The 144,179-nt window shown below is 42.8% G+C and overlaps 2 protein-coding genes across 3 annotated transcripts; both read left to right on the top strand.

Moving 5' to 3' along the window:
• Positions 1-7,160: 7,160 nt before the first annotated feature.
• CPNE4 (copine 4) lies at positions 7,161-81,627 on the top strand. Of its 2 annotated transcripts, none has more exons than XM_033165742.1 (14): positions 7,161-7,344; positions 12,426-12,497; positions 15,973-16,047; positions 27,004-27,087; positions 30,209-30,298; positions 49,737-49,835; positions 57,455-57,541; positions 58,663-58,722; positions 64,662-64,795; positions 68,557-68,623; positions 70,492-70,543; positions 73,550-73,683; positions 75,058-75,294; positions 81,273-81,627. In XM_033165742.1, the coding sequence occupies exons 1-14, from the start codon at positions 7,324-7,326 to the stop codon at positions 81,402-81,404; spliced, it is 1,344 nt and encodes a 447-aa protein (XP_033021633.1). In that variant the 5' UTR covers positions 7,161-7,323; the 3' UTR covers positions 81,405-81,627. The 2 variants fall into 2 exon arrangements, with proteins under 2 accessions (XP_033021633.1, XP_033021634.1); XM_033165743.1 differs by having other exon boundaries at positions 68,557-68,611.
• A 6,040-nt stretch (positions 81,628-87,667) lies between these two features.
• Positions 87,668-108,671, top strand: MRPL3 (mitochondrial ribosomal protein L3). The gene is made up of 10 exons (XM_033165566.1): positions 87,668-87,794; positions 91,450-91,631; positions 92,883-92,974; positions 94,159-94,257; positions 98,635-98,734; positions 99,200-99,260; positions 101,509-101,617; positions 101,971-102,048; positions 102,623-102,700; positions 107,496-108,671. Exons 1-10 carry the CDS (start codon positions 87,724-87,726, stop codon positions 107,643-107,645), a joined length of 1,020 nt encoding a protein of 339 aa, XP_033021457.1. The 5' UTR covers positions 87,668-87,723; the 3' UTR covers positions 107,646-108,671.
• The last annotated feature ends 35,508 nt before the right edge of the window (positions 108,672-144,179 follow it).

Consider the following 144,179-nt stretch of genomic DNA (forward strand, 5'->3'; position numbering starts at 1 on the left):
GCAGTGGGAGACCCTATTAGCTAAAGTGGTACCTCAGGTTAAGAACAGTTTCAGGTTAAGAACAGACCTCCAGAACGAATTAAGTTCTTAACCCGAGGTACTACTGTAGACATACATGGTAACGCTAACAATAGCAGCAGTGTTGCAGGTGCTTAGGATAGCAGCTAAAATACAGAACAAAATGTGTAACTGGGTATGGAATCTGATCCAATGGGACCTCAACATGCAGAAGTGCAGACTTCATCTCAAAACTTTCACTTACGGCAGGGAGACCCAAAGGGAACTCTGTTGGGTCCCCTATCTTTTTAATGCCTCAGTGACATAATTGATTTGCCATTTGCATTATACCATTGAAAGTGAATTAATAAATCTTTCATTAAGAGCATGTCATTAGCAGACAGATTTCTTAAACTGACAGCTGCACTGGATCTGTATCAATTGATATGATTCATAAACCCATCTCTGAGCAGGAGTATTAATCATGCTTTGCTTACCCAAGCGTATGCATTAGGAGATCTTTAGCAGCATCAAATGCCTTATTGGATTGCTATTTATAGGCAATTCATTAAGTGGCAAATTACAGGAACGATGTAATGAGGTTACCCCGCTTTTAACACACCGATGTAAGAAGATCAGATAATGATCTTCATAAGTAACAGCATCACTATATATATATCCAGGCATCTGCAGCTATGATGTGAGGGCATCATTTAAAAAAATCCATTGTTTGTTCTCTTCTATCTTCTGATAGACAAACCTGTTTACAAGTTATTGTTTGGATTTTTTTATTTTTTTAAAAAATCACTGCTTTCCTTCAACTTGATTGTTAAGTGTTAAAATTTCTTAAGTGAATGAAGCTGAAATCATTCATCAAAATGTGACTTCTCAGAATTTAGCAGTCTTGATTGCTGTGAGTAAACATAGCTTCAAAAATATATATATACTATTTAACTATGCCACTCCTGTTTAATATTGACTGTTGTTTGTCTACCATAAAAGCATTTCCAATCACAAACACCTTTTTTTTTTAAAAAAAAAAAGTAATTTAAGAGTCTCGTTCTGTATTCTGAACAGATCACTTTCTGGATCCTCCTTCATTCAGCAGTGTTTATGTTATAATTTTAATTATTACAATGTTAATATAATTATAAGTAGTTAAGTTCTAAATGGCACAGATTTTGGTTTCATTGGGACCATTGGGACCAAAGAACATCCAAAGTAAGGAGGCTTGAAATAATGTAAATCTTGCAGTGTTTGCTCGGAAGATGTGAATATGATGAGAATGCAAGAGTCGAAAGACAGTCCATCTTCATTTTTGTTTCTCTGAAGGCAAAAATTTGGCTGAAGCTAAAAGGTGGTCCTTGGGAGTGCCCTTTTGACTTGCATGCACACCTTGGTGAATGCTGGACAGTGGCGCCAGGGAGTGCCTGCCAGATTCACATACCCCAAGTTCACATAGCAAAGAGGAAGAGTCCTTTTCTGCATGGCTGCAGCTGTTAACATGTCCAGTGGGAAGGGATTTAATCCCTGTTTATGGCAAACTCACCTGCCTGGACTCCTGTGATTAGCTTTGTTTGATTTGTGGCAGATCTTCTAAATTGTTATATGTAACAAAAATAACCATTTAAACCATGTAGGTTTATTTGTTTTTATTTTGATTATATATTTTGTGGTTTTATATTTTGATTTTGCTCTGTGAATAATAATAATAATACAGTGGTACCTCTGGTTGCGGACACAATCCGTTCCGGATTACCGTTCGCACCCCGAAATGTCCGCAACCAGAGCGGAGCTTTTGCGCATGTGCGAAGTGCCAATAGAGCGCTTCTGCACATGCGTGAACTGCACAGAATGCTTCTGCGTGTGCGCGTGTGGTGAAACCCGGAAGTAAACACTTCTGGGTTTGCCGCATTCTTAACATGAAAAAATGCAACCTGAAGCGGCCGTAACCCGAGGTATGGCTGTGATGATGATGATGATAATAATAATAATAAGAAGAAGAAGAAGTTGGGTCATGAGTCTTCTTCTTGGGTGTGCTGGTAAACTGAAAAACTAGTGCAGTCTTGAAATCAGTGGTTCAAATCAGTGCAATTCTGAAAGGTTCAGCCTGTCATCTTGATTCAAAATGGTGTCCAAATATGTCCAGACGTTCAGTAGAAACCTACTCCTTGATGTCAGGAATGCAAAATTTAGCTATGCTATCTTAAGAGATGTTGAAATGTATAATGAACAACTTTCCATAATACGTGTGTGTGTGTGTGTGTGTGCAGATAGATAAATAAATAAATAAATAGACAGACAGAACTAGCGTTGGCAGGGTATTGGCATATCATCAGAACTAAAAGATGAGAAGTACATTAACTGAATTGTGGGGAAAGTGAAGCATAGAATTCAAATAGCTTATATATTCTACTTCATACATTTACTTCCCAGTCAAACTGAATGATCTGAAAAAAGAGAGTCTTCTGTTCATATTTTAATGGAGAGTTACACTTCTTACAGTGGCTGGAACAGCCTCAAAATTCTGGACCTCTCTGCAGAAGTGCATTTGAATATACTTGAAAGGCACCTCTCTCAAGAATATCAAGTACCTAATGATTAGTTAAAGCAGTAGCTCAGAAAATGTAAAGGCCTTCTCAGCAGAAGAAAAATGATCGGACTGCAGAGGGGTGTGTGTGTGTGTGTGTGTGTGTGTGTGTGTGTAAGAAAAAGCTCTAGAAATTATGCAGGGATATTTCTTAAATGCTGTAGTAGTATCTTGTGCTATAAGAACAAATACACATGTAGCAAAGTGGTAACCTGAGAATAAAATAGATGATAATACAAAAGTGTGGGAGGGGGGTGAGTGGATTGTTTTATTTTTATTTTTATTTTATTTTTGTATTCTCATTTTGTATTCTCATTTTCTGCTGTGAACCGCCCTGGGATCCTTAGGTGAAGGGCAATACGCAAATTTTAACAACAAAAACAATACAGGGCCAGCTCTACCATTAAGCAGAGGGAGGCAGCTGATTTGGGATGTCATGAAAGGGCATCACATGGTTAGTTATTAGTGATGGGTGGCTGCATGGAGAGAGCTACAGGGCAACTGGCCTCCCATCTGCTGTGTTGCTGTGCAAACATGGACCACTTATAAACGCCATCTCCAACTCCTCGAAAGATTCCATCAATGGTGTCTCCGGAAATTTTTACACATCACTTGGGAAGACAGGTGAACTAATACCAGTGTCCTGGAAGAAGCAGAGATCACCAGTGTTGAAGCAATGATTCTTCAACATCAACTTCGTTGGACTGGTCATGTGCGGATGCCTGATTATCGTCTTCCAAAGCAACTACTCTATTCCAAACTGAAAAATGGAAATCGTAATGCTGTTGGTCAACAAAAGAGGTTTAAAGACTGTCACAAGGCAAATCTAAAAAAAATGTAGTATAAACACCGACAAGTGGGAAACACTGGCCTGTGAGCACTCCAATTGGAGAACAGCCTTTACCAAAGGTGTCATGGGCTTTGAAGACACTCGAACTCAGGACGCAAGGGAGAAACGTGCTAAGAGGAAGGCACGCTTGGCAAATCCACACCGTGACCAACTCCTGCCCGGAAACCAATGTCCCCACTGTGGAAGGCTGTGTGGATTGAGAATTGGCTTCCGTAGTCGCTTACGGACTCATTGTTAAAACCGTGTTTATGGAAGACAATCTTACTCGGCTTTGAGTGATTGCCAAAGAAAGAAGAAAGAACTGAGGAGGGCAAGGTGGCAGAAACTGGCGTTGGGCAAACACAGCAATGGGAGTGTCAGATTGACTCCACTGCTGTTCTTGCACCATGCCAAGCTCACCACCATTTCAGCAAGTGTAGTTTGCCATGCATGAAAAGTCATGTGGGCTTATTTAGAAGGAAAAGGTCTAGGATTGCAGCCTAAATACCGTATTTTTCGCTCCATAAGACGCACTTTTTCCCTCCTAAAAAGTAAGGGGAAATATCTGTGCGTCTTATGGAGCGAATGGTGGTCCCTGGAGCTGAATTGCCCAGGGGCCAAAAGAGGATCATGCTTTTTATTTTACAAAGAGAAAAGGGGGTGTTGAAAGGACCCCACTCAGCAGCTGATCAGCAAGAGATTGGGAGAGAGATAAGAGTCCCCGGCTCCCTTTCAGCCCCGCCCTCCATTGTTGAATGTGCTGCAGAGGGAGGTTGTTTGTTTCCCCAGCGACATGTGACTGGCTGATTAGATTATCTGTCTGGAAACTGTAAAAAAGGCTCCCTTTCCTTTAGAAGCTGCAGAAATGTGAGTTCAACCCCATAAAAATGGGGCTTTTCCTCTTTGCTTTTCCCCCTTTGCAAAAGGAGCTGCAAAACTTTTAACTGATCCTCAAAAAACCAGGGTTTTTCCCTTTGCAAAAAAAAGCTGCAAAACTTTTAGCTGATCCTCAAAAAACCAGGGCTTTTCCCTTTGCAAAAAAGCTGCAAAACTTTTAGCTGATCCACAAAAAACAGGGCTTTTAGAGGAGGAAAACCAGAAAAATATTTTTTTTTCTTGTTTCCTCCTCTAAAAATGAGGTGCACCCTATGGTCCGGTGCGTCCTATGGAGCGAAAAGTACGGTAACTCATCCCTGGAGCAAAGCAGGGATTTGAAACAATTGGGTTAGTGCCCAAATCCTATACTGAAAAAAGGAGTAAACTTCACATGAGCTACTCATCACTATTCTCAAACATCAGTAAATGTGAAAGCAATAGCTCTAAAGCATGGTGACCTTTCTGACCATTTGTGGAATGGAGATGAAGTGGTGTGAAAGCAGAGTTAATAATAAAAAGCCAAACTTACTCATGAGCTACCAAGTGAAGTGTAAATTGCTTTGTGCTTCTGTTGGAATCTCATATAAGTTATTGCTGCCTGGAAAGTTTCATCTTGTTAATTTCCATTAGTCCTAAAAATAGCACTGCTCTCCATGGCCACATTCAGGGCTTTCTCCCTTAGGCTTCTCAGATTTAATCAATATTTAGGGATGGTCATTTAATGATTTTTAATGCACACAATTTCTTTCAAATATGTGTGTGTTGCTTCACAGAAATAATCCCCAAGAGACATACAAGAGAGTATACAATCACAAATCTGCAAAGCTAAAATTTATATTTATATACTTATAAATGTCTATATTAAAACATTTTAAAAATATCTAAAAATGGTTCAAACAGATTCTCAAAACAAAACAAAATGGAACATTTCAGGAATGTGCATGTCATCTAAGAGATACATAGTTTCAAAATATAGTAAAATACTGGCTCTCAATACTGAGTAGCACGATCTGGAAATAAGTGATGATCAGAGAACAAACAAATACACTTCTAAAAGGTGTCTGAAACATGCCACATGCAAAATGGCATGAGCGATGGTATTCCAGGGTCTTGGTGACAGTACAGAGAATGACCATTTCCATACTATTACAAGGTGACAGGGCATCTTCCAATGATGGTAGTGGCAGACTGGGTCAATATAGGGGTAGGTGATATGCTGTATCCTGGTCACAAGTTCTTTAAGTTTTTATATGGCAGTGGACACCTGTTAGGAAATGAGATGGATTGAATATAGTGCAACTTACTTCTGAGTAGACAAACATAGGATTGTGCTGTCAGTAATGAAAGCCTAAAGTCTGCTAATACCATATTTCTGCTTCGACCTTCAATCAGTTCTTCGGTCAAAATCTAAAGCTTGCGGAAAGCTCCTGTCGTTTAGTTTGAGTGGTGCTTTCTTGAGAGGCCTCAGACCATGGAGAGTTGTTATGATTTGATTCCACCTCCACCTTCACAGCATTTGCAGACGTGATTCACAGAGTGAGAGCTCTCTGATCTGCCTTCCTCAAGCACAGTAGGCAGAATCCAGCAGGTCACGACTAAGGGTAGAATGAGACGTTGATGAGGAACAGGAACATGACACTCAACAAGAATGTCCTTCTTAAAATGAGGGAGCTGGGGTGTATGGGGGCAGAGAAGGATTCTCTCTCCTGAGCTTCCCTGACTACTTCCCTCTTTGTTCCGGAGTCTAGAGCAATTTGCTTTTTCCCTCCCAGAAGCAGATGATGATGTATAATGTGGTGGGAGGCAGGAGAAAGTCCTACTTGTGACATCATGTCACATGCCCCCGTTTACTACATACTACAGGGGAGAAGATGAAAAACTGAAAATGAGGCTGCCATTTTTGACGGCCGCCCCATGTTCTTCATCACATCCTGTCCCATCTTGAGTCCTTTTGCAAATTGTTGGGTCTTGTTTTGGTTTCAACTGAGTCCCGTGCCATCGCTTTCTATGGGAATTGCTTATTCTGACTAACCTTTGCTGAATTTACATCATAAAGCCTTTCACTGCTCACATGTTCATCTGCAAGTTGGCAAGGAATGAAACATCTGATTTGCATGTGCAAATCAGCAATCAATCCGGCATCTTTTATGTGTCCCAAATGTTCAGATAATAAAATTTTGTCTAAGCTCATCTCCTTTGCTGTCTATTAATGAAGAAATTCTATCCATCTGCATGCTGTTTTATTTCCACTAATAGGTGTGTTCACACATTACGCTGGACACAGGGACAAGCTGTCTGCACACGTGCAAGTGCTTGTGTGAAAGAGGGTGTGCTTGTTCATAGTTGTGTAGAACTCAACTATTGTGTGCACAGGTGCACAGACTGTACACTTGCCAAACATTACATGTGAATAACTGAACAAGTGTACAGCTGAACGGTTGGGTATGCAGGTACACAGTCTGTACACTCACTGAATGTAGCATGTGAACACCCCAATGACTTTATTTGTTTTTCTGAAAAGTATGAACCTTTAAGCTAGGCTTCAGCAACCTTGCACCTCCTAGATATTTTGGATTACAGTTAATGGGAGTTGTAGTACGAAACCTGTTGAGGGCATTACATTGGTGAAGGCTGGTTTAAAACTTCACCAAATCTATTTTAGCGAGGCCCAAAAATATAATATCATCATCAAAAATGGCTCATGTCCTGATAGTCTGTTGTTTTAAAGAATGTATTTTTCAGCAGTAGTTGTGCTAAACATGCATCATTTACACCCCTTCTTCCACTTGGTGGAAGAGATTTTTATTTGTCATTTTTCCTCCAGTTGAATAATAAAAAAACCCACTCATGTAAACTGTCTTTTGATTGACAGGTCGACAGGACGGAAGTGATCCGAACTTGCATAAATCCCATCTTCTCAAAGCTTTTCACAGTGGACTTCTATTTTGAAGAGGTTCAACGGCTGCGATTTGAAGTCCATGACATCAGCAGCAACCACAATGGGCTTAAAGATGCAGACTTCCTTGGTGGCATGGAATGTACTCTTGGACAGGTAGGAACCATGGCTTTCCTGCTTATTACTTTTGGGGAAAATCTATAACTACTGGCAAAACTGTCGTTCGTTGTGCTTTCTCCATGTGGGAACTGGGTGAAATGAAGGCTTGAATTTGATGGCTTTTTATTGTTGCTGTTATTATAATTCTGTTTTTACACAAAGGCATCTCCTCACAACGGTCTGGTTACAGTCTGTGTACAGTAGCTTACACACACACCCCATCCCTGCAAAAGGTAGCTATTTTGGAAACTGCACCAGAGCCCACCCCTCCATCACCTTAACCCAGTGCTGCCCAGGCCTCCCATCTTCAGTGAATATAAAATAAACCTGGGAAACTGACCGGGCAGACAAGTTATTATAACCATTAATGAGTGTCTGGACTTCAGCAGGGGACGTTTCTAATGCCTTCTTGCAAAGTTTTCACATTTTGCGTTCGCCATTTGGCTGGTGGTAGGGATTTCTTTATCACCCGCCCACTCTTACTGTGTAGTAGTATTTGCAGAAAGTAACCTTTAGGGGGCACCTGATCTTAAATGAATCCACTACAGGAAAGATGCTAGGAAAAAAGGAAGCTCTACAGAGATTCCAAGGACTATCAACTAAGACGAGGTCGAGAGGGTGGTAACACTAGAACAGGCCTTTTCTGTAGTGGCTCCTCATTTGTGGAATGCTCTCCCCAGGGGGGTTTGCCTGAGTCCTTCATTATATATTTTTAGGCACCAGGTGAAAACGTTCCTCTTCAACAAGGCTGTGCACTGATTAATACTCTGCCATCTCTTAAATGTATCTGTGGGAAGGGGGGTTATTATTTGTTTTTGTTTAATTGTTTACTTGTGTTTTATCTTTTATTTTATTCTGTGAACCACCCTGAGATATAATAATAATAAAATAAAATAAAATAAAATAAAATAAAATAAAAAGTGCACTAAGGGGGAGGGAGAAACTGCACCTCTTTCAGACCCCGGTAATTCCTATCACTGGTTGTCCAAATATCTCACTTTTCAATCACAACTTTGACTTTACTGCTTGGCTAAAAGCACTGAAAGGTGAGAGCAGCCAGGCTGGTTCATCTCACAGAAATCAGTTAGAAAGCTGCCTGCAGATTTTGCATCAATTTACCGTCCTCTGAAGGATATAGACTTACTTTTTTTTAAAAAAAATAAGTCTGGACCCCCTTGCAGGCGTGGGCCCAAATGCACCATTATCATCTGACGTTGAGTCTGGGAAGTTTTCCATTATCTTAATGAAGATCAGCAAAGTACAGACTGAGAACTGTATTATAAGTTTGACAGATGAATTTTGACCCACTGAAAGCCAGTTTTTGCCTGCAAAATGCAGGCAAAAGAGGTCAAACTTAAGACAGTCAAACGGTGCTCATTTAGTCATATTGGAGATCTTCCTTGAAACTTGACCCCTGAACTACGGATACAGTATTTGTTTGTTTGCATTTTTGATATTTCATCTGCTTCTAATATCTGTTTTCTGCTTGGTTGCAACCTGCTTAGAAGCCAGCAGTCTTTATGATCTTTCTTGGTAGGGGATTTTTATGCCTATAAATAAGCAATAAACATGATTTATAATTGATGGCAGGTTCCAAAAGATGACTAGTTAAGAGGGATGCATATTCAAAGGGCAGTTTAATGCCAGTAAAAATTGATTTCCTCTCAATTATATAATTGATGCCCTACATTGCCTAATTTTTCGTTACTGTCAAAGGCAATGATGAAGGCATTTAACTGCCAAATTGATCCATTTTACTATTCGTTTGTTTGACAGCTTGTGGCTGGGAGAACAAAAAAGCAGCATTTCTGTGTGATAAATATTTGCTGTGGCAAAATTACTCTTAGAGAACTGCACTCCTTTAAATGAGCGAGTGAGTGACAGAAGCATCAAAATAATTCCAACCACGCTATTTAAGAAAATGTAGCTACTGCACGAGTAAAGATCTCAGTGTTTGAAACTCCATTAGAAATCTCTCAGAGTTTCTTACTGGAAGGTTTGTAATGAATCCCATCTTGCACCTGTTTATGGACCAAATGACCCTCAGCGTCCCTTCCAACTCTGCAATTCTGTGAAATGCTTTCTATCTTGCTCCTTCCTCAAAGGAGCTCAGAGTGGGTGAACATGGCCTCCGCCAAATTTTGTCCTTACATCAATCCTGCAAAGTAAGTTAGGGCCAGTCACAATCTCTCAACCTAAGTCCTAAAGTGAGCTTCACAGCTGGGTGGGTTTTTGAACCTCTCTTTCTCCAGGGCGACTGAAATATACTTGGAGTCAAGTGTGGATTTCATGCTCTTTATTCAGCTTATTGTAGCAAGGAATGCCAGTTCCCCCAAAACATCTGCTTTATATACATTATTTACACAATGGGCCCCACATGATTGGCTAATTCCGGGATACTCCTGTATACCAGTCAGGTTGTGGATTCACTTCCACCTGGAGCTGGATTGGGTGGCTCCTGTGGACCAATCAGACTGCTGCATTCTGGATCCTATTGTTCTAGGACCAATCAGACTGCTGCATTTTGGATCCCATTCAACTCAGTACATAACAGCGACACTCTTCTCTGCTATGAACAATGGCTCTCAATGAGAGGTGGGAGGTTCTATGATGTTGTTAAGCAGAGCGTTGGTCATAGATTTGGATAGTGAAATCACTGCTGACACACACCCCCAATTAACCAAGAAGCTGAATGAGCCAGTATCTCTCAGCACAACCCCCTCACAAAGTTGTTGTGATGATATACCTGTAAATGTGTGGGTCAAGGTGGAGGTGAGGAATCATTAGCAGGGACAGAATTTTCTGAAAATGTCAAAGTCAAGCCAATCCGAACAGTTCTTTTCTAATTCACGTCTTATTCCTTGATTTCAACAAGAAGTGAGTATTTATTTATTTTTACCACTTCAGTTAACAATATGACCCATTCTCACATATTATATACACTGTTAATGTGTATTATTGCTTGCATATATGCTCTGGGTTTTTGAAAGTATGCAGAAGCATACAACAGGACATATCACTGTATAGAAATACTTACACATTAAAAAGATGCTGCAGAAACTTAGTACCACATGGGGCTTGACTCTTACATGCATTATGCACATAATATACTGTAATTACTTTTGCAAAACATTTTGCATACCGTTTGTCTGTTTTTTAAAAAAGACACACAGCAAGTGGCTCAGACAAGAATAGGTACTCAAATGCAAGAGACATAGCTCTTTTTTTAAAAAAGCGAGCCCAAACATTTTAGTTTGTCTTGCATTTGATATTTGCTTCTCATAAATGAAGCTTTGCTTTTCAGCCCTTCTTTTTCATAGTGTTCTTCCTTCCACTATTGAAGCTGTGGCACATTTTGATTTATTGCACAGTTGCCAGAGAAGAAAATAGGTGCCAATCATGTTTCCCCCCACCCCCTAGGAAGTTAAGTGAGCATATGACAGATAATTGTAACAGCTTGCAGATTGACAGGGTACCTAGATCTTCCAGCCATGCAGGCAGACACTGAATCCAAAAAGCAGCAATATCTGCTTTATTTGATGCTTCGGAGGCTGTGGCTTAAGGCAGGAGTAGCTGCAGGTAGATGCATGACCAAAATGTATTATCTCCCACTGATTGGTTTCCCAAACAAGAGGTGTTGGTGCCAGGTCATGTCTGTCAGCTGCAAGCCATTCCTCCCTTGTTCCAGACGCAAGGGTTCATTTGTGCTGTTCTCTTTGGGATGTTCTGAAGCATTGCCCTCGCTCTCATTTGGCTTCATGATGATGTCATGAGTTGACAAATCAGAGTGAGGGCAATGCCCTGTGAGAGGAAAATGGCGACTACCAGGATGATTATCACTGGTGCTGCCCAGACCATGAAACAGGTGAAGGTGATGACCGAAAAGGTGGGTGGGGAGCATCATCATCATTTTATTTGTAAGCCGCCTTTCCACAGTTAAAACAGTGCACAAGGTGGCTTACAACATAACAAGATTTACATAATTACCGACATCACAAAAGCCATAAACAATAAGTAAAACACATCAAAATGCACACAGTCAAATCGAAAATAATTTCCAAATCAATAATAAAATCTAAAACTAAGAATGCAGCATTAATATCAATCACAATTTAAAATGACATAGATAACAAAGAAAAGCAATTTTAAACAAAAACAGGAGCAGTTACAGGTAGGTAGCCGTGTTGGTCTGCCATAGTCAAAACAAAATAAAAAATAAAAAATTCCTTCCAGTAGCACCTTAGAGACCAACTAAGTTTGTTCTTCAGGTATCTGAAGAAGTGTGCATGCACACGAAAGCTCATACCAAGAACAAACTTAGTTGGTCTCTAAGGTGCTACTGGAAGGAATTTTTTATTTTATTATGTAAAAGCAGGAGAAGTTTCAGGAAGTCTTTTGCCCTCTCACCATGAGCCCACACTCTCAGACAAAAATAGTTCTGAGGTTCTAAATAAGTGGTTGCTCACCTTCTTTTCTTCAGCTTCTAGAAATGACTTCCATTTCACTTGAAAAGTTGTTGTTTTTATGATGATGATGATGATATCATCTATACCTGCTTCTTTCCCTAACAGAGACACAAGTTAAGTAAGTGCCCACCAAGGCACTGCAGGAACATGGGAAATGATGGTGGTTTGCCTCAGCTTGCCGCTTTGTTTAAAAAGCCTCAGAGTGACTTACCAGGAAATGCAAACAAATAAAACAAAATTAAAAACAGCATGCAATATAAAATTCTCAAAATGCTCATCCAATGGCAACAATCCTATATGCATGTTGGGTTTGGGTTTTTTTTGCCCAGAAGTAAATCCCACTGTATTAATTGAAGCTTCCTCCCTAACAAGTGTGTTCAGGATTACAACCTTGATTCTAGGTTTCTTCTAAATTTCTGTGCAAGAACTATTTTGAGATCATTCACTAATCCTTCGTCTTTAAAACCAGATTGTGATCTCCTGCGCTGTGGAATTACTTTATCTCTGTTTTAGTGAATTATTTGGTGAGACATGTGCATGCATTTCTTAGATGAAAATTACATCACAAACCTAGATACATTTCCTAATACCCTCTCTTATCATTTCCTGCAGATTGTTTCACAGAGAAAACTCTCAAAATCTTTATTGAAACATGGCAACACGGCAGGAAAATCTTCCATAACGGTAGGTCCATCTGAATAAGCTTTTCTTTTGCCTCAGGATATTTTATATATATATATAAAAGATGCAATATTCCTCACATTGACCCAGATTGTTTAAAAATGTATTTAAATACAAATTCAAAATTTGGTTTGTTTGTTTGTTTGTTTTTTAAAAAAATCACAGAATGGAAACAGGGAAACAGGACAGGACAGACTCATAGATGAGCACTTTTTAATGTAATGTTCATATACCAGCTTGCAGAGGGTTAGCAGTTTTAGCGTGTTGCTACAGAAACAGCACCATTTTGTCTTTGTAACGTGGTAAAGACTAACAATTTTGATTATGGCACAGATTTTTGTGGACTTGCATCTTATCTGGACTGCAAAAGCTTACGCCATCATTAATATTGTTAGTCTTTAAATTGCCCTAAGAGCCTGATTTTTGCATTTCTCAGTGTAAATTTCACAGAGAAACCTCCAAACCACTGATGAGTTATAAGTTGCGTACACACCATACATTAAATACACCCCCCCCCCAAATCCTGGGAACTGTAATTTGTTAAGGGTGCTGGGAATTGTAGTTCTGTAAGGGGTAAATTCTCAGGATTCTTGAGGAAAAGACTATGTGCTCAAAACGTATGCTTTGTATATGGCCGTAGACTTTTACATCAAAATAGCCTACTGTTTTCACTCAAGAGAACAAATTTTTTGGTCCACATTTAATTGCACTAAGTCTCAGTGAAATCAGTGGGATTGATCAATAAGAACTTAATCCCCACCAAGTTCAATGGGGACAAAGTATAAACAACTTAGATTTCAATCCTAACTCTATTTGGGAGTAAGACCCTAAAATCCAATAGGACTTCTGTGTATACATACTGTAGGTAACACTGCAACCCAAGTCCAGATACAACTCAATGTATTTTCTTTAGTTTCCCATTACTTGAGGAATTATCTAATCAGCATTATAATATGAGCATGTGGCCACAAAATGCAATGTTAAGAAAATTTTAATGGGGTTTAAAATTTATATTGTCAGTATTTGTAACCTAGTTAAATGTATCCCATGGACCTGAAACCCATCATACAAATGAGATCAGCGTGAATCATCTGGTCAGTGAGCCTGGAAGAGTAATTTTGTCTAGATTATAAGGAGCAGTCAAATGTTCAGTGACTTGTCTAAAACAAATAAGTGAACAGAAACACTTGGGGATGTGCGAGAATTTCAGCAAATATGGAAATGGGAGTGGAAGTTGCCAGTGTTTGCTTACTCAGGCTGAAGGCCTCTCTAATCCAGCATCATGTTGTCGCAGCACCCGACCAGATACTGATGGCAAAACAACAAGCAGGACATGTGCTCAGGAGCACTCTCTCCACTTGCGATCCCCAAAATTATTCAGAGGCATGCTGCTTCTGGTGGTAGAGACAAACCATAGCCATTGTGGCTAGTGATAGTTGATAGCCTTGCCCTCCATGAATTTGTCTAATCCTTTTAAAAGCCATCCAAGTTGGTAGGCACCACTCCTCCTTGTGGGAGCAGATGCCATAGTTTACCTCTGTAGTGTGTGGAAAATTGACTCAGTTTGTCTACACTGAATCTTCCATAGTATTACGAGAAAGGAAGAAAAACTTCTCCCAATCCCCTTTCTCCACACTAGGCCTGGGTGACGTATCGATAACATCACCCACGACCGGTTTGAGAACCAGAGTGCGATGGCAATTTCACTCAGCGGCATATCGTGGGTGAAGGCCCCATCACGCTCTGGCCCTCAAGCTGAGGGAGGAATGAGCTTTGAGGCGCCGGAGCCAACGCCGTTCATTTCTCCCTCAGTGCACTGGGTGCTGTCAGTGGACAGACTCCTGCCACTGCCTGGCACGTGGAGGAACGAACTCCATCGGCCCCAGTCCTGCAAGGCATCAGGGTGAAATCACCATCGCTCCTGCCGAGGGAACTGAGGTGGTTTTACCTCGCTCCCTCGTGGGGCTAGGCCCTATGCAGCTTGTTTCTCCCTCTGCTTTTCAACTTCACGAAATTGCAAAGTTTGGCTGGTGATACTTCACAGCGTTGAAAAGCTGATATCGCCCAGCCCTACAACACACCACACGTAATTTTATATGCAGCTATACGCAGGAGGGAGGGGGATTAGTCTCAATTTCACTGAAAAGTTTTTATTTTTAAAAAAAGTTTCAAGTTGTGTACATGAGTGTGTGAGAGAGTGGGGTCACACTTTAACGTTGTCTCACTCTTGGGATAGTGCTTGTAATGATACTGCTTAGCTATGTGTAAGTCGGTATTCTCCACACAACAAAGCCCTTATTGCTAGGATAACAGATTTATTATTCAGCGTGATTCTGTCAGAATGGACAAAATAGACTTCTGCCCCATCCTCTCAGCTCATCGTCTGGGGGTGTCAGGGTACTGCCACCTGGCCCTCTGAGGGGAACGGAGGGTCCGTTAGCATACAGAGAGCCCCGATGACGCCAAGTGAGCAGCAGCACCTCTTCCAGTGGGGAAAGCCGCCACACCTCCAGTGGGGAGGAGAGGGAAGGAACAAGCCTGGTGGGGAAGGGGCTTAAGGATGCCACAGAGAGCCCCAGTGCCTCTTCTAGCCAGGAGCCACAAACAGGGAACCTGGCGGGGAGAGGGCTTGGGGATGTTGCTGAGACCCTGTGCTCACCTCGCCCGGCTGGTCAGGAGGGAGGCATGCCATTTCCGGCGCCCCAGTTGCGCAGAGGGGTGAAACGCAAGGAGGCTAGGAGGAGACTTGGGGTGCCGAAGTTCTTATGCTGGGGGAGAAGCCGGAAGGGGCCACTCCCGGATTCTGCCAGTGACTGAGACAGACATGCTTTTTGTAGCTCTGCACTGTAAATAGTTTGCACAATAAAACTGCAAAAAACTGTTTGGGCTCCTGCTCCGTTACTTGTGAGGCACCATCACGCGAACCTCACAGGTGAGCAGTGGTGCCCTTGTTTGGTTGGCATCTGTCTGTCTTGAGAGACAGTGGAGTGTGTCCCCAGGGCTGAATTAACACTGGTGCCCAAGAATCCAGAAATGGGATATCCCGGCTTTAAATTATATTGGCATTTGTGCTGCATTTCTGGCAATGGAGCTCTATTCATTCATTTTTAAAATTTCTGTACCGCCCTTCATCTGAGAATCACAGGGCGGTTTACAATATAAAAACACAAAAATGAATAGTAACAAACAAAAGCAATAACTACCACTCCACACACACACACAGCTTAAAAAGACATAGATGGCTTAATTAACCAAAGGCCTGGGAGAAGCTGAACGTTTTTTTTTCCTGGCGCCTAAAGATATGTAACAAAGGCATCAGATGAGCCTCCTTGTCACATTTGTCACATTTCTGCAGCCTCACAGGGCTTACTACATAAGCAGCATCTTCATGAAGGCGCATTAGTAAATGGCACTGTTCCAGATTTAATTCCACCACCACCCCTCCTCCATTTAAACATATCTCTGACTTTTCACCTAGGTGATTGCTGAAGAATTATCTGGCAACGATGACTATGTTGAGCTTTCCTTCAGTGCACGGAAATTGGATGACAAGGTAAGCCAGCAGTTTGATGTTAACCTGACCGAAAGACATCATAAGAATGCAGACAAATGAGTTTTACGCAGACATCCCCTGCTGCAGCTATTTTTGGAATGCTGATGTTATTAAACATATCAGAGATTTCAGATCAATGCTCATAATAAGGCTTTCCTCAAGTTGCATAGTAATTAGATTTTTTTTAAAAGAATCCCAATGGAATGTAATTAAGACCAAGACAATTCAATTATACTGAGACCTCATGTATTTAAAATGCCGCCGATCACATCAGTCGGCATTTTTTAACAAGCCATCAAAGACATAGCATTCCAGATTATCCCTTAAAATATAAATTTAGGGACTCTGAGGAATAGTTTTGAGTGTGGGCTGTTGTTTTTGTTGTTTTTCTGGTTTTCCTCGCTGCGCATTTCAGGCAACAGGGAATTTAATTCCCTTTGTGTCTGTTTGGCACAACTTTTCTGCTCATTTAACCAAACAATCCTTATTCTATGGAAAAAACTTTATTCTCCATTTCTCTGTACTGCAATGTCTGCACAGCGCTAGCAAAATTCTCATTGTTGTGAGTGGTGGAGGCGTTGCAAAGATCGGTAGGGGGAGGCAGGATGCAATGCTCTTAACATGCACACAGACACAATAGTTTCCAATAAGCGTGGATTGAGCCACCAAGGATCAGAGGGGGTGAAAGACAGCAATGTTTCCAGGTGCACATAGGAGTGGACTGTAGCCGTTCATGTATGTGGGGGAAAGGCAAGGGGAGCATTTGATGGCACCACTGGTTTGGTAGCTGAACAATCCCAATGATCACAACCTTTGAAAATAAACCTGCTTCTACCAGCACCACCTTGGTTGTTCCTCGGTCATGCTAGTGTGCGGCTAAGAATGTTGGCAACTGGGTTTGACGTACACAGATCACTCATTTCGGTCCAGTTAGGCTAATAGATCATATAAGCACAATAACTGAGAATTCCTCATTTAACTTAATGGGAGGTATCCCCTCTATAATTATGAGTTCTCATAGAGCAACTGGGGGGGGGGGGGCGGTAATGACCTGTGGCCCTTCCAGATATTGTTAAGACAAGAAGTCCCATGAGTCTCAGGCAGCATGGTCAGAAATGATGGGGGATCTAGTCCAGTTGCACCTGGAGAATAGCAGGTCCCCTCTCCCCATTTTGGATGAAGAGCAGCTGTTGGTGTGCCGGCTGCAGGGCCTACTAGTGCTGACATTCCACGCCCCCACCCCCATGCTGAGTGGTAGATTTGGGAACCACTTTTTAAAACAAACCCCATGGTGCTGAGGAGTGATGCTGCATTGGGGGTACTCTGAGACATTTAAATGTCTACCACTGCCACCATTAGTGAGATGTGGAGGGTGACTGCCATAGGACCCTCTCGATCCTGGTACCAGCCTTGAGGTCTGTGCACAGGGCTGACTCCATTGCTGAGGCTCATTTCCTTCAACCTATGAACTGCTCCTGCCTCTGTGCACCTGGTTATTGAACTGAGGCCATACATTTTATTTTATTTTTTATTTTTTTATTTTTTTATTTTTTAAAAACTTTATTGAAATCAACTTAAAAATACAAATCCGTAAAATACACCAAAAATAAATCAAGATCAAGATCCAACTAGTAATCATAATCCACGCATATAAATCACTCCTGACTAGGGTTGCCAGGTGTCCACTATTTGAGTGGACAGTCCACTTTTTCACATTATGTTCACTATTTCCGCCCCCCCACAAAATAGTGGACATTTTTTTATTCAAAAGCTTTATGATGAAATGGTATTTTAATATGTGTTAAAATGTTTGTAAAAAAATATATAATTTAATTTAATTTAAACACACACCCCCGCTTGTGCACTGTTTTTTGGAAGCAGACCTGGCAACCCTACTCCTGACCTTTAGCCATATTTCACTATTCCATTAATCCATCAATTAACATTCACTTAATTATCTCCATTATTTTGTACTTCTCTAGCAAATCATTTCCCTCTTCTTGCTCCCCCCCCGACTTTCCCTTGTTGTCATCTCGAGTTATTTGCCACTCTAATTTTTGCTACTGTTATATTCCTTGAATTTATATTCTATCTCATTTTCACCTATCACTTTCTACTAGTTCCCAGTACAGAATATTTAGAAATGGATCCAGCATTTCAAGGTGGGGCATTGTTTTTTCAAGTAATCTCCAAATTTTTCCCAATTTTGTTGAGATTTTTGATTGCTGCGTCCTCCGACCATACATTTTAAGTCAGTGGAACTATATTGTCTTGAGGTTCAGGTGCCTTATGAGGAACAGCTTAGGGAGCTGGGTATGTTTAGCCTGGAGAAGAGAAGGTTAAGGGGTGATATGATAGCCATGTTCAAATATATAAAGGGATGTCATATAGAGGAGGGTGAAAGGTTGTTTTCTGCTGCTCCAGAGAAGCGGACACGGGGCAATGGATTCAAACTACAAGAAAGAAGATTCCACCTAAACATTAGGAAGAACTTCCTGACGGTGAGAGCTGTTCGGCAGTGGAATTTGCTACCAAGGAGTGTGGTGGAGTCTCCTTCTTTGGAGGTCTTTAAGCAGAGGCTTGACAGCCATCTGTCAGGAATGCTTTGATGGTGTTTCCTGCTTGGCAGGGGGTTGGACTGAATGGCCCTTGTGGTCTCTTCCAACTCTATGATTCTATGAAATACTGTGCCTTGCAGTCAAAGATTGCAGGCAATTGGGTAAGTAAAACCATGCGGGGAACGGCAGAACAAGGTCTATTCACTTGGGGGAGATTATGACTATGCACACAGCATTAGCCTGCAAAGGCTGCATATGATTAGTAGTAGCAAATCTAATTAAAACTGCCAGAAATATTTAGGTGGGCAGAGTATAATGATTTTGTAATTTGACGAAAGTGCAAAGGTTAATAGCGTCCTTAAGTTAGAGATCTTTAATCACTGTAACCATCCAGGACCTTTGGTTTTGCATCTCCTCTGAAAAGTGAATCGTGCTTCATTGGGGAGAGAACAGCTAGTTCTCAATCTCCTTTGAAAACCTGCCCATTATATTTAACTCCTTGGCAGGGAGTTTGAGAGGCTAAATTTAAGCGTTCTCTCTCTCTCTCTCTCTCTCTCTCTCTCTCTCTCTCTCTCTCTCTCTCTCACACACACACACACACACACACACACACATGAAGCCACACAGCACAAAATTATAGCAGACTTGCTAGCTGTAGTTTGTTTTCTGGTGGTCATGCCAAAAATATTTTTAAAAAAAAAAAAAAAAAAGCACCCCCAAATTACAAAAGAGCAGGTGCACCCGTAGCTGATTTTCCTTTGTTTCCAAAAATGTACTCTATAATTTGGCAAAAACAATGCCCTTGCAGGCAGAGTTCACATTATAGCTGTTAAGGTCATTCAGAAGATTTGATCCCAAGTATGTATCAGGAGCGCTCCTGCCAACCTAGCAGTTCGAAAGCACGTCAAAGTGCAAGTACAGTGGTACCTCGGGTTACATACGCTTCAGGTTACATACGCTTCAGGTTACAGACTCCGCTAACCCAGAAATAATGCTTCAGGATAAGAACTTTGCTTCAGGATGAGAACAGAAATGGTGCTCTGGCGGCGCAGCAGCAGCGGGAGGTCCCATTAGCTAAAGTGGTGCTTCAGGTTAAGAACAGTTTCAGGTTAAGAACGGACCTCCAGAATGAATTAAAGTACTTAACCAGAGGTACCACTGTAGATAAATAGGTACCGCTCCGGCGGGAAGGTAAATGGTGTTTCCGTGCGCTGCTCTGGTTCGCCAGAAGCGGGTTAGTCATGCTGGCCACATGACCCAGAAGCTGTATGCTGGCTCCCTCGGCCAGTAAAGCAAGATGAGCGCCGCAACCCCAGAGTCATTCATGACTGGACCTAATGGTCAGGGGTCCCTTTATGTATCTGGAGCAGAGAGTCAGGAGTTCCACAGCCTTACAAGGAACATCAAAATGGAGGAGAATATGTGCCAGTGGTGGGTTTTGGGGTTTTGGGGGGTTTTTTTTTTTAAAGAAGACTCTGCTAATGAGTTCGGCAGATGAGCTCTCTCCATCAGTTGAGCAAAAGCCAATCCACCCATTCTGAATCAAGCGGTACAGCTCTCTCAAGATTGTATCACTGGAGAACGTTTGTGAATGCTTACCTGCTTACCACCCTGGAGAAAAACTTTTGCTGCGTTTAGGAAAATGGATAGTCTAGAACAGACATCTCTCTAATTCTGATGTTCAAGCCGTGAGTGCTATTGCTTGCACAGCCAAAACAGCACTACTCACTCACCAGGGGTGGGTAGCAGCAGGATTGGGGGAGCCCCATGATTTGCAGGAGATATAATCTTTAGGAACCTTTGCCCACCAAGGTGGAAACCCAAAACACACATCCCAATGAGAACTGAGTTCACTCAGTGGTTGCTGTATGTTGTGGGTGGGTGGGGATGAAATGGAAAGCCAGACTCAGTGGTACCTCGGGTTACGAACTTAATTCGTTCCGGAGGTCCTTTCTTAACCCGAAACCGTTCTTAACCTGAGGCGCGCTTTCGCTAATGGGGCCTCCTGCTGCCGGCACACTGCTGGCACGCGATTTCCGTTCTCATCCTGGGGCAAATTTCATAACCCGAGGTACTACTTCCAGGTTAGTGGAGTTTGTAACCTGAAGCGTTTGTAACCCAAGGTGTTTGTAACCCGAGGTACCACTGTACAAGAGAGAATGTCACAGAGTGCTTCACACTGCCTTATCTTGCTGCAGCTCTCACTTGTTTCACACAGGGAAGGTTTTTTTTACAAGCATTTAAATGTAAAGTATCACAGTCCCCAGAGTGATGCACCCTCATGATTATTATGGCTATGTAAAAGGATTCTTAGTTAAAATAAGACTATTACGTGATAATTCAGGATCAGAGCAGATTAAGTTTAAGTAACGTAGGCTTGCCTGTCTTCATAGGCCATGGTTGGCATTGTAGATATCTGACTGAAAATGGGGCTTTTTTAGGGGAAGAGAAAGCACCAGGAGAAATAAGGTGGGGGTGCTCCTTCTCACTCTACTCAGAAATTGCAGCTTCCTTTTGGGGTGTTGCTCTGCAGCCCACTGCTGACGAAGAAGGGGGAAGGGAGGAGAAAGAGAGAGAAAAGAAAAGCCTCGTGTATCTTTGTGCCAGAACAAAGAGCTTGAGAGAGGGCTTATTCACACTTCCCTTTTGCCTCACCCTTTCCATGTACAAGTCCACACTTACATAAAAACTCTGTGTCTGAGTATGTCTCTGTGTTGTTGTTTTTATCCTGGAGTTTCCCCCGCAAAACACTGCTCTTTGGCGTTCAATCGGAACAAACGTCAATTCATGTTTTTCATAGATTACTTGCTCCCATTGAGTTTTAAAGAGTGTGTTTTTGTGGGGAATCCTCTGGAGCAGACGAAAAGGTGGCTGGGGGAACGGGGCTCAGTCACTGAGCTTTAAAGCATGGAGCATGCCTGGGAAGAGCAAGCATAGGCACACATCATCCCAGGCAGCTGCTGCGGTTCAAATGCCCTGACTGTGTGCCAGTCATGCTGATGCCCATTTTGGCCCTCCCACCTGCCTGATCCCTCAACTGCAGATTTACCTGATGGTGGTGATTGGCCTGAGAAGCCACCCACCATTTTAAATTTACCATGATGCCCTGGGTGGCACTATGTCAGAGCAGTATGAGCAATTTTAAATGGCAGGGATGAAATATACTCGGAGTCAAGTGTGAATTTATAGTAAAGAATAGCAAGGAATGAGTCTTTCCCCCAAAACGTCTGCTATATATACATTATTTACACAATGGGCTCCACGTGATTGGCTAATTCCAGGCTACTCCTGTAGGCCAATCAGGTCACTGATTCACTTCCACCTGGAGCTGGATTGGGTGGCTCCTGCGGACCAATCAGACTGCTGCATTCTGGATCCTATTGTTCTCAGACCAATCAGGCTGCTGCATTCTGGATTCTATTGTTCTAGGATTCAGCTCAGTACATAACAAGGGAACTCAAAGTTGCTCGTCATCGATCCTGGTGCTTGTACTACCCACTGCCAGTAAGCCCTGCTGGTGTCAATCAGATTCACCAGGATGCAATTTGCCAGGAGTCCCCTCAAACCTGGAGGTGGCCCCCTATGTGTCCATCTCCCTGGATGGAAATACAGTTGACTCACGATTTGTGCGGGGATTACATTCTGGAGATTGCGTGTAAAGTCAAAATTGTGTATTGTCGGAACAAGCCTAGCGCCACCCCTTTATGACCACCTGCAACTTTCTGAAGCTGCTGTGCAGAGAGAGGCTTGCCATCCCCTGTCACCCCACCTGCCACAAGGTGGAGAACGTAAAAGTCTTGCCTACTGGGAATTGGGAAGGTCTCGCACAAGTTTAGGGAGGCTCTTGCAAGATCTTGGACAACCACACAAGATCTCGCAAAAGCCTCTCAGCCCCAAGCAAGCAACTCTGAGAACTTAAGAGCTCTTTCTGTGCAGGGAAAATCTGACAGAGAAAGAGCTTTAAATCTCTCTACCTTGCGTGCACTTAATTTGTGCAGTTTCGGGTGGCCCACCGCCAAACGTGTAAAGCTACAATCGTACAAGTTAAAGGTGCACAGGTTGCAAGTTGACTGTATGGGAAATGCCAGTCAAAATTAGCAGGATGGCAGCAAAAGTGGCAACAGATAAATAAGTGGTTTTCCACAGTGGTTTGTAACTGTACACAATAAACTACATAGGAATAAGGACTACATGTTTTAATTTAATGTAATTTAATGAAACTTCTATCCCACCTTTGCTCCTTTGAACTTAAGGCTTACATTGTTCTGTTTTCCCCTATTTTATCCTTGGAGCAGCAGCCTTGTGAGGTAGGTTAGGCTGAGAGAAAAAGGCAGGCCCAGGGTCACCCAGTGAGTTTCATGGTGGAGCAAGGATTTGAACCATGGTCTCCCAGGTTCCAGTCCAGGGGTCAGCAACCTTTTTCAACCGTGGGCCGGTCCACCGTCCCTCAGAGCATGGGGTGGGCCGGATTATATTTTTTGAGGGGGAAATGAACAAATTCCTATGCCCCATAAATAACCCAGAGATGCATTTTAAATAAAAGGACACATTCTACTCAAGTAAAAACACACTGATTCCCGGACCATCCGCGGGCCGGATTGAGAAGCCGATTGGGCCGCATCCAGCCCATGGGCCTTAGGTTGCCTACCCGTTCTAGTCCAACACTCTAACCACTACACAATACTGCGTACTTTGCAGTTATTTTGTACCTAGTACCTAATTCTGCATTTATGCAGTACGACAGAATAAACACTTTTCTCTCAATGCCAAATTAAAATCCGTGATAAACCTATGATAAAATATTTGCATGCCTATCTTCCCAGAGAATGGTATATGTTTGGCATATACACATATGTATGTTGTTATTGACAGAGTTATAAAAATATTGTGAAACTAGAATGCTGTTAAACCTTTTATTTCTATAAAGAGGTCTTCTCCTGCTGTGGCGCAACGAAACAAAATTGAACATGCTATTAGGCCGAGTTTACCAGCTTAATAAACATTTTGGAAATATCATTAACTCTGAATGGAGATCTGCTGAATCAGAGCAAGCAGAAAAATATTTCCTTAAGCAAGAGTTATTCTGGATTGTTACCAGGCAATAATAGTATCAGAAGCTGTGTTTATAACTTTACTTTATAAATAATTAGTGTTTGCATTATGCATTTAAAGAGCTTTTATGAAACAATGTATCCTAGCTTCCTTGCCTCTCCCTTGGCAGAGTCTAATTATTAAAGATGAGTGTGTAATTCAAATTGCCCAGGGTGAGCCCTCTTATTTTCTGTTATTTAAATTTTGGTCCAGTACATCGGCTTATCATATCGTATATCAACATTCCCCACCAGGCCAAACATATTTTGTTTTCCCACTACACTAGAGTCTTGCCTTTTAAGGGAGGGGGAGGAGAATGAGCTTTAATTAGTTTGGGATCGAATTCATAAATACGTTCTACAGAAAATGTAACTGGCCTTCCTTGCAGCTGAAGTGGAAGGACCTCAGCTCAGTAGCAGAGCATGTGTCTTGTATACAGAAAGTCCCAGGTTCCACCCTCAATATCCATTGTTAGGACTGGAAAATACTGGGACCATGTTAGGATAGATGGACCAAATATAGTCTGATTCAGGATAAGGCAGCTTCCTGTGATCTTAAGTTAATTTATTTCTACAGTGGCAGCATACTACTCACATAGTAATCAAATTTACTACTGCATATGGCAGGCTTTGTCAACCTAGTGCCTTCCAGATGTTTTGGGCTGCAGACCTTGGGAATATAGTACCAGAGGCTGTATTTGGGTAGCACAAGTGTTGCAGCTGCACTTGGTGCTGTGCCACATGGAGTGCCACATAAGTGCTGTAGAACGGAGAATGAGAGGTGGGGGGCACCAAATTTTAGCATTGCACAAGGTGCCATTGAAATTTGAGAGCCCAAAGTCTGCCACCGGGCTTTGAGAAGGAGGTGTAAGGGCTCTGGAAGGGCCCTAGAGCCCTTCTGTCTCCTTCCCAAAGCTACCAAAAGCTAACTAGGCTTTGGGAAGGAGGTGGGGAACTCGAGACCCTGCCAAAGGAAGGGCTTACTAGGCTTTGGGAAGGAGTTGGGAAGGTACCCACTCGGCTCAGCATCCTGTGTGGGGGAACCAGTCGTACAAGTTCCCTAAATCTGCCTCTGCTGCCACTCTCATTGGCCTCACCCAGCAATCCTGGGAGATGTAGTCCAAAGTATCTGGAGTGTACCAGGTTGGCGGACCCTGCTGTATGGGTTGGATACAGATTTAGTCATAAAGTTCTATAGATTTCAATGGGTCTACTCTAACTAAGACTTAAGTCTGAATCCAGCCCTATGGGTGAAGCAGCCTTCATACTGGAAATCAATATACAAGCAGGCAACTTGTTTGAACTAAAAGGCCAGAGTTAAACAATACTGAGTCTCAATGAACCTGAAAATAGTGCTATGAATCTTGCTGCAATTTATAGTCACGGGAAACCTGACAAGAAGGGACAGATTGAGAGCCACCCTATGGTTGAAGGAGCAGGTGTTCTCCTCTTCACCACACACATAATGTTGCCTTTGGTGTGGGCATTCCATATGGATGTGCCATTGTGCAGGTGTCAAATTCACATGAATCCGCGCCTTTGGAAGCAGAAGAATTTAACAAATCTGGTATTTGTATGACTGAACGTTCTGGAACTGAAAAAACAGCAAGGTGGGAGGTTACTGTGTTCAGAAGCAGGATTCTGTCTATATGTGAGGAAGATTTAGCAACTGAAAAATAACTGGATGCAGCCTTCAAATAAAGGGTTGTTCGCAAAGTAGGACATATTGCCACACTACCATCCTAGTGACTTGAATCTCACCTCCTAGAAAGGCACATCTAGAACCCTCTCTGATAGAGGCCTTTGTCCTATTGGATTGCCATCCACCGTAAGTCAAAATCAAAGCCACCCGGAAGAGAGCAGGCATTTACTCAGAGATTAAAGAGAAACAGGTTGTGGCGGAATAATGCCTGCTGATGATTCAGGTTCATCATGGGTTAACCTATCACTCCCATGTTAGGTAGGTGTTCCCTGGGAGGCGGAGCTAGTTGGCATTCTAAAAGGAGGGGGAACAACCTTGAAAGGCAGTTGGGGGTTTGGGAGTTGGGGGGTGGAGGTTTAGAGAGAGAAAAGGGGAGGTTAGGCTTTGGGGAATGGGGGAAAAGGTCATTACCATTGCTAAAGGGATGCAGGAAATATTATAACAAAGCTGAATTACATGAGAACAAGATTTGTACCAGTAATAACCCGAGACATCCATGTTTTCAAGTTACCTAATAAAGTTAAATGTGCTTAAACGTTCGCTGACTGTGGCAGTGTATCAGTACCTTAAGAGGTGTGACTAAGAGGAGAGAACAAAGTTTTCCTGTGAAAGAGGAAACTGCTTATTCTCCTGTCATACAGAGGGCTGGACAGTGAAGCCAAGTGTGCCACTTATTTGCCTAAAGGGGAGGCAAACTGCCGTAGTTGGGAACCCTGGTAGGGAGATCCCATAGGTGGCAAAAGAGGTTTTCAAATGTATAGCCCTGAGGTACCCCAGAGACAACTCCCGTATGAACACTGAAGGATTCATCCTAGTTGTCAGTGAAACCTAGGGAGAGTCACTGTTGGGGAAGTATTGAAAGGGGAGGGAATAGGATCCCTCACACAGGTCACACCCACACCATACATTAAAAGCACTATTTTACTACTTTAACAGTCAAGAATCCTAGGGTTGGTGGTGCTGAGAATTACTAGGAGACCGCTCTCTTCCCCTCACAGAGCTTCAATTCCCAAAGAGTTCTCTAGGAGGAAGGACTGATAAAGCACTCTGCTACAGTTCTTTCCTAACAACTCTCAGCACTCTTAGCAAAGTACAGTTCCCATTGTCCTTTGGGGGAAGCCATGACAGTTAAAGTCGTATCATGGGGCTTCTAAATGCATGGTACAGATTTGGCCATAGTGTGGTCATGTGTCCTATTAGAAAGAGTTGTGTTCTCTGTTCCAAGGTCTGTCAGAGGATAGTCCTGTATTTGAAGGCATCCTGTGTTTGAAGGGCTCTCTAGTTGAAGGCTGCATTCAAGATAACAAACCAGACCAAGGGAGAGCAAGGGCCTGGACGTTTCCTATTAGCAGACTGAGAAGGCACACTGATCTCACTATGCTGAGATGCAATGTGCTTCTATTTAAATTATAGGAATTATTTCTAAACATACAGGTGTGCGCATAAACAAGCATATGCAAATTTTATGCAACTCTTCCTCTTCTTTTGGTGATACATTTTGGTAATGGAATGAACTTTCATTTTCCTTCAGCAGGGGAGCTGAGAGATTGTGTGGATAAAATCAAATAAGCCTGGAAGAATAATGATCTATATGTTTCGATTTCAGGATTTCTTCAGCAAATCCGATCCATTTCTGGAAATTTTCCGGATGAATGATGATGCCACTCAGCAGCTCGTCCACAGGACTGAGGTGAGAAATGAGCCTGTTTTGAACTCAGCTGGGCACAGCCGTCTATGGCAAGGAAGAGAGGGCTCTTTTTGTTTTTACTTACGTTGAACTTTATAGGATGTTCAAAAGCAACCTGCTTTTACTTCGTTTTGCATTATTGTGCCCACCCTCCCTTGGTTGGCTTATAATTTTGGTTGCTGTGGGGGAGATTTACGGTCTTTTGAAATAATTTAAACTGCTAGACCAGGGGTCAGCAAAGTTTTTCAGCAGGGGGCTTGTCTACTGTCGCTCAGACCTTGTGGGGGGCCAGACTATATTTTGAAGAAGAAGAAAAAAAACCACGAATTCCTATGCCCCACAAAGCCACTTCCCGCCCATGCTGGCGTCATGACCCGATCATGCGTGCAGGGGTTGAGAGCTCAGCCCCTGTACAATAGGTGGGATTCCCGCTCGCATCGCTCGCAGGCCGACCAACCCAGTCGGCGGAGGGGGGGGTGTCCTGTTTCATTTAAGCAGGAGACAGGCGGGAACCCCTCCCTCTTTATTGGCAGTGAGCCCTTTAGGCTCGAGTGGTGGTTAGGCATTGGAAAATCTCTATAGAGGTAAGGAGGGGAGGTAGCGCCATCACCTGCCCCACAACTTGAAGGGTATTCCGTTAAAGGATTCTGGGGGCATGGCCCTGTCCGAAGCCTAGGGAGGTTAGGGCCTAAGGCACGCCCCTAACGGTGATCACAGGGGGAGTTCCAGTCGATGTGCATCACTGGGCTCCTTACTGGTGGTTAACCCTTCCCGGACTTCCAACACACGGGTTGGGGTTGGATACAGTCGGTTAGGGTCCAATGCCTAAGCCAATACCGCTCAACATCGGTAACCAATAAAGTTGTGGCCTTTTCGCCCATTAAACTTATATGATGTGTCAAGTGTCAATATTTCCCACGGGGAGGGAGGGACATTGCCATGCAAATAACTCAGAGATGCATTTTAAATAAAAGGACACATTCTACTCATGTAAAAACACCAGGCAGGCCCCACAAATAACCCAGAGATGCATTTTAAATAAAAGGACACATTCTAATAATGTAAAAACACGCTGATTCCCGGACTGTCCGTGGGCCGGATTTAGAAGGCGATTGGGCTGGATCTGGGCCCCTGGGTCTTAGTTTAACTACCCATGTGCTAGACTTTTAGTGCTTTACCAGTGTTGTGTGCTGGGGCAATGGCACTGCTGCTGCTTACAAGGATTGTGCAGGGACTGTGCAAAAATGCTAGCAGAGCCAATCCAGTCTCGTGACAGTGATGCCAATGTTGTGTCTCTCTCTGTGTGTGTGCTCCTCTGTGGCACTGCCTCACACACCAACCACTCATGACTAGTGGTGGCATGGATCCAGCAAGACTAGCATAATATCCTGTCCCCATGTAGTTGAAGAGAAGTAGCCTTGCTGAACTGGAACAAAAGGAAACACTTTGCTCTGGTCTGGGAAGAAAGCAGTACCCCATTAAATGTTTTCTTTTTCTTTTGAAATAAAATTAGGAGGATGCGTTTCGGCACCCTCATTCCACTCAGAAAGGGGACTACACTTCAAAGAAGTGATCTAAACAAAGGTGGGTGGGAGGGGGAAATAAAAAGTTGTATGAACCTCTTGGGCATTGCTCTGCGGAAGAAGAGGCAGTTTTGCCATTCTGCTTTGTCACATCCGCAATCCTGCGCTTCAGTAGCACTTCAAGCATGTGCCTGGCCTCAGGAGAAGCAAGCAAGCAATAGTAATGCACAAAATGGTGCAGTTGCTGGGGGGAATGTAGCTATGTCAGGGTCACAGGCACTTATTGGATATTACCAGTCACATCACAATTGATTAGTGGCCCAACTCTTTCCGTTTCCCTGCTCACGTGGTCATTTGGGGAAGGTTATTCAAGACTTCCATTGAGGCTCCTCAAGTTGTATGTTTTAAGTGGTGTTGGGTGGGTGCTTTCTTAATCCATCTTTATTCTAGTGTTTCCACAATAGTGAGCTATGTTGCCGCCAACGGTACTCTGAAATATATATATATTTATCATTTGATGAAGGGCGCTCATAGCAGCCAAAAGATTCCCTCACAGAAGCGATTCAGTAGTCAAGATGAGAGGTGGCTGTTTAGGTCCAAACAGATATATAGCCACCAATAGCTATTATTCTGTGCATTGCCAGTCGCATTCAGATTCCCAGAGCCAGAAATGTCGATTTGAGGAACATTTGTTACTTCCCTATTTCCTCCAAATGAGATAGACATTCTTCACTCCTCACACACCATGCTATGTAGCAAGCATTGGCCGCCTTGAGCTGCTCCAAGGGGAAAGCTTATCTAGGCTTGCAGGCAGCTCCCTCGCCTGAAACATGTACCACCTGCCATGGGCTTTCAATTCTTTTGGCAACAGGTAATTCTCCTCTCTCTGTTCATATACAGGGTGAGTCTTTTAAAAGAGGCCCCATGGAACGAGTGTACTCTGTATCAACGGGGCCTCTTTTAAAGGACAAACACCCTCATATGTGTTTGCCCATATGTTAGCAAAGCGGCATTGTTGATGCTGTCACTCCTTGATTCCATTGCACAGTGCTCCAACAATGTTGGCAGGTTTAGATCATGTAACAGGGATAGAACATGGGGAAAATTCCTATGTTTAATTGGAGAGCATGGTCAATAGTGAGGAGAGTGTGAATTTCCCCCCACAGCTAGTAAATTTGCCCATAAAGCCAATTTATTTTCTCTGTTTAGATTGTTGTTTCAGGCTTTTCCATCCTTATCTTGTTTTCCCATTTTGTGTTCTGTTTTCTCATTTTGTGATGTACAATCCTTTTGGGTTTGTTTGTTTTTTTAACTGACTCCCACTGATTTTAATGGACTTTGGAAAGGAGTCAAAAGACAAAATAAATTATCAAATAGAGCATAACAAGAAGCATGCTCAATATTATGTTGACTTGATTGCCTAGCATATAGCCACAAAAAGTATACCAAAAAAATGAATAATGCCTAAAGATGCTGTTTCTTTTGCTCAGGTTTTTTTTTAAAAAATTGTGATAATAGAACTTCATTTGCAAGTGATAATTATTGGTGTTTAGCATTTTGGTTTTGAAATAAGTTTATAGTCATTTTCTTCTCATTCATAGGTGGTGATGAATAACTTAAACCCAGCCTGGAAGTCATTTAAGGTGTCTGTAAATTCACTCTGCAGCGGAGATCAGGATCGCAGGCTGAAGGTTGGTTGTCTCTATCAAGTGTGGAACAAGTTTTTTTTCTTATTAAAAAAAACATTCTCTTTAAAAACTTTGAAATTAAAGACTGCCACTAAACACACACACACACACACACACTCCTTTGACTTGAAGTACATCATCTTGCAGAATTATTTATGCTTTGGCAGTTTGAATTGAAACCCACACAGCAGTACATTTCCTTAATGATTGTGCATAATATTGTAAAAGGTCTCTCGGTGTAACACCACTTAAGCCAACAGAATTGAAATATTTCAGAAAGCAAAAATAAGGGGCCTACGTGTGTCAATCAGCTTTGCAGGCATGCTGCTCAAAAATCGATCTATCTAAAATCCGAACAATATTAGAGCAATCTGGCTGTGTTGTTCCCCCTATGCCCTCCTTTCACACGAAAAGGGTGATCTTCAGGTCAAGTGAATTAATACAAAGAGAAAACAGCTTGGTCTAAAACCACCCTGGAGTTTTAATATGAGTTTGGGCTCAGCTATGGAATCTGATTCTGGAGCTGCAGGTCTCCTCCTTCCCCCAGAGACAAGTAAGCATCAGTGGGGTGGGGTGGGGTGGAGGCACTGTGTCCATTCCTGGTTGAAGGCAGGCCTAGACAGCAACACACAGACACACACTGCATGTGCACACGAGATCTATGCACATCAGTTGAGAGAGAGGGCTATTGCTATCAAACAATCAAGCTGTCAGGAGCCAGAGCTGACACCTAGTATCAGTTAAATTAACTCTTTATTCAAGGAAACCAAAACAACTCAGACCTAGCAATCCCAGCAACTCTTCCCGGTAGGTCTTGCCACAGCGAGGCAGTTGTGAGGATCGAAGGTCCCTGCCTTCCACTGCTCTCTAAGGCTTCTGCTCCCTTGGGTCCTTCCCCAGCCACCTGAGGCTCCTTCATCTCATCTCTCTTTGCTCCACCCTCTTCTTTTCTCTGTATGTTCTGGGAGACCAGGGGGAAGGGGGGCTGGATTCTTCAGCAGCCTGCTTCATCTCTGTCTGCTGGCCACCCTCCTCTGATGCCTCTGAGTCTGGATTGTTCTCTGCCACAGCCTTTTCCTGCTCACTAAACCCTGTTGCCTCTTCAGCTTCTGACACCTTCTCCTCCCAGTCTGCCCCCTCTTCTCCCTCTAACCACTCACCATTGTCCCACCACCAATCCCCTGGCCCTGAGCCTTCTTCCTCTGGGGGTTCCCTAGCTGCTGCCTCCCACCACTCCCATTTATTTTTCTTTTTGCAATCATCTGTAGGATCTTGGAAAGCAACAGAAATTATTTGCTTGGGATGCTGGTTGAGCCCCTTGAACTGGGGGTTAGCCAACCCTTACCTAAAGGAAGCCTGAGCTCCCTTCAGTTTTTTCTCGCCTGAAGTGGAAAAGCCAGCCGAAAGGGGCTGCAGGGCCCTGCAACTAGAGATGGGGGAGGCAAACTTAACCTAGTTCGCACTTTCCGAAGCAAGGCGTGAACTGAAACGCAGCCTTTTGTTGAAATCCACACTTCTCCAAATTTTGCAGTGCAGTTCCCCAGCCAAACGTGTAGAAAAGTGCAGATACTAGTGTAAAGTGTGTGTGTATAAATGGCACATTTGTGAACATAACATATGGAAATGCATGATAATCCGGGGGGGGGGGTGTTGCTTTCAGAAATGTGTATATTTCGCAAAATTGCAAGCAACATTGTGCATATCGGGAGAAATTCATACTTCGCAAATGATTTGGAAATGTATGGTTCTAAGCCCAGTATGAAGCCTCCAAAAGGTGGGGGGGGGGACGACGAATCTCTCCCCACTGCAAAAGTTGCAGCTGATCTCGTGATCCGAACTGGCTCATGTCCCCTATGTCATGGGCAATGGTTACTATAATTCCCCATATATATTGCAAAGGACTCACCGGTTTAATTACTAGTATAGATTTGTGTCAATTAATCTGCCTCAGAGACACTTTGAAGATGAAAAGACAGTGTAAGTGACGTCTATTAGCTGGTCTAATAACTTGGATTTCTCGGGAGATGTGCTATCAGGGAAATAAAATAACGGCACCGCTCTTTGGGTCTCCAAGGACTCTTCTGTTTTGGAGACATGGCAGGCTGAGGGTGAAGGGTGGCAATGAATATCTCCTGCCCATAATGGGATGAGGGCGTTCCGAGCCTCGCTCTCTCTGCTTCGCTGGCTTCTGGCAGGCGAGCATGTTCTTTCAGCCTGACAGGTGCTTTTTCTCCAGATCACTGCCACAGCCCCACTGTGTTTTCAGAAGCAGAGCATTTTACAGCCTCTTGACACGCTGATGAGTCTGCAGGCCTGGGCAGAAGATGCAGCAAGTAAACAAACGAATGATGCAGACATCACGAGCCCCTGAGGCTGTGAGCCTTTTCAGAGACAGTGGGGGTTCCAGAGGTTGTTTCTGCACCTGATCCTGGTTGGACGAAGGAAAAAGAAACTGATTCTCACTCCCCACCCCTTAAAATAAACGAGCACGATGGCATAGTTGGAGTCAGGGGGGGGTATTGTAGGAAGCTGTACATAGTGATTTCTATCTTATGAGCTACTTTTTTGTAGAAGGTGGTTTTTATAAAACATAATAGGTGCTATTCATGGAAAGATTAACCTCTTCAGATACAGGAGGCTCCCCATGCCACAAGTATGCCTTCCAGGTCATGGAGTGAACAGACACCACACTGTGGCCCCTCTTCAAATCACAAGCTAACCCCTAATCAGATTGCCTGAAGTGGGCTATTATTTGCAGAAGAAAGGGAGAGTTCTTGGGAAAACATATTATTTGGAGAGGGGTGGGGTGGGGAGCTTCCTAAGTAGCTGTAAGTATCCAGATATATTTAATAAGCATGTGAGATGGGTCCATTTGAATTTCATTCAGGGATAGCTATAGTGACGCCCTGATATGATGATCATTTTATTTTTATGGTTTTTAAATTTTGTTTGTTGTACTGAATGTTTTAATTATCCCTTGTTTTGTGTTTATCCTTGATTCTGCCTCTTATTAACCATGTTTCACATACATAGCATCTTCAGTGTGTTTGGGTTTATTTTTTTTTTGCAGGGCCTTTGGCCACAAGCAGTACAAGTTTAAGTTAAGACGTAAGAACGTCTACTCCACTGTTCATTTGCAGGACAGTTTCTGTTCTTTGTTTATTCTGAGGGTGGAAAAAGAATGCCCACCAATAGTTCACATCCATCATTATTAGTAATGAAAGATCAATATCAGAGAGCTGAATGCATTTGTTACTTTGAAATTAACAGAGCTTGCGATCTACGGAAGCTCCTTGATATGACATTATTCATATCCCCTCTTTTGATGTCCTGAAAACCAAAAGATTTTTGTCTTGCTGGTGCCTAAAGTCTTTGTGCTCATTGCCATTTCCTGGTTTAGATATCAGTGATACCATCTTTAAACAGAAATGATAAAATTAGTTTCTGCTAAAAAGCATTTTTGTGTGTGCGCAAATCTGTCTTTTCTGTCTCTCACTTATAAAACAAAACTGAAAAGCCTGTATTCCGTTTTCTCTCAATTTGAACTTGCAAAGGACATTTGCAATTTAAAGTGTGTAGGGGTGACAGTTTGGTTCAGAGCCTAGATTCTCTTAAATTACTCAGGCCTGAAGAGTATTGGAAAACTGGCATCTTTAAAGACAAATGATCATAATATTACATTGGCAATAGTGGCTGTATACTCCAAACTGACTGTGCACTCACTGAAGCCCTGGAAGAGATAGCTCAGAACTAGGGATGGATGGGTTGATCTATTTCTGACCTGTGTCAGTTTGTGTGCACTCATTCATAAGTCCGTTACATCCCATTTTTGCATTGATCTGTGATTTTTAAAAGAATCCGCACCAAAAAACACCATATTTACGTATGAATTTAATTTTGGCGAGAAAATACAAATTTTGAGCTGAAATCTACATTGCACTACTCTGATAACTCCAAAATGAATGGTAATTGCATTCCAACCTGCACATTAGTTTGAGAATGTGTACCAGGTGGCTTCAGAACTAGCAGAGAACTAACAAGCTACACAGAACCATGTGGGACCTACAGCCTGCTGGGACTTGATTGTGCGCAGGTAGCCAACTTTGTTCCCTCTCCAAAAACATCCTCTGGACACTTAACTTTTTCAGAATCTCACATTCTGTTACTCAAATATGATCCATAATATATCCAAGAAATCTGGCTTTAAGGGTCAAACTATATTGTTGGCATTTATCTGTCTCAAGAGACAATGGAGTGCGCCTCTGGAGGGTGAAGTCAAACCGCTGGAGAATCACAGCCCCTGCTGTGGCTGCAGAGACTGCTATCTCATAACTGCTGCCTCCCATGTGAATTGACCTTTCCGGGGCGCAAGCCTTGGCAGTGTTGTATGGAGGTCCTGGTCTGCCCAGATGACAAGACCCCCACCTTGACCTTGCTGGTGTGGACCAAATACATTTGACACTAGCTTGGCTGCAGGAGTTGCTAGAAGGAGATGTACAAGGCACCATCCAACTGTCTTAGGGACTCCACTCCAGATTTGTGGAAGGTTTATTCCTTAGCCTTTTCTGCTCCCAAAGATGTCCCGCAAGGCAACGGTTATGGATTGTTCCTCAGAGTTTACTCCCAAAGCCTTTCTCGTTAATGAGTATAGCTGCCTGGCAGCAGAGGTTTAGAATCAGAGTTTTCCTTCTCCTAGATGGGCTACCTTCCCAGATGGACGAGCCCCATCTGCCCCTCGTTTTCCTCTACAGCACGTGCAATAATTGCCTTCTTGACTGTTGGACTCCAAATTGGGTCCAGCTATATAACTGGATCAAACCATATAATACTAGAAAGACACAATTGTATTTCATATATATTGTATTTTTTAAAAAAAATAGCACCAATGGCAGCTTCCCTCCCTTAATGAGCTGTGGGTGGGTGTGAGGGGGAGATTTTTCACCAGGATCTTGGCACTAGGTGGAAGGATTTAAACCCCTCCCTGCACACCTGCTTGTTCCTTTTTTAAAAAAGAAAGAAAGAAATGGCATGTGTCTTGTACTGTCTAGTTAGTTTGCCCCCCAGTTGTATGGCTTTCCCACAAGTATTAAGAGATTTTCGACTTAATATAATCATATCCAAAATTAAAGAAGAGAGCAGAAAATCAAGAACTCCCCTCCTGCTTCTAAAAACGAAGTCGGAATCCTAATGAGATGTTAACATCATAACCATTCTCAGCTGAGGTTAATCTCTTGTCCGGGGGACAGGGGACGGGACTGGCTTTAATTTGCCAGGTGGCTTGCTGTATAATCTTTCTTGTAGGAGAGCCACTTGTGCGCAACTCACACTGTAATTTAGGTTTATGGCAAAATATTCTCCTTTCGTATTGTGCCCTGTCTTCTTCTTCTTTCTCACAACTGATAGCTGTGCCATCGGTCTTAAAATATTATTTATCGCGGGGGGGGCAGAGCAGCCAAGCAAGCCGTCTAAATGTAGATGCTCTGACCTGCTGCATGATGAGAAAGCTTCTGGTTGCCCCAAAGTCTGTTTCCTCCCGCCCAAGCAATTGTAAGAACTTAACTCTCCTCCTGGGAAGATGGGTGGCACTATGGTCTAAACCACAAAGGCTAGGGCTTGCCAATCAGAAGGTCGGCGGTTTGAATACCCGCGACGGGGTGAGCTCCCATTGCTTGGTCCCTGCTCCTGCCAACCTAGCAGTTCGAAAGCACGTCAAAGTGCAAGTAGATAAATAGGTACCGCTCCGGCGGGAAGGAAAACGGTGTTTCCGTGCGCTGCTCTGGTTTGCCAGAAGCAGCTTAGTCATGCTGGCCACATGACCCGGACGCTGTATGCCAGCTCCCTCGGCCTATAGAGCGAGATGAGCACCGCAACCCCAGAATCATCTGCGACTGGACCTAATGGTCAGGGGTCCCTTTGCCTTTAACTCTCCTCCTGCAATGCCACCATTTTAGAGGCAGGAAGGAAGATCACACATGGTGTGAGTAAACATCTGGGAGCTTTCCTCCTTCCAGATGACGTATCCAAGAAGATCAAGAGGAGGGGTGAGCAGGACGTAAGAAAAAGAATGGGGTGCAGGAAAATAAGCTGGTGGCAGCAGGAGGGGTAGGGAGGAGCAGGAGGAGAAAAGGCAGGGTTTACAGGAGATGGTTCCCAATTGCATCTTCTAACTGGCAAGTTAAATGAATACCTTTTTTATTGCTTAGAGACATTTCAGTGGAATCGTACCTAGTCTTCTGGCTCATCGATACTCCCAGTGTTAGTCTATATGTCAGTTAAGGTATGTTCACCCCATGTATTACTTTAGCGCATCGCGTTGCTTGTTACCATTGTAGAAACTCAGAAGACTGCATATTCCAGGTGCAAAATGTTGGCCTCAAGATCCTGCTTTAACCAAGCCTTTAATTTCAGACCTGCAATTATTATGAACGTAATTAGTCCTATTTGGACAACCTAGGTACCTGGTAAGGTATTCAAGACTAGCAGTTAAATATCTAAATTGGATGACCTATTTCCTCCTGCTGTAATTAAATTGTAAAATTTAGACAGAGGTGATTGAAAACCCTAGTGCTACATTCTCTCTATTTAGGCCATCTCCGCCTCTCTCTCTTTTTACCTCTTTTAAAATGTGTTTAAACCAATTCATTCCAAGCAGGCCTTTATAAAACAGTGGTGCTATATCACGCCCCTTTCCCTCAAATCCCGTGGTTTGTCTACCATGAAGTATCACCCAAAGCAGCTTTTCCTTTCCTGACAGGGGCTGTTGTAAGCTGCAGTCCAGAACTTTTGGAGATGCCAGTTTAGGGAAGGCAGCTATAGCACATTCTAGACATACCGCAAGCAATGTTTCGTCCCGTTCTGCAGACTACAGTCTGACACATTATCAGTAGCCGAACAGCATTATTCTGATAAGCAATCATATCAACATAATGGTTTTAACATATTTTTACAGAGATATCCCAGGCAGTCAAATCTATCGCTTCAAATCCCAGCAGGACTTAATATTTTCTGCGGGCTGAATTAACAAAAGAGCAGTGAAGGGCCTCGAGACATACAAAATTGTCCATTTAAACATTACTGCCATTAAGCATTCTCGATTTGCCATGTTTTTAAAAAGGCTTTTTAATCCACCTGAATAACCAGGTCTTCTACAGAGAAAAAGGGAGACCAGGTGAGATTTCACAGCAGAATCGTGAACAGGATGACTGTCTTCCATTTTGCTATAATTTTCAGCCAGGCAATATAAAATTACTATTTTTGAAATTCACCATATGGTGGCTTGTCATATGATGTTTTATAATCTGGTATGCTTATTTTCTTGGTTCAAAATACATGTGTGCTGAATTAGCAGGGAAAGGATCATAAGTGTATCTCTCTCTTTTCCATTTTTAAAATATTTTTTATTAAATTTTCTAAATTACATTTCAAAGTATTCATTTAAACAACCTTAAATCAATGACTTCCATTCTTCTCCTTCCATGGTTCATTTTGCATACCATACATCCCTGCATATTTTACATGAACTAAACCATTCAGTATTCCATTGTTACATCCATCAAAACTTATTTACACTGTTGAATTTATCTTAATGCCACCACTGTTTTTAAATAAACACAATTTTCACCTATATATATTCAGTAAACATTTTTCCAGTCTTCTTTAAACATGCATTCTTCTTGTTCTCTTATTTTATAAGTTAAGTCTGCAAGCTGCACGTATTCCATCAGTCTAAGTTGCCATTCTTTTTTGGTTGGGACCTCGCTCGCTTTCCATTTTTGAGCTAACAAAACACTGGCCGCAGTAGTAGCGTACATAAATAGCCTTTTTTGACACCTGGAAATTTCCCTCTGAATTATCCCCAACAAAAAGGACTCTGGGTTGTTGTTGTTTTTTTGAAAATGTACTTTCAAACATTTTTTTTCAATTCATTATATATCATATCCCAATACTCTTTTACCCTTTTACAAGTCTACCACATATGGTAAAACGTACCCTCATAAGTGTATCTCTGTGTAGCAGCCATGGAGGAAAAGTCTACATTCAGTGGCCTTCAGCTCACATTGTCAGGCCTTGACTTAGTCTATGTTGGGCTGCATCTGGGGTATGATTCAGGTACGGGCTTGTGAGCATCAGAAGGAACAGAGGCAATATATGTGTCAGAGACTGGTTTGGGTCAAGCACTAGATCAGGAAGATGAGGGCCAGGAGGGCTGGTGAAATAAACGTTATAGGGATGCTTTAAAAAAATGTTCTTTGGGAAATTTGATATGAATTCCACACACACACACACACACACACCACCACCACCACCACCACCACCACCACCAGAGAATGTATGTAGTTAACTCTTTTGTCTTCTGTTCTTCGTAATACAGTCCCTTGGATAGAAATTGAAACCGGACTGCGGCCAAACTTGATTTCTTAGCACATGGTACTTCTCAGTCTTGGTCCTTTCCTGCTCTCTTGTTTTTACTAGTCCTAGTACAGTGTGGAGCACTGGCCTGGTTGTCTTGGCTATCAGGGTGTGCTCTTGGGGCTTCTCAGGAAATGTGGGGCAGGAGGAAGGAAGGAGGTATGCCAAATCAGCTTCTCTTGTGGCTGATGGGGGACAGAGAGAGGAACTGGAGTGGTTCCAATAAGCAGTGGCCCTCCTAGCTGGGATTTGTGCTCAGGCAGGTCATAGGAGCATAGGAAGCTGCCCTATACCAAGTCAGACCATTGGTTCATCTAGCGAAGTATTCTCTATACTGGCTGGCAAAAGCTCTGCAGGGTTTCAGACAGGAATCCTTCTCAGCCCCACCTGGAGAGGTCAGGGATTGAACCTGGGACCTTTTGTATGTGAGGCAGATACTCTTCCACTAAAAGGTAAAGGGCCCCATGATGGTTAAGTCCAGTCAAAGGCGACTGTGGGGTTGCGGCGCTCATCTCGCTTTCAGGCCAAGGGAGCTGGCGTTTGTCCACAGACAGTTTTCCAGGTCATGTGGCCAGCAGGACTAAACCACTTCTGGCGCAACAGGACACCGTGACAGAAACCAGAATGCACGGAAATGCCGTTTCCCTTTCCACCACAGCAGTACCTACCGGTATTTATTTATCTGCTTGCACTAGCGTACTTTCGAACTGCTAGGTTGGCAGGAGCTGGGACAGAGCAACAGGAGCTCACCCCTTCATGGGGATTCGAACCAACAACCTTCTGATCAGCAAGCCCAAGAGGCTCAGTGGTTTAGGCCACAGCGCCACCTGTGCCTTCCACCTAACACCAGCCCTTCCACTAACACCAGGCCTGGCTGCAAACCATGCAGTCCACTAACAGTGGACCTTATAGCAAATTGGATTGATGACTGCCTTGTACGTCATCACACCTCCAGTACACAACAATAGAAATAAAGCTCATGAACAACGGCTTGTGCCTAATACTCAATGTGACTAAACCCTCCACATTTTCTTTAGATGTGTGCTTGATGTGTTAATTGTAAACCAATCCATTTTCTGCCTGTTTGAAACCCATTTCTGACCAGGCGACTGTGATCCTATTCTATCCCAGAGCTCTGAGCTGGTTTCCCTCCCAGCATTCTATTAACCTCCCCATCCCTTGGTTCTGTTCACTATTACCATTTATCTTCCACAAGTCTCTTATCAACCCCTCTGTCGAAATCACCTTCTCCGCCAAATTTCTGTTATCTGCTCTGACAGTTAATATCTGGGGAAAGTTGCCAGGAAGAGTTAAATTAAAATCTCTGGCTGCTCAGACCTTTTAGAAAAAAGATTATGTACCAATTAAATGATAGGAACGGCTCTGCTTCTGGGAAGTCTGGGAACCAACACGGAACAGAGAATAGCTGGGAGACGGCATGGTCTGTTTGCTGGTGCCATTGAGGCAGGACTTGGGGGCAGAAGTCCAGGCCCACTCATCAGAAAGGGCAGGTGTGCCCCCAAATGTGTAGAATCATAGAATTGTACAGTTGGAAGGGACCTCAAGTGTCATCTAGTTCAACCCCCTGCAATGCAGGAATCCTGTCCACAGCTGTCCCTGGATGGGCTCAAACCATCAACCTTTGGGTTAGCTCAGCTGCCAGATGCACTGTCCTATCGCACCGCCTGAATATACTAAACCTTGTTGTTTTCTGCAAGCAATCGCTAGAAATTTGGAGGAGCGTGTAAATATGTGCATGATTTGACGTCACTTTGGGGATTGACATGAGATTCATGATTTAAATATTACTTGCCATTTTGGCTGCAGGGCAAAGGTCCTGCAGCTGCTTCAGAAGTGTTGTACCATCATTTGTGATTGTTTGCCATCTTGGATCATTTTATCAATGGCTTACTATATACGATTCTTGGGGGGCAAGGAGGGCTTATAAGAATATTAAGTACAGATTTTCACTTCCCGGGCTTGCGTCCCGGGGAGGTCAGTCGTGGGTGGCGCTGTGGGTGTAACCACAGAGCCCAGGGCTTGCCGATCAGAAGGTCGGTGGTTTGAATCCCCGCGACGGGGTGAGCTCCCGTTGCTCGGTCCCAGCTCCTGAAGAAGAAGAGGAAGAAGAAGAAGAAGAAGAAGAAGAAGAAGAAGAAGAAGAAGAAGAAGAAGAAGAAGAAGAAGAAGAAGAAGAGTTTGGATTTGATATCCCGCTTTATCACTACCCGAAGGAGTCTCAAAGCAGCTAACATTCTCCTTTCCCTTACTCCCCACAACAAACACTCTGTGAGGTGAGTGGGGCTGAGAGACTTCAGAGAAGTGTGACTAGCCGAAGGTCACCCAGCAGCAGCATGTGGAGGAGCGGGGACGCGAACTTGGTTCACCAGATTACAAGTCTACCGCTCTTAACCACTACACCACACTGGGAACAAACAAAGAAATTAAAGAGGGAATAATTATTGTGTTTTTTTTAAAAAAAAAAAAAAAAAAAAAAAACAAGAAACCTGCTGAGACATTTTGGCAGCCTTACCGTTTGAGTGAGAGAGAATCTGAAAACAGTGTTTGCAAAAGTGGCAATCATACATATGTTGCTTTTGTTGTGTTGTAGAAACAGTGGGTTATATTGCAGGAAGCTATACAACAAAACATTGATTCACAGGACCAGATTCTCACTTGATGTAATTAGAACTGTGCTGTGTTTTATTTGGCACCAGCAGGCCATTGAAAAAAATGTTGCTGGTATTCTCCGTTCTTTAAAAGGTTCTTGTCTTCTGTCTATTCAGGTATTACACACTGTGTGTGTGTGTGTGTGTAATGCTACCATTCATAGAACTTTTGTTGTTGGTTTGCATTAGGAGCAGGGAGGTCTAGGAAAGTGTTGGTAACAAAACTTTAGAGACAGTTCCCCATTTCAAGTTGAATGCATTGTTTCAGGCAGTGTTGATGGTGTGCAGTGTCCCAGACTTCAGCTCTTGTAGCAGATGCAATAGCATGTTTCCGACTTCTCCCCTCCCAGCATGAAGCAGAATGAAGCAGTTGACTGAGAGGTTCGCTAAGTGCTGGTAATGTGGCAGGATGGCTTCAGCCACAGTTGGATGAGCATGGAAGCATCTCATCCTGAGGAGTACATAGTATGGTGCTTCAGAATAGTGCAGGTGCTATTTGCACCTGTAAAGATGGAGGGCATTTCACTGTCTGAAAGGCCTGCATCTTAACTGTAGACTGTAAGAGGTCCAGCCTTTCCATTTCTCCTATCTACCAACCTTCGAAGAAGCGGCCAGCAGCCACTTGGTGTGGAACATTTTCATGTCAGAGACAGCTGATGAAAAGTGAATGAGTTTTCTGGGGCAGGGAGTAAACCCTCATGCCAATTCATCAGTACTGTGCAAATTTCTCCTAACAAACTCATTTTTATATGCAGTTTTGACTATACATTTTTGCAAACTATTTCCTCTAATATAATTCATTTTTATGTGTTATTTTCATTAACACCTTCATGTGTGCACACACTTCCCTTGACCTATGCTATTTTGTAAAGAGTGATTGGAAAACTGTGTCACAAAATTCAGATAAGTGCAAATTTTGAAGGACAGTTGTGCACAGATTTGGTAGATTCAGTTTTTAATGTGTACTGAACGTCCTTTTTTATCTTTTTAATTACCTTTATAGAGTTTATAAACAAAGAAACTACTCAAACTACTCATATCTGTACTGAACGTCCTTTAAAGATGAATCTATCTAACTTGAATACAAAACAATACACAAACCAAAACACAGCCGTCCTTTGAAATTCTCCTAATTTTGCAATGCATTTTGCCAGACAATCAGTACAAAAATGCTTGTACTAGGGTACAGTACACCAGTGCGTCTATATGTGAAAATAACATACAAAAATGCATTTTATTTCTGATTCAGTCAGTGGAATTGGCACTACTGCAGGTGCCACAAAATGCATTTGTAATAATTCAGTCATTCAGTGTGGCAACACCAACACTTTGGGAAATAATTCCCTGCCTATTAAGATCAAGCTCTGCATTCTTTTCGGCACCTGCCAAAAACATTCTTGTTTAGACAAGCCTAGAAACAGTGTCTTAGTATTTTAACTCCTTGTATGTTTTAATGTATATTTTTTAATTTAAAAAAATCCTGGTTTTATGGTTCTAGCTTTTCGTAAACTACTTTGAAGTTTTCTTTACAATCAAGCAGTGTATAAATTTTTGATAAACAAACAAATAAAATTAGGAAAGAATGTTTGCATTAGACAAAATCGCATGAGAAATCAGCACATCGGCGGAGTTTGTGTAATATTGTTAATCTTTTATGATGATTTTGTTAGTATTTTGTTTTTTGATGAAAAATAAAAAGATGTTTGCAAAAAAAAAGAGAGAGAGAAACCAGCACATCGTGAGAAATAAGCACTAAAATACTGATGGGTTTTCATGAGGACTTTCCAAGAAAGGAATTTGCAAATGGATGTGGAAATGTTGGGAAGTGAACTTTAGATTGGAAAAGTGACAAACTTACAGGAAACCAACAGATTTGCTTATCCCTAACAGCGTATTTGGTTCTGTAAACTGGTTACGTGAATTCACATCAGTTGCTGTTTTGTTTAGCAGCCCATTGTATGTATTATACTGACCTGGGGTGGCAATGAGTGTTTATAGCCAGTTGTAAATCTCTTGCATAATAGGCAATTATAATAGGCCAGCTAACAAGCACCCTTACCCTCACCCTGATTATAGCTGTGCAAACAACACTGAGAGAATAATGGCTTTTTTTGTCCAAGAGCTCAGTGGTACTAAGAACTAGGTTGCTTCCCTAAAGCTAAAGTTAGAAGCCCACAGGAATGAAATAAACAACCAGCTTGATCTATGTTAACCTTGACCTTGTTAGATGCAATTTGACTTTTAATGATCTCCAATTAAAATTCAAACCTCTAATAATCCAAAACAGTCCTTTCTTCTTCGCCTTCGCCTTCTGCTTAACAACTTTCTGGCATTATAACGAACTTCAGATAATGAATGGATCATTAGTGCAATCAGGTTTCTTTGTTCTTTTTCTTTAATCAGCAACTGGCAATTGTGAATGTTTGTTTTTTAGGGAGGGGGAAGAACAGGAGAGGCTGCACATTGCCTTTGGTAGCTTTTATTTGTTCTCTATTTATGTTATTTAGGCTGTGAGTCCCGTGGCTCCTGTAGCCAAACCCCAAATGTACCATTGCTTATGTATTTAAAACCAAAACAGCACCACAAACACATAAGGGAGGTATTGACTGGCTTGGGGAAATCATAAAAAGGTAAAGGACCCCGGGCGGTTAAGTCCAGTCAAAGGCGACTCTGGGGTTGCAGTGCTCATCTCACTTTCAGGCCGAGGGAGCTGGCGTTTGTCCACAGCCAGCTTTCTGGGTCATGGGGCCAGCCAGACTAAACTGCTGCTGGCGCAACGGAACTCCGTGAAGGAAATCAGAGCACACAGAAATGCCATTTTCCTTCCCGCAGCAGTGGTACCTATTTATCTACTTGCACTGGTGTGCTTCCAAACTGCTAGGTTGGCAGGAGCTGGGACAGAGCAACGGAAGCTCACGCCATCGCCGGGATTCGAACCTTCTGATCAGCAAGCCCAAGAGACTCAGTTGTTTAGACCACAGTGTCACCTGTGTCCCAATCATAAAATTTGCAGAAGTGCGAAAAATATGGAAGGGGCAGCGGCTAAAGGATAAGTGAGGAATGAGCATGGGTCAGTGGCCACCAAATGCTGACTGTTGGGGGGGGACATGCGAGAGCAGGAGTGCCAACTTGGCCCCACGACCATGGGTGCCCGGGGCCATGGGTGCCATGCAGTGTGCATAGCTCTGGCACCAAAATTTGTGGGTGCCCAGCCTTTTCATAGGGAATTGTGTGGGTGCTCAGGCACCCAGGTCCCCAGGGAGTTGGCACCTATTGTGGGAGAGGGATGGTGAAATGGGTTTTTCCCACTCTTTAACAGCAGCCCTACACAGCATTTTATTGCAGGTTCCACTTGTGTAGGAATAAAGGACATGTGATTAGAGGCTATGCAACCTGGTATCCCTCACAACCTGCTTCAATAAAGAGGAGAGGACAGTTGTATGATGTGCAAATAGTGCCCTAGCAGACCCTGAGTATGTAAACAGAGACTCAGCTGGCAAGCAGTTTTCTGGAAGTTAACAGAGCAGTAAACCACTTGATTTATCGTCTCCTCCAGGTGAGATTGGCTCTGCTGCCTTAAGCACATGTGAAAAAAGAAAAGATTGGTGCTCCTTAAAAGTAGGAGGGAAGAGTCATAGCTTTGCAGCTATGCAAAAGGTCCCAGCATCAGTTCCTGGTGTATTCAGGTAGGGCTGGGAAACGCTCTTTTCTAAAACCCTGGAGATCTGGTGTTAGTCAGTGCAGATAACAATGTTACATGCAGCCCAGTGTTCAAGCTGAGGTCAGTGGTGCCAGCACATCCCTGGGGTTTGGTTTCCTTAGAACAGGGGTGGTGGAACTGGATCTGACCAACAGACCAGATGGTTAACTGCCCCCTGCCCCCCTCCAGAGGCCAAGTTTGACAGGTGAGCTGCCCACCAGCATACCTGTCAACTTTTCCCCTTTTTAAAGGGAAATTCCCTTATTCCGAATAGGATTCCTTGCAAGAAAAGGGAAAAGTTGACAACTATGCCCACCAGTCTGTCTCCTGGTGCCACAAGGATCCTGCAGGCCACATGCAGAACACTTTGCAAAGCACTCCACAAGACCCAGGTAGCAGGTTTGCCTTAGAGCTGTAAATGTAACAGAGGGACTGGTATCACTTCACTTCAGTATCCTCTCTTACAGCTCTGAAGCTAAGCTACCAACCCAATAACAAGGCTCAGCTAGATGGATCAGTGCTGGCACTTAGTTGGCTGTTCCCTGCATTCCAGTAAATGGCATTATAGGAATAAGCTAAGGATAGGGGAGGCACTATTCGCTGCCCAGTCTGCACACACACACACACGCACGCACACACACACACACACACGCACACACACACACACACACACACACACACACACAAACACACACACATACAGGTGAAATTCGAAAAATTAGAATATTGTGGAAAGGTTCATTTCTTTCAGTAATTCAACTTAAAAGGTGAAACTAATATATGAGATAGACTCATGACATGCAAAGCGAGATATGTCAAGCCTTTATTTGTTATAATTGTGATGATTATGGCGTACAGCTGATGAGGACCCCAAATTAACAATCTCAACTTTGGGGTTTTCATCAGCTGAACGCCAAAATCATCACAATTATAACAAATAAAGGCTTGACATATCTCGCTTTGCATATCATGAGTCTATCTCATATATTAAACTCCAGTAGCTAATGAAAACAATATCTTACATAAATGAACTTTTCCATGATATTCTAATTTTTGGAGTGTCACCTGTAAACATACACACAAAAGTTTACTCAGATGTAAAGCCCATATACTTCAGTGGAACCCATGCCCGAGCAGATGTGCACAGAATTGCACCCTTAGCTACTCTTTCAACACCATGGAGCAAGCTCCTCTTACATTATCCTGGTGGCATGGGGGCTGCTGCCTCACAAACCAGCTTTGGGTGGTGTTTTAAGGGTTGATATTGCTGTCGGAGAGAGTATGAGGCTCATCTCTCATGTCCCAGGGCTGCTCGCAATTAACCTGATGGCGCTAACAAGAGAAGGACTACCATGGAAGAATGGCTCCCATGCCAGCAGCATACCATCTTGATATCACAATCTTGATCGTGAGTGTGTGTGTGTGTGTGTGTGTGTGTGTGTGATACATGTATGTATGTATGTATGTATGCATCTATCTATCTATCTATCTATCTATCTATGAATGAATGAAGAACCCTGGGAAAATTTAAACTATCTGAGTTTGTGTCTTTATAAGCTCCCCTCATTTCCTCCAAGGAGAACAGGTTTAATTCTGCATCCTTTCAAAGATGCAAAATCAAACAAGTCTGGAAATAGAGGAGGGGTGGCCAACACGGTAGCTTCCAGCTGCTATTGGACTCCAACCCTCATCAGCCCTGCCCAGCATGGCCAAAGGTCAGGGATGATGGGAGTTGAAGTCTAACAACATCTGGCCGGTACCACAATGGAAAATACGCTGCATTTCACCAAAGCAAAATACAATATATAATTATATAACTGTTGTCAGTATTGTCTATTAGAGACAAACCATTTGACCACCCATGGAAGTGGACAGAGTATTTTGAGAACTCTGGGGGCTGGGAACATTTAAAGCTTTTTCTAGGGGTGATCTTCTTTTTAAATGAGAGGCGTATGACGGATTTGTTCTTTCTTTGCTTTACCCCCCCCCCCAAAAAAAAGCTCAGGCAGCAGTATGATACAGAAAACTCCCAGGAGCGGCAGTACATTATTATGTAGCAGCAGTCGTAGGGAGATTCCTCAAGAATGCCTTTTGGGAATGGTGTTACATCACGGTGCAGTGTCATTCCAATCAGCATTCTACCCCAGGAATGCAGCTGAGCCGCCAAGCTGCCAGTTGAAATGATGGAAAAGCCTTTTATTTTTATTTTTGTTTGTTTTGATTAAAAGAAAGAAAAAGAAACCCTTCTCTGCCTTGTATGTAAAGGCAAAACCCCCACCCAAATAGTATCATCTGTGATATAATAGGACTTTAAATGTATGGGGCGAATGAAGCACTTTAAGACCATTATTTTCCCCTTCAGTTGTTTTTAATCCAAAGCAGCTGGGGTGTCTCGTTCCCCCCCCCATAGTAGCGCTAGATATAGGGACTTTATATCCAATTGGAGAACAACAAGCAGAAAGGGGGTTAAACAGTTTCTCCTTGCCCACAGTTTTCTTGTTCAGGTGTGTTCTTTTTCCTGTTAGCACTGGCAATGCGAAAATAAAACCTTATCAAACAGGGAGAGGGGGGGGTGAGCAAATTTCACAGCAATCTCTCTTTTTAACTGTATAAACCTGGGCACAGAGGGGCACATCACTCCTACCTCTGTCAAACTTGTCAGCAAGCTTGTCGGTTTTCAAGAGAGAGATGTACTTCCTGCACCTCATTCAAGCATATTCCGTCCCTTTGGGATATAAAGGTCAAAGCCGAAGCTATGGACTTATGTGGTGAAAAATGACAAGACTACTTCAGTCGCGTTCTCTTTTCACTCCCTCTTGAGTATGAAAAGGCACCAGAATACCTTGCTCAGCAGCTCCCCTGCACACACACACACACACACCCCACCAAAGGAGTGCTTCTTAGTCAGATCACAGTTGTACTCTTTATCCCACCATATATTAAAATGTTGGTCTTCAGCAGCCAAAAGGTACTACACATAGGAATTAATTAATATATCACAGTTTGTTGTATTTATATTTATCTTTGCATTTAACTGGAGGAAATCCTTGCCAATTTTTTCTATCCAAATCAATCCATCTGCTTGGATCTCCCCTCCCAACCTGCTACTCTCCCAAGGGAGAGGAGGAGTGGGGAAGTGGCAGCATTTGTTAGGAAAAACAAAAAAACAAAATGTCAGGCAGAAACAAGATAACACAGAGACAGTGCCAGATTTATACACACAGTGCAGTTTTATGCACAGCTTAGGACCTCAGATGGGGGGTATATGGGGGCCCTAAATACTTTTTAAAAACAGTTCAGTTTTCAAGTATTGCATAATCACTTCAACAAATGAAGGAAACAGGGGATGCAGCCTAAGACAGACATTATCTATTTAGAGACCCTGTTTTTAAAATGTGGGGCTAGCCCAAAGAACAATCAGAATGTAGCATGATTATTTACAGCAATGTTTGCGAACTGGGGAAAAAAACACAATAGCAAATACTGCTGTTATTCACATGCACGATTTCTGTTCCTGACCTAGGATTAACATGTGTATTGTGGCAATTTCCACTCCCAGTTCCATTCCCTGACAAAATTATCCAACAGCCCTTTAACACAGTAAGCCAACTATGGCTTAGCAAGACGATTTGAACGTGTGGGCTCCAAGAGAGGAGCTTGCTGGAATTTTGCCCTTCCTCGGTCCTTTTCCTTGTTGTGTACAAACCTTGGCTCCAGCTTGTGTTTTGTGAGGAGAGAGCTTAACCATGAGTCCCAGCAGGGGTGTAGCAAGGGGGGACGAGAGGGGCGGGCCACCCCGTGTTCCATAATGGAGGGGGTGACAAATTATCAAGGAACAATTTTTTTCGGGGGTTTTATTTATTTTATTTTATTTTATTTTTTTAATGCCTGCTCCGAAGGTCTTATCTTACTATACTAGGGATTATATAGCTATATATGAAATTTCATGCATATCGGTTAATATCTTGACCCTCCTCCACCAAAATAGCTGTTCACTTGGCTGTTTTCCCATGTCATGAAGGCTGAAATTTCAGTTCAGAGGACACTTACTGTTCCCAACCCTAACCCTGCGGAGAGCCATCTAATTAGACTTTAATTTGATTTTGAGATGTTTCTAGGAGGTAATTTAATTATTGTTTGATTTTATACCAATGTTATGTATCTGATGTTAGCCACCCTGAGCCCAACTTCGGCCAGGGAGGGTGGGATATAAATAAAAGTTTTTTTTATTATTACTTGTTATTATTCCTTTGCAAGAAAATATGAAATAACGTAAAACCATTTTTGCGGGGGGGGGAATCAATGGGGGGGGTTGATAAGAAATTTTCCGCACCGGGTACCACCTGACCATCCCATGCCTCGGGGGGGGGGGGTTGACAAAAAAAATTGTTGCCCCCGGGTACCAATTTACCTTGCTATGCCCCTGAGTCCCAGTTCAGACAACAAGCTATGCCAAACTTTGGCTCAGCTGAGCAAAGAGTTGCAGTGAAAAGGACCAGGCAGGAACAAAGCCATTGTAATATCTCTGGGAGCCCACACATTCACATATGTATTACAAAGCTATAGTTTGGCTTACCATTGTTTTGGATAAAATCTGCTCCAAAAATCTTTTTAAAGGAAGGGGAGGAATTATTTCTCTCTCTTTTTTCTTTCTTTCTTTCAGTGCATAGTTTGGGACTGGGATTCCAATGGGAAGCATGACTTCATTGGAGAATTCAGTTCAACATTCAAGGAAATGCGAGGAGCCCTGGAAGGGAGACAGGTAGGCTCAGGTGAATGTGTGCCATTTAAAAGCAACAGCAGAATTAAAAGATTAACCTTTTCAATCCATAGCCAGCAGAGTTTAATGTATGGGCTGCCTTGCCAAACATGCAGTCCCCTTTATTGCAGTGATATGAGCATTCAAGCCAACTTTTCGCTAGGGTGACTTCCAGATGGTTGGTTGTCTGATTTGTTTGCACAAAGCTTGCAGGAAGGTTAGATTATATTGTCTGTTTATTGAACATCCAATCTGATTTGCTTCCAGGGATGTTATATGACACTGTGTCAAACAAGTGCTACTCACATTTTTCTGTGCATTTCCTCATCACTCTTATTGCATAAGGTCTGAAATAAGCTTTAATTGTACTACCTGAATTTGCTTGAATATTATTGATTCCCACCAGAAAATAGTGACAATCTGGAAGCACCTTAGGTGTTTCAGATGATTTCATAAAAGTAATGTGGACAAAAAGCGATTACCGGTAGAATGCACACTAAAAAATCTAGACTTCTATTTTATTAGGCTACGAAACGAGCTAATTGTTTACAGAAGGGTTAGTCTTCTTATAAAACCATGTAAACCATGTTGTTTGTAGTAGGGCTGGAAATAACACTAAGGCAGCAATGCCTTTCTGCAGCCAGGGTGGCTGAGAACATTTATGGGGTCCAGAGCAAATCTGATACGCAACCTGCCCCAAGACTAGACACAAGGAGCCAATTTAACACCAAACCTATACATGAAAGAGCCAGCTATATGGCAAATATGTGACAGGGCTCATGCAGAACACTTGTGTGGACAAGCGCTTTATCCAGTGGCGGCTGGTGGCCATTGAGACTGGTAGGGCGGAAGGCAAGAGAGGCCAACAGGAAGTGGAGTCAGAGCCAATGACAGACAAAGCCGGTTTATACTAGTTTTGCTCCCATCCTCCCTGCTGAGTTTCAAGGAGCAACACTGAGGCTAAAGAGGAGGAAGCTTGCAGGAACTTCCAGCCCTTGGACTGATTGTTCAGTTGGGTTGGGGGGCTAGCTGAGGCTGGTGACCAGTGTCTCATTCTTCCCAATTCTCATTCTTCCTCCTCAGGCTTTATCCATGCCCACCTGTCATCACATTTCAGACCTAGTAGACATCTTAACAAGTAGTCATATGTTGTTTATTTCAGACTGATTCTTCTATAGAAAATAATACAGTTGTTCTCACCACCTCCGCCTTACAGATTGCTTTTTTCTTTTCTTTTCTGCATCTGTGCTGTGTTAAAATGTCACCGGTGGTTTCAGTGGGAACCAGAGCTGAGCTAGACTTTAATTGGAATTTCTGAGAAAACTTCTTATTCCTCCCTGGGTAGATGACCTCCCACTTTATCAGGTCAACTTATTAGCAACCTTTAGATCCAGAAAGCTGTCAGTTTGCTTCTGGGAAGGATATTAAAACTTCCGATCCAGCATGCCACTGTACATTCTTTTGTTTCTCTGCGGTAGTGACACTTGATGCTTCATGGGTGAATGGAGTGCTTCTCCCCTCCATCCCACTCATTCTGGTTTCCCCCCTACTCCCCTAGAATGAAAACATTTTGGAGGGGTCTAATCCTCATTCTGACTCTTTAGACCACTAAGTTGAGTTGAGACTCACCATTGACTCATGCCATGACCTAAGGTGGGTTGCATTAGCAGCACAACACACTAGGCAGATAGTATTTATACATACATACATACAGCCACTCTGGGCGGCTTCCAACAGAATATTAAAATGCAATAGCCTATTAAACATTAAAAGCTTCCCTAAACAGGGCTGCCTTGAGATGTCTTCTAAAAGTCTGGTAGTTGTTTTTCTCTTTGACATCTGGTGGGAGGGCGTTCCACAGGGCAGGCGCCACTACCGAGAAGGCCCTCTGCCTGGTTCCCTGTAACTTGGCTTCTCCCAGCGAGGGAACCGCCAGAAGGCCCTCAGAGCTGGACCTCAAGTGTTTGGGCTGAGCGATGGGGGTGGAGATGCTCCTTTAGGTATCCTGGACTGAGGCCGTTTAGGGATTTAAAGGTCAGCACCAACACTTTGAATTGTGCTCAGAAACGTACTGGAAGCCAATGCAGGTCTTTCAAGACCGGTGTTAGGTGGTCTCGTAACATGTCATAACATGTTAAGAAATGGGTCTCAAAATGCATGCTTGGCTTGAAGGTTGGTTCCAGGACCAAACTGGCTGAAGACTACTGATAAAGGCCAGGTGAGCTAATTGAGATAATATTTCTACTCATTCCCTACTGCCTAAATTAACCACACTGAAGGGAGCTTCTGAGCAGATGTGTTTCCTTGCTGCTCTTTAGCTTACTCACATTGCTACATTTCATGCATCCTCATAGGTTTCTCTGTTGCCCCCCAAAGATCATAGTTAGCCAAAAGAATCTTCTGAGCTCAACAGCTTAGCCACCTTTCCAAGACTTGCATCTTCCAACAGCTGGTTGCTTCTTTGAAGCTTTCATTCATAATACCTGCTCTATGCAATAGAACAGGCATCCCCAAACCCGGCCTTCCAGCAGTTTTGGGACTACAACTCCCATCATCCCTAGCTAACAGGACCAGTGGTCAGGGATGATGGGAGTTGTAGTCCCAAAACAGCTGGAGGGCCGAGTTTGGCGGTGCCTGCAATAGAAGAACAATACAATAAGAAGAAAGCGGGGCTTTTTTCCCCAGCTGGAACTTGCTGGAACTCAGTTCCGGCCCCTGTCAGGTGGGCACCGTTATTATAAGAGAACAGGGGAGGTTTTCATGCTGAGTTCTGGCACCTGTTTTTCTAGAAAAATAGGACTGGAAGTAAGTCACACCTTTTATTAAGTAGGGTGTAGAAACCTTTGTTAGGTACCTCCTCTGCTTTCATAAGCTTCTGCTGTGTTAGATGAAACAAATTGACTTCTGAAGTAAAAGACGGAATAAGCAACTCAGGATCAGCTCTATCCACACAAATTTGGACTAATGACGCTAGATGAAGCTGAGCATTGGAAGATTGAGGACAGGGAAAAGCAACTCTGGAACTGGATCCCACAGAGGGCAGTAACGGCCACCAACATGGGCTGTTGAGGATTAGATAAATTCATGGAGGACAAGGCTGTCGGTGGCTGCTAGCCATGAAGACTGTGTTCCACCTCCATTGTCAGGCCGTGTGCCTCTGAATACCAGCTGCTAGGAGTCACAGGTGTGAGAATGTGTTGCTCATGTCCTGCTTGCAAGTTTCCCATAACCCGCTGGGAGAGGCACTTGTGGGTAGGATGCTAGACTAGATGGGTAATGGGCCTGATCTAGCAGGCTCTCGTTGCATTATTTTGTTGTTGAAAATGAGAAACGGCGATCATTTCTGATGAGTGTGTAATGCTGGAATCATTTGTTGTTTCAGTCATTTTTCAGTTAAGAAAACTGAACTCCTTCACCTTTCTGTTTGGCGACTTCCTGCAGTTCCACCCACCCACAAAAAAAACCCTATGGCACACATGTCGATACATCGTGCACATTATTTGGATAATAGGTTTTGATACAGGCAATCGAAGGTGCCAAGGAAATTCCTTTGCTCAGCTCAAGGGAGCCGGAGGGGTTTAAAAATAGCCTTTAAAAGAAGGTGCATCTGGACAGTTAGCAATGGGAATATTTTATAAGTGAAAATCTGTTTCTGTGACAGGAAAAACCCCCACAAGTAAATGGTTTTTGAGAAAACATCTAACATTTGCAATCTCCATGGAAATTTCCAGAAGGTGAGGGTGTTATTTAACTATGGTAGTTTATAACTATTAGTATGTTAAAGTCTAGTCGTACAAACAGTGTCATCATCATCATTCTTTGTTCGACCGCCAGTCAGAAAAAGTACATTTAGCCATACAAAATTAAAACAACAAACAGTGTCTAATCTCTGGAAGTTCAAAAACAAGTTGTGAAGGAATATTTGAGGTGTCAAAACTAGATGTAATTTCTATATTAACAGTGAAATCCTGTACATGGCTACTCATTGGTCAGTCCCATTGAGTTCAGTGGGACTAGCTACTAGGTACTGTAAGTATGTGCTGGATAAACGGGGTAATACTTCCTACACGACACCTATTTTAATTATGGAGGAAAAACTAGTTTTCATGTATCTGAAAATTTCATGTATCTGAGGCCAACACTTCTAGATTTCTGAGGCATGCAATATAACAATACAATAGCCTTGCTAGTTCGCCTAAATGGACGCGCCAGCCCTGCTTGGACTTTCAGTTCATTGTAGTTAAAATACTGTAAAAATCCAGAAATATTCTAAACATTTAAACATGTCTTCTAAATTATTTCCACAGGGCATCCAAACGTTATGTCACTTTCATACATAAAATCCTCATTTCCAAAAAAAATAAAAATAAAATGTGAACAATCTCATGTTTAATAACAAAAGGACTCATTAGCTGACATTGTAAGATTGATCTGGTAGGGCTTCCGGCTCCAAAATTTGTCTGCTTTATTACTGAAGAAGTCCCTATCGGTTCACTTGAGTGCAAGGAATCTCTAGGCTTCCCATTTGTGTTTGTAAAATGAACCCAGTGGTGCTTGGATAAAGGGTTTGACAAATCCTGGGAGTCTTAATTTTGTACACAGCACTGGATGAAGACATTTTGCTGCCTGAGGCAAAGGTGACCAGCTGAATCTGACTAAAGCACTGGGGTTCCCATATGTCTTATTTTACAGTCCTATGTTTGAAGGTCTGTCCACTCCTGTCCTAGTCCACTTTAAAGAGATGAAATCATAAGAAGGGAGAGCAGGAGGGGCTTAGAAGTTCCCCAGAACTACCCAAACTGTACAGAAATTTATTCATGTATGCAACTACAGCAGCAAGAATGTTACCGGCCCAGAAATGGAAAGAAGTCCCAGCAAATGAAGAATGGATACAAAAACTTATGGAATATGCAGAAATTGCGAAACTTGCCAGAATAATAGGAAACCAAAACAACAAACATTTTATAAAAGGATGGAAATGGTTTATGGAACATTTACAAGCTGTAAACAGAATAAGAACATTGGCAGGATTGTTGTAATAACCTGCAGTTTTATAAGAGTATATATATTTGAAGTAGATGAATAAATGAGCAGATTAAGTTAATTTGGACATGCAAAAAATATTAAACATAAATTTGAGGAACCGCAGGAAGAGGGGGAAGGAAGTCAAGTTTTGAAATGTTAAAATGATTGTAAAATTATTGAAATGTATAAAACTGAAAATCATAAATAAAATATATAGCAGTATATATCAGTTAGCAATTGGGCAGCAGACCTGATCATAATCTCTCCTACTATGGTGAGATGTGCTATATTTCTGTTTAAACTGTAAAAATTAAATCTGATGTTAGTAATTGCTTCTAAATTTGCATCTGTTTGTATAAATCAACATAAGCAACTGTTGTGCAAATGGGTGTCCACATAGCACACAAGACTGCTTCCTGCCCTCTGGCTGCCTGAGATCACTGGCTCTCTCAAAGTTGTTGTTGTTGTTGTTGTTGTTGTTGTTATCCTCACCTTTCACCCTAAGGTCCAACATCTGGGCAGATATGAACTATTAGACTAGTACATCCCTGTCAATTTGAATTATGGTGCTGGAGGAGACTCTTGAGAGTCCCATGGACTGCAAAAAAGATCAAACTTATCCATCCTTAAAGAAATCAGCCCCGAGTGCTCACTGGAAGGACAGATCCTGAAGTTGAGGTTCCAGTACTTTGGCCACCTCATGAGAAGAGAAGACTCCCTGGAAAAGACCCTGATGTTGGGAAAGATCACAAGGAGAAGGGGACGACAGAGGGCGAGATGGTTGGACAGTGTTCTCGAAGCGATTGGCATGAGTTTGGCCAAACTGCGGGAGGCAGTGGAGGATAGGCGTGCCTGGTGTGCTCTGGTTCATGGGGTCACGAAGAGTCGGACATGACTGAACGACTGAACAACAACATCCCTGTCAAATTTGCTTCCCGCCAGCATTTTGGTAAACCATCAATTAAGATATATCAGGATCTGAAAGGAGAGGCTGAACTCGAGCAAGTACTCCAGAGATCAGAAAGCAAAAAAATAAAAAATGAAGATGTTGGAAAAATCCCCAGAAATATGTGGTCCTGTCTGTTACCTAGTTATCGTGTCCTGCAGATGAGGTGATGACTCCTTTTAGAACAGCATCATATTTGAACCAAAGTTGTGGACACATGAAAAGAGGGGGGCAACATGTCCCATCTGCAGCTCAGTGTGCAGAGTGGAATCTCCCATGTGGGCAGTGAGGCCACAGGATTGGTTGGCATAGCAGAGTAAAACTGATGGCCAAGGGCAGGGGTAGGCAGACTAAGGCCCAGGGGCCGGATGCGGCCCAATCGCCTTCTCAATACAGCCTGCGGACGCTCCGGGAATCAGCATGTTTTTTACATGAGTAGAATGTGTGCTTTTATTTAAAATGCACCCCTGGGTTATTTGTGGGGCATAGGAATTTTTTCCCCAAAATATAGTCTGGCCCACCACATGCTCTGAGGGACGGCCCACGGCTGAAAAAGGTTGCTGACCCCTAGCCAAGGGGTTGTCTTATTGACACATTTACACCGGCCCTGCCATTCCCTTTGGTTTATGCGCAGGTCTGGGGAACCTGTGCCTCACCAGATGTTGTTGGACCCCCAGCTCCCATCAGCATGAAGCAGCACATCCAATGGTCACAGATTATAGGAGTTGTAGTCCAGCAACATACCCATAGCCAGTATATTCCAATCCCTTTAAATGCCTGTGTTTGCAGAAAATGTGTTTAATTCCTTAACTTCAATGGGAGTAAAGCCAACTAAGTGCAAATTGTCCCTTTAAGCAATTTGTGACTCCAGCACTAATGGGTTTACCCTGGGGTAAGTGGCTGATATTTTTTTTAAATAGCATAACACAGTTTAATAGTTTCTGGAAGCAAATGAGACCCACTAATGGATTATAAACACTGAAGCATGATAACATCAAGGAGATGTATGTTCTGTCCATATATGTGTGCTAGATTGAAAAACATTGCATTGACTTAAATAGGACTACGTTGATAAAGTAAGCATTCTGGCTTGACTGGTTAGGGGACTAAAGCACTTTCACTGAGGCAGTGCATGGCAGCTTAAATAGCCATAGCTGTATTTTTGTGTATGCATTTTATATATTTAGAAATTTATACAAACCTGGCTATGAAACACACCTGGCTATGAAGCACATCAAAGTTCAGTTGATGGCAATGGGTTGTCTTATTGAAGCATTTACACAGGCTCTACACCAGGGCTTGGGGAATCTGTGGGTTCCTCATCCCTATACATGATGGACCTTCAATCTGCTCCAGCAAGGCATCAGAGTTAGCCTAATGTTTGAATAGCTTGCAGAGGTGCATGCCAAATCAGTGTTTGCAATGGCACTTGTAAAAAAAATAAATTGATATGCAGGTGTTTTACTTTGCAGAAGGTCTTGGATAAGGGATAATTCCCTCCTGATTGGCTGATGTTTAGAAATGTATTTAGCTTTGGACTGTTTCATGTGATTTCTGTTTTCATCTGCAGAGCACACATTATGCAACTTGAATAAATTATTCAGATTCTTACATGAAACGGCTTTCATGCTCCCGGTTTGTGTCTTCACAGGTACAGTGGGAGTGCATAAACCCCAAGTACAAAGTAAAGAAGAAGAATTACAAGAACTCTGGCATTGTCATTCTCAATCTCTGCAAGGTGCTGTCATTTGAACAGATTCACAATATTTAGAATTGGAAGGGTGGGGTGTGTGTGTGTGTGTGTGTGTGTTTAGCTAAGTTAAAAGCCCAATTGATGAAAATGAATTGAATTCATTGTAGGCATTTTGTAGGCATTGCTATGTTTAATTAAAAAAAAAAAAGTACACTGAAACATGTCACAGAAATTAATTATAGCAAGGGACTCCCAGAGGTAGCATAACAGATGTTGCGGAGTCAAGGTGGATCAGTGTTTTCACTGGGATGACAGTTGCTGTTCAGAAATGTGGTTGCTGCTGATCCTCAGAAACCCATTCTGTTCCCTGTGTGCAATCAAAACACATATAGCTGCTTACCACATGTAGCATGGGGGTGTTGCTTATATATTTATTTCCAACACTTTACCCTAAGTTCCCAGGGCCCGTAATAATGTCAGGTGGTCCCATCTGCTTCTCAGAGTTGGCCCATAGGATTGAGGATTAATAAGGATCTAGACAGCATCTTAAAAAGCAGAGACATCACCTTGCCGACAAAGGTCCATATAGTTAAAGCTATGGTTTTCCCAGTAGTGATGTGTGGAAGTGAGAGCTGGACCATAAAGAACACTGATCCAGAAGAATTGATGCTTTTGAATTATGGTGCTGGAGAAGACTCTTGAGAGTCCCATGGATTGCAAGAAGATCAAACCTATCCATTCTGAAGGAAATCAGCCCTAAGTGCTCACTGCAAGGACAGATCCTGAAGCTGAGGCTCCAATACTTTGGCCACCTCATGAGAAGAGAAGACTCCCTGGAAAAGACCCTGATGTTGGGAAAGATGGAGGGCACAAGGAGAAGGGGATGACAGAGGACAAGGTGGTTGGACAGTGTTCTCGAAGCTGCCAACATGAGTCTGACCAAACTGCAGGAGGAAGTGGAAGACAGGAGTGCCTGGTGTGCTCTGGTCCATGGGGTCATGAAGAGTCAGACACAACTAAACAACAAGAAGGCTTAAAAGAAGTCCCGTCCTACCCCCACTCTAAATAAATGCCTTCTTCACAGAAGTACCTTCCCATTTAATACATGAAGAAGTATATAAGAATGTGCCGTTTAAATCTGAATTTCTGGCTCTCTTCTCTTCCAGATTCACAAGATGCATTCGTTCCTAGACTATATCATGGGTGGCTGCCAAATACAGTTTACAGTAAGTGGTTTTTAAATGGACAGCAGATGGATATCATTCACAGTGCTAAATATTTTTTTTTTCACACACACGGCAAAATTAGACAACCAGGTACCATTCCCCCCCCCCATACATCATGTCCTGTACATTTTTGCTGCGTTCACATGGGAGACTGGCAGTATAATCTATACATGGATATTCAGAAGCAAGTCCCATTATTTTTAATGGGTCTCACTCCCAAGTAAACACATACAGAATTGCAGCCTCAATAAACATTAGACAAAAAGATTTCAAGTTTTAAATTAGTCATTACCTTAATCAAAGTGTGCATTTATTATAGCTGCACTGCATTAACGTGCATAGTGTTTTATGACTGTTCTGGAGATTATATTGTGATATGTGTATTTTAAATAGTGAATATTGCTTTTAAATGTGTAAAAAGCCTTTTATTTGTGTTTTATCTTATTTTGTTCATATGGCACGTTTTAAATGCTGGTGCTTGCATGATTCTTGTTTTTGTTCAGCTTAAACCTGGCAACATGTCAGAATTACTTTGCCTACAAACAGCTAACAATTGCATAGACAGCAAGTGTTATATTCACTTAAATCAGATTCGAGAACAACCCTGTTCTGCAGTCATGTCACTCTTTGTGTATTTATCATTACACATTCATGTACATCTAAATGTTTATTCTTTGCATTTCTGCTTTACTATTCTAGTTTTGTTGAAAACCACGCTCTCAGGCCAGTCTGCAAATTTTTCTCATAATTGCCAAGTCTCCGAAACTCTGAGGCGGACTTTATGCACACCATACATTTAAAGTACATTTGAAGCACATGGCTTCCTCAAATAACCCTGTGAGCTGTAGTTTACCCCTTACAGAACTACAATGACCTGCACCCTTAACAGTTACTTGGGAGTTAGTCGTACTGAACTTAGTGTGATTTATTTCGAAACCTATGGATCAAGCTGGGAGTAGGGATGAACGCATCTTTCAATTTTCAGTTCTTTCAGTTGTACATTTTTCCATTCTTAAATTCAATTCCCCACATTTCTGCAGCAATTGGTGATTTAAAAAAAAATGCTAACAAAAATTCTTCTTCATTTCCATGCGTATTTCTCCTTATAAATGTATTTTTGCACTCAGTTTTGACAATGCATTTCTGTATGTTTTCACTGGTGTGTGCATTTAGAGGCGCACTTTATCCAAATAGGTGCTTTTTTGTACACATCGCTTGGAGAACTGCATGGCTAAAGTGCAAATCTGGTAAGATCACCTTAAAATGCAAGTGGAATCAAATTTCTTCCCCATCCACCCTACCTGGGCGTAAGCCACATTGAACTCAATGGGATTTACATCTGGGGAGATAGGCATAGGATTGCCTCGTAGAACACTTTTGCCAAAATGAACTTAGTAATCCCTAACTTTGGCTGAACAGGGTTCAGCCTTAACCACATTAAGGACCTGCTTTTTTCTTTTTTACTGACAGTTTTTCTCCGAACCCAGGTGCAGAGTTCTGGAGTTACTCCTAAGTCAGCCCACACTCTTTTTGTTTTCAATTTAATTATGTTTCCATTGAGTTCAAGTAGGGTGCAGACAATGAGCTGCAGCTGTGATCTGAAAGGCTGTTTGATAGGGGAGGGAGCTAAGACGCTAAGCATGGGTTTGCGAACAAAAAGCCATGGTATGATGTACCTGCTAATTTGAAGAGCTAATGAGAGCTTTTGTGGCATCGTGCTGCGTGCTCTGAAGATGCTCTGCACATCCTTTGTAAGCACATCGTTTTGGGCTGGAAAGAACCTCTCTGATAAATAAAAGCAAATGTGTGGTCCTTTCAGGATCATTTAAAAAGACATCATGATCAAGCCACCCCTTTAAGGGTAGGATGCCTCTATGCAAAAATGTTAAACAAATGCCCTTTGAATCTGGTTCTGTGCTGACCAGGGCAATAGGCATTAGATGCCAAAGAGAAATAATCTCATAGCTCACACAGCTGAAGTTTCCACGTAGCTTTTTTGAGTACAATGGAAATATGAGCGGGGAAGTGGAAGTTTCTGATTGAATTCAAATAATAATAATAATAATAATAATAATAATAATAATAATACCTTTATTGTCAATTTACAATCTGTGTACAATGAAATTAACTGAGCCCCCCCCCCCAAACACTCAATCTCATTGCACTCTGTGTGCTTGTCGCACAACACACCAACCCCAAAAGTCAGTTGCACTATATTATTTCCCTTTCAGCAGCCTAACAGCCCACAAATAGAAACTGTTTTTTAGCCTGTTGGTACAACTGATTATACTTCTATATCTCCTGCCCGAGGGTAGAAGATTAAAGAGGTGCTGGACGGGGTGTGAATCGTCCCTGAGAATTTTTCTCACTCTACTAAGGCAACGATCCCTTGCAATGTCATCTAGCGGGCTCAGGGGACAGCCCATGATATCACGTGCTGGGTTCACCCACCCTCTGTAAAGACTTTCTGTCCGTGGCTGTCAAGCCAACGTACCACACTGTGATACAATATGAGAGGACACTTTCCATTGCGGACCGGTAGGAGGAGGTCATCAATAGTTGTTTAACATTGTTCTTTCGCAAGACCCTGAGAAAATAGAGTCTCTGTTGGGCCTTCCTAACTACATGAGTTATATTGTTTTTTTCCAAGTGAGGTCTTCACTAAGGTAAACTCCCAGGAATTTAAAGGAAGAGACTCTCTCCACACACCCCCCCCCCCCCCCGATATACTATGGGGCTAGTTCCCCTCTCTTCCTCTGAAAGTCCAACACCATCTCGTTTTTAAAAAAAAATAAAAAAAAAATCCTTCCAGTAGCACCTTAGACACCAACTAAGTTTGTTCTTGGTATGAGCTTTTGTGTGCATGCACACTTCTTCAAGGGAGGGAATCAGTTGCCCACAAACATAACGTGATTTGCCCAGACTGGATAACACTTTGTGGGTTGTGTCCACTGTTGGCTGTTCCTTACTTTAAAGTGCATCCACTCACAAATGTTGGGGTACCTGATTTTCACCTATCTACCCCATCCCACTCCCAGGGATTGGGAGATGCTCTGCAATAGAATGAGATATGAAATGGAGGGCTACAGTAGGCTGGGGAGGATCTGCAAAAAATTGACTTGACTCAGTTTGTGCAAGCAGAAGCCCTTTTTCACAAGGGAGATTCATTTCACGTTTGATGGGGAGTGTACCAAATTTGTACTTTCCAAAACAACGTGCGAAGCAAAACAGACTCTTACTTCTCCAAATTTTGCAATGCAGTTTTCCACCCATGAAATGTATGCAAAAATGTAAATACCCAGGGTAAAGTGTGCCTACAAATGCATATATTTACAACAGTAACATACAAAGATGCATTTCGGTAGGGGAGAGTGCTTTGCAAAGCCGTTTCTATCAGGAAAAATTGCATGCAAAAATGTGTAAGGAGAAATTCACACAAAAATGGTGATAAATTTTCACGAGGACTTCCCCCCCCCCTTTTTAAGGCAAACTGATGTAGAGACATGGGGAACTGAACTTAAGACTGGGAAAATGAGAAACTGAGAGTTGACATATGTGCCCATCTGCTGGGCACAGAGGAGTGGTGGCTGGATACTGATGAGTGGGCACCGGGAGAAGCGGGGTTGGAGACTGACTGACGGGATCAGTGATCTGCCGGGAGCCTGTAACTGCCAGGAGATGTGAGTCAGAGGCAGGAGAAGCTTCAGGATTGGAGATATAAGAACAGGTGCAAGAGGAGGAGATACAGGTCAGGTTGGCATAGAGTCAATGGCTTCCACACCTCCTCCTACTCCTCCTCTTCCTGCCCCCATGGCAGGCATTTAGTGTTATGCCTCAACTTCGTGGCAACCGTTTTGTGACTGGCACCTCCAGCACTCTCAAAATTCAAAGTGTCCTACCTCCTGGCTGCCACCAGCTTTCTTTCCTCTATAATTTCCAGCTGATATTTTTTTTGTCTTCAGGTGGAAACTTCTTCACTCTTTGTGTGACTAACCCCCCCCCCCCATTTTTTTTAACTTCCATTCCATTTTTATTATTTCAGTTCATACGATCATCCAGTTTGTCTTGCATGTTTATCCTGGTTCACTGAGGAGACTCCACGATGACACAATCCCATTTTCAGTGATCTAGAAAAACACTAAGACATTTCCAAAAAGAGAAACCGTGGGCTCTATAGAAGGTTAAGTAAAACTTTATTTTTACTTTATTTTTTTTACTGCCAGATGCCTCTCGTCTCTCAGAAACGAGGGCATGGTGTATCAAAATTTGTTCAAAGCTCAGATTTTAATTCTGCCTCCTGGCTCACCTTCAAGCTCTCTCCCATCTGGTAAAAGAATTGAGGAACGGTTAATTAGCTTATGAAATTATTTGGGTATGGAAAGTGAAGTACCAATTATTAGTTTTATAGTAATCATAATAAAGTTTAAGCAGCGAGAATGAAATGAATGTAGACATATGACACTGCCTGGAGTGTGTGTGTGTGGAGATATATGTATATATAGATACACACACACACACACACACACACACACACACACAATGTAGAACATTTTAATTTTGCAGCAATTTTATGTTAGACAGATGTGTGAACCTGAAAGCACCTGAGTGTGGGGGATTAAATTAATCTCTGCATGCTTTGAGCTTATAATTAAACAAATGAACATTGTAATGTAATTGGAAGAGACGGTGTGTTTCATTTGTTTTACAGCGATAAGTTTTCCTGAAACAAATAATGCAGAAATGTGATTTACTTTTAAGCATGCTGAGATTTGCCGGCATTTGCAGTTTGCTTTGGAAATTAGTTGGAAAAATAGAGAAGCATTTTGGGCAGCACTAAAATTGCAAGGGGGGTCAGAGGTGCCTCCCCCCTCTGATCATTTATGATGAGCTCCCTTAGCTGCTGTTCTAGAAGGCTTCACCTGGAGTATGTGCGATTGATTTGTCCTCCTGCGTTTGCTCTGTTTAGATATCTCCATTGTGTGTCTGTGTGCTTGGCTGGGGAGGGCAGTATGGTCTCCAACTCTGCTTCAGTTTGGGTAATTGGACTACCTATCCTGACCCATCCATGTTCAACTCTTGGCCCCCTATCTTTCCTGGCAGCCCCTTAGCTACCCTTTGTAGAAAGTTGGTGTGGGAGTGGGCTGAAATTGGGATGAGTGTCCTTGAATAGTGATGCTCCCAAAGCCCAACTAGACTAACCCCTACCCATCTACACCCTTGATCAGGCATAGGCAAACTCAGCCCTCCAGATGTTTTGGGACTACAACTCCCATCATCCCTGACCACTGATCCTGTTAGCTAGGGATCATGGGAGTTGTAGTCCCAAAACATCTACTACACCGCATTCCTCAGGAAAACAAGCCGAGTTGTACCTTAGAGGGGAAAGGAAGTCGTCAACTTACAGTCTCAGTTCTCTGTTTATTCAGAGGAAAGTCATCTACTTCAGATAACTCCTCTGAGAATCAATTGAACATGATGTCTATTCATGCTGAATACAGCATGGTTCTTAAGATCTTCTTTCTATAGGCCTTGGACCTTGGACCTTTTGGAAATCCTGAGTCATAGTCTCTACTATATTTTGGCTGCTGTCACTTCTGGATCCGTATCACTATTTTGTTGCCATTTGCTGCTTTTATGTTTCATTGTGAATTTATTTCTTCCTGCCCAGTCCTCCCCTCCCCCCAGTGCCTTGGGCACGTCTAGTGGAAAGACAGGCTAACGAAAAATTATAGTTTTAAAAAAAATGTTGCTTTTAAATATTGCTGCTTTTTTTGGCATGCTGTGTGAGTTTTATTGATGTTGGTTTTGCTTTATGTGATTAGTAACCTGTCCTGGGTCTACAGTCAGAGGCGGATTTAGGGAAGCGTGAAAAGGAAGATGGAAGCACACAGCAGAGAAGCTATACAGTATATCTTGTTTTTCCCTCCATTCTTTTCCAGGTAGCTATAGATTTTACAGCCTCAAACGGCGATCCCCGGAACAGCTGTTCACTCCACTATATCCACCCCTATCAGCCGAACGAATACTTGAAGGCACTGGTAGCTGTTGGGGAGATCTGCCAAGACTATGACAGGTGAAAAGATAACCACATTTCTTTCAGAGTAGTTTCTACAGCATAGCTTTCAAATAATATGTCAAAGCTGGTGGTTAAGTGCTGGAAGCTTTAGTGCAGCCTTGCGTCTGCAGGGTGTTTATACAGCTTCCTGTTAATCATTCATTCATTTCTCTTCGTGTTCCAAAACGCAAAAAGTCTGATTCTTTTTTTAGAGCAGATTTGTTGCAGTATGGCGACAGCTCTTGAACCCACTTTAACTGCACAAACTCGATAAGTTATGGTATGTGCTTAAATCTCTCTGGCCAAACAGTGACACTCTGAAGGCACCCTAAGTGTCTTATTACAGGTAGGTAGCCGTGTGGGTCTGCCATAGTCAAAACAAAATAATAAATAATAAAATTCCTTCCAGTAGCACCTTAGAGACCAACTAAGTTTGTTCATGGTATGAGCTTTCATGTGCATGCACACTTCTTCAGATACACTGAAACAGAAGTCACCAGATCCTTATATATAGTGAGAGGGTGGGGAGGGGTGTGTCTTATGTAAAACATACAGATTCCACAGAATGGCAAGAAAAACGTACAGAGGAGTCCCATTGATCATTTGGATCCTTGGTTGACTATCAGAGCCTCTATCTGCTTACCTCTTTGGTGTGAAAAAAACGTTATTTTCCAAGTGGTCTTGAAACGACTAAACAACAACAACAATACTTGAACTAAGATAATAGGCGAGAGGGTCTCTTAAGTGGTAGTCCCCCATTTGTGGAATGCCCTCCCTAGAGAAGTGCACCTGTATCCATCATTATTAAATTTCAGGAGAAATCTGAAAACATTTCTGTTTGCAGCTGAAGAACACTGTTCCTGGCAACCCCGATATTACTGGATTCAAAGTTTTTAATGCTGTTTGTAGGATGTTTTAACTGCAACTGCTTTTAGGTGTTTTTAACTGTAATTCTTTTTAGAATGTTTTAATTCTCTTATCACGAGGTGGCCAAAGTATTGGAGCCTAAGCTTCAGGACCTGTCCTTCCAGTGAGCACTCAGGGCTGATCTCCTTCAGAATGGATCGGTTTGATCTTTTTGCAGTCCATGGGACTCTCAAGAGTCTCCTCCAGCGCCATAATTCAAAACCATCAATTCTTCGGTGATCAGCCTTCTTTATGCTGCAGCTCTCACTTCCATACATTACTACTGGGAAAACCATAGCTTTAACTATACGGACCTTTGTCGGCAAGGTGATGTCTTTGCTTTTTAAGATGCTGTCTAGGTTTGTCATCGCTTTTCTCCCAAGAAGCAGGCGTCTTCTAATTTCGTGACTGCTGTCAGCATCTGCAGTGATCGTGGAACCCAAGAAAGTGAAATCTCTCACTGCCTCCATTTCTTCCCCTTCTATTTGCCAGGAGGTGATGGGACCGGTGGCTTTGATCTTAGTTTTTTTGATGTTGAGCTTCAGACCATATTGAAGCTCAACATCAAAAAAAAAAAGTATTAGTCTAAAACAATTGGCTACCCCATGATACCACAATAACAATTGTCTACCACAGGGGCGGCCAACTCCCAAGAGACTGCGATCTACTCACAGAGTTAAAAACTGGGAGTGATCTACACCCCCTTTGGGGGGCTTTTTTAGGGAGGAGGAAGTTGTTGAGCTTCTTCAGGGGGAGCTAGTGATCTACCAGTGATCTACCACAGACATCCAGTGATCTACCAGTAGATCGCGATCTACCTGTTGGACATGCCCGGTCTACCACATTGGCTAGCCTGGGCAGTGTAACAAATACTGAGCTATATGGCCCAATGGCGGAGCAGTATAAGGCACCTCCCTGTCTTTGTTCCTCCCTCATTTATTCCTAAGCTTTGATGGTTGTCTTAAAAATAGATGCTCACTGCATCCTTGTGCTTAGCCTACACATCTGAGAACTCATTTCGTGGAGTTGTGGGGAGTGGGCGTGAGTTTTGCCGGAGCAGCTTCTTTTAATGTTGATCAGTGAAATTTATGGGTTTAGTATTTAGATTTAGCTAGGCTAGTTAATTCACTCATAGATGCCTTTCAGGAGTTAGCTTCAGGGCATGCATATTCCCCATGTTCATTAATTATTCCTCTTGTAGGTAGCACACTTGTGTTTTGCATCCCCGTGCACTTAAAAGCTCAATTATAGACACACATTTCTTCATAGTCAGCAGATTCCACTTCCCCAAGGCACCTCGGGAGTAATTTGTAGGGGTGGGGTGTGGAATGTAAAACTGGCAGTCATTAAAGTAGGTGCATATATTTTAATCTGTTTTTTAAACATTTATCATGTGATCTTGTAAAAACACACACACACCGACTCTAGTATCTTACTGTAGTTTTCCAAAGCCCGCCAATGTATTTGGTTATGTAATAATAAACATCAGCCTTTGCACTTGAAATCTACTATGCATTTTAGAGGAAGCTTCTTGAAACGCAATGTTAGTATCCCCGCAAATATGCTGGAAGGTAAAACAGGAGTTAAGGGACCTTGTTTACCATTGGGGGGTTATAATTACTGGGGATGGGGGAAGTTGTAGTTCAGCAACACCTTGGGGGGCGCAAAGGTCCCCCTACACCTGTGTTAAAGGGAATTAGTAGGTAATAGGATACAGAAGATGAGCAACTTTTACTAGATAGAAAAATTCCTTCCAGTAGCACCTTAGAAAGCAACTAAGTTTGTCTTGGTATGAGCTTTCGTGTGCATGCACACTTCTTCAGATACCTACCTGTAACTGGAACTTTTACTAGATTTAACAAAAGAGCAGTGCCAGTTGCCTTCTTAAAATGCAAATTATTATGAAATTTATATGGTGTTGTAGAGGCTTCAGAGCCTTTTCGCATATCAAAGGTTACCAGAAACTTCTGCATATGTAGTTTACTACTCAACTAGTTTTTACTCAGAGTAGAACATGGCTAGGTTGGGGCCATTGATTCCAGCAGCTCTACTCTTGAGTAAACCTTAGTTGAATACCACCTTTATTGTTTGTTTCAATCATAGGATTAGTGAGTAGAGTGAGATTTTGTTGCCCGTGGTATTATCCAAGTGAATATACCAAGGTTACAGTAGCGTACACAGTTCCGCACACAAAGATGTGCATGTAATTGTGGGCAGAACTGTATCCTGAACTATTGTAACTGTTTCCTCTTTCCCTTTAGAAAAAAAAGAGGAGGGGGGGTGTCTAAATCCAATTCTGATTCCTCTTTGGTAGAGCAGTTTTCAATCCTTTTAATCTTTGTTGTTGTTCTGATTTCTTAGTCTCCTGAATATTTTTGCATATCAATTCCTGATTATTAAACAGGGCTTCCCTACTTCTACCAGCGTTTAATCAGTGTAGGCAATCAGCAGGCAATTAACATAAAATTAAAGTTGCATCACCTACTTTACTTTTGACAGCCCTTGTTGCGGGGGGGGGAACTATCACCACCATGTAAAAGATGCTAACCCATATTTCTGAGACGGGTTGCTAATATGGTACAGGACAAGGCAACAACACACTGCATTTCTTGTGATCCATGCAGAAAACACAATGAGAAGGAGCCACTGTATTTTATTGGGTGGGGAAGGGTAGCATTTACTCACTGGAGTTGGCGTCCATCTGTCTTGGGAGACAATGGAGAAGTGTGCCAGGATGATGAGCCTTTGACCTGAGACAGCAAACCTTTTCTAATGTTCTTGTTTCAAGCCTTCTTTTTACACCGAGATATCCTTGTGAATACATGAAAAGGGCTTAGTATAACAGCGCATCCTTGTTTTCCTTTTGATTTCAGTGACAAAATGTTCCCAGTGTACGGTTTTGGAGCCAGGATACCTCCGGACTATAAAGTAGGTGTACAGGTGAATCTTCCTCATTCTCTTGGTGGATAGATTGCTGGAGAAAAGACATACAAGTTGAGAAAGGATGTTGAGAGCTTGTGAGGAAGTAGCAGTACTCAGCAAGAGGGATGGATGAGTCGCCAAGCAATTTTAGACTTCCCCGAGATACTTGAAGCTCTCTGCGCAATGCTGTATTGCTGTGTGCATAATTGCAAGTCCTAAATGTTCTACCAATGAAGATAATTTGAAGGCCTCTGGCTTTTTCACAGAATATTACCATATTGCAGAGTTCCCATGCCACTCAATTTCCCCTCCTATTGCGACAAATCTTATTTTTAGAAAATGCATTTGGCATCGAGACTGGTTGTCAAATGCTTCAAAAGGGTAGGATTAATGGAATTGCTCAGAGGAATCTTTCTTCTTCTTTGCGGTGAGAATGCATTTGAACCAAAGCAATATGGTTTATGGTTCAAGAATGGCGTCTGAGAACCAGTCCAAAGGTGGTCGTTGTGTGAAAGGGTGGCGGGGGTATTGCGTAAACTAGAACAATAGAAAATAAAGAAATATGCATATCCATTTTTAGCATGATTAGACAGCTGAAGTTACTTGGCTAGAAAAGCTCTGTACTAGTGATTTGTGCTATGGCAGTGTTCTTACCGGGGTCATACATTGGCCCATTTTGGACATAGTTTGGCCAAGCCATAGTTTAGCACAATGTCAATGAGCTGCAGTAAGGTTTGAGCTTGTGCACTCCAACTTATCCCTCCAGTGTGGTTGCAAGGGGGAATCCTTCAAGCTTAGAATAACTGCTTGTCATGTTGGCCAAGTCTGATAAATTGTGGTTGATTAGAACATTGGAAATATGGATTGCAGGTTATGAGGCTGGTTTTTTAAAAAAACAAACAAACAAACAAACAAACCATGGTTACTGTTAACCATTGGATGACAAGCTAAGCTGTGGTTAATCAAAATCAGAAGGGAACGTTTCTGACCTCCTCACTCCACATCAGAGGAGAAGAGATGGCCCAAGACTTGCTGCTACTTAGTCTCATCATTCTAAACTTCTTTAGTATGACCACCTGCTTTAATGTGATGTCTGAACTGAACTGGGTGACTGGATATTCTATTTATAGCCGCCAATAATATTGTTTTGACTTACAACCTTAATGGAATAACACAGCCTGAATTATGCTCTTTGCGGCCCTTTCTAACGTAATGGCATAGCCATCCAACACGCACATACTATGCTCACTGAAATACTTCGTTTGCAATTGCAGGGGAAATACATGGTTGTGCTTCTCCTAACATTACTTGAAGTGAATGAAGTATAAGACAAATAAGATGCTAGATATTCAAACAGGCATGGATTTGCAAAAGGAGGGAAAAAATGATATTTGAACATTAAATTTGATTCATTTTTCTCTTGATACGTTGTTGGGAAGATACACACTTGAAATAGTACGGTTACGTGCTTAGTAGTACGGGTGAAAATTATGCCCACAAGCATTTAAAGAAATGTTAAGCTTGATCACATACACTTTTAAGCCAAAGTTTAATTACTTCCACATATGTTCACACACGCACAATGGAATTAGCTTGTCTGAAACTGGGAAAGTAATGGACATAATAATAATGACCACCATTAATTTGGCTGTCTTTTCCAATCAAAGAAAGTCATGCAATCTAGATGTATGACACAAATTCCACAAGTATGATGCAGTGTGGTAATTAAATACACTCAAATGAAAAATAAAAGGATCCTTTAAATAGTATTCAGTGACTGTCCAGATAGGGACAGCCTGTGTGAATTCTCCATCTGCTACAGGAAAAACCTGAGTCACTTTTCTGAAATAAAATATTATTTAATTTTTTGGGGGGGTTGCCCATAGGTCTCTCATGATTTTGCAATCAACTTTAATGAAGACAACCCAGAATGTGCAGGTAATTGTTTTGTTACGGCAAAGAGTGTGTCTGATGTAACATATATTTGGCTATAGACCGTGTCATTTTTGTGTTTGTTAATTGTTTGCATTATTTTCTGAGAAATAATGGGACATGCTATGTGAGTCACGGAGACACAGTTATAGTTGATAGGTTCCTTTAATATTATTATTTTTAAAAAACACTAATAATTATATAAGTTGTGTGTCTATGTTCCTCCATTTGATCCTTTTACATGGTCTTGTACATATTCTGGTATTTTATGCATTGTGACTTGATGTTCTTTTTATTTATTATAGTTTAGTAATTATTTGTTGTAATTGCTAAGAGTGAATTTCTGTTTCATTATCATTTGCCGGTATTTCATTTTATCGTGTACTATTATATTATACTGGATTATTGAATATTGCTTTATTTGATATAAGTTGTTAATTTTAAAGTTAGGTTTTTATTTTGACCTTTTTTGTATGGGATCAGATAATAATAATAATAATAATAATTATTATTATTATTATTATTATTATTATTATTATTATTTGTACCCCGCCGATCTGGCTGGATTTCCCCAGCCACTCTGGGCGGCTTCCAACAAAAATCAAAGACATTAAAATATCAAACATTAAAAGCTTCCCTAAACAGGGCTGCCTTCAGATGTCCTCTAAATGTCTGGTAGTTGTCTATCTCTTTGACATCTGAAGGGAGGGAGTTCCACAGGGCGGGCGCCACTACCAAGAAGGCCCTCTGCCTGGTTCCCTGTAACTTTGCTTCTCGCAGCGAGGGAACCGCCAGAAGGCACTCGGCGCTGGATCTCAGTGTCCGGGCCGAATGATGGGGGTGGAGATTGTTTGATGGCATGTGATCTTTGTATATTCTGATGTTTCTTCAGCTTGTAAACCGCCTTATGTACAGTAATATACAAAGGTGGTATGCAAATTAAAAGTGAAATGAAATGGAAATCCCCTCTTTCCACTATGATTTAATCTTCCTTTTGATCAGCCAGTTTAGGGAATGCCATGTGGCAAATGCACTCCTCACACTGGCCTCCCTCAGGGTCCACAGCAGGGGTAGGCAACCTAAGGCCCAGGGGCCCTAGGTTGCCCAATCGCCTTCTAAATCCGGCCTGTGGATGGTCTGGGAATCAGCGTGTTTTTACATGAGTAGAATGTGTTATTTTATTTAAAATGCATCTCTGGGTTATTTGTGGGGCATAGGAATTCGTTCATCCCCCCCCCCAAAAAAATATATAGTCCGGCCCCCCACATGGTCTGAGGGACAGTGGACCGGCCCACAGCTGAAAAAGGTTGCTGACCCCTGGTCCGCAGGGTCCTTTCCACCTCAGTGAAATTATCCTGAAAAGAAATGTTTAATTGGAGCCAGTATTCTAGGTTGCAGTGTATGCTTGGGTGCAATGTACGGTGCCCCACAACAATGTCTCTGGTTTACAAATGTACCCACTGGTCCAAAAAATTTGGAGAACCTCTGAACCATTTAGCTAAGGGGAAATAGCTTGTTGTCTAAAACTCAATTTAACAGATGAAATGAGGCAGTGCCACATGTAGAAAAGGCTACAGATTGAAGGCCTGGCACCTTCAAGTATTGCTGGTGTCAGGCTTCGGGGAATCAGCTTCCTCCCCCTTGGCCGTAAATGAGCAGATCAAATGGAAGGAAATTCTTACCAGTTAGTTTCTTTAATAAACACAGCGAGGGACAAAAGAAAGCATCTACCCAGAATGGCGGTGCTCCCAATTAAGGGTCACTCCCCCCTCCCTCCCTATTAATATACGTCACTCCTACGTCTTGTAATCTGAGCTTGTAACCTCTGCACTTTATGTTCTTACACTTTCTGAGCTCTCTGTAACTTTGGAGAAGGGGGGTGAATACTATCCAGAGACTGTGAATCTGTTAACTCTCTCCCTTCTAGTGTTTCTTCTGCTGGTTGTTCCCCATCTGGTATTTCCCAGCTTCTGCCTTCTGAACTATGCCCCTCTGCAAACCACTGTTCCAAATCTATCCTGTCTTCCTGCTCCTGGGAAGATTCAGGATCAGGATCAGGAGAAGGGGGTGGCTCCCACCATTCCTCCTCAGCACAGTTCCTGACATCTGGCGAACAACCAGTGTCTGAAAACCCAGAGAGCCACTACCAAGGCAGTGTAGTCTCAGGGTGGGGGGTCTGTAGCCCTCCAGATTCCCATCAATCCCAGCTAGCATGGTCAGTGGTCAGGGATGATGGTTACTGGAGCCCCATGACATTTGGGGGACCCCAGGTCTCCCCTAGCCCTGGTGCACTGCTGAGCTAAATAAGCCAATAGTCTGACTTGGTATAAAACAGCTTCCAATACGGGTGGCATTTTAAAAACGAGCCACCCTGCCATCCTAGCCAGGTTGGATATGAACATTTCAAATTAATTACGCAAACAGTGGACAAATATTTTCATAGGATTCCAGATATGTTTTTCAGATATGCCCCGATATAACAAATATGGATCTTTAGAAAAGGCACAGTCTGTTGCACTCTGGTTCACTGCAAGTAAATATTCGACTATAAACAGCAAGAGAGAAAATTATTATCATCTAATCATTCAGATCTACAGGGCTGAAGGTGTGGACATCCTCTAGTGCCCAGATCTTAAGACCTCTATGGTATAGAAAACTAATGCATCTTGCAAAGTGTTTTAATATCCAGGGTGGTTAATATCTGCAAAATGCACCGTTTAAATGCTGCTGGCGAGGAGAAAAGCTGGCTCATGAATTATATATTACATAACATCTAAAAGAGGTCAGGTCAGCAGGGGAGAGAGGCTTTGAGCAAACCTTTCAGAGCCACAGCTGCGCAGAATAAATTGGCAGGATAGTGGAAGCGAAATGGCGTGAATCACTCAAAAGAAACTTTTTTGGGGGGGAGGAGAAACGAGGGGCTCTCTCTACAGAATCGTTGCCCCAAATATATATTTGCCTCATGACTGATCTTGACGTTATCTGCTATTCTTTCCCCCTTTTTAATGTAAGGGATCCAAGGAGTAGTCGAAGCATATCAGAACTGCCTGCCTAAGCTTCAGCTGTATGGGCCTACAAACATTGCTCCCATCATTCAGAAGGTGGCTAAATCAGCCTCAGAAGAAACCAACACTAAGGAGGCATCGGTGAGAATCGCAGCGGACTGGCAAGCTAAACTAGACCTTGGTCTTCGGCTGCATCCTCAAGAATGCATAACAGATTAATTGACCATGAACACACTCTAACAACCCGTGTGTACTTGCTATCCAAGGGATGGTAAAGGGATGAGTCTTCCCTACTTTTTCAATGCAGGTTTGGAGGGTGCATTTCAGTTGGGGCACTCGGTATGGAACCAAGAAGTGATGGGGATGGGGGAAGAGGGAAGCCATTTCCACTTAATTCAGTGAGTATGGAATAGAAACAGTGCCTCTTCATTATATGAGGCACAATAGTGTTAATAAATATACATGTACAGTATTTTCATAGAATCAGATAGATAGCTGTGTTCATACAACCTCTGCAGCCTGTAATGCAGCTATGGTCCAGTTCTGTTCATTTGGTCTACAGAACTCCAACTAAAGGATGGACAACCTGTTTGTTCGCTGTTGACATATCTTCCTGCCAATCATTCCTTCCTCCTACACTTTCCGGGGCATTTCCATGTCACTTCAATAACTGCAAAAAGCCCATTAAAAACAACAGCTAGGATAACATAGCAGTTTAACATCCTCTTCGGATGCACAATCCAACTTTTTGGTACGCGCTTCAGCCCCTTCTGCAAAGGAGTGACAACCTGGAGGCCACAATCCCCACTGAAACCTTTTTCATTTACATCATTTCTTTTGCTTTCACTGGGAGTTATGACTACCTTTAGATGGAACAGAGCTATGGCCTGTAATTTCTGCCACCTTTACAACAGTTCATACTGCCTTGTTTAGAAACTAGATTGGTCATTCAGTTGACCATTCTGAAGTTACATAGAGGGAAAATCAGTCACAACTATTCATACCCCTAGCATCGTGCCTTGTTGCAAATCCCCCATTACTGTTCATATTATATGCTGCATATGCTTGTGTAAAGTGTACATAAAATGCATATTTAAATAAAAATAGCATACAGAATGCATTGCAGTAGGACAAATTGCTTGCAAAAATGTGTATCTTTGGCAAAACCGCTTATTAAAATGCTGGAGAATTTTCATGAGGACTTAAAGTAAAAAATCACAAACTGATAGGGAAATTTGCAGAATTCAAATTGAAACTAGAAAAATAAGAAACAAAGAGAAACTGAAATTGAGAGATTCACCCATCCCCAGTTGGTGAAAAGCATAGTTTATGTCGTGCTTAACTTATTTTAAAAATTTGATCTCTCCTCCCCACTCACACTTATTCATAGCACAATAAATAATACATAATTCCCAGGGAGATGTGCCAGGGAATCTCTGCACCATTGATTTAGAAAGCCAAATAGTTGCTGGAAATGGATTGGAATACTGACTTTCTTTTTCAACCCTTCTATAGCAATATTTCATCTTGCTGATCCTGACGGATGGCGTCATCACAGACATGGCTGATACGCGCGAAGCGATTGTCCATGCCTCCCATCTGCCCATGTCGGTCATTATAGTTGGAGTAGGAAACGCCGATTTCAGTGACATGCAGATGCTGGATGGGGACGATGGGATCCTGAGATCGCCCAAGGGAGAGCCTGTTCTTCGCGACATCGTTCAGTTTGTGCCATTCAGAAACTTCAAACATGTAAGATTAGTTTTCACTGTGTTCTTTTTTGGAATGTGTTATTTCATAGTCCAGGGACTGTAAAACTGATGAACCTCAAGCCCCTGTTTTCACAACTAAGGATCAAACAGTGCGGGTTTTTAAAAATGCAAATTGTGTCAGTTGGTGGTGGGAAGACTGGCAATTAATAGTATTAGAGCAGGGGCGGTATCCCCCAATGTTGTGATGGTTGTGTTGCCTTTCGCAATAAGCACCCTCTGCTCACTCAGAGAGATATTTACAAGTCTTTATTTATATATGTACAGACAGGTCTGTGTAAGTTATGTGTCTGAATCACTCAGATCAGATCCAGGGAGTGGTCTTCTTCAGCTTCTTCTCCAGAATAAGAGGTGGGGAAATTTCAAAGGATGCCTCTGATCCCTGCATTTTAAGCCTCTCCTTTCCTGTGCTGACGGGACAGGCACAGCTTCCCCATCCGTCCCTAAGCTTGCGGAGCGGTGCTGTGTCTCTGCTTCAACATCAGAGAGCCTTGTCACCTTTTGGCTCCCCCCTGCTCTCTCTCCCGTCATTTCCTGCCCATCTCCCTCTAGCTGTTTCTGCTCTGAGTCCTCTCCTCCCCCTATCTCAAGGGCGTTCCCTGGCTGTCCCGTCACAAATGTCTTTTAGAACACTACCTGACCTGAAATTATATTATGAAGCCTCATGTATTTGTTGGACTCGGGAATGGATAAAATTTTAAAAATACAGATTTATTAGATTTGGAAGGGCATGATTTTACAATCCTCCATTGGAAGGTATCCCCCAGTGTCTTTTAGAACATAAATCATATGGATGTTTGTGAGCTGAGCCAGTAGTAAAATTTGGGGCAGAGAGTCTAATACTATGGGAACTAATTGCAAGGCTCTGTCTGCCCATCTTCAAGAGGCTAAGGAGTAAACCCTAAACAAATCCAGAGTGGAGTCCCTAAGACAGTTAGATGGCATCTTGTACACCTCCTTTCAGTAACTCCTGCTGCCAAACTGGACCCAAATGTATTGCTCTGTTTTCCTTTGGACCACATCAGCGAGGCTGAGAGTGAGGTCTTATCATCTGGGCAGCCCAGGACCTCCATACACACTGCCCAGAGAGGTCACGTAGGTGCTGCCAACACAGCAAAAACAACGCAGGAGGCAACAGTTGTGTGTTACCTGTCTCTGCAGCCACAGCAGGAGCTGTGATTCTCCAGCGGTTTGATTTCATCCTCCAGAGGCGCACTCCATTGTCTCTACTTACTTGTGAAACTGTCACAAGCCCATAAAACAAGTGCATATGCATATTGAATTGGAACTAAATAAATTTCATTTTTTTCAGTAGGGAATAATCCCTAGTAAGTGTGCATTTTAAGACTTCTACGACGGCAAGTATAGATATACTCACCTGGGATTGAGTCCCATTGCCTTACAATGCAATCCTGTAAATACCTCCACAGAAGAAGTAGTAGTAGTAGTAGTAGAAGAAGAAGAAGAAGAAGAAGAGGAGGAGGAGGAGGAGTTTGGATTTGATATCCCGCTTTATCACTACCTGAAGGAGTCTCAAAGCGGCTAACATTCTCCTTTCCCTTCCTCCCCCTCAACAAACACTCTGTGAGGTGAGTGGGGCTGAGAGACTTCAGAGAAGTGTGACTAGCCCAAGGTCACCCAGCAGCTGCATGTGGAGGAGTGGAGACGCGAACCTAGTTCCCCAGATTACTAGTCTACTGCTCTTAACCACTACACCACACTGGCTTTCTGGTAGACACCATCAAGATCAGTGGATTTAGGAATAAGTCCCACTCAAGTCAGTTATAAGATTTAATAATTAACAGTCCCACTTACCATTGATTGCTGAGCTCTCTAGCCAAGTAATATGTACAAAAAAGCATATACTAGGGTAAAGTGTGCATTAAAACACATATATAAGTGAAAGTACTGTGGAAATATGCAAAATATTGGTGAACATTGCTTGCAAAAAAATGTGTGTATTGGACAAAATTGTATACAAATATTTGTATTAAGAGAATTGTACACTAAAATGCTAATGAATTTTTATGCAGACTTTTTAAAAAAAAGCTGATGTGGAAAGGTAGAGAACTAAACGTGTTATTAGAAACATGTTCTCCCACACCTACATCTGCAGTAGTTTCTTTGTCAAGTTTCAGTTTAAAGTTTGCATTTATTAGACAAATATATTAGACATTAACAACCTTACTAGGCCAGCTGTGAAACAACAGCTTTAACAAGCTACGTATTGTAAATTCTCATATATTACTGTCCTGCTCCTGTCACTAATTACCGGATGCAGTTTTCCATGGTAAAAAGAATTGAAATGAGACTGATTTATGATTTGGTACTACTAGATGCAGGTGGCTTGCTGATCAGAAGGTCGGCGGTTCAAATCCCCGCGACGGGGTGAGCTCCCGTTGCTCAGTCCTAGCTCCTGTCCACCTAGCAGTTCGAAAGCATGTCGAAGTGCAAGTAGATCAATAGGTACCGCTCCAGCGGGAAGGTAAACGGTGTTTCCGTGCTCTGCTCTGGTTCACCAGAAGTGGCTTTGTCATGCTGTCCACATGACCCGGAAGCTGTGCACTGGCTCCCTGGGCCAGTAACACGAGATGAGCGGCGCAACCCCAGAGTCATCCGCGACTGGACTTAATGGTCAGGGGTCCCTTTACCTTTACTACTAGATCTGCTTTCATTTTTTTTGGAAATATGCTTCCAGGCAAAACCAGCTTCACTTGGACAGAGTTTAAATTATCCCCAGCTGAATGGCTGAAATTGCAGGTGCCAATCTGATTCGACTAAAACTTCAATATTCCTGCTAACTGAATTACTTAAGTGTGGTGTGATCAAGTGATTTTAGACTAAGCTGCAGTGATGTACGAAAACAGCATCCTAATCGTAAGAGTGAACCTGCCTTCCTGACCCCTGGTGCCTTTCGGATATTGTTGCCTTCCATTTCCCAGTCATGGATGATTGGAGTTTTATAGTCGAGCAGTATCTGAAAGCAGGAGAGCCGTTCAGTGGTTTTAGAACTCTGCTTGTGAAGTGGACAGCTAAGAGTTTCCACCTCAGCATCTGTGCACTGAAATTAGCTGCTCCAAATAGGTCAAGGATGGGCATTACAATGAGCTTTTAATCTAGTAGAACAAGACAGATGCTTGGAAGCTCCTTCAAGGCTCCCATCATCCTGCAGAACTGCACAGGAGCGAGACAGTGAGCGAGTGAGAGGAGTCGTGCCCCTCATTAAGCTCCAGCTTGAGAAGATAAATACTATTATCGTCTTGCTAGGTTGTAGCTGGGGATTCAGGTGTAGAAAAGGTATTGCCAGATAGCGCTGCCCTGGCAGGCAGGGTCCTCTGTCACACAGCTCTTTGCATGGCATTGAGCAATTCTCATCCCAGAAAGAAAGTAACCGTTGTCGCCATGAAGAATTTGCCTTTTGAAGACCGCTGGATTTCAAGGCTATACTGTTAATCCCATCTAATCAAAAGGAGGTTCAAGCAGGATTTACTTCTGCATTTCTTTCGAACCGAAGTGTGCGTTTGCATATGTATGAATGAAATAAAAGCGCAGATCTAACGTTCAGTGTGCACAGTTGTTTCATTTTGAATCGTATTTTCAACTTTAAATTTGAATACTTTAAAAATAAGTAAATAGAGGGGTGGCAACCTTATACCCACTCACCTGGGAGCATGTTCCAATGAACTCAGTGGGGGCTTACTTCTGAGTAGCCCCACCTAGGCTTGTACACGTGTTAATCTTGTTTGTTATACTATGAATGTTATGTGTGTTTTCCATCTTATGTGTTTATACTATTAGCAGGACTTCCAGAGTTTATGCAAAAATCCAGGATCTAGTATTGTGTATCCATCTTGGGTTCTACATGTGCTCTATTCTGTTAGATGAAATAGAGATGAAATGTTCACTTTCCAGTGACAGTAAACTATAGAATGTGCTATGAATGGTTAAGCCCTTTTGACTTCAGTGGAACTAAACTGCATAATTATGAGCCTAGATAGATAGATAGATAGATAGATAGATAGATAGTAGAAAAGAGCTGGCTAATCTGTATGATGGGAGTCTTATCTGCCCCCTGCCAGCACCCCCCTCCCCAAGCATCCTAAGACCTCTCTGATTCTGGTGGCAGCTGTGGCAAAATAAAGAAGGAAAATTTAAGGTAGAAACAGTGCTGAGTGGAACCAAGCTCTCTGTTGGAGATACAACTCACCCCTTCTGCCCCAGTGAACAGAGAGGGGGCGAAAACCCTCCTTGGTGGATTTGTCAGCGGGGGCTGTCTACCTGTAGCTCCAAGCCTTTGAAAAATTATCGTGTTTTCTGTCCCATATTAATAGCATTCATGCATGGCACAAATAAAGAAACCTGAAGGTGATTTATAGCACACTGTCACTGTGCAACAAACACCTTAGGCCAAGACGATTCAGTGCCCATTCACACATGACACAAAATAAACCAGGGTCTCTTACTAAGGCCCCATCTGCACTATATATTTAAAGCAGTACCGTACCACTTTAAACAATCATGGCTTTCCCCCAAATAATCTTGGGAACTGTAGTTTGTTAAAACTGCTGAGAGGGGAGACCTCTACTCCCCTCACAGAACTACAGTACTCCAAGTGGCTTAGCATTCCTTCCTTCCAGGGAACTTTGGGAATTGTAGCTCTGTAAGAGAAATGGAGATCTCGGCATCCTCCTTATACTGCAGTTCCCAGGATTCTTTGGGAGAAGCAATGACTGTTTAAAGTGCTTGACTCCTTTAGAAGTGTATCTACAAATCATCATGTTCATATTCCATGTCTATTAATATTATTAGGCAGGTCTCTTTGTTGTCTTGTTTTCAACGCCTGCTAAAAAAAAATTAAGCAAAGCTATCCCACTCATTCATTTTTACTATGTAGATCTGTTTTTTTAGCAGTTGATTTATCTATATTTCCTGATGTTTTTAAGATGAATTTTGATTGTTTTAATGGACATTTCATTATGTAAACTGCCTAGAGATTTTTTAAAAAAATAAAGCCGCATATGAAACAATTATTTTAAAGCTATACACCGAATCATTTAATAAGCAATACAGTCTTCACTGCCCCAGGCTTCTCTGCTTTGAGAAAGGTGAGAATAAGAGAGAAGAATTTCATTCCGACAGTAAACTAAAAGGCAACCATTTTTTTATATATTAAAAAAAAGCTTTCTGTGACAATGCAAACTTAATGACTCAAAATTTGGATAATGCATAAAAATTGTTACAAAAACCAAATCAGCAGCTAAGACTAACTTAAAGCATAAATACTGAACACTTCCACAGGCATGTAGCCTTATAGAACAATAAACCACACCAAATACATTAAACCGAATGCTATATATTCCAGCAATGTTACCAAACGCATGCATATAGGTAACAGAAGGATAACAGAAAAGGGTAGACTACAGGAAGTATTTGATGTTTCTCCTGCTAGCAGAAATGCAGTTCCTTTTGCCCATTACTCAAAAAATTAAGTAGGTGGAGTGTACTGCAAAATAGAAGCATGGTGAAAAATCATTTAATGCTCAAAGGACCCAAAGATTTCAATTGAACTATAAGGCCTTTGCATGCCATAGTCATGATTGGGGCAATAATACCCAAAGTTGCTCAGTCTCCACAAACAGCTGACCAGGTGGGTGCCAAATGACTTGAGTGCTTTACCCCCATCTTAGTGTGATTACACAAAGCAAATGACAACATAGCCTTCCCTACATCAGAGGCCTTGATGTTACTGTAGAGAAGTTACCCCCATATGCATAGGGAGGGAAACTGTGCAGCCTTGTATTTGCAGCATTAATCAAATGCTCACAGGTGCTTGGCTAGACTGAGGTGTGCCAGCATGGTTGTGTTGATCACAACCCTGTTGGTTATGGGGTTATGTGTGTGGAACGGCACATTTTAGATAGATGTGTGTTAACAACTGTTATTTTCTGCCATTTCCTGCAGGCATCTCCAGCTGCGTTAGCAAAAAGTGTTTTGGCTGAAGTTCCAAACCAAGTGGTGGACTATTACAATGGGAAAGCGATTAAACCAAAATGTATGTCAGAGTATGAGTCTTCCAGGACAGTAGCTCCATGACCTTCCTTGGACACTTTTACAGAGTTCAGATATGCTACTACTTACAATTACTGTACTTAAATGAAAATAGCACGTTTTGGTGATTTTTAACTCAAATAATTTTTTTTGCATGTGTAGCCTAAAGGCTTGCCGGTAAAGGTTAAAGCAATTGTATTGTTGAAGACTTTTTATGAAAACAAAAACAACATTATAACTCTTTACATTACAGCATGTCGCCTTGAAATGAAAAAAAAAAGTTATCTGTATCTGTTTTTTATACAGGTTTGTTGAAATTTTGCTAAATTTCTTATTATCTTTACACTGTAAAGCATTTTGAAACATTTATTGGAAGTTGATAGCCAAAATGTCTTTGGGTTTATCTGCTATGAAATGAAAAGGTTTCTTTTTTCAAAATGGCAGATGCATGGACTGTATTTTGCATGTTCCAAAATAAAAACAACACAGTTTTGCAGTTGTTGTGTTTATTTATTTCGTGCCACAAAGCTGCCTGCTGAAAAATTCTCATCGACTCTTCCATTCTGCAAAGAATAACAATAACTTAAAAAAAAAAAATCACACCAGAACATTCTAGGAGATTGACTTCCAAGCATGAATCTAAGGTGTCTGTAACAAACATGACAACAGCTTGTAAAAGATGTGCTCAAAAGTAGCCAATATTATGAAAGTTCAGGGACTGTGAGATGCACATAATTTCTGTAACAGCAGGAGACTGTAGCAGCTGCAATACATCTTAACTGGCCAGTAGGCTTACATCCCATGTTATGTTTAAAAATAGTCATGGCTAGCTGTTACAGGATTTTGGTGGACTATGTTTTGGACACATCTGATCATGTTTGTAACATTAACATTTTGTTTGTTTCTTTACATTCATGCACAATGACCAGTTTTGTGTAGACACTATGGAACCTAAACTGCATGGCTTTGTTTAACACAGCAGGTCACTGAAAGGCTGATTATTACACAGGCTGCTTGTGGTTCTGAAGGCCCAAAACTAGGAGGATTTGAACCATAGAATTGTAGAGTCGGAAAGGACCATGAGGGTCATCTAGTCCAATGCAGGAATATTGCGCCCGACATGGGGCTCGAACCCACAACCCTGAGATTAAGAGTCTCATGGTTTACCAGCTGAGCTATCTCAGCAGGTGAAGAAAAAATGCACAAAAGGGTGTAAGGAAATTATTTATATTCAAAAAAATATTTTTAAATCTCCCAGAATTCCATTTATGTGTTTACCGTCTGCATTCCTCCTCAGGGCAACTAAACTACTTCCAACTATTGCTGCAAAGAAAGTTGTGCCCAACCAAATTTCAGAAGGGTGGCTTTCCCCCTCTATTATATAGCTCAGGAATGGGCAACTTTTTTTGTTCCCAAACTTGACCCAACTGTCAAAATTCCCATTGTACTTTGCAAGTCTCCCCATCCTCCCCTTTTAAGCCCCTGATCTCGGATCGCACAGCCAATCAGGATTAAACCCTGTCCATTTTTGTCTGATGCACACACATTATTTTAATAACAGGCTTGCTACCCTGTGTCATCTCCCAGACAGGGTGTGATTCATGCATGTTGGGCAAAGATGGCTTGCAGGAGAAAGCAATTACCCCAAGTCTCTGGCAAGGTGTTCTGAGTACTGTCAATGTATTACTCTGCCTCAAATTTAAACCACTCTTAATTCGACTCCCACTCAAGGTCCGAATCCATTGATTCTAGCTGCTGTGCCAGCCACCTGCATTATTGTTGAAAAATAATTTCCTCAATCACATCGACTCTCCCAAATGCAGTGGCTTTCAAGCTCCCCCCCCCGCCGCCGCCCCACTTAGTCCTCACTTCTCTCTACCAGCTTCCAGAGAAAATATAGTTTAGTCTCTTTAAAAACAACGGAGATTTCTGTGTGCCATTTCTAGCTTGGCCATGAGCTGCTGAGGAGAGTTTGCATGTGTCATTTTTGGCCTCCGTTTCCTAAGCTGTACATCCGAGGAGCAACAAGCAGCCTTCTGCCCAGTTCCACCAGAGCCTTGCCTTTTTATACCACAAATGGGTTTTCGTTAATAGTAAGAAGAATGCAAAAGGTTATCTGGCTAGCCAAGGTTTTCTAAAATAGAATCAAGTTGCATGAAAGGAGGCTGCATTTGAGTTGGCATTTAGGATGAGAAGTACACAGTGGTACCCCGGGTTGTGTACTTAACCCGAAAAGGACGTAACCCGAACAATAAACCCACGAAAAACCCACGAAAAAACGCTCTGCACATGCACAAATCGTGCGCGCGTCGGGTTGAGCTTCCGGGTTAGCGGAGTTCGTAACCCGAAAAGTACGCAACCCGAAGCGTACGTAAGCCGAGATACGACTGTACTAGACATACTAGAAGTATACTAGGACAAGTAGGTATACTAGATGAGCCAGTAAGAACCCTACATGTGTGAACACAAGGCTGAGCATCCCAAATTCCACCATGGTCCTGGACTTTTCGTTCTTGATGGCACATGTCAGCAGTTTTCAGCACCATATGCCTCACTCATCATGCTTGGAACAAACTCTCTGGGGCTGAAGTCACATAACGGCAGCTTCTGCATGTGTGCCGTGACACAGGAGTCCTTTCCACATCAATTCTCTTTCCACCACCCCCCCAATGGTTCGTTCTTTCTTTCCCCCTGGTTGCAGATCATAATTTAATCTCATGAATAAGATGCTATGTGATAGATCAAAAGTACATTGTCTGTGCACTCTGGGCACAAAAGACTTCCCAGATTGAAAGAAATACTTTTAAGCAATGAGGCAAAGAGGAGGGCTGGGAAGAAGCAAACTAAGATTATAGTAAGTAATTTCATTATTTGCCACTCTTACATACTTTCTGAAGTAGAAGCGCTGACAAAATGGTGGGGGTGCTTTGTTTTTTTACACTCTTGCTAATTTAATATTTCTTTCTCCAGCAGAAAAGGAATTGGCTCTTGACAGATTTAGTATAATAATAATAATAATAATTTATTATTTACACCCCACCCATCTGGCTGGCTCCCAACAGAATCAGTGATAATAATAATTAAAAAAGCAATAAAACATCAGACATTAAAAACTTCCCTAAACAGGGCTACCTTCAGATGTCTTCTAAAAGTCAGGTAGTTGTTTATTTCCTTAACATCTGATGGGAGGGCGTTCCACAGGGTGGGTGCCACTACCGAGAAGGCCCTCCCATCAGAGTATGGGGATCTTCAAGGCTCTTTCTTAAAAGCAAGACTAAGTGCGCTGGAGGAAGCTGCAAAAATGCCTGAAGAGATGTGCGCAAGTTTGCACTGGGCTGGAATCAAACTAGAAAGCTGCCGTCTGTTCCCCAGAGTGAAAAGGGAAGGGGCACTCACTGCTAAGATACTTTACGGTGCAGAAACAAAAAATAAGTAATAACATACCTTCCAACATCTACGCAATGAAAATAGGGGTGTTCTATTCCATACCCTCGAACATGTCTCAGATGAAAATAGGGATGTCCTATTCCATACCCTCCAACATTCTCAGATAAAAATAGGGACGTCCTAAGAAAAAGCAGGACGTTCTGGGATCAAATCAGAAACAGGGATGGCTTCTGTAAATCTGGGACTGTCCCTGGAAAACAGGGACACTTGGGGGGTCTGTAATAAGTGACAGATATACACCTAAGTGCCTTTTCTTTCCGGACAGCAGAATATATATATTAAAAAAATGAACACCTCTCCTCAAACCTGTTCTTGGAGCTGGTGGTGGCATGTTGAGTAGTAGGCAGCATGATGGGGAGAAGATGCTCACCTGACTTTCTGACAGCTGAGTTCCTGCTGCTTACCAGGAAGAAGATGAAATGGGACAAGGCAGGTATGGCACAAACACACCAGCAGAGCCAACCCAACTCCCCTGTGCTGCCATTGCATTTGCACCACACTGACCTCTGCAGCACATCCTCCCCTCTATTTCAGTAAGCAGCAGTGACCCAGCTGTTGGGAGCCTGGGCCCTGCCACACCACGCTGCCACCCGCTCCTCCTCTGTTTACTACTTCAGTTCATTACCCAAATTCTGGATCTTGATGCATAAGGGCACCTGCAGACTGTGTGTATTTTACAGGAGCATATCCTGTAATTCAAGTGCATATCAGGAAATTTAGGTTTGCACAATTAGAGCAAATTAAAGAGCTCTGTCACTCCAGTGCGACAAATCCACTTTTAAAAAGAAGCAGTTTGGGAAGGTGATGGAGAAATGCACCGAAAAGCATAGAACAAATGATTAATGGGAGCATGTAGAATAAACATATCGAAAGTAAATCAGGATGAATGCAGGATAAATGCTCATTGTCATATAACCTCCCTGCAAACAAGTCAGTACAAATGCTCAATACGGATTAAATACAATCTCTGTGTAAGCTTTTTGCCAGGAAATCAGGATGAGTGCTGAATAAATAGGGTGTCTAGAAGAGACCTGAATTAAGGCAACCCTGAAAATTTATTCTGAATTGGATTTGAAAGTATCTGCATAACTGAGCTTTTGAGTGACAGAAGAGAGAGTTCGGGGTTTTTTTTTTTTTTTTAAGGACTTCAACATTACAATGGTACATTTGTGCCAAGGGCTGTGGATTTGCTTCAAAATGTATTGAGATACCTGTCCTGAGCAGCCCAATGGCAGAGCAGTCTTAAGTGAAATCTAGCAAAAGATGTGAAAGGAGATTCCCCCTCCCTCCCTTTGTGGCTTATATCTGCATATTTAATCATTCTTATCCTCACCCAAACCTTTAATATCTTACTGAATTGAGTCATTCCATCTAGTACAATGAATTTCAAATCTGATTTTAAAACCCTGCGTGCCACAGTCCATTAAGCTTTGAACACACCGTCTCGCTTCATCTCATACATTACTTACATTCACTTACACGGCTGCCTTTTATGTTAAAATCTCTTGTCGCAATCTGATTGCTGATTGCTACACCATCCAACTTCCCCTGCACAATGAAAGACCTTAGTCTTACATGGGAAACTGCCTTATACCAAGTCACAACACTGGACCATTGTGCTCAGTATTGTCTCTACTTGGTTCATCAACATCTCTTCTGGGTTTCAGCCAGGATGTCTTTCCCATCCCTAGATGGGCTAAGATTCAACCTAGGAGGTTTGGGGTTCTCTGTCCTGGAGATGTGGCCCTTTCCTAAAGGAAAGGAAGAGCAGCATATGCCTCCAAACTAGATCAGTTGTCTCCTAACCGAGAACAATTTCGTTTTGAGAAGACAAGGCATCCACTGTAGCTCCTCTTCCATGGATTGAAAGATCTGCCAAACTGGACATTCACATGATGCCCACCTGTCCACACCAACCTATTCTAGTTATTCATGACTTAAAGATGTATTGGGGGGGGGGCATAGGGCATATTTGGTCAAGCTTCTTTGCCTGGGTGAAATTCTATTCAGTTGAACCTCTAGTTACAAAGTTGACATTTTTTTTAGCAATGCCCCCCTAGTGAGCCTTCTTTTGTTCACTTTTTATTTCGAGGCAGTGCACACCTATGTTCGTGGAACTGCAAACCTTTCCAGTCATGTGTTACTCCAGTCAATTCCCACATATGAATGTGGGGAAAGATGATGGTGTGTAGCCTGGTGTGAATTAATTTGTAGCCTGGGGGGATTACCACAGCGTGGACTGTCCCTGAGAACCGTAGACTGTCCCCGGGACAGGTGAGGGTGCTGATCCCTTATTTTCAAATCTGAAACTTGACAGCTATGTCATGAATATATAAGTGAATATTTTCTAGGGGTCAAGGGGTTTGTTGCTCCTATGTTTTAGGTTTATCCTCTCCTGAATTCCAGTTTGGGTTGCTCACTTGTTGGGGCAGAGGCACAACAACAGCCTCCACCAACGCCTTGGAGGCTTTTTTCGTTTAGTTAAAAAAAAAAGATGACTCAAATCAGAGACTCCTCTTATGCCCGGATGGGAATCCCGGGATATATCTGCAGCCATTTGCCCCTGCAACGGCGGCTTCCCACCAGCAGGTGGCGCGGCACCCGCCGCCGCCTCCCCGTTTCCCGCCAAGGTCAAAAGCAGCCGCTTCCCCCCCGGCGCCGTTTTGTCTATGGTTCTTGTAAAAATAATATTAATAATCATGACGTAGGCGGGGTGTCCGTTTGGGGAAAGGGCAACGCCCCTTCTTCGCCTGCCTGTGCCTCGAGGTAAAAGAGCTCCGCTTCCTTCTGCGCCGGCGCGGGGCTGGTAGGAACCAAGTGTAGCCGGAACTTAGTTTCTAGAGCGTGTCGGGGGACGGGCGGAAAGGTGGGGGGGTTTTTTCTGACGAACTCCCCGTCGAAGAACGCGGCGGGCGTGATGTCGCGCGCGGGGCTGCTGTGTCGGTTGGGCTCGCGGCTGCTGGCTTCGGGAGCAGGGATTCGGAGCGGGTACGTGCGCGTGCGCGCTCTCTCATCCGTCGCCGGGCGCTGGTTTTCCCCTCACAGACACCCACATCCCGTGACCCAAATAAGGGGCTCCCGTTCCCTCAGGCAGAAGTTCCACAGGTGAAAGCGGGCTCCCCTCTCCGCACGACTCGTTTTACCTGTTGGGTTTCTGCCTGTTAAACGCAGCAAGGGAAAAGGAAAAATGTGGAGAGCAGGGGGTAGAGTTTCGTTGAAGCTTTTTGGAACCAAGTGTTGGAAACTTGAGATAGGAAAGCTGGGAGCTAAAGGGCACCTGAGACCTGGGTTATGGTCGAATGTCTAGGCGCGCCTTTTTACATATATATATAACAAAGCTGACAATGAACGAACTGCTGCCAAAATATTGTGTTCGTTTTTCACGTGGTTCAGTCCTTCCCCTGCCCGCCCCCCTAATATTCCTAAGAGGGTCTCTTCTCCAGTCTTCAAAGAGGAGCTGGAAGTGAGGAGGCAGAAAAAAGCTCCCCCTTTCCCTCTACTCTGCAGCTTTAATCTGAAATCTTAGGCGCAGGAGTTCAGAAACTGCTCGCACTAATGAAATGCCCATGGCAAAGTGTGCCTAGGACAATGGGAGTTTCGAAACACTGCTTGAAACTCACTTTCCCAAAGTCCATATTGTGTGTCCCCCATATTGTGCCCCCCCATCATGTTGGGGACGGGGAGAGAAAGGGTGTGCACCTGTAGTAATTTGTGGTGCTCTACTTTTCTAAGTTGTGGACAGGCCATTGAAAGGTTGTTTCAACCCTCAACAACAACAACAACAACAATTTATTATTTATACCCCGATCATCTGGCTGGGTTTCCCCAGCCGCTCTGGGCGGCTTCCAACAGAATGTTAAAATACAATAATCTATTAAATATTAAAAGCTTCTCTAAACAGGGCTGCTTTCAGATGTCTTCTAAAATTCTGGTGGTTGTTTTTGACATCTGGTGGGAGGGTGTTCCACAGGGTGGGCGCCACTACCAAGAAGGCCCTCTGCCTGGTTCCCTGTAACTTGGCTTCTCCCAGCAAGGGAACCGCCAGAAGGCCCTCGGCACTGGACCTCAGTGTCTGGGCAGAACGATGGGGGTGGAGATGCTCCTTCAGGTATACTAGACCGAGGCCGTTTAGGGCTTTAAAGGTCAGCACCAACACTTTGAATTGTGCTCAGAAACGTACTGGGAGCCAATTAGGTCTTTCAAGACCGGTGTTATGTGGTCTCGGCGGCCGCTCCCAGTCACCAGTCTAGCTGCTGCATTCTGGATTAGTTTTAATTTCCAGGTCACCTTCAAAGGTAGCCCCACATAGAGTGCATTGCAGTAATCCAAGCAAGAGATAACCAGAGCATGCACCACTCTGATGAGACAGTCCGCGGGCAGGTAGGGTCTCAGCCTGCATACCAGATGGAGCTGGTAGAAAGCTGCCCTGGACACAGAATTAACCTGCACCGCCATGGACAGCTGCGAGTCCAAAGTGACTCCCAGGCTGCGCACCTGGTCCTTCAGGGGCACAGTTACCGCATTCAGGACCAGGGAGTCCTCTACACCTGCCCTCCTCCTGTCCCCCAAGAACAATACTTCTGTCTTGTCAGGATTCAACCTCAATCTGTTAGCCGCCATCTATCCTCCAACCACCTCCAGACACTCACACAGGGCCTTCACTGGTTCTGATTTAAACGAGAGGTAGAGCTTTGTATTATCCACATACTGATGAACACCCAGCCCAAACCCCCTGATGATCTCTCCCAGCAGTTGCATGTAGATGTTGAAAAGCATGGGGGAGAGGACAGAACCCTGAGGCACCTCACAAGTGAGAGCCCAGGGGTCTGAACACTCATCTCCCACCACCACTTTCTGAACATGGCCCAGGAGGAAGGAGCGGAACCACTGTATAACAGTGCCCCCAGCTCCCAACCCCTCTAGACGGTCCAGAAGGATGTTATGGTTGATGGTGTCAAAAGCCGCTGAGAGATCCAGCAGAACTAGGAAACAGCTCTCACCTTTGTCCCTAAGCCTGCCGGAGATCAGCCACCAGTGCGACCAAGGCAGTTTCAGTCCCATGATGGGGCCTGAATCCCGACTGGAAGGGACAACTGTCGCACCTCTATGCTCCTGCCCCAGCGGAGCCAGCCCAAAGTCCCCTGTCGCTCACAAGCAGTGCAAGCAGGAGTGGAGTCAGGGATCTCTCAGCTGGGAAGCGGGGGCTTCCTGCTTCACAGCTGAGAGCAGCCTGATCCGGATTCTACTCGCATGCAAGCAGGAGCGGGCTCAGGGCTCCCTCAGTTGGGATGGGGAAGCACTTTAACGGAGCCCCCATCCTGCTGCTGGCTCATGCGAACGGGTGTCAGGTCAGGGGTTCCATAAAACTGCTTGGCTGAGGCAAGGGCAGCAGCACGCTCCTCAGCCAAGCAGTTTAAAGAAGCGGAGGAAGGAAAAGGCTGTATTGGGACCTCACTGTATATTGCCCAGGCCTAGCATATACCTATTTTGAAACCCGTGTTTTATTCCCTTCCTTGGTTAAATTGTGATGTGTGAAGGAAACTTTTTAAGATGTATGCTATTGTATCAGCTGGTGTTTTGCAACTACAGTGGAACCTTGTGTGTTACATACCGTCCTCCTTACGAATGCTTCGGGTTACGAGCTCCACTAACCCGGTATGCTCCCGGTTGTGACCTTTGCCCTGGGATGCTAGCAGAAGTTGCGCACCTGCAGCAGCGGGAGGCTCCATTACCGAAAGCGCACCTCATGTTATGAGCGGTTTTGGGTTACAAACAGACCTCTGGAACGGATTAAATTCTTAACCAGAGGTACCACTGTACATTGCTTTGCTTGTATGGCCCTAAGCCTGGGACCATTTTCTCTGTTAGCCAATGAAAAGGTATTGTTCAGGCAGCTGTAGGCGACGGGCAGAGTTGGGCACTTCACATATGCTTCTTCAACTACAGTACTGTATTACAGTATAACCTGCTCCCTCAGGTAAAGAGATAGAACCTGTCTGTCCACCTTAATAAAGCAGTGTTTCTCCTTGAAATTGCACCACAGATTTAGCTTATTATATTGGCTGCATTATACTCTCCAAGGAACTTTGAATATTTTTGTAAGTCTGCTGCTTTCCCATTTGCCAATTTACTAAATAGGTTTCCATCAGCAATTCTTTCTGCCTTTCTTACAATTTCATTATCAGCCTACAACAGTTAGGGTAATGCACTACATTCTTCCATTTCTGCAATGTCAGTTGGGTCGCAGCCCACATGCTTTGGAAAGTTTTAACACAAAAGCGCTTATAAGGCATGCAAAAATTCTAGTTAACTCCCATCCTACTGCCCTTTAATATGGTTGTGAAACATGTTAGTATAATGTTCTGGAGAGCACAATTATTTGCCAAGGCCTCTCAACATGCTTTGTAATTCTGCATTTGGCATCTCAACCAGAGCTTTAAACATTGATAATCAACTCTGCTCTTCCTGTCCTTGCTTTTGGGGCATGTGCTGGAGGTGTTTGCCAGTCTGGGATTATTATTCTTGCCTACCTGTATTTATGCTTGGCAATACCTTGAAGATAACAGGGTATCAGAACTGAGAATTGGGAAGTGCTATTGTGCATATCTCATTTTCTAAACCATTTTTATCTTCTGTTTGACAGTGGTCTGTGGTGTGTCACAGCTAGGCATATTACTGACAATTCCACGTGGTGGGATGAGCACCTTTCAAAAGAGAATTTCGAGTTCCTTAAGAAGCATACAGCGGAAGAATTCAAAGCTCAAACAGCCAGTAAACTCTGTCCACTAAAAGATGAACCCTGGCCTTTGCATCCATGGGAGCCAGGTTTGTATATGACAGGTTGGGAAACAAAAGCAAACCTATGTCCAATACTTGAGCCTGTATTTGGATTCCTTAAAACACAAATGCTTTTAAAATCAGTGAGCTGGATTCTAGTCCATTAAGGAAGCAGCACATGTAGGGCATAAGAGTTATTTTCCCTTGCACCCAGTGCAGGTGTGTAAACATTCAGCATGCCAGGCCATTATGAGAACTGGGAAGTTCCTACCAATTATTATTATTATTAGGCAGCCCTGTATCAGGAAGTTTTTAATGTTTCATGTTTTACTATTTTTTATATGTGCTGTAAGCCACTCAGACTGGCTGGGGAAACCCAACCAGATGGGTGGGGTATAAATACTATTATTATTATTATTATTATTATTATTATTATTATTATTATTCCAGCTAGCCTTTTCCTTTTTCATCCCCCACCACCAAGGACCACATGTTCCAAATCTGTAGTCCTTTATTAAATGAATCTATACTGGCTAGGAATATGGAATACATGCACAATCCTTTTGTTCCCTATTGTGGTGCCTGTGTGAATACCTGCATGTGCATAACACAGGGGAAAGGGCTCTGTCGTGCCACAAAGGGGTCCCTCTGCACTCGGGCATTGGGTCTCCAGTGGATTTGATTGAGCCCTTTGTTTTTCAGGTGTTGTCCACGCTTAGATTCCCAGAACTTTTTCTTCATGGACTTCTCCCTGCCCTGCCACGTCCAGTCCATCCCTTCAACCTTCTGGGCAGAATGCCAGGTTCTAAGAATGATGGCGCAGCCACTTCTCTTGCCCTCCACGGCTGATGCTCCCATCATTTCTCCCAGGCATGCCATGAATCACCTGAATGAAGCTTGTAGACCACTGGTGGTTTGTGGACCACAATTAGGAAACGCTCGCAAAAGGTCATTTAATATTAAGTTGCAACCGTAGCCCCTTTCATTCACTCGGCTTTGGTACTAAGCTGCCAAAAATACATAGCCTGTATGCAAAAGTAAATATTTGTTTGCTTTTTACTCCTATGATGGGCCCCTCTTATGAATAAAATGCAGGCTAGTAAGCAAATGTGGGGAAATGTTCCCAGCTAGAAGCTTCTTCCTTTGTAGTCAGTATGGAAGCAGAGTGTTCTGTCCCTCTTTCACCAGCCACTACACACATCTGAGGAAATTCCATGTGCTCACCTGTATGGAACACCAAAAGGTTAAATAAATGTTTAGCTAAATAGTTAAAGGGGCTGCTTTCACTTTTAAACACAGGTTCTAAAAGAGTTGGACTTATTGCATTAAAGTTGGGGATGATGCAATTGTGGACCAAGAAAGGTGAAAAAGTGCCTGTCACATTACTTCAGGTAAGGCAAATACTAGTCTTTAAAAACCATATGAAAGGTTGAAGAAAATAACATGCAGCCTGTCTTCTAGATTGTATATTTAGGATCTGGGCACTATCCTAACTAAACTGCTCCATTAGTTGTAGCAGCACAATGGAACTTCCTTGCCCCCTCCTCCCCTGTGCCCCTTGCAGGCTTGTGAAATCTGTTTTGGCTCTTGTTTTGTTTTGCTAGAACTCTGAAGTGCAATAATCAGAGCTACTGTAGATGCAAAATAAGTATTGAGGTGGAGCCAGACAAAAAATATGGCTTAAGAAACAGACCTGGTTGCCTCCTTTCCCCCTCACCCCATCAACAATAACCTGAGATTACCTGCAGATACAAGTGCACATCTACAGTTAATGCAGTTCTCTGAAACTGGACATTATAGAAAGTTGTCCTGATTCATGTTCATCCTTCTAAACTGTTGGCTGTGCTATATATCTTGTTGTTGCTTTTCAAATTATATTTTACTATGTTGCTAACTACCTTGAGGCCATTCACAGTGAAAGGTTGGGTATAAATTCTAAAAACAAATGCTGACTTTCAATTCCCCTTTATAAAGGTTAAAGGTTGCAGTACTGCACTGTGTACAGCAGGGGTTGGCAAACTTACCCGGCCTCAGGCCAGTTCCTCCGGCGCCAATCGCCGGAAATAGCTTGTGCATATGCGCACGGGCCTCTGCAGACCCGGAAGTGCGCCAGAAATGACGCTTGTGCATGTGTACAAGCTATTTCCGCCGCCACACCGACCCGTAGATGGGCAGCCGCAGCTGGTAAGAGCAGGCGGCGGGGGTTGTCAGGGGCTGGATAATTGGCTCGCGTGGGCCGGATGCAGCCCGCGGACCTTAGTTTGGGAACCCTTGGTGTACAGCAATTCACTGCTGATTCATTGTTGTTTGTATAAGAAAGAAATTAAGCACTTGAAGCTGGAAGGGTTATTTCCAAGGGCTTACCTGAGGTTGAATTAGCAAATCCCTATTAGATTATTTATATAACGATGTTACACTTTTTATATTTGTCCTATATTTAAGATTTTGGTGTAGTTTTGGTGCATTTCTGTTCTGTTGACTCTAATAAATGGTGATGAGGATGTTATTCAACAAAATATGTGTACGGGTTTTGAGATTACTTTTACCATTCTGAGTCGGCTCTTTTTCCTTGAAGGTTAGAGACTGCCATGTATTAAAACATATACCGAAGGAAGAAATGGATGGAAAAGATCCCTTTTTGCTTGTTGGAGGGAAAAATGTTTCGCAGTTTCATGTAAGTCTACTGTGTTGCTTTTTGTGATAGAGTATCAGTTTTCATCAACTTCTTCTATAGAGTGCATTTTGGTGTGTGGTGTGCCTCTATATTTAAAAGTCTGCCCTTTTTATTTTTTTAAAATTGCTTGCACGCATCACTGTTTGCTGTCACTTCTTGAATATGTGATTTCTCCCTACTCTTTACCATTATCTGAAGGCAGGGGATTTTTGCATGGGGGACAGGGGGAGGGGGATTCCCTGGTCCCAAATGGGGTAAGTGTGCCTCTAAAGGGCCAGGTGTTCAGCCTGGGAGTCATTATGGACTGTCCATGGAGGTACGGGTCAATTCTATGTCAAGGTTGCCTACCAGCTCCTTCTGGTATGTCGGCTGAGACCCTACCAGCCTGCGCCCTGTCTCGCTATAGTGGTACATGCTCTGTTCCTAAAAGATTTCCATTTAACACTGTTCCTAAAAGATTTCCATTTCTGATCACAATTAAAAGTGTTGGTGCTGACCTGTAAATCCCTAAATGGCTTCAGGCCTGAATACCTAAAAGAATACCCCCACTGTTGAGGCGAGTGGAGGATTCAGTCCTGCTGGGTGCTGCTTAAACACACATTTGAGAAGGGGAAAAGGAGACACAGCAAGTCCTTCTGGCCTCTCCCCTCCTGATTCCAACATTTCCCTCTTATTTAGGTGTATTCTCCAATTCTCTGCTTCCTTTTCTTCCCACATGCGTGTGCATGTGCAGGCATTGGCTTTTTAGCTCCTACACAGCTTCTTTCTCATTTATCCTTGGACAGAAACACAGGGCTAATTGAGACAGAAGGATTTGGTTTCTGGGGAGGCATTATTATTACCTTGAGATGGAGGGGGGGGGGACTGCCAAGGATGGAAGAATTTCCCCCCATCCTGTTCAGCCTCCTTTTAATCATTTTTCGTTCCTGTTTAAGAAAGCAAGCATGCTACCTTACTGTGAAAAACAAAAAGATCCAAGTCACCCTTTATACCAAAACACACACACGATGGACGTAAATAACTATTCCAGCAGATATGTACCAGTCTAGAGCATCTGTAGTGAGACCATGCATGGAACCATTTATTGTTTTCACTTTTTTATTTTGTGTGGGGTTTTAGTTATTGTTGTTTGCTTTTATTGAGGGAGGGGAGATGTGTCTGGGAGGAGAGGAGCTGGGAGAGCAAGGGGGCTCCCAATCACTGTGGTCCAGGGTAGGGGGAGCATGGTGTGGCAGGTCGAACAGGCCAGATAAGGGGCACACGGCACAGGCAGTTCCTAGTAGCAGTGAAGGCAGCAAAGAAAGCATACTTTGCTTCCTCTGTTGTGTCCTCTTGGTGGCATCCAGCAAAGCTTTTCCACGTAGTGTGGGGTCTTTTACACTCTGGCCCAAAGGAGGTGACCGAACTGGCGGTAGCTTGCTGTGACTTGTTTGCAAAGCATTTTGAGGCCAACATCGCTTGCATCCACTGGGATTTACTTACTTACTCACTCACTCCACTGTTATAGCAGATGGGTCTCATGGGATGTCCAGAGAAAAAATGTTGTGTGGGATATAAGAAAGTGCTCTATCAATGAGCCAAGGTACCATATTTTCTGTTAATCGTTATTAAGCTTTTTTGCCTCGTTTTTAGCAACTGTTCTCATTTACAACTTTGAATCTCTAGTTTAATCAATATTTAGGTTTTATAGATCTCTTTAGTGTTCATTGATTGTTTTGAAAATGGGTATATGTGGAAATAAACCTTTAGCTCTTCAGGTGTAAACTTGCTCCAATTTGGAAACAGAACTAAATGCTTTTGCTTTATAGATAATTTCCATCTTAATATTGATGTAAAAAGTTTCAACGACATTGGTGTGTGTTTGTGTGTGTTTATGAGATGGGTTAAGGCCTCACAAGGCCTTAACTTGGAATTGAGTTATCAATTTTCAAATAATATGTGTGGAATCATAGAGTGTGTGTATACTGTAGCATATTTGATTAATTGGTACTCAGAGGAAGCAGCAACAGACAGCCATACCCAGTCTCACAATGCAAAATTTGTGATCTATCATCCCCATTCAGCATGCGCTACAATGCAGAATCAAAACTCTGCCTCTTGCAGATACTGGCATTTCACTGTATCTACCCTGAAAGATCAATAATTTCTTGTGGGCAGAAGATTCTACACTGCTGTCTTGTAACAGCTTCTGGAAATGCCTGAATGTGCAAGAGATATAATCCTGCAAGTAGATGCCTTTGATGCCTAGAGCCTCCAGGTGTTTGTTGCAAGAGCTAGAGATAAACTATGCCTTTAAATTTACAAAAGCTAAGTGCATCTAAGTTTATAGCATAACTGGGACATATATGCTTCATGCCCTAGCTCATTGGGTAAATGTTATATGTTTGTGAAATGACACATACCAGTAAGTTAAAGCAGACTGTCATTATTGAGTACACTTAATATAGTCAATAAAATAGTTCCAGAATTTGAAGTGATTACCTGAGCTATCGTCTGTCAAACATCTTGATGGAATTTTCCTTCCTATGTTAGATGTGGTATAAAGCTGGAATCGGATACATGGAGACAAAGAACCTAAAAGGTTTTTGCCTCTAATGGCTATCTTTTCAGTTCTTTAATTATTATTATTTATTTTAATTCTACTCAAGAGTTTATTATATCTTCATTCAGACTCCCCCCCTTTGTTTTTACTTGCTGTTCTGAAAGAGGATCCATAGATACATATAATCCATATAAACTCTTTTAATGTATATATGTGTTGTAGGATAATTTATTACATGTTTTAAAGTTGTTGCCAATAACAGCTACGTTTGCTGTCTAAATAACAGTTTTGAAAGGATTGTCTTAAGAAATTAGCTATGTTTTATTGTAGAAACTCAACACTCCTATCCTAAACACATTCTTTGAAAATAAGTTCCAGTGACCATCGTGGAGCTTACTGTAATGATGTGTTCTTAGGACTGGATTTTAATTATTTTTATAGTAGCCATTTGTGTGAGAGAGAGAATCTCAGGAAGGTGACACTAACAAGTGTTTTAACCTTCGTCTCTAAAACAGTATTATAAAGGTTTATCAATTTTATGCAGTTTGCACACAAAATGATAAGCAGGGGGCGTTTTCAGGTGGGGCAAGATGCTGCTGCTGTATAACCTTAAAATTGTCCTTTTGAACTCCTCTGGAAGTTCAGGAAGGCACCTTCATTGGGGAAAAGGAAAATTGCAGATAACTTCTACAACGCTGACCACCTGACAGATGGTGATTATCCAAGTGTGTCGCTCCTGTCAGTCATGTAAATTGCTTTCTAGGGGAAACCATTTAAAGCACAAAACTCTGCAATACGGCTTCTTGCATTTTCAGTTTTCATTCATTTTACTTCTGTTTAGTTGATAGATTGAGAGAGAGACAGACAGAGAGAAAGACTGACTCGGGGGCAATTTCAGAATTAATCCACTATAAACCACTTATAAACTGTGCTTCCTATGTGGTTAATAATGAAGTATCCTTGTGCTAAAGATTATAGACTCTAGTATGTTGAATTAAAATTAAAAACTTGCAAGACTTCGTTCTTTCACCATTTTCATTCTGCCTCTGTGGTTGTCCATGCTTTATTGAACCTTTACGCATCGGCAATTTTTAAAATAATATTCTTCATGTAAAACTTTGTGGTATTAGGTTATTATTTGAAAAGTCTCCATATTATAACTGCACACTTTTTCAAAATTTGGTTTCTATCCATGGTGTTAATGCCCTAAATTATAGTTAATCTCAGCTGTAGCTAGCTTCATAAACTAGGCTTTGAAGTTGCTGTGTTTTAGTAAGGCATAGTTTACAATAAGCACAGCCTGTCTGGGATCAGACAGAATACTAAGCTGTGTTTAGTTGATCAAGGAAGCAAAAGCTTTCCAAACTCCTTGTATTTGCACTGCGGGGAGTGGGTAGCACACAGGCCTAAGGCTTTCACAGGGGCATTCCTGTAACACTAAACAAGGCCACATTTTGTCTTGTGTAGTTAATAGAAGGTGGATTTAGACAAGCCAAACCTGGTTTGAAATCCCCACAGCCTTAAAGCTCATTGGCTGACCTTGATTTTTTTCCTATGCTTGATTATGCATTATAATAAAATAAAATAAAAAATTTATTTTAATAATGAATAACAACCACTTCTTTAAAACTAAAGATTTTGCGCAGATGTGTATAGGCTCACACACTGTGAAACAATTATGAGACATAGGGACTCTAAATTTTATCAAGAAGCAAGGCCTTAAAACCACACAATTATCATATATTTTAAATTGTTTGAAGCATTCGAGGATTTTCAATGTAAAGATTCTAATTTCTTAATATTTCTCTCATTGTTATGGGTTGCATTTCTTACAGAAAGGGAGCACTATGATGGAGTTGTGCAGAACCGTTGGCATACCGCCAAAGGAGAAGATTTCAACATTTAGAGTGTCGGAAAATGCCCTCATTAAGCCAGGTAATCTATGCAAAATGAAGAACCGCGGAATATAATTTTGCACAGTATTTTCTCTTGGTAAATCAGAGCCATTGTGCAGAGCTGACAATGTTTTGAAGTCCTAAGGTAAAATGGAGCAAATCCTATGCATGTAAAAAGTCGAATTATTATAACCATACATTTCCCGCAGAGAAAGTCATGTTATCTGAAATGGCTGCTACCTTTTTTAAAAGCATTTTAAAATATATTTTTGTTTTGTTTTGTGGAGGGTGTTTCAATTGGGGGAACAGGGAAGCAGGCAGTTTTTGATGCCTCCCCCTGCAGGAACAAAGGGAATTGCTAAAAATTGCATCTTTTACCATAGCATGATGGATCACTCTGGGCCCATCGCAGCAGTCCAGAAATGCCTGATATGCCTTGGACTTTGTCCAAACAAATAAAAATAATGATAATAGGCTTAACTTGATTACCTTCCTTCCCCACCAGGTACTCCCCTGTATGCTGCTCACTTCCGTCCTGGACAATATGTGGATGTCACTGCAAAAACGTAAGTTTCCTCCTGCAGCTATTTATGCGCCAGGATGTTTTTAACCACTTCATTTTAGATAGTTATTAAATTTTTAAGGTGAATGCACAAAGTGATTTACAAGAAAATATTAAAACGAAAAGTATTAGTAAGCCAGAGAAATAAAACAAAATGAGGGAAATATTTTTCAATGCCACTGGAAATTTTCTTTTGTGGTATACTTGGAGCTTGTGTCTGTATCAGGCAGAAAAAGAAAAACTGCTCCCTTAGTGTGGCCGCATACACACACACACACACACACACACAAGGTTGTGATGAAATTGCTTTTCGATTTTTATCCCTTGAAAAGGACTATTTTTGGCTGTGAGTGTAATTCATGGTATTTCTTTTAAAAGCAAGAAGGAAATAAAAACAGGCCATCCAGATGAAATGTTTAAGTGGACACTTGGTCTTATGACACCAGGGATTACTACAGTTGATTAAAGTTGACAGAGCTGTCTTCTTTGAAGTTTGCTTCCTTCAGTTCGTGAATCTCTTGCAAGGAAACATTCCTCTTTTTTTAAAAAAAATTATTTATGATTTTCATTTATATACATTTCAGTAGTAGTTTAACAATAAATCAAACATTTCAAAACTCGACTTCCTTCCTCCTCTGGCAATTTCATTATAGTTTTTGTTGAATGTTGAGATGTTTATTTTCAGGACTCTCAATAATTTTTGTAATTGTATTTAAAAAAACAAACAACAACCACAACAAACTATTTTAATGTTATATCTTAAATTGTTATTATGATCCCTGGGACCTTAGGGTGAATAAGTAATAAATTAAATTAAGAACAAAAACTGGAATTTACTTCTGAATAAACCTGCATATGATTGTGTTGAAAGTCCTTAACATTTTCCATACAAGAAGCTCTTGAAAGACAGTGCCTTATACTGGTGTAACCTATTGAAAACTAATTTCTGCTAACTTGCAGAAGTGATCATTTTTTAATTCTAAAGCCCAAATGCAGCTGCATACTTTATGTCTTAATAGACCATTGAGTAGCAGTCTGAAAATTAAAGGTTAAACAAACATGTTTGTGCTGTTCTACTTTGCTTAAACAAATGCTGTTGAAATATGTACATAAGGTATTTCTGTAATGATAGGTAATTATGCTGACAACTAAAGAAATTATCGTGTTTTATAGGCAACTTTGCCTCTTTTCTGTATTTGAGTATTTCCTATACTTCTAAAGCAAATTGATTTATGCTTAATTTATACTCAAGAAAATGTCGTTTTGGCAACATAATTTTATTAATACCACCCATCTTGGGAGAAAGGAGTACATACTCTCTAAACAATGGGTTGGATTAAGATTAAATCAATTGAGATTGTTTGTTACACTTTACTACCACTGTAAAAGTTGAATTTAAGTTATTTATATCTAACCTGCCCCATTGATACCTGTGGGACTGGAATCTAACTTAGTCTGCATCCAACCTAGTGTATTGCTTAGTCTGGGTAGTTAAAGAGCTTTTCAGTTGGAAGGTTTGGAATCCTCAATGGTCCACTATCACATTTTTCTTTTGCAAAATACTCCATTCCAAAACCATCCTGCATCTGTTCTGATCTTAACTCCATTGTAGCAAATCCAAGTGTCCAGGCCAGGGGTAGTCAGCGTGGTGCCTTCAACTCCTTATCATCCCTGATCGTTGGTCATGCTGGCAGGGGCTTGATCTAGGTCTGCCTCAGATTTTGGATAGATGAGTTTCATTTGTTGATCATTGGTTGACATCTGCTGTACAATAGCATTAAGTGTGAACCCATTGATTCTGCTGAGACCCTTCAGTGGTTTTCAGTATCATCCACTAAGATACCCTTTCAGGCTGATTTATAGGACTGTGGACACTGTTTTATGGTGGTTCTGCTTCTACTTCACTGGAAGGCTTCCAGAGGTGATCTGGCCTAGTGGGGCTTGCATGTGGGATCCATGCTTTAACATTGGAAGCAAGTCTTGTTCTATGTGGCTTGCACCAACTTTGTATTTAAGCACTAGTCTGGTGCTCATTGGGTGGCCAGGAGTTAAATGCAGGTGAGTGAGTGGGCTGGCTGAGGAGAGAGGAAGTGCTCTGTTCCTTCTCTGCATGAAGCATTGAAACCAAGTGGCATTTTTGAACAGCATTCTATGGGCGCCTTATACTGAAACTGCAACCCATGTTTTGGGGAAATTACCTTTTTCAAGTGGGTTATTTCAAAACTGATTTGACTTGGCCTTATCTGCTTTAGAATTGGCAAAGGCTTCCAAGGAGTCATGAAAAGATGGGGTTTTAAAGGCCAGCCTGCTTCCCATGGCCAGACTAAAACACACAGACGACCTGGAGCCATTTCCAATAGCGTAAGTATTTTTAACTGAGTTACTGTGACTTTGTCATTACGAAAAGACAAATGTTTAGAAAAAGTTTCTTCCAGTGAATGTAGACATTTCATTAAACAATGAGCTCTCTACGTTGAACAGTTTATTGGAATCCTACATAGTGAGCATGACACAGGTCAATAAAACTTTGAAGTAAATGTGCATAAGTGTCAAGCTGTTTTTTTAAAAGTAGTACTTATGGCATGTTGTTAACACAATACCTGCTTTGGTTTTGATGCTGAATCTTATTTTCTCTTATTTTACCCTTGTTCACATTCCATATAAGAGCACTTCCATGGTCGATGCCTAACTTGTATCTCGTATTTTTGAGACAGAAGGTTGCAAGGGTTTTCAAGGGAAAGAAAATGCCAGGGAAGATGGGAAACGTCTTCAGAACAACGGTGGGACTAAAGGTGAGGTGCATGTCCTTTATTTGCCCCTTTGATAAAGTAGCTTCCTATTGCATAATCACCCCCACGTAATAGCAAACATCACGTTTTCTTCTTAAATATCAAAGAGGCAAACCCACAAAGGCGTGAGGAGACGGTCATTGCTGTTAGCATGGAGGTGAAATAAGGGCCTTTCCCTCCCTCTCTCCCTCTTGCTTGCCTTCTGACAACAGCATTGCTTCAGGGCAGGGGGAGAAAGAGGACTTCTCTGACCTGCATGGGCTACTGATGGAGCTGGGGAAAGGGGACTTGAAATCGCCTGAGGTGGTGACCCTGCCACTGTTGAGGCACAGGTCAAAGTACCAAAGTGCTTCCTCAGTACTCAGTGCAGCCCTGCCTGCTTGACAAGTGAGGCACAGCTTGCCTGGGAATGCTGATGGTGCTGTTCTGTTGCTGTGTAAAGAGGATGTGGAGCTGCATTTTCTTTCCCCCACAAGATATGAAAGTTTGCAGAAAGACTCTGCAGTTAGCACAGCAAGTAGTTTTAAAAACCACCACAGAATGTTTTGGTTTCAATGTGGTCATTTTAATCTTTCAGGTGTGGCGAATCAGCGTGAAACACAACATCATTTATGTACACGGTTGTGTTCCAGGTCATAGAAACTGTTTAGTAAAGGTAAGTTTGGCTTCACACTGTTGCATAATGTGACAACGCAGTGCATTCAATGACTGCTTTGGTCAGCCTTGATTTTATTGTTTCTTCCACCTTGTGCCATGTACAACAATGTGTGGTGCTTTCGTTTCCACCAGCCTTTTCCAAGCTGGTGCCTTTCAGATGTTTTGGACTCAAGTTCCCATCATTCCTGACAAGTGGCCATACAGGCTAGAGGTGATGGATGTTGTAGTCCAGAACATCTGGAAGGTGTCAGGTTGGGCAAAGAACTCTTTTTAAATTGCAAAAACACTCCTTACATTGTGAATGGATACTGGCAAGTATTGAAAGTTGCCACAGAAGAATACAAAGTGAGGTTATCAGTGGTTGGTCAGGTAAGACCTTTGCAAAGGAGCCTGTTAACAAGCAGGATAGCTCTTTTTTCCATTATCATTTTTAATTTGGTACTGTGGCACATGCTAGGAAAAATAATAGAAATTGGATTTTCTTCTGAAATCAAATCTCACAGCATTGAATAATATGGTGCTGGGTGCTGATTCCTGTGGCCGTACGATGTTATTACATTTTTAATACTAAGCATTTTTCAGTTGGCTCAGTGTTTGTGCAAGAGAGTTCCTGAGAACCAATAGAAGCCACTATTGATTTCCCAAAGGAAGATCAGTTTGTGATTATTTCCCAACAGAGACGAAATAAAAATGCTTGTTCCTTGTGTTACCAAAGGAACACCCATTATTTGTGAAGGGCACACCAACATCTAGTTCATCTGCTTACAAACATAGTGGGAAAATGCTGAGCCAAGCCTTGTTATACTGCCAGTGACATCTGACTGCATGAAAATAATTGAACTGCACTCTGAGTGCAGTTGTTGCAAGCATCATACAATGCTCTGCAAGTCAAATATTGACTTATTACACCATATTTATTTCGGTGCTGTCAAATCCTATCAAGTGCAAAATTGCATGTTTCCCATATATATCAGACATGCTACCAACTTTTTTTCCCCTTCACAAATCTGTTTTCTGTTTGAAAAAACTCTTTACTATACAAATGACACTGAAAGCAGGAACTAGGACAAGCAGGTGATGAGAGAGAACTTTGTGAAACTGACTGAGCTGCTTTTAAAGACTCCATCACCATCAGGGTGACTGTATAGAGCAGGGGACTTCCAAGTCGGTTTGGAGACAGGGGCAGAGGTTCTGAACATGTTCAAAGGCTGTTACTTTGCCTTGAAACATACTTAAAGGGCCTGGTGCTAGAGGACAACTTTAGCTTGACAAGTGTCATCTAATGAAGTGACTGGGGTATGACATGCATGTGTAGCTTGATTGTGAGGATGCAGCTATATTCTATTGCAGTTTTTGGGGTGGATGAAATCGATGGGACCTAGTCAAGTAGGACAAGATGAACTGCCCTATTTTCCTTGCACATTATCCTCAGCTAAAGTCATAACACACTAGTCTCTTAAGTCCTGTCTTACTGATTCTGTTCCTCTAGCAATGGAGAATACACAATAAATGTTAATTGTGGAGAAACTACAGGAAGTGAAAAGAGATGAGAGCCGTATTGGCCCCACACTCCATTGGCCACACCCTTAGCTCTTATTTGCATTAAAATTTGGCTCTCCCTCTTGCCAGTCTTTCATGCTCCCAGTTTTGTGGCAGAAATATGTGCTGTTGGGTTCATTTTATGTGTAACCTATATAACTAGAGAGAGTGGTTCTTTGAGAAGTGTGGGCATCCTCGGCCCTTTCCTTGGAATTCTTTTTTTGTCCAGGAACTGCTTAAACAATATCCTTTTGGTGTGAAATTGTATATAAATGAAAGTCGCCACTGTCTTGTGTGCATAAAAAGCGCGGCTGCAGAGCGTTGGTGCCTCTTCGTTGGTTGTTTGGCAACTATTAAGCTACTGTGCACTTTAGCAATGTACATTTATAAAGAACATTTTCCCCAGTAGGCTTGAAATCACCTAAGTGAATAGCATCGAGATCTTTCTGAAATGCTAACATTGCAATGGCTCTTCTAATTAAGGTTTTGCCCTTAGTTAGGGAATATGTCATCCAAAAGCATGTTTCACTTAAAAGAAAGTCTTTTATTTATTTTAAATCAAGTAAAATTTTCAGTAAGCAGTTATGTTTGGGGCATTCGCAAAAACTAAAACCATGCTAACAATTCAGTCTATAACATACGTTTGATTCCTGGCTGTGCTCCCATTGCCAGATTAAGCAGAATAAAAATATTAAGAGTAATAGTGTGCCATTTTGTGTCTGCCCTACAGTTTGTTATGTTCAATTTTCATCATGATCACTCATGCCGAAGGCTGGGATTTTTCATCTATCTTTCCTACTAGGAGCTTCACCTGAGCTCATCATGTAGGATATATGCTATGGAAATGTCGCACTTCATTGCGGACTGTCCTGCCTCTGGCTGTTGTAACATAATTTGATGGCAAATTGTGGTGCACATAATTTTGACTATGCTTAGAATGTAATTGGGGCATGTTCTTATTCCCCCCCCCCCGATCTCTAAAGCATGTTATGTAATTAAAACAAGGAAATTAATTAATGTAAACTGTAGGATTGGGAAATGGTGGGCACACAAACTCACCTGGGACAGTTTCTTCACTCTTGCAGGGTGCTTTTTCCTCCATGGCCCTTAGCCTAGGAGCAGTTGAGAACAAAGAAGTCTTGCAGCATTCAGTGTCCCTAGTGCTTTTTATATCTAACATTTTTACTGAGGCAAAAAGATTCCAGTCTTGCACACTTTGGGGAAAAGGTACTTTTTTTTGCTATGTAAGTGTCTTGGAATCATGTTACTGTTCATGCAAAGTACTGATTCAGCCTGGAGCTCTGCTAAACTGCAAAGTGGTCTGTGACTTCACCCTAGCATTAAGCTTGCTACATGCTCAAGCAATTTTTTGCGGATTATGTTCTGCTGAGCTGTAGCTGTTCAAAGTTGAGACCTCTGCTATCATTAGCACAGCATCTTGCATGTGCGCTTCCCTAGGTGTCTACAAGGCATTAATGTACTGTTTTGCAAAACCGTGACCCAAAACACATTTTAAACATTGAATACCTGCGCCCCATTTCTAAACACATACCTGCTGTGTGATCTTTTTTAGTTTGTTGTTTCATATTTTTTTTTAAAAAAAGATAAAGCTGTAATTTAGAAAGACCATGGCAAAACAAGTATCTTTCTGTGTGTCTACCTGGGTCCCTTGTGGAAACACTGATGGCGTTGGCATACACACACACACACATTTTGTCAATACTTTATTATCTATTTTGGTTGACATTAATGCAGGTATTAAAGGAATTGGTAACATTCGTGCTTGTAGCCAGGCTGACCATTTCACGATTAAACATTGTGGGAAAGCTGAGCCCCTCCCCTGATTCATTTATCCAAAGGCTAGCCAGGCTCATTTTTTACCCTGTGACACAACAAATAAAAGACCCTACAAGGCACCCACCCATCACTGTTTCCCCCAATTGTCTCTTAAAGGACAGCAAGAGAGAGACTCTGTTGTATGTGTTCATGCCTCTGGAACACATAAATGTAATAATCATGGGATGAGCTCGTCTTATGGGTTGATAAATAGTTATAGAACAAGAAGCAAGAGTATAGTAATAAATGGACACTTCTCACAGTAGAGGAAACTGAGAAGTGGGATTCCTCTGGTCATCCATATAAGGATCAATGTTCTTTAACCTGCTCATGAATCAAATGTAGTTAGGAGCGAGCAGTGAAGTGGCTGCATTTGCAGATGACCGCAAATCATTTGGTTGTCGTTCTTTAATGCTATGGGTTGTCTTCAAACAATCTAAGTACAGTGGTACCTTGGTTTACAACCACAATCCATTCCGGAGGTCCGGTTGTAAACCAAAACAGGTTGTAACCCAAGGCGCGCTTTCGCCAATGGGGCCTCCAAAAAAATATGGGTTGTAACCCCCCCCCCCCCCGCAAAAAAATGGGTTGTAATCCAAAAAAGGGACACACACTTCCGGGTTTGACGTGGTTGTAATCCAAAACGGTTGTAATCCAAAATGGTTGCAAACCAAGGTACCACTGTATTTAAAGGTAAAGGTAAAGGGACCCCTGACCATTAGGTCCAGTCGCGGATGATTCTGGGGTTGCGGCGCTCATCTCGCTTTATTGGCCGAGGGAGCTGGCGTACAACTTCCGGGTCGTGTGGCCAGCATGACTAAGCCGCTTCTGGCGAACCAGAGCAGCGCATGGAAATGCTGTTTACCTTCCCGCTGGAGCGGTACCTATTTATCTACTTGCCCTTTGACGTGCTTTTGAACTGCTAGGTTGGCAGGAGCAGGGACCGAGCAACGGGAGCTCACCCTGTCGCGGGGACTCGATCCGCCGACCTTCTGATCAGCAAGCCCTAGGCTCTGTGGTTTAACTCACAGCACCACCCGTGTCCCTAAACACTATTTAGCTCAGTGTAAAAGATGAAATATTTCATAGGAGGCTTTTTTTTCCTTCTGTGCTCTCATAAATTTTAGGTTTTTTTCTATTAGGAGGAAAAATGATGGAAAATTGTTGTTTAAGCCCCACTCCAAGGTTTTTTCTCTACAACTACACCTCCGATCTTTCTGCTTGGCTGCTTTGTTGTCCTCTCTGTCACATTATGTCTAATGACAAACTTCTTTCCTCCCAAGTTCTCATCTCACGTTACACTTTCTTTATCTAGTTATTCCAACTGGTGCTCTGAGCAATAGTTTTGTGTTTTGAATCCTAAGTGAATTTTTGCCCACTTTTCATTATCAACCCCTCTTGCGCTTGTTGTGTTTTAGGTCAAGGATTCGGCTTTACCAGTTTACAAAGATGACTGCAAGAATTCACCATTCCCAACTTATTTCGCTGATGGCGAAGAGCAGCTGCCTGATGAGTTGTTTGATGAGGAAATTTTTCAATTCACTGAGCCCTCCATAACATTCACTTAACTATTGACATCCTGACATGCAGGCAGTCTTCCTGTCAAAAATGTCGGTCCGAAGACATAAAGCAGGAAAATCCTCCCAAAAAAGTATCATCTGGCACCAACCTGCCCACATGACTCTGGACAACCAGTTATTTTTGTTGCGTTTTCTTCATTGCAACAGACGCCGAAGGATGATAAGCAGAGATATAGTGACACAGCTGATTGACACTTGCAAAAAATAATTCAAAACTTCCAAACTGATAATACATGTGTGTTTATATTTAGTGTATATTTATCTCTATCATGTTATGAAACAGATACGTGTGTCTGTTTTTTTCCCTTTCTTCAGCAGAAAATTGGCTGTTGTTATTTGCTTAATATAAAAAATAACGATTTTTAAGTTCATTCTGCCCCTGTGCATGAGCAGTTTGGGGAAACACAGGCTATGCGTGCTTCAAGAGAGTTTGTCACCTACATTGTAGGAAGCCCCACACTCCCAGTGGTGGCTTCCTTGGCTTTCCCTACTACAGCAGATCTGACAGCCAGCAAGACGAGTCACTTTTTTTAATGGTACATCTGTATGGGCATCGGCTGTCGAGAGTTGCTGAAGGGAAACCCACAGAGAAAGCAAATCCAGTGACTGCTGTTCACATACATCTACATAAACAAATTCAGGGATCCTCGCATATTCAACAAGAAGGATGCAATGAATAAGAGTGATAAAATAATTTCTTTCCGATTTCTCCCAGTTCAGACTGAAGTATATACGGTGCTCTGTGTTTTCAGGAACGTAACACAATCTTGTGAGCAGTTCCCCTCTTCTGATGTCCCCTAGCAACAGGAGCAGGGAAAGAGTTGGTTTAAAAAAAATTAGTTGTCAAGTTTGCCTGTTTGCAGTTCACTCATAAGTGCTTCAGATGGCAATCCTGGCTACCCTCAATTACCTGAAGATTGCACTCATACGAGAGAAAGCAATTGTTCTCCATCAGTGCTCATCTCTAAATCCCAAATCTGTCACATTAATAAATGTCCAAGCTGTCTACTTTGATTTGGAGTTGTACTGTGCCTTTTCACTGAGATACAATACCATATCAACCACCGTTATTCCCTATCAAAGTGCACGTTTTTAATACAAGTTCCTAACTAATTATTTCACATGAGGTACTCTATCTTATTAAAAAAATAATTGCTTGTTTATAAGCATGATGAGATTTTAATTTTTTAAAAAACTATTTAAAATCCCACATATTAAATATAAATTATGTTTTGAAAGTATATTCCTGATCTATTAATCTAAAATGAAGGAAACCCCCATATCGTTTGATGCCATTGTTGTTTTGGAGTATTAGTGTTAATTAACGAGATTTTGCAGCCATGTCCCATAACAGCAAACCGCTGTCCCCCTGCTCCCCAGTTAACTTTGAATATGTTGACTTCCAAATCTTTCTTATTAGCAGATGCAACATACATATTCATAAGGGTGATAATTGTTTAAAAGCATTATCTGCTGGCCTGCAAGGATGTAAGGCAGAATAGGATGGTGACTTGAAAAAGTAGAACACTGATGTAACAGATTTGCTTCCCAGCAAGGATTGAACTAGAACTCCCATCAACTGCAAGCATGACCAATGGTTCAGGATGATGGGAGTTGTAGTATGGAGGGCACCATGTTGACTACCTCCATAGTACAGGTCCTTGCTCAATGCCAAGAGGTGTGCTTTCTTGTTTTCTGGCAGCTCCATGTAATCTCCCTGTAATTTACTATATTTTGTCTGCTGTACTATATTTTGCCTCTCTGCTGTTTCCATTCCTTGGTTTCGGAAAGTATAAAAATGTCCTTGGAGTTGCTTCTGTAATGGATAAAAGTGATAAATGTTGAGCAAGATAGAAATTGGGGGTACCAAAACTTTGATCAAGCAAGCGATATTCTTTACTGGATCACATGTTGCCATACAGAAGTCAAGAGCAGCAGAAAAGTAACGGTAAGTCAATACTGGGGCTTACACTGAGATTTTCACTGCCACCAACTATGGGTATTTCATTCCCAACTATGCTCAGTAATCTTGGAGGCTGGCCTTGTTCACATGGCACACTGAACCATAGGTTTAAAACAAACTATGGTTTAATGCGGATAGTCACATGGTTCATTCCCCCCCCCCCCCAACAAATGGCAAGTGCTAGTGATTGGTTGGTCTTTGCTTCCTACAAAAAAAAAACTGGTTCAGACAACAGGACAATCCGAATTCTGGCTTGTTTGTGGCACAGCAACAGAAAAAATGGAGGTGTACCATGGAAACCATAGTGCCGGTGCATATTAAACCATAGCTTATTTTATACCGTGGTGTAACAAGATGTGGCAAACTGGGCCAATATTAAGAACATGAGACGAGCCTGCTGGATCAGGACAATGTCCTCTCTACAGCCCAGCATCCTGTTCTCACACTGGCCGAAAGTTGGATGTGAGGGTAACAGCATTTCTAGCAACTGGTATTCCTAAACGTTGCAGCTATTCTGTCATCTTCTCTTAGATGTAGTCTGGATCAAGTATGCTAGCTCTCATCCTAAACCTTTGTCGGGTTGTCTTTAGATGTCTCCAGTGCCTGCCAGTCTCCTGACTTCTCACACTGTGTTTCCCTTCCAGAGCTGAGAACAAGTATTTGCTGTTGACAGTTCCAGGCACATTGTAGACAGGCAAAATTTTCAGAGCTGGTAACGGCTTGATAATAAAAAGGCTGTAACAGGAAGAATAAATAGCCTTCCTTTATTCCTTTTTGGCAATTGGCAGCCACATCTTCAGGTTTTAATTTCTAGCCCCAAAAAGAGACACGGAAGTGCCTGTGGACTGATGTTTTCCACCCTGGTGGGTTTTTGCTTCCTGTCACCTTTTGCATTTGCCTTCGAGTCTAGATTATGGGCGCATTGATATAGGATTGAGAGGAAGGCCCTTCCATCGCCCTTAGCTAATTCATGTAATTCTAACAGACACTGCTAATCCTGGCAGTCAAGCACTCAGTGACTCCCGGCAAGCAATTTATTTCTTGCTGCCTCTCAGCTTTGAGAGATTCTGCTTTCCCATCATTTTTTTGCGTGCAAAAGAATTGGGGTGCTCCCATTTCACATGGGCTGCTTAGGAAAGACAGGAGCTGTCATTCAGCAATACAGAATGAGCAGAGATGGGCAGATGACAGGGCCTTAATTGCGTAATGGCAACAATGATCTTACCCAAACAATTCCAAAACCCTGAAGCTGGTCTGGCTGGCTGGTCTGTTTTTAATATGATAATGAGGAAACGCCAGTGTTGATGGCATAGTCTATGTACAGGCAAAAAAAAAAAAAAGTGGAACCCCAACCTGATGCATATGCAGCATTCATTACTTGCCTCAGGCACAAATTCAAACCCAATCAACACGACATCCATTACAGAATGAATGAAGAAATAAAATAAAATAAAAAAATTCCTTCCAGTAGCACCTTAGAGACCAACTAAGTTTGTTCTTGGTATGAGCTTTCGTGTGCATGCACACGAAAGCTCATACCAAGAACAAACTTAGTTGGTCTCTAAGGTGCTACTGGAAGGAATTTTTTTTTTATTTTGTTTTGACTGGCAGACCAACACTGCTACCTACCTGTAGAATGAATGAAGGACTAGGATAGCTTGGGCCATGTCATGGGCCAGGAGTCAGCTTCACCTGCTGAACAACCGGCTGAAGGCAGAAAGCAGAGTGACCACCTGCTGCTGATGAGCCATCAAGGACTCTGAGGTGGAGGCGCTGATGAGAACAAGCTGGCTCCAGCTTTCTTAAGCAGGGCTTCCAGCCTCAGTCAGTTGCTTTGAACAACGTTTGTGGTTCTTGGTCCGGCCTTGCTGCTTTCTGCTCCTCTTGGGTCATCGGATACCTTGACCCCTGGACTTTCTGACCACATGAGCTGCTATAGGCCCGACTTTAGGACTGGACCTGACTTTGCTTACCGACTCTGCCTCCAGGCAAGTACCCTTTGTTTATTTATTTTAAAAAGGTTTTATTGGGGCTTTTTGTGTTGCAAAGCAAACAGATAAAGAGGGAACGGTATATTTTTGCCTACACTTTCAATTTGTAGTCTTTTTCACGGTTTGTGTTTGGTGAGAGACCTTTTTGTCATAAACATCTTGCAGTTGGGGGAAGGGTGGGGATATTGTTCTTTCGTTCTACTGTTTTGCCTGTTCTTAGTGTAGGGAGGGTTGTGTCAGCATCACACTGGTAAGTCCTTTGTGTATCTATTTTTATTGATATTGTGAGAGGTTAAGAGTTCCCAAGCTGCTTGAGAGTAAGTAACCTATGAGTTCCTTACAATGTTTGTGTGTGTTCTCCTGGAAGGTACTTAATAGGGCAAGTTCTGGAGTTGCTTCTATTACCTGTTCTGTTATTTTGGAAATTTCCAGAAGGATTGGACTTGAGGGAGCTATGTGCCTATTGCAATGCAGCCTCTCCAGCATTTAGATGAAGTTCCTGGCTGTGTCTGCTAGCTTCTGCGGTGTTAGGTACCATCTATATATGTTTAGGGTGAGTTCTCTATTTGAATGGTGGTTTAGACCATAGTCTAGACCACTGGATGTGGTTTAATTCATGTCTTATGTGTCCTGCTCCCATTGGCTTTTAAGGTGGTCTGTAGTGTCTTGGAGTCGTATTTTATATATTGTAGAGGCCACCCCTTTATTATTTCCCTCTGTTGTTAGGAGGAGTTTCTCAAAGCTAGCCAGTGGCTTGGTGGCTGCTGTTTTGGTTGCTGGTTTGTTTAGGAAGGCTTGCAGTTGGTGGTGGGTTAGCCTAGGGTATTGGAGTGTCCCCTAGTTTATCTTGTGTTCCCTGTATTTTTATGGGGTTGTCATTTTTGTAAAAGTTGTTTACCCTTCTGAGACCCTGCTGGTTGGCTGGCCTCACTCCACTGGGCTCTGCAGCACAGGACTTCGACAGGCCAGACTGAAGAAATTTGGACCATTTTTTAATTATTTTACTGTGGTCATTTACCTGTTTATTCGCATTTTATTGTTAACCAGGAGGCAGACATAGAGGAAGGGTCATGTCAGTCTACCCTTCCATGCTTAGAAATGTGAAAGTTTACTTCTGAAATATTTATTATTTTATTAAATAAATATGCATCCCACCCTTCCTCTCAGAGGAGCCCATGGCAGCAAGCAAGAAGTGACATAGCATTAAAAACTTATTAAAAATAATTCCCGTGCAGATGCTGCCTGGGGAAAATCTCTTCTTAAAAGGCTCGTTGAATAAAGCATGTGCCTAAAATGCTTGCTTTTGAAGTGGACCATTACAGAAACAAAGAATAAGATTATGACCTCATTTCTGTAAAGTTAATCATGGCATAAGCCCCTTTTCAAATGATTTGCTCATGTCTTCAGTTAACTTAGGGTTGCACATTTGTTTTGGTACAAATGGGTAATTGAACCAAATGGGTTTAATCTGGTTCAGTTGTTCATTTGGCTAACAGCAAAGGCACACCCCAAATTGATGCCTCAGAACAAAATAAATGGAAATGAGTAAAATCTGAAACAACCTAGGCTTTCTACATTGAAAACGTGGAGTCAGAGTGATTGAGGGGGTAAAATGAACGTATTCTGCAGCCCTATAATGACTCTGTGTCTGGGAGTGCAGGGCTCCCAAACATACCAGTATATACACCTCTGTGGATGTGGCCTTTTAAGACCACAACAAATACAAGTATATCAAACATTTGGAGGCTGCCATCACAGTACTTCCTCTCATTCTATTATGTGTGCTGTAAAACTACCTGAAAAGGGATATACTTTCAGTTTGTTTTAGCTGGAGCAATATCTCCGAATGTGAAAGGAAAACCAGTTAAAACCTAGCCTCTTAACCATGATTCAAACTTTCTCCTGTCGTCCTGGCTTTCATTAATCATGATTCCCACTGGGGCATTCCACCGTGACGTGTGTGACATTCAGACAACGTTTTCAGTACTTTTGTAATTATTTTGACCCTAAAACAACTGCTGGTTCAAAAGCAATTAATTGACACCTGTCATTTATGTCTTAAGATATAATTAATATGATTTGGAATATTTTTTATGTTGCCTGAATAGAGATACAAATTTTTAATTTTGCGTGACGTGTGTGACCATTTTGCAAATGTTTTTCCCTCTCTTCTCAAGTTCTTTGAATATTTCTGTGAGTTCTTGTAACATTCATGGAAATAAAAATTATTAGAATTAAGCCATATATGTGTAAATCCAAAAGAGGGGTTTTAGGAATATGAAGTAGCAATACTTAGGCTAAAAAACAACGAATAGTACTGTGACGTGTGTGACATTTAACGTGACGTGTGTGACCGCATATGAATTTTTTTTCTAATGAAACCCTTAAAAATATCATTTGTGTGGATAATTGTTATCTTTTTACAGATTGAGGTTAACAAATTAATAAACATTAACATAAAAGTGGAATTGGACACAAAGCAATCATCTTTAATGTTTGCACAACTTGTAAAGGTAAAGGTACTCCTGACCATCAGGTCCAGTCGTGTCTGACTCTGGGGTTGCGGCGCTCATCTCGCTCTATAGGCCGAGGGAGCCGGCGTTTGTCCGCAGACAGCTTCCGGGTCATGGGGCCAGCATGACAAAGCCGCTTCTGGCGAACCAGAGCAGTGCATGTAAACGCTGTTTACCTTCCTGCTGGAGTGGTCCCTATTTATCTACTTGCACTTTGACGTGCTTTTGAACTGCTAGGTGGGCAGGAGCTGGGACAGAGCAACGGGAGCTCACCCCGTGGCAGGGATTCGAACCGCCAACCTTCTGATCAGCAAGCCCTAGACTCTGTGGTTTAACCCACAGCACCACCTGGGTCCCTGCACAACTTGTAGAACAGCCTTATTTTATTGACAGTTTTGTTGTTGTTCAGTCGTGTCCGACTCTTCGTGATCCCATGGACTAGAGCACGCCAGGCACGCCTATCCTTCACTGCCTCCCGCAGTTTGGCCAAACTCATGTTAGTAGCTTCGAGAACACTGTCCAGCCATCTCATCCTCTGTCATCCCCTGACAGTTACTGAACCAAAAATAGCATTGCATTGGTTCATTCGAACACATTCACTTTACTTTCAAATATATTCAGTTCTCTGGCAAAGTGAATTAATTTTGGACAATTTTCTCTAGCTCTTTGTTCATCTGAAATCCAAGCCACATCTCCCCTCACAGTTCTTTCAGGAACAGCTCCCTTATGAAGAGTCCCAGGGCCAGGGGGTGGGGCAAGGCAGGTGGAAGGAGGCCTTCCACATTTAACATTATTTATTTATTTTTAAGCATACTACTCTTACCTTGACTTGCAAATGCAACTTCAAATTTGTGAATTGTTACTCAATAGAAAAAATATTTGGTCAGCAAATGAATATTGATGGAGCATAGTTTTTTGTGATGTTTTGAAGATGGCACAGTCACAGTTAGCCCTTTGATGCCAAATTATGGAGCAAAATACTTCAAAGCTTAATCATAACCTAATAATTTTTTCTGTCAAATATTTGTTTGCCATAACAGATGTACTTGTTATGATCTATGTTAATATTTTATTATTTACATGTATTTGCATTTTTAATTTTAAAAAAATGCTCCTGTCACACACGTCACAGTCACACACGTCACAAATAGTGACGTGTGTGACTAAATTTAAAAAGCCCAATATTTTTTTATATTTTTTTCAAAAAAAATTCCAAACTTTTTTTTAGTGTTTTTAAGTTTCATAAGCTTATAAAAAAAATTTCAGCATGGTGAAGTTCATGGCTACATTATTAGATAAAAAATATTAACTTATTGTGACGTGTGTGACACTGGAAGCCAGAACCAGTCACTTTAACATGGACAAAATTTAATCAAAATCAAAAATACTTTTCTGCCAAATATTTTTGGGCAGAACAGATATACTTGTTATGATATATGTTAATATTTTATTATTTATTATGTTTATTGCATTTTTAAAAAAACATGAACCCATCATTAAGATTTCATTTTAAAAAATGACTTTCTGAACTTGTACTGTTATTTCCAATTTTCACTCCCCCAATTTTCTTTATATCAAATTATATTGTCATTTTAACAAAATATACACTTTCAACTACATAAAATATTTTTTTGGGAATTTTATCTTTAATTTTAATATTTTAGACCACAGGACCACTTTTCATGGAATGCCCCCACTAGCTTTTAGGAATTAACTGCAAAACAGTGAACTATATAAAATGCAGCGCAAGGTTCGTGCACTTGACATTTCAGCAAGCTTATGCAGCAGTGAAAATGTCCACAAGCCGTAAAGCGGGAAATGTGCAGAGATATATTATTAATAAATTTAGAAAGGTCGTGCACACAAGCCCTCAGGTCAGTAGGGGCAATCTATGTATCCGCTGTGCAGTAGCAAAAGTGGCTGCTGAAGCATACTGATTTCACACATTATTTGAGGATCTTGTGGAATGCTAGAGGTCTGAAAGGAATTGGACTAGGCTTGACTTCCAAAGATGATGGCTTTCTTTCTTTTATATAACTTTATTTATTTGATTTTCAAAAAAAGAAAAACAAAACGAAAGAATAAAGCTACAACAAAATGTCATACACATTCACGTATAGAGATTACTCTGAATCTCCTGACTTCCCCCCAACCCATCCATGGGTCCTCTTAACTCTGTTTTCATCTGCATATCAATACTTCTCCAAAATTTTCATCTTCCTAAATTATCTGTAGTTTCTATTACCTTACAAGTGTATTTTAAATCCCGCTGATGTTTTGGCCTGTTTGCAATGATTTTGTATATACACTATAAACATTTCCCCTTTCTTTTTAAAATTTCTTTTCATCCTGAACTTCCCAGTTAATTTTGCCATTTTGCCGTAGTCCATCAGCTTGATTTGCCATTCTTCTCTGGCCGGGGTTGTCTCATCCTTCCATCTCTGGGCTAGCAGCATCTGAGCGTCCGCTTTAGCATACATAAACAGTTTCTGATCATTTGGGGTCTTATTACCTATAATTCCTAATAAAAAAGCTTCTAGTTTTTTTAACAAAGGTTAATTCAAACATTTTTTTTTCATTTCATTATATATCATTTCCCAGAATTTTTAAAATTACATTACAATTCCTCCACATATGATAAAAGGTACCCTCTTTTTCTTTGCATTTCCAGCATATATTGGTACTTGTTCTTTACATTTTTGCTAGTTTTACTGGAGTTAAGTACCAGCAATATATCATTTTCATATAGTTTTCTTTCAATGAAGAACATGCCGTAAATTTCAGATCAGTTTTCCATAGCCTTTCTCAAAGATGATGGTTTTCAGTGTGTTTAGATGACTTGCCAGCAGCTAGAATAATATGCAGGGCGAATCCGAGGCATTTTGATGCCTGAGGCAAAAAGCAAGACGCCACCTCCACAGCTGAACCTTATTTTGATGCTGGCAATAGGAGAGTGTCCTCCAGGATAGCAAGCTAGCTTAATGGGGGTGTGTGACAGGACTATGGCACCTCCAACTCTTGCCTCCAACAAAGGAGAAAGGTCAGGCTCCCAAGAACAATATGTGAGGCTACTACAGCCGTCTCCCAGCAGCTACCAGCTGAGGCGACTGCCTCACTCTACCTAATGACAGAGCCGGCCCTCACTGTACAATAGCAAGCACTTTCCCTGTCACTCCTGCTTTGTTTTTGTGTCGGGATTTCTTTGGGTTTGTGGCTGACTGGGTTGAGGGAGATCTGCTTGTAGTGCCAAATTCTTATACATTATGAAAGTAAAATTGCAGGCAGCCTACACACACGTTTTAGAAACCACATATTGCCATTTCGTGGGACGCTGGTGGCGCTGTGGTCTAAACCACAGAGCCTAGGGCTTGCCGATCAGAAGGGCGGCAGTTCAAATCCCCGCGACGGGGTGAGCTCCCGTTGCTCAGTCCCAGCTCCTGCCAACCTAGCAGTTCGAAAGCACATCAAAGTGCTTCCAGCAGGAAGGTAAACGGTGTTTCTGTGCGCTGCTCTGGTTCGCCAGAAGCAGCTTAGTCATGCTGGCCACATGACCCGGAAGCTGTCTGCGGACAAACGCCGGCTCCCTCGGCCTATAGAGCGATATAAGCGCCGCAACCCCAGAGTTGTCCGCGACTGGACCTAACGGTCAGGGGTCCCATTACCCATTTCACTTCAGTAGAAACACAGCCTCTCAGACTTACCCAAAAATTGCAAACAGGGAAAACTAACGTTCTTAAGAGTCCTCTTTATTGGGATAACGCGGTTGCTGGTGGCCCTGCTGTTGGAGGGCTGTTCGTACATGGTGAGGCAGCTTCAAAGCCCTTACTATCAGGCCGTTTACTCAGTTAGGCAGCTGGGGGAATCTGCTTCAACTAGCCCAGGAATTGTTTTCCTCCCCCCTGATTCCTAAACCACTGCATTTGCCCTGCAGAGGAAATCAGTTTGATGTAAAGGGGTTAATATGCCCTCAGTTTCACCCATGTTGTGTCAAAAAAAAGTGTGGATTATTAAAAAGCACTTAATCAAACTCTCTCTCTTTACAATAAATAAATTTTGGATTAACAGCATTCTAATGAGCACACAGGGGTGACGTTGCAGGAGGCTTTAAAGAAGTGTAAATAACAGGAGACGGGGTTGAGCTGTGAGACTCAGCATCCCTGCTTGGCTGACTGGCTGAGCCACCCTGCCTTCGCCAGAAGACGGTTCAAAAAGAAATCTAACCATCATCTCAGCAATGGCATTTTCTATTGGTGAGGCTAAACGGTCGAGCTGAATGAAAACCCAGCAGTACTTCGGAGGACACTCCTTAGCTTTTATTTTCTTGCTGTCACTTCTGTAAGCAGGGGGAGATCACTTAGATAAGGAAATGGTCACCTTATCTTCAATTGCTACAGTTTTTGGTGTTCATCCTTGTCATTGTATGCTCTGAGGAGATTTTTGCAGATGGAAATCTTGAGTCTGAAACAGACTTTTATTGTCTCTTGTGTGCCGTTGTCCTTTTCCATTGCTTCAGGACTACTTCTTTGACAATTGCTATGTACAGTGGGTTACGGACCCGTTCCATTCCGGGGTGCCATTTGCACCCCGAAAAGTCCACAACACGAGCGGCACTTTTGTGCATGCGCGAACCGCACAGAACGCTTCTGCGCATGCTCGCCCGGCGAAACCCGGAAGCAAACACTTCCGGGTTTGCCACGTTCGCAACCCGAAAAAACGCAACCCGAAGCGAACATAACCCGAGGTATGATTGTAAATGGAATTATTTGAATCACTAGTCGGGGGGTGGGGAGGATGTTTTGATGGAGCAAACAAATCTCTGGTTGCATACTTGCTTCCCTCACCCCTCTGCAAGCCTGTCTCATATTTACAACACGGCCCCTGCAAATTTTAAGTACAATTTTGACACTAGCTATTCCTTTGTGCATTCTCCAAGAGTGATTACTTTGATTCAGGAGCTAACAGTTGGTCTCATTCTCAAACACACACACCCCAACCCTCTTTTTCTTTCTTGGGTTGCCTGAGCAGCTAAAATGTTTTGTTATTTTTTCCCTGTCTTGCTTGGCTCTTCTGCGTTCACCTTTCTGCCTGCCACAAGGGCTTTAAGTTGTGGCTGCAAGCTCCTGAAAGATGGGTACCACTGTCCTCCCAGGCCCCCCCCCAGCCTCATTGTACGATCCCCCCATCTCCTTGCAGCTGGGATTCACACCTGTCTGCTTCTGTTTGTTCCACACAAATGACTCGCAGCTTTGATTTTAAACCCTTAGAGTCAGGTTTATTCTAGCATCTACACCGACATAGACTTGGCGTTACGCTCTGGGTGGTCTGGGAAGGGAGATTCTGACTTCAGGTGGAGTTAAATGAGCCTCGTGGGCGAAAGAGGACAAAACCCAGCTATAAACCATCAACCGACTGCCATCCAATGCGATTCATGTAGCCGGTGGAGATGCTGGTCCACGAGGCAGCAAAAATGCGCTGTTGTACTATGAACAGACCTTATTTTTTTATATAAAAACTGATGAGTTTTTGTCATTATCTTGTTGGGCTGTGTATGTGATAAAGGGGAGCCTTACCAGGGTGAAGGTGTCGTCTTCTATTTGTCCCCGTGTCAGTTTCAGCTTATTGGTTAATTTTTCTAGTCAGGCTGTTTCCCATACTGTTTGGTACCATTGGTCCATGCTTACTCCTGACAGGTCTCTTCAGTGTCTGGTTATGATGTTTCTGGCTGCTGAAATTAGGTGGCTTATGAGTTCTTTGTGTTGTAAGTGGGCATTATTATTGTCTTGGAAGATGTTTAGTAAGGCCAATTCTGGGGTGATTTCTATTACTTGCTTGGTTATTTTACATATTTCTCGTCAATATGGCTAACCTGATCCAAAACACCCACCCACCCCACTCACACACGAAAACAAAGACCACCACAGCCAACCACAAATGAACAACACCCTAGGCCCAAACCCAACCTCTCACCGCCAAAGGAACACAAGCGAACAACAGAGAACCTGCACAAGCAACGCTGACATCAAACCCCACATATATTAAGTAAAATAGAAACATCGTCACCTGACCTCCCCCCCCCCAATTCACCTCTTTCCCCCTTTTCTTCCTAATGTCTCAACAAATGAAACTGATTTGTAAAAATGATACATGGAAAAAATACGAGAGAGAGACATTGCACATACTTTGTAAATCAAGAAATCTTTAATAAAAATACTTTAACAAAATGTGCTGATGAAATGCATTGTGTTCTACATGCCTTTTTTTATCTAGCTCCCACCCACTACAGTTACAATAAGAAAAAGCATTATGATTTGATCACTCCTGCCTTGTTTTCAGCTGCTGGCCCAGGACTTTTTTGCTTGCGTGGACTCGTCGCTCTTAACGCGTGGAGAACCCAAAGTGTGTCTGTCGGCTCTCCCTGGTTTCAGGACTGTATAACAAATGGCTGTGGGATTTTTGGGTGACATTCACACAGCAATTGCAGTGTCAGGCAGGGCAGGGCAGGGCAGGCAATAAGCACGGAACTACTTCAGTGAATCTTCTTCCTCCAGCACCCAATTAAGCCACCAGGAAGATCCCCAAAGACAATTCTGTCAAGATCGTCTCTCTTTCCTCCTCATCCCTCCTTCGCCACGCCAAAACCATCCACTCTTATTTTCAGCCAATCTGATCAGCCTTGAGACGTGTGATATGTTTTGTCAGCAGTGCCAGGTTTTCAAGTGAGACTTGGGACAGCGTGGATATCAACATTAGCAGCAAGCGTGAACATTCACTGTGTTTCAGATTTCACTTGAATATTGCTTGGAATTCACTGAAACCTAACGTGAACTTTTGACCTGTATATCTGCTTGTGACTGAAAGCTTCCTGATCTTGCTGACATCTAGTTCCCAAGCCATTTTCAGTGACTCTCCCATCCTGAAAACCTTTTCTACTCTCCTTCACTATTTTGTTGCCACTTCTCCTTCTGCCCTCTTCCTGCACTTTAAAGGAGTCTGAACCACAGAAATTAAGCACTTATTATTATTATCATTATCATTATTACTGCAATCACTATATTGCCACGCTGCGGAAAGACTTGCCCGTTTGTAAGGGATTGGATCAACCAATGTTTCGCATTTCCAGACACCGTGAAATGGCTAGTGTAACAATCGGCCTTCACCATTAGCCTTTCTGCAATACCATATTCCAAACATGCCCATTTCTCTGCAAGTGGCTTCCCCATCCTTTGGTCCTCAGATCTTCTCTTTCATGGGTGGGGAACCTCAGGGGCCAAATGCAGACATCCAGATCTCTCTGTCTGGCCCCTGGCACTCTTTGGAGGCCACACCCCACACTGACCTAGGTGGAATGCGCCCTTTAAACTATAATGTGAACATAGAAACCTCTGGCTTTCGCACAGCTGGGCAAAGAAAGGAGTCACAGCCTTGCCTCACCCACCACTGGCATGTGAATCGTCTCCAACTGCCCTGAAAATGCAAGGACCACCGTGAAAACCTTTAAGCCATCACGGCGTCTCACTTTGTCATGCAGAGTCCCGAATTCCATCTTTGTTGAGGTATGCTAGCTGGAAAATGGCTTGACGTTGGGCAACGCGGGAGGAAAAGAGTTGCAAACTGAGGCCTTTGTCGCTGCCACCTCTGCTCCTGGGAGCTGGGAAAGGTGCCCGGCTCCCTCCCTGACATGCGCTGGGTCCAAGGGAGGGAGCCTGGCCAGCTGGCCAATGGAGCAGCAGGATGTCAGGAATGAGCCAGCTCTAAGTGAAGGTTTGCAGCCAAATGCTGAAAGCAGCCAGGAACAGACAGGCTGCTTTGATGTTAGTCAGACAAGGGAAAGCCGGCAGCTGCATACTCCATCTCCTCTTGACCTTGACGTGCAAGCTGATAAGACAGAAGTGGAGGGCAGGCTAGAATGCAGTCAAAGCTTGCTTGAAGCATAAACAGGTAGGAAAGAGTTAAGAGACAGCCTCTCAGAGAATGGGGAAGAGGTGGGAGCTGACCCACTAAGTCCAAGGAGTCGGCGAATGGGAGGGTTGCAAGATAGGAAGCAAAACAAGGCGTAAGAAGCAAAAGTTCAATATCTTCTGTAGATATCAGAAGGAGGCTTCAGAAGGGTCATCTTGAGTAATGGTGCTGCTGGAGGCTTTGTTAGAGCTGTCCGGAGCTATGTTTGTTTTTGTAATAAATCCACCTTTTTAATTAACTACGCTTACTCTGTTATCAATGGGGACCACCATCCCTTCTGTGGGTGGCTGCGACCCTCCAGCCTGGTGAATACCCAGCCACCCATCATCCTTTCAGCCATGATGAATAAAAATGAGGAGGAGAACGTGAGCCCAGTCAGGCCTGAAGAGAAGGTAGCAGCTGGAGGAGACTCTGGGCAGGGGCAGGCCCTGAGGGTGATGGTGTAGCTGGCAGGGTGAAGGCAGGCTTGGGGGGGGGGGCTGGAGTTTGAGGGATGTAGGGGGGACAAGGAGGCTATGGGAGTCCAGGGTAGGCACTGGAGCTAGCTTGATTTTGAGGAAGAGTTGTCTGTCTCATGAAAAACTTTAATAAAAATATGAATGTGCGAAAAAGCTCCCCCTCCTCACCCGCCGTGGCTGATGTAGAATAGAATGTCCCTGTTTTCGTCTGAGGAATGTTGGGAAGGTGTGCATGTGACCCTCAGAAGATTGACCACAAAGGGAATACAGTTCCTGAGCTGGAAAAGGGCTCCCCAACCCTTGCTGTCCTCCCTTCATGGCCCGACCAACACCATCGCTAACCATTGAGAGAATGAAAGCAACTGATGGTGACACGGTGGCTAGATGATAGACCAAAAAAAAGGAAGGTATAGATTACTGGGCAGGGGAATGAACAAGTTGGCGAGAGCATTGCCGAGAATGTGGCTGCCTAATAAATTAGCACTAGCACCAATATTTAGGATTGTAAGACGGCATAATTTTCCCCCTAGCTTCTGCCATATCTGGCCTCTGCGCTGATGGAGAGAGACCGTCCCTTGATGGATGGGCCCAGATAGGATGGGGCCCAGTCAGTGTCTAAGTAATTGCATTTGCCAGGGCTCTCTGCAATTGATGGCAGCATCTTAATCAAAATACCGACACGCACGCAAAAATTCTCTTCCGGACACCTGAATTTCAAACAACCCCCCCCCTTTTTTTAGCATATCATTCTTCAGGGGAGCCCAGCTGGATATGTGCTCTGTGCTATTCAAAGGGCACCATAATAAGATTCAGAGAAATCACCCACTCTGCCTTGTAAGCTCATCCACAGTGCATCTCTGCATATTCTTTTTCATGTGATGAAGAACTGAAAGGAGAGATACAAAGAGCAGGCAGAAATTCATGCATATGAATGCACCCATACATGGACGGTGAACTTTTCTGCCTCTGATTGTACCGAGGCAAGAAGTGCTTCTGATATCAATACTTTATGAGAATGGACCAAATGTTGCAGAGGATTGCCGGTTATCTGGATTTATCTTTGTGAAGGGGATTATTATAATAGCCCCTGATTTAACACTTTTACTGAGGGGCAGGGAACCTGTGGTCCTCAGGCTGTTGCTGAACTCCCAACTGCCATCAGGTCCAGCTAGCATGGCCAGGGCCACGAGTAACCCATTTCTGATTTTAAAAAGAAAAATGCTGCAAAAAATTAAGCGGCTCAGGCTATTTTGTCCAGGTGACGTGGAAATCACTACTGAAATCTGATGTCTCTCCACAATGACATCATGATAAATATTTGTTACAAATAAATATCTCATTATCATATATATATATATATATATATATATATATATATATATATATATATATATACACACACACACACATATGAGAATTATGGTGCTGGAGGAGACTCTTGAGAGTCCCATGGACTGCAAGAAGATCAAATCTATCCATTCTCAAGGAAATCAGCCCTTCAGTGCTCACTAGAAGGACAGATCCTGAAGTTGAGGCTCCAGTACTTTGGCCACCTCATGAGAAGAGAAGACTCCCTGGAAAAGACACTGATGTTGGGAAAGATGGAGGGCACAAGGAGAAGGGGACGACAGAGGACGAGATGGTTGGACAGTGTTCTCGAAGCTACTAACATGAGTTTGGCCAAACTGCAAGAGGCAGTGAAGGATAGGCGTGCCTGGCGTGCTCTGGTCCATGGGGTCACGAAGAGTCGGACACGACTGAACGACTGAACAACAACAAAAACAATATATAATTTTAAAAAATGTTATTGGTTTTACATAAATACCCAATAACTATAACCATTCTAAACACTGAAATACTGTCAAAAGGTTCTTTTGAACCCTTGGACGTCCTCCCCTCCCTAAATGGGTTCCTTTTCTAAAATTTTGTCTTTTTCTTCCTTCATCTTTTACTGTTATCCATCTGTTATATACCGGTAATCATAGTAACCAAAGTTCATTTCACATTACAAGTGTCATTGTATCCCTGCCAATGATTTTAACTGTCTACAGTGATCTTTTAAGTGGTGGTCCTGGTTTCTGATCTTTCCTGTCAGTCTTGTCATTTCTGCATATTAATAATAATAATAATACCTTTATTGTCAATGTACAGGTGAAACTCGAAAAATTAGAATATCGTGGAAAAGTTCATTTCTTTCAGTAATTCAACTTAAAAGGTGAAACTAATATATGAGATAGACTCATGACATGCAAAGCGAGATATGTCAAACCTTTATTTGTTATAATTGTGATGATTATGGCGTACAGCTGATGAGAACCCCAAATTCACAATTTCAACTTTGGGGTTTTCATCAGCTGTACACCATAATCATCACAATTCTAACAAGCAAAGGCTTGACATATCTCGCTTTGCATGTCATGAGTCTATCTCGTATATTAAACTCCAGTAGCTAATGAAAACATTTGTTTACGTAAATGGACTTTTCCACAATATTCTTATTTTTCAAGTTTCACCTGTACAACCTGTGTATAATGAAATTAGCTTGGTCTGCCACTCCTCTCTGGTCAACACTTCTTCTTTCCATCTCTGGGCTAGAAGCATTCTCGCTGCTATCGTTGCATACATAAACATAAACTATATACAAACATCCCACTATAAATATTCTCCATTCAGTCCACCTCCCTCACATATTCAAGGGCAGGGGAGCAAGTAGGATTCCACCAGGTGGCTACATGCTTATTTGGCCACATCCTTGGCAGCAGTGAGAAAGGGATCCCATGCAAGTAGGGCCTTTTCTCACTAATTGTCAGGAGCTTGTTGTTGTTTAGTCATGTCCAACTCTTCATGACCCCATGGACCAGAGCATGTCAGGCACTCCTGTCTTCCACTCCTTCCCACAGTTTGGTCAGACTCATGTTGGTGGCTTCGAGAACACTGTCCAACCATCTCGTTCTCTGTCATCCCCTTTTCCTTGAGCCCTCAGTCTTCCCCAACATCAAGGTCTTTTCCAGGGAGTCTTCTCTTCTCATGAGGTGGCCAAAGTATGCTTTTTAAGATGCTGTCTAGGTTTGTCATTGCTTTTCTCCCAAGAAGCAGGCGTCTTCTAATTTCGTGACTGCTGTCACCATCTGCAGTGATCATGGAACCCAAGAGAGTAAAATCTCTCACTGCCTCCATTTCTTCCCCTTCTATTTGCCAGGAGGTGATGGGACCAGTGGCCATGATCTTAGTTTTTTTGATATTGAGCTTCAGACCATATTTTGCGCTCTCCTCTTTCACCTTCATTAAAAGGTTCTTTAATTCCTCCTCACTTTCTGCCATCAAAGTTGCGTCATCTGCATATCTGATGCAAATATCCATGCAAATAGGGCCTTTTCTCGCTAATTGTCAGGAGCAAGCCAGCAGTTAATCGCAACATTCGAGTTGGAGTAAACTCTTTTATTAGCAAGAACACGATCTGCACAGACTTGGCAGAGGGTCACGCCTAAGGAGCAGGGCAGCTCATCCCCATGGATCAGTTGCTAAGACAGAAAGCCCTCGCTTTCCCACCATTCCCTCCTCTCCAGGTCTTTCCCCAAGCAGTTAGATACTCTGCCTGCATGGAGGAAACCTCTCCTCCTCCCTTTTCATACCTCTTCTGGTTCCGGGAGATAAACAGGAAGTCATAGTAGGAAGAGGAGACATCCATGACTCTTCACCAGCCTGATTCCTCTCTGCATTTTGGTCTCCCTCCTCCCATCGCCTGCTGCTGCTTCTGCCTCATGACAATTCATCTGCATTTTAGTGCTAATTTCCCCCAATATACACATTTTGTACATAATTTTGCACTTCCCCTAACATACTGCATTTTGTACACTATTTCCACAAACGTGCATTTCTATGCTCGCTATATCCTAAGGTGTACATTTTTCACTTTTCTCGGCATTGCGAAAGTCAGAGAAGTGCAAATTTCAAAAGATGGCTATGTTTTGGTTTGCATTTTTTCCCTGAAATTGCGAATTGATGTAGGTTCACCTTTAAACGCAAACTGAACTGAACTGCTCCCCAGTCGTTGCCGCCACCTCTCAGATAAGTGGAAGTCACACCTGTTGAAAGCTGCCTCTGTACTTTTTGTTTGCAGCCGTTTTGGAAAGGCTGTCATTTGACCTTTCAAAAATACCCTTCCTATTTTTAGGATCACTTAATAGCATGGTGGTCGTAGAAAACAAATAGCCTAGCCATGCTGGCAAGATGTGTGGGAGTTAACTAGCGCACGCTTTTAAGCACAAATCAGGAAAGTATTTTGATCCCCCATCAGTCTTTCCTCGGCGGGGGGACGACGACAGGGGGGAACATCAGCCATTGCTACGATAAAAGGGAAATGATTGCATATGACTGAAATCAACACCCCAGAAGAACAGAGCTTTTACAGCTAAATTCTCTACAGAAAAGGAGGACATAATGTATCGCAAAGCATCAGTTTCCTGCAGGCTGCAGTAGCTAATTATTCCATTTCATATCCAGATTGGTACACCTGGCGACTGTTGCTTTTCATTCATTTTCTCCAATCAGAAAATGGTTCAGGAGATTTCTTTGATGATAGGCCACTTTGGTTCCTTGTACTACTGGGGGTGCAAATTTCAGGTTGTATCCCTGTCATGTGACTACTGTACTAAATTGCCAACGGTTGTCCCTGCTTTACTTCCAATTCCAATTAAACTTTTTATTGCACTAGCCATGGGCCATGGCATCATTCAGATGGAGAACAAAAAGGAAAACAAACAAACAAACAACAATAATCATAAAAATCATCGGGCACAGACATACAATAAAACCACGGTCATGGCTACTAGAATTATTTGTTGCATTAAATAGAATAGCAGAAGATCCTCACCAATGGCAGTATATACAAACAGATACAGCTATATCCATTAAACACACAAACACACCAGCTGTCTCCTCTTCCTCTGAACAGCATTGTCAACTCTATTGTCAGATTTTCTCCAATTTTAATCTCGATGTTGTATCGGAACTTGTCTTCTTTCAGAGCAGTCCTGTTTCCGTTGACTTAAAGCCGATTCCTTTCTGCAAAGACGAATTTCGGCACGACGTCCTTTACACACCTTGGATCAGAAAGATCAAAATGTTGGGCAAACTGATCCGGGCAGGGATGGGGAGTAAATCCATCTGGGGTGGAAGTAAATTATAGGTTATAATGCGGCCTTATTACCAAATCAGAAAAGTGGGGAGGAGGGGAAGGGAGCGGGGGGAGGGGGAATCAGTGACATTCTTGAGTGTGTGTAGGGGGCGTAATCAAGGTAATGATGATGGCTTTCTCCAGACTTTCTGCAATCACATCTGAAATGTGAAGGGTTTTTAAAAGGGGGATTGGACCACTTGTGCTTCAAGATTCTGCTCTTTGCCAATATGTTCATAATACAGTAGGGAACGCTAAATGCACCTGGGCTTAATTGTGGTTCTCAAAAAATACCAGCTTCCCCCCCCCCATCTTTTCAGTTCTTTCCCACATCTTGTTAGCAAAAGGTCTTGCTAGAGACCTTTTCTACATCTATATAATATAGATAGAATGATAGGTATATAGATGTTTTCTATAATTACCAATGCCTAAAATGTTGCTTCAGTTTTCTTTACACTATATATATATATATATATATATATATATATATATATATATATATATAGTATAGAAAGGTCTAAATAAAACAAATGATTAAATAAAAACACGTGCAGCAACAATTTCAAAATCTTTTTTTTTTAAGTTCAAATGCAAAGTGTAACGCAAAATAGAAATTTTGTGTTGCATGGCACTGCTGAAACTATAATAGCATATAATAACTATTACAATTCTCACAAGAAGTTACACATTTTCTTATGACTCCATGTCTTTTATATATGACGTCATGCATGAAAGTCAACTGAAAGTACACTGCTATACTCACTTGCCTGCAATTAAGCGCTAATGAGCTCGAAGTCAATCTCTAAATAAATCTCTAAATAAAAAATAAAGGTCTAAATAAAAAAAAACTCAAGTCAGAATGAAGAAGCAAGCTACGGTAAATTGCACCTGCCTGGTTCATGTACTCATAGCTTCCTCTAGTGCAGGCTTCCTCAACCTTGGCCCTCCAGATGTTTTGAGACTACAATTCCCATCATCCCTGACCACTGGTCCTGCTAGCTAGGGATCATGGGAGTTGTAGGCCAAAAACATCTGGAGGGCCGAGGTTGAGGAAGCCTGCTCTAGTGGTTGGTTTATAACTAGGGATGTGGGATTTATTTCCTTTCAATACTCTAGATATAATAATCTTGGGGAGTACTTTCATGTACATCCGTTCAGCTTCTTTCTCTAAGAACAACCTCAAAGAAAATATTTTTGCAGGGGGCAGTCCTCTCTTTGAAGAAGTCCGGTATTTGAAGGCCTGTCTGGACCAAAGATAAAAGCACCGTAAGATGGGAGAAGCCAGGGTTGTTAAATGTCTGCGCGGCAGACTGAGGTGGCAGACAGGCCACCTGCTCAAAGTCGTCCCCACTCGGCTGAGACATGCTGTATAGCTATATTCAAATGATGGTGATTATTTCTAGATTTTGCAATTCCTGATCCTCGTTTGCCCTTTGGCAATGCACATTTCCTCTTATTGGGTGATGTGGTCACCCAATATCTGGCTTACTCCCGAATGGCATTTCAAAGCCACCTGAAGACTTTCTCATTCCATGTATGTTTGGTTGTATGTTGCTTTGGGTTACCTGCGGCAAGATAAAACAACAAATTACATATTTGGGGGAGAAAAGTCTCAAAAGGAATTAACACCATCTCTCATGGCGCAATGTGAATTTATCATACCAAGTGAACTGGAGAAAACAGATACGTTTCATCTATGCCTGTGAAGCAGGCAAGCTATTCGCTAAATTATGGTTCCATAGAATCTCCCCATTCATCTCACTCAAAGCAAACATTTTCATAAGTCATATTTAATTTTCTGTGACTTTACTCAAGCAGCCCCTTCCTTCCCAACTCCTTTCCACCAGCCATCGTTTATCCTCTGTTTGCTGTTGGCTGCCTAAGGTCTGTATAAAACCTGTTCCTAAAGTGTTTCTTCAAGGGCAAATAGTCATTTCCACCACTCTCCTCCAAGTACATTACTAAGCCGCACTTTGCTCCAATCCTGTCACCTAACAATTTTCAATTTGGAGAACAGATCAAGCAATAAGATGAAGGGTGAAAGGCTGCTTGTTGTGTATATAGGCTGGAGCTGGAGGCAGGGTGAACACCAAGTAACCGATAACCTCCCCCCCCCCCGGACAAAAGCCTTGCATGACCCCACACCATGGTGAGATGCAGTAAATATGGTGTTTTTTTTTAATATGGCACAACAGGACGGAGAGTGCTGTTTTCATATGCTGTGGGTGGCCTGAGGTCTGTTTTCATGGCACTGAGTACCCAGGCCTGGTGGGATCTCAGGACCCCACCTTTTGTGTAGAGGAAAAGGTATCTGTGCCGTGCTACCTAAGCTTTCCTATTCCAAGAATTTGCAGGAGGTTGCTTCTCTCTCCCCCCCCCCAACTTCACAATGCTGAGCCCTGGCATTGGCTCTTAACAGGAGGAGAAAGAGAGGGCACAGTGTCTCATTGTCCCAGCAAGTTGGGATGACTCCTGGCTGCTGCCAAAAGAGATAGCTAACATTTATCTTGGGTCTTGGGTCTAAGGTAGCAAGCAGAGATCAGAAAATGCTTTCTGTTGCGTGCCAAGGCCCCGTGCCCCACAGTTCCCTATTCATTAATAGCACACAGACGCGAGTATTTAGGTTAATGGGCTAAAACAGGCCACAACATCATTGATTACAGATGTGAGTGGTTTGGCTTAGATATTGGGTAAAACCAGGCTATATCTTGACTCCTGCCCATTTGCAGGGAGTCAAACTAAGGGTAAACCACCAGAAGGGGAACCCTGAGGGGTCCCTATTGGGAGCGTGGCATGGCCCTGGCCCACGTCTGGGCTTCGGACGGGAACCACACTCCCAACCACACCATGCCCCCCCCCCCGCTGGCATATATTGGCCGGGCGGACATGATGTGGCTGGGGGTTGGCGCCCCCGAGCCAGATCACCGCGAGGGCCCAGAAGCCCAGACGCAATGGTACCCACTGGGAAAGGTGAGTGGCCTTGTTAGAAAGAGCCTGCTGGATCAGGCCAATGGCTCATCTAGTCCAGCATCCTGTTCTCACAGTGGCCAACCAGATGCCCGCGGGAAACCTACAAGCAGGATTCAAGCACAAGGATTCAAGCTTCCCTCCTGTGGTTCCCAGCAGCTGGTAATTCAGGAGTGTTGCTGCTTCCAACTGTGGAGGCCCTTAGATCAGGAGTGGGGAAGCCAAGGGCCGCTTTCCCATCCGGCCAGTCTTCTGAGGGCCACAATGCAGCGGTGGGCAGGGCCAGACGGAAAAGTGGGCGGCGCAAGGAGAATAAATTTCACCTTGTTTCAGCTCAGCTGGTTAGGGCATGGTGCTGATGATGCCAGGTTTTCAGGTTCAATCCCTGTATGGGACAGTTGACTATTCGGGTTGGACTAAATGATCCTCAGGTTCCCTTCCAACTGTTATGAATCGTGATACAGTTGTCTTTTCTTTTTCTTTCTGCATTTTTGAGGTCCAGTCTGTTTTGTAGCCTGTGCTCAAGACTCTGGCCTCAGATGGGAGGAAGATCTATTGTAATCAATGCTACTACTCTGCTGCTACTTAGATAAGAATCCCAAGCACATCGAAGGGAGCAGGCCCCATTGAAAAGACTGGGGTGTACTTCTGAGTTGGTATGGAGAAGAGGAATATAACTGGCATTGGATTAGATTTAGGATTTATGGGGTAGCTGTGCTCATATATAACAAAAAGAAAAGAAAAAGTGACTTAGTAGATGTTTGGATTTGATATCCCGCTTTTCACTACCCGAAGGAGTCTCAAAGCGGCTAACATTGTCCTTTCCCTTCCTCCCCCACAACAAACACTCTGTGAGGTGAGTGGGGCTGAGAGACTTCAAAGAAGTGTGACTAGCCCAAGGTCACCCAGCAGCTGCATGTGGAGGAGCGGAGACACGAACCCGGTTCCCCAGATTACGAGTCTACCGCTCTGTTTGTTGGCTTCAGGGTCTCAGTTGCTTAAGGCTCCCCTATGTCTGCTTCCCCCTCTCTTCTTAGTTAGCAAACTCTGTACTTTGAAACAAGCGACAATCACCTCGAATCACAGCATTCCCCTGTTTCTTGGGGGGGGGGGAATAAGAGAGAACACAATGGGTTTAATCAGGGCAGCTGAAGAACCAGTTAAGCTGCAGTCTTACACACTTATCTGAGTGGGACTTAGTTCTGAGTCGGCGTGCGTAGGATTACACCGTAAATTGTCCCACTGTAGGATTAGAATGATATTAGCCATTATTTACTCTCTCTACCAGTTAAGCATGCGCAACTCTGTTGGATAGCAGCCAAAGGCGCTGTGGAAAAATTGCTGCCAGAAGTTGCAGCCATTTATATCATGCCATTCCCACAGTGGGTTCAGGGTGCCATTGATGGTCTCTGCCCATTTATAAATTGTCACAACAACCCTTCGAGGTAGGTCTTTTGTGGGGGTGGGGATGAGTTTCCTGGGTCAGCATGGACTTGAGCCCAGGTTTCCCCGAACCAAGCCTCAAACTTCTTGCACTGTGCCGCTAAAATGACTCGGTAGATCATAGTACAATGAGGACCGCATGCATTCTTCCCACCTTTATTCATGTGTTTGATAGAATCATAGAGGCTGGAAGGGACCACAAGGGCCATCTAGTCCAACCCCCTGCAATGCAGGAATCTTTTTGCCCAGCTTGGGCCTCAGGCCCATAAACCTAAGGTTGGGGAATTGGCTATACAGCTGCAAATATAATGTTTTAAGTGCATTATACAAATGTCGACACTAGATGGTGCTGGTGGGCTAATGGCAAACTCCATATATATTTTAAAATGCTTTTTTAAAAAAGCATTTTCACAGTGTTTCTTATATATGTGTGGATTCAGCCTAAGAGTCTCATGCTATAGCCAGTGTAAAAAATAATAATAATCACAATTGCTCTCTTTTCTTTCTTTAGTCTTTTGTGGCATTTCTCATCTCCACAATATTGATACTCCAGTGATATAAACGCAAGTAGGGCTTTCTTAATGCCCCATTTTGCCTGTTGTATCACCATCTAGATGGCCTTGGTGAAATCAACAATGCAACTGCTTAAGTGTAATTAATGTCCACTTGGACAAACAACTAAAGCTGTCAAGCCTCAGGTGCAGAAAATATTTTTGTGGGTGGAGGGGGGAAGCTTTTTGGTTCTTTATGTTGTTCTGTTCTTGTTGTCTTGCTGTTCTTCTTGTTGTTCTGTTCTTGTTGTCGCATGACAAAATCATCTAGTTGGTGTTGAGCCACTTAGGGTCCTTCTGAAAATGGTGGCGATTGCTCCTTCAACTTTTAGTACTAACAAATGTGGGTGAAATGGCCCAGTAAAAGGTTTGCCTTACAGACTGTAAGGTTTGCCTTACAGACTGGGAGTGGCTCACCAAGGTCCCAGACAGGAGTATTTCCAAGCCCTTCCGGGAGATGCTAGGAACTGAATCTGCACTCTGGAGTATGCAAGGCAGATGCTCTACCACTGAGCTAAGCTACAGCAGTGGCACAGCATGGGGGGCACAGGGATGGTTGCCCCAGGTGCAAAACTGTTAAGAGATGCAAAAATTTCAATCCCCGGTGCTGCCTCAATACAGCAACTTGCTTCCATCACTGGGCTCCGTTGAATACGGCTTCTCCATGCGAATCAGGAAGTAAAAGGTAAAAAGGTAAAGGACCCCTGGACAGTTAAAGGTGATGATGAGGTTGCAGCGCTCATCTTGCTTTCAGGCCAAGGGAGCTGGCGTTTGTCCGCAGGCAGCTTTCCGGGTCATGTGGCTAGCAGGACTAAACCGCTTCTTGCACAACAGAACACTGTGATGGAAACCAGAGCACACATAAATGCCTGTTACCATCCCGCCGCAGTGGTACCTATTTATCTACTTGCACTGGCGTGCTTTAGAACTGCTAGGTTGGCAGGAGCTAGGACAGAACAATGGGAGCTCACCCCGTTGCAGGGATTCGAACCGCCAACCTTCTGATCGGCAAGCCCAAGAGGCTCAGTGGTTTAGAGCACAACGCCACCCGCGTTGTCACCCGAACCAGGAAGTGATACCCTGCAGACCACGGAACGACTCTTCTTATCTCTGTGGCTGCAAGATTGTCACGACACAAAGCACAAAAAGTTGTAACTGCAGCCTAGGGGTCAGCAACCCTTTTCAGCAGGGGGCTGGTCCACCGTCCCTCAGACCATGTGGTGGGCTGGACTATATTTTGCAAAATAATAATAATTTAAAAAATGAACGGATTCCTATGCCCCACAAATAACCCAGATATGCATTTTAAATAAAAGCACACATTCTACTCATGTAAAAACATGCTGATTCCTGGACTGTCCGCGGGCCGGATTGAGAAGGTGATTGGGCCGCATCTGGCCCACGGGCCTTAGGTTGCCTACCCATGATATAGCCCCTATATCATCTAAATGGGTACAGTAGGTTAAAATCTTAGCGCAATGCATGAAGCCTTGGGACAGTTCTTGGGGCAGGGGGGACCACAAGAGCTAATAAGGCAGCGACATGCTGTACCTGTATTCTGGAGGTATATTCTGCTCGACAGTATCAATCTGCTGCTGTTGATAATGCGAATGCTGGAGCAAATGTGTTAGCTATCTACCTGGAGTATTGGTAATTAGCTGCTCAATTGTTAATGGGTATTCTCCCCCCGCTGTGTCTCTGATCCTCATGTCAGAATAATTGATTAAGCCAAGCTCCCCCTTTTCCAGATGCATGCAGTATTAGGTTTTCTTCCATTTGTTCTCTCCAGCATTAAACTGCTCAAGGGACTATGGACCTCTCAATATATCCTTTTTATTCTCCACTCGCTGGGATGATTTGTGTTCATGATTTGTGCTGTGATGCTACTCAGGCCAAAATAGTGGTATCGGTGTGAGGAGGCAAGCGGCAGCAGAGTAGGATGGCTATTTGGGATTTGCCCTGGCCTGTTCTGGCTGTTCCTCTGCAGCTTGCCTGGGCCCATCCACCACCTGCACCACCCACCTGAGCTGCCTGCTTGCTCACTTGCCTCTCTGGGCTGTGAGCCTGCTTTTATGTCGTCATGCAGCAGTTTGCCTGGCCACCTACTGGTGACCACGTGAACTACAGCATGATGGCATCCTTACAATTTTAGTATTGAGGGAGAAACGAAATTGTATATCTTTTCTTCCAGATAAGAGTTTGAATTGTTTGAACATAAACACATAGCATAAGGAAAGCTCTGCTGGATCAGGCCAAAGGCCCATCTAGTTCAGCATCCTGTTCTCGCAGTGGCCAACCAGATGCCTGTGGGAAGCTCACAAGGCATGAACCAAACAGTACTCTTCCACGTGATCAAAGCATCTGGTATTTAGAAACATACTGCCTCTAATACTGGTGGTGGTACATAGTCGTTATGACTACCAGTAGTCAACTAGTTGTACAAAAACTAAATAATTGACAACCCCCCACTGTTTATGGCACCCTAATTTCTGCTCCCCGAGATAAGCCGCATCACCCAGGAAAATGGTAGGGCTAGCTGTATGTGTGCGTGTGCATGTTTTTTCTGGTGGGGGGAAAAAATCCTAATGCAATTTTCCATGATGTTCCCCATAATTAGTACACAGCTCTTAAGCTACCCTTGAAAGAAAGATTTGTGCCAAATAGGTTCCCTTAGAAAATAAGGCATAATTGGAGGTGAAAATTGTTTCAGCAGCAGAAATAGTTCCTTACCCAGCTCTCATCTGAAAATCCGGACGGCGGCAAATGAATCCCCAGCTGCCAGTACTTGCAAGCCCTACTCTTCACTACTTGAACTTGCTGAGCACTTAGGGGGTGGAAAGCAGAGAATGGCATCTACGGATCTAGCCCATTAAAGGACACATGTACAACATAAGACCATTTTCGCATGTGCATGTCATTGGTGGCAGTGTAGCATTCAAGCTGTCTTGAAGGTTTATAGTGGAGGTTGCCAACATGGTGCCCACGGGACCTTATGTGCCTACAAAGGCCTTTGCTGGCACCCCATGGGGATCCCAGGTACCCCTGATCTGGTCACATCATCTCCTCCTCCTCCCCCTACTGAAACGTGGCCTTTGTTTGAAGCCTATAGAAGGCCTTTTTCAAGCCTAACTGCAGTGGGGGAGGGGTGACTTTTTGCGGTGCCACAGGTTTGATGGAGAAGATTAACCTTGAGAGAGGTGTTTTCATTGGGAGGGGGGTTAACCATTTGCTTCCCAGTTGTGATCCCTACCAATTGTTCCTCCCCAATTAGTACAGTATAGGAAAAGATTAACCTTCCCTTCCCAGTTGCACTCTCCAGGAAGATATCCTTCCCACCAAAAAAAGAATATTAGGCTTGGGGGGAAAGCTAAAACACATTTTTACACCTGTGGGTTGTGTGGGGAGGAGAGTGACTAATGAACTAGGTGGCAATTGGGTGCTTTCTAACATGAGGGAATTTGTTTGTTGCATTTATAGTGCCTTCTCTAAGTAGCTCCATGTGCCATACATGGATTATCCCCCTCCTCAATTAATCCCAGCAACCCTATGAGGTAGTTTAGGCTGAGAGGCAGTGAATGGCCCAAGGTCACCCAGTGAACTTTGTGGCTAAGCGGGGATTTGAACCCTGGTCTGTCAGCCTCTAGTCTGACCCTCTAACCACACTGCCTCTCACACTGGCTATGGAGTGTGACTGTATCAGAGCCTCTCCCTCCGGTAACAGGACTCTCATGAAGAGTTCGGCAACAGCCCTGTGTCTCAGCGACTCTTATCTGCTCGCATGAGCACACAAACAGCAGAGCAAACGAAAGCTTGGGTGCGGAAGTATGTAGCATCGCTATTTTATTGCTGTACATCAAATCAAACCAGATTAAAGCAGATCATAATAAAGAAAACAACAACAGTGCGAGGAGCAGCTCACACAAACATCCTGCCTGTCCGGGAGACAGAACAAAGAGCCTAAACACAAAAGCACATAGGACGGAAGTTCAGTGTCTAAGCTTCCGTTCTCACACTTCCAGAAGTATGGAATGTAAACAGTGTGGATCACGAGATCCAGCAGCAATGGAGAATGAAAAATACTAACAGACTGGTGTCTATGGCCCTTTCCTAGAATCCTGCATGTTCCCACACGCCCCAAATAGTTGGCAACCCCTGGCATGTAGAGACATTCCTAGTTCCCATAATGATGCTTCTCAGTCTTCACCAACCTGGTTCCCTTGGACTGCATTTCACGCAGCTAGTCCACATTGTCTGGGGATTATGAGGCGTACAGTCCAGAAAATCTGGAGGACATTGGATGAGCCAAGGCTGCTTTAAATGCTTCTTCTCAAGTTGGGGTGAAAGGATGGTTCTCAGAGGTTTTCCTCCTCGCTGCTTAGTCTGAACTTGAACTCGTAAAGCAACCAAGCAAGAAGGACAGTTCTTTTTTCTTTTTTTCTAATTGGCTGCTCACAGCAAGCAGTTACACCCGTTATCACCCAGCTGATACTCTGTTCAAGCAGCTCAGCTTCTATAATCTATTTGCTCACCTTGTCATGGACACATCTCTTCAGCGGCGGTCCAGGCGGATGTTTGCGAAACTCCTTGCTGTAATCTGTAGATGCAAAGCCCAGCTATATAAATGCTAATTTAATGTATTCGTTCGTGCGATGCCGATGAAGGTCTACACAAAGACCAGGTAAATTACACCCAGGCAGCCTACCTGTCAGCAGGAACAATGGGATGCAGCTGAGCTGGGCCAGCATGATCCTTCTATTGTTTTCTTGAGACCATGCTGGCCAGCGTTAATCTGTCAGGATCCCTGATTTTCAAGCTTTCCAAATACGGGTGGCCCAGTTTGCTGTAACCCCTTAGTTTTCAGGTATGCCATTCTCTTCTTGTTGTTGTTCAGTCGTGTCCGACTCTTCGTGAACCCATGGACCAGAGCACGCCAGGCACGCCTATCCTTCACTGCCTCCCACAGGCAGTTTGGCCAAATTCATGCCAGTCGCTTCGAGAACACTGTCCAACCATCTCATCCTCTGTCATCCCCTTCTCCTTGTGCCCTCCATCTTTCCCAACATCAGGGTCTTTTCCAAGGAGCCTTCTCTTCTCATGAGGTGGCCAAAGTACTGGAGCCTCAACTCCAGGATCTGCCCTTCCAGTGAGCACTCAGGGCTGATTTCTTTAAGGATGGATAAGTTTGATCTTTTTGCAATTCATGGGACTCTCAAGAGTCTCCTCCAGCACCATAATTCAAAAGCATCAATTCTTCGGCGATCAGTCTTCTCTTCTTAGTTATGGTTTATAATAAATATATCCAAAAATATCGTTTTTTATTATTCCTGGTCCAACAAAGTATCCCTGGAATGTAGTAGAGCAGAGCACTGGGGAAAGGGATGTGTGGGTGCTAATGTTCTGTGTGTAGGCAAAGGGAGAATTCCCCCCATTTTCCCCCTTTGTGTTAACAAGGGGAATGATATTAAAAAATATGACACACACACACACACACACAGTCTCAAGGGTACAATCCAGTAAAATAAACTTTACTTCTTCAAAATCCTGCAGCTTTACCAATCTCATGGCATGCCATTTTTGCCACTTTCCCTAAACACTGGGATGTGTAACTTAACTCTGCACCTTTCGCCACAGATTATTTTACTAGAAGCACCCTTGTACTCTCCGCTGGTGAGGATGAAATTATTATTATAGATGCCTGAACCGTTCAGGAAAAGCAGAGCACAATCACTGCCTAGAAAGGTGTCATCTTTACAATAGCACGAGCCCCAGGCATTCGGTTTCTGGGAATTAAGCCAACTGAAGTCTCTGCAGAGCCTAGGAAAAGGCGCGCCGTTCTTTTTACAGAGAAAGCCCTCAGCAAAGACGCAATTGTCTCATTAACAAAAGGGACAACTTTATTAGTTAGCAGCACAACTCTTCCATACTGGAATAATAGCTGTTAATAACGCTTTGAAGTACTTTTAATCAGCTCCAAAGATGAGATGGGATTTTTTAAAATAAAAAACAACAACAAATTTTTCTTCATGATGAGAAGCAAAAGGCATGCCTTTTTACACTCAACGTTTTGCCAAAAAGCAAAAGGGAAGATAAGGTCCCATCCATGCTATACATTTAAAGCACTATCATACCACCTTAAGACAGTCACGGCTTCCCCTAAATAATTGTGGGAAGCGTAGCTTGTCAAGGGTGCTGAGAGTTGTTAGGAGACCCCCATTCCCCTCAAGAAGCTTAACTGTTCTATAGCCACTTCTGCCATTGAGACCTAACTGGCCCTGTCCTTTTCCACCATTGCTACTCATTGCTTAATCCCCGAACCTGCCCTCAACTCACTCTTGCTGAAGTCTGTGGATTCTCACAACACACTGGACGGTAGCACCGTCCTTGATTATTTATTATCCTAGCTTTTGAAGCCTCTAGCCTCTCCATCCCAAATCACACAAAGATGCCCTTTCCATATTGGATCCCTCAATAAGACAAACTAGATAGGGCATGATTACAGTTAATGGGCACATTTTCCCCCAACCCCAGAGCAACTATTTGGTATGGGGAGCTGATCCAGGGTCAAGCGAGCATTTGCCCTTCTGCTCCATGGGAGGTTTCTGTCCTCCCTGATCCTCGCTGACCTTGTCCTGTTCTTTGCATGCGTAAGGTCCTGAGTTCAACCCTTAGCATCCCTGGGAACAGCTGGGAAAAGGTCCCTGTCTGAAACCTTGCAGAGCTGCTCCCAAGCAACATAGATAGCGTTGAGCCTAGATGGGCCAATGTCCTGACTCGGGACAAGGCAGCTCCCTGGGTTGCTATGGCCTACAGGCAGAGTTTAAAATAGATTGGAAATGCACAAATAAAGAGTGCCAGCAAAGTATTTCATGCAGAGAAATCTCTGAGAACAATGAAAATAGATCACTTGGCTTTATGGAGAGCTGACATAACCATGATGAAAAGAGGGACATCCTATTCATACCCTCCAACATTTCTCCAAAGCAAATAGCGGTGTCCGGTGCTTGCGTGTGTGTGTGTGTAGAAAAAGAGGTGCCGGAGCTCAGCGTGAACACCTCTCTTATTCTCTTAGAATGGCAACGGCGCCCACCTGAGAGGTGCCAGAACCGAGTTCCAGAGTGTTCCGGCTGAATAAAAGCCCTGGGGACAGCCTATTCCATACCCTCCAACATTTCTCAAGTGGAAATAGGGGGATCCTAAGGAAAAGCAGGACAGTCTGGAATCAAATCAGAAGCTGGGGTGGCTTCTGTAAATCCGAGATTGTCCATGGAAAAAGGGGGACACTTGGAGTGTCTGAACTGAACCTCCATGGTAATCAGTTAATTGCTGGTCAAGTCACGCAGGCCTAAAATGACACACACACACACACACACAAAACCACAAACAAACCACAAATCTTAAATTGTCAGGGACAAGGAACGTCTTTCTAACCCGAAAACCTCAGTGAAAAGGTCTGTGCCGCTGCATTCCAGTGGTAGGCTGGGACAACACCCAAGAGTGAGGAGGAACGGTGTTTTCTTCTGCCATGTATCTGACCATACACTTCTTCATTCCAGGATGCTTTTTAGCATAATATATTTACCTCATTAATGAAATAGATTCAGAGCTCAACTTGTGGGGCTCCTTCTGCTCCCAGACTATAATTAGAGGTGTGTGAGTGGGTGGCAGGGCTGGCTAATTGCCTGTATTTTTTTAAATATTGGCATCGTGCTGCACCTACTATTTATGATGAGCAGCAGATGGAGAGGAGATAAACAGAAGTAGCGTACAGCAGGAAAAGAAGAGAGTAGGATTAAACAAAAATAACGTTTCAGATTTCCCAAGGGAGTCTCAACAATATTGCGGTAGCAGAAGGACTTGAGGAGGGGGATAACGGCTGCTGTTTCACAGAGGAGAAGCAGGCCGTTGGGTACCTGTCACTTCCCTGTTTGGGATATCAAAAGTCGTGCATAAACGAACCCTCAACATTCGCCACCCTGTTGCGGGGCAGACCAAGTAGGGGAAACCATTTTGCCCAAATTCTCCAGCGGGAGGAGAAATTCGCCTAACGGTGCTTCAGGGTTAGGGCTCACCATCAGTGGTGGCAGTAACAATAATAGTCATAATAATAATAATAATAATAATAATAATAATAATATAACAACAACAACAACAACAACAACAACAACAACAATAATTTGCTCCAGCCATTCTGGGCAGCTTCCACCAAAATATGAAAGACACAACAAAACACCAAACATAAAAATGCCCCTATGCAGTAGCGCAGCAACTTCCTTCCAACGGCCTTCAAGGTTTGATAATATTATTTTGTGTGGGCTGATGTTCGTTACAAGTAGCAGCAACTGTGCTGGCACCCTGACTTCCCTTTGCACCCTCCACAATGCGCCGAACTTAGCATTGTTCTAGGACACTGAAGTCGAGGCTGCCTCACACACACACACACACAAACACGATAGAGATTCTGCAGTGCGGACTTCTGTTTCCTTTTAATAGAAAAAATGTCTCCCGAAAATTGTTTGGCTCAGCTCTGTAAACTGCTCATTTGCAAACCCCACCCAACTCTTCTCCTGAGTGGGATTTACACAGGTGCAATATTGTAAAGGCAGCATTGCCACCCCTCCGGAGAATCTGCTGTGCTGACGAAGGAGCTATAAGGATTCTTGTTTCAGCTGCCTCTTGGAACAGACAGGGAAGGGGTGTTTTCAGCCAGGGAAAGAAGTGGTATCGGTTCAGTTATAAGGCTTAAAGAGACTTTTCAGATATTTGGATCTTTAGAGCAGGGAGGGTGGACTCTTTAGTGAGGAGGATGCAAACAATTTTGTGTCTGTCAGGGTTGGCACCAGACATCAGGGGCCCTTATTGTGGTTTGGCTGGTGCCCACACTTTCCCCCATCCCAGACAGTGTGGTGTAGTGGTTACGAGTGGTGGACTCGTAATCTGGTGGACCCGGGTTCACTTCCCTGCTCCTCCACATGCAGCTGCTGGGTGACCTTGGCCTAGTCATACTTCTTTGAAGTCTCTTAGCCCCACTCACCTCTAAGAGTGTTTGTTGTTAGGGAGGGAAAGGAGAATGTTAGCCACTTTGAGACTCCTTCGGGTAGTGATAAAGCGGGATATCAAATCCAAACTACTCCTCCTCCTCCTCTTCTTTTTCTTCTTCTTCTTCCCTTCCTCTTTGTGGTGGTAGGACCACAGCCCTTCTTTCCCTTTCCCCTGCTGCCCCTCATTCCTTCTCCTCTCCCCCAAGCTTCCCTTAGGAGCCAGCGTGGTGTAGTGGTTACAAGTGGTGGACTCATAATCTGGTGAACCGGGTTCGCTTCCCTGCTCCTCCACATGCAGCTGCTGGGTGACTCTGAAGTCTCTCAGTCTCACTCACCTCTCAGAGTGCCTGTTGTGGGGGAGAAAGGGAAAGAAGATTGTTGGCCACTTTGGGACTCCTTAAGGGGAGTGAAAGGCGGCATATCAAGTCCAAACTCTTCTTCTTCTTCCTTAAAAAATAAATAAATCCCCTCTAGTTCCTGGGTCAAAGGTGCCCGTCTTCATACCCAAACTGCTGAGATGACCAGGAGAATGCCTTAACCGTCATGGTTTATCACGGTGGAAAACACTTTGTACTTAGATAGATAGGATCTATCTATGAGCTGATGTGAATTGCAGTAGCCCAAAACATCTGGAGGACACCAGATTGGCCAAGGCTGTGCTAGAGAAAGCAGTATTCTCATTTTGCCCTACAGTAGGCCAGAGCAAGGAAGGAGTACACACCTTCCAAGTGTCCCTATTTTCCAGGGACAGTCCCGGATTTACAGAAGCTGTCCCAGTTTCCAATTTGATCCTGGAATGTACCGCTTTTCATTAGGACGTCACTAGTTTTATCAGAGAAACATTGGAGGGTATGGAGTTATTGTGACCCCTGAACCAAGGAGATAAGTAACTCTACAACTTTTAGAAGACATCTGAAGGCAGCGCTGTATAGGGAAGTGTTTTTTTAAAAAAAGTTTAATGTTTTATTATTATTTTATATATGTTGGAAGCCACCCAGTAGGTGGGGGGGGAGGGTATAAATAATAAAATTGTTATTGTGGAATAAGACACCCCTATTTTCATGGAGAAATGTTGGATTGTATGGGAGTACGGTGAGAGAAACCACAGAGGCATCTTGTGTGGGGCAAGACCAGAAAGTTCCGGCGTGTTCTGAGCACCTGTTACTTGGTGTTGTTACTCCCAAGTAACATCTGTGAGGTAATTACCACACAATACAAAGTGCTTGCAAACGTGTCTTTACTTTAAATGCTGAGCGGGCCATGGCTTCCAGTTTACAGCACCAGTGCAAACCAGTCTTCACACACACACACACACACACACACACACCATTATTGAAAGCAGGCAAACTTTCCCCCAAGTCTTCCGTCTATCCAAAACTTCAAGCCAAGTTTGAAGAAGTCTCTAATGATTACTCTGGGGAGTTTGAAAGCACTTACCTCACATCTTGTAGGTGAGCTTCCTTGTTAAAAAAAACAAAACAAAACCCTGCCTTCACATACCGTTTGCCTTTTGGACCTTCCATTTCGTTGCTGCGAAATGTCAGCTATATACTCCAGGCAACCCTCGTCTTCTGACTGCAGGTGGGCAGAGACATTATTGAAGATGGAAGTAACCTTGATTTCCCTCCTACGTGCTCCTGCTCTGCGTGTCCCCCTCTTTCCCTCCCAAAACTGTTCGTTCAATAAGCTGGCTCCCTTCCTTGACAGGGCTGGTTGGGGGTGTGATTTAATATCTGACCTACTTTGCCCTGACATTTCTCCTCCGGGCTCCTTGACTAGGCACTAATAGATGGATTCGACTCTTTCCAAGGCAAGCCTTTTTGCCGTGTGTTTTTGGGGAGGAAGGAATTCTTTGCAGACAAAAAAAATAAAATAAAACAAGAAACGACGACGGGTGAGAAAAGTGCAGCAGCACTTTCTGAGTCCTTCCCCCTTGGCACTGCCTTGATCAAAACCTTTTACAAGACCGGCTGTGTTGGAGATGTCCTAATGACTTTTAAAATTACTATTTCTTTTCCCTACTCTGGGCAGTAGCAACGGATTTTGCTGCGCTTTTACAGTCACTTTGAGGGTCCGAGTTCTCTGGTTTTAATTGGATAGTTTCGCGGCAGGCCTGGCTAGCCACAGATGCAGACCGATTTAAATTCAAATGAGCTAGCACTTGCGAATGGCTGAGCATTTTAAATTCCAGTTATGATGGTGGGCGAACAAATGAAAGAGAAGCCCTCTGGAAGCAGGGCAGGTGTTCTCTTATGTGGAAAGAGATCGCGCTCTCAGGATTGAGGTGGAAGTGGGGAGGCTGTGATTTTGTTGATTGGAAGCTTTGGTTTTATTACAGTATTTTTCGATCCATAAGAGACACTTTTTTCCTCCTAAAAAGTAAGGGGAAATATCTGTGCGTCTTATGGAGCAAATGGTGGTCCCTGGAGCTGAATTGCCCAGGGGCCAAAAGAGGATCATGCT

This window comes from Lacerta agilis, chromosome 12 (assembly GCF_009819535.1).
Source record: "Lacerta agilis isolate rLacAgi1 chromosome 12, rLacAgi1.pri, whole genome shotgun sequence".
NCBI lineage: Eukaryota > Metazoa > Chordata > Lepidosauria > Squamata > Lacertidae > Lacerta > Lacerta agilis.

Bases quoted from the DNA above. Each gene is read 5' to 3' on its own strand.
- CPNE4 (XM_033165742.1), top strand. From the start codon at position 7,324: ATGGAATGTACTCTTGGACAG. The intron at 12,498-15,972 runs GTAGGTCCATCT...CTTTTCACCTAG, and splicing joins CAGGAAAATCTTCCATAACG to GTGATTGCTGAAGAATTATC. The intron at 58,723-64,661 runs GTAAGTGGTTTT...ATTCTTTTCCAG, and splicing joins GCTGCCAAATACAGTTTACA to GTAGCTATAGATTTTACAGC.
- MRPL3 (XM_033165566.1), top strand. From the start codon at position 87,724: ATGTCGCGCGCGGGGCTGCTGTGTCGGTTGGGCTCGCGGCTGCTGGCT. The intron at 94,258-98,634 runs GTAAGTCTACTG...CATTTCTTACAG, and splicing joins AAAATGTTTCGCAGTTTCAT to AAAGGGAGCACTATGATGGA. The intron at 101,618-101,970 runs GTAAGTATTTTT...TTTTTGAGACAG, and splicing joins CTGGAGCCATTTCCAATAGC to AAGGTTGCAAGGGTTTTCAA.